We start from the raw sequence: 144,179 nt of genomic DNA on the forward strand, positions 1-144,179 counted from the left end.
ATCATGCATACTTCATCTCTCCACTAATCTATTTTGCTCCACTTCAGACTTAAGTAAACCCCACATCTACTTTTCTTCCATACTTTCATTCACACAGAAGGAAACTGCACATGGTCCCACATTTATAATTCACCTCTCACCCTCTGTTCTGTTACAGCCTTTCTTTTCTTCCACCATTTTACAATCTTCTCCCTCCCCTCTCCCGCTGCTATATGTTCCTTTTCTTGTCTGATCCCCTTCACCCAGTCTCAGTCTTCAAATGTTGCTTCTTTTGAAGTACTCATTTTTTGTCACTGTGTGATTCTCATCTTAATTATTTACTTGTTCATTGTTTTCCAAATCCTTATTCTTCACTTTCTAGCACTAAATCTGCAATTAAACGTCACATACAGGAAGTAGCCTGTTCTCATAAACAAGTCTAGTGTGTCACGAGCCTATGAATGGCTACAACTGAAATGGAAATTAATGTAATTTAGTGGGCAGCTCGGAACCAAGCACTGACCTAACAAAATTTCTACAATACACGGAAAGGATAGGCTGCTAGTCACTATAAAGATGGCACACTGAGTTGCAGATAGGCACAACAGAAAGACTGTCTCAATTTAGCTTTTGGTCAAAGCCTTCTTCAGAAAACAAAACCAACATTCATTCATATAAACAAGCACATTTCACCTGCATATGACCGCAGCAGCTCAGACCAGAGCTACCGAATATCATGATCATGTGTATGTCAGGTGTACATGCTTGTGTGCTTTGTTTGTGTGTGTGTGTGTGTGTGTGTGTGTGTGTTAGGCGGCTTTGGCTAAAAGCTAAATTGAGACAGTCTTTCCATTGTGCCTGTCTGCAACTCAATGTGTCATCCTCATGGTGACTAGCTGTCTACCCTTTTTCTTATATTGTTGATATTCTAATCTGGAATTTCCATTGTCTAACTAAATTTCTGTAAGGTTCAAATTAATGATATGAATATAATAGAGGGAAACATTCCACGTGGGAAAAATATATCTAAAAAGAAAGATGATGAGACTTACCAAACAAAGGCGCTGGCAGGTCGATAGACACACAAACAAACACAAACATACACACAAAATTCTAGCTTTCGCAACCAACGGTTGCCTCGTCAGGAAAGAAGGAAGGAGAGGGAAAGACAAAAGGATTTGGGTTTTAAGGGAGAGGGTAAGGAGTCATTCCAATCCTGGGAGCGGAAAGACTTACCTTAGGGGGAAAAAAGGACAGGTATACACTCGCACACACACACATATCCATCCGCATATACACAGACACAAGCAGACAGACAAATCCTTTTGTCTTTCCCACTCCTTCCTTCTTTCCTGACGAGGCAACCGTTGGTTGCGAAAGCTAGAATTTTGTGTGTATGTTTGTGTTTGTTTGTGTGTCTATCGACCTGCCAGCGCCTTTGTTTGGTAAGTCTCATCATCTTTCTTTTTAGATATATAAATTTCTGTAAGAAATGACAATCCTAGGCAACATAACTATAATGTACTAACATAAAAATAAAACTGTTCAGCATGTTGCAGAGGAATGAAAAGAAGTAACTACAGACATAAACTACCCTAATTCAGTGGAACAGGAGAGCACACTATTGTCAAACGTGAAGGGTTATTTGTGTCAAACTGACATCATAATAGTTCCAGGTATGCAATATCTTAACAGCTTTCAGTCATTAAGTGGTAGTGCAGCATATTTTCCTTTGTTGTGCCAGGGCAGAATCCTGTAAGAATCTTGTCAACAGAATTCACACCATACTGATTTTTTTTTTTTTAAAAAAAAGGGGTGTTAATGTATTTTAAAATTTTGATAGCATACAATACCTTTACAAAATTACAGCTGCCAGCAGCATTTCACAAACAAAGAAATATGTACATGGTTCACAAATAGTGAATAGTGAATTAGAAAAAGTCTTCTTGGAAGAAACAACATAAAGTTGGTGTGAACATGACTTCACATATACATAAAAAAAATCTTACAAGAAAAAATTAAATCTTAGTACTATTGCAGGGAAGCTCAATGTAAGCTATTAAAAAATACTGTAAGATTTAAAAATATATAAATACAGGTATAAAATGTGACAACAGGTTCTAGCAAATAGTGGAAGTACAGCAATGAAATGATATCATTTGTAAAAAAAACCTTTGCAGTACTTTGACCAGAATATTCACAAGCTCATGGGAGAAAGTGCAATGGTTCATGTGCAAAAGATGCACTCTATGAATTGTATGATTACTAAAATTTTACAACAAATTGAGCAAAAAATTGTAATGCATTTCGTTGAAAATGTTTCATGACGATGTTACTAATTACTATTTTAACCTTACAAGATCAATTAAATTTAGTCGCACTTTCCCATTTCCCAGTCTGAATCATCAGACTGAACAGTTTTCATTCTTTTGGGCTCTTGGAATCTCTTTGCTTTCTTTGTTTTAGTTTTAGCTGTCTCTTTGACAGGGCCAAAATCGTATCTCGCCTTTAATCGTTCTCTTATAAGAAGACCTTTGATCAATCGTCTCCAGTTTCCATAGATCCGTTTTAATCTCTTCTCCTCATAGCGCCTATCTGCCTCCTCTTCTTCCTTAAAACAATACAAAATAATTATAATACCTAAATATCTATAAACATTACAGATGTAAAAGGGCAGATGTTTTCAGCAATGAAGTGAATCAAAATTCTGTACAGGAAATATGTAAAAAAATATGCTGTAATTAAAATAAGAATGCTGTAATTAAAATAAGAATGCTGAAATCTGTAGAAAGCCGGGATACATGGAAAGTGCCTTCATTCTAAACGTGTTAAGAACAGTGGCATCGCAAAACACATTACAAAGGGAGAAAATACACAGCTGAACAAAACAAAGCAGAGGCAGGGTAAGGAAAGGATGAGATAAAGGAAAAAGAGGGGGAACAGAACAGAAGTTAAAGAAAAACATTACAGTAGTTATCCTATCACACATTCAGAACATCTATTAAAAGATATATTTCGCATTTCATAATATTAGAGGAAATATTTCTAGGTAACAGCAGTAAAAAAACTAAAGTCAGCAAGTAAGGAGTCCCCAGAAATTAATTCGCTTTTTATCTGTTGCCATAAGTATACTGGAGTCAAAAGTCAAAGATCCCACTTACAAACATATGTACCGGGTACTTATAATTAAAGTGCAGTTACTCACGAAGATCCAGTGTAGGCTGTAGTTATCGTAGGGAGTGAAACTTGGTAGACATGCTAATGCATGACAGATTTACAATAACTTTGGCCACCAGGTGCAAATCTGGTGCTATACCCTGTTTGTATAACAGTATGCATCCACACTGTCATTTAACAAGCCGTGACATGAGTGGACTTTATGGCTACTGAGAAGAGAGACTGTGTGCTGTTAGTGAAAGTGTTTTATGGGGATATCTGCAATTAAACTGCCGCATTGAGAATGTATAACTAACTGAAGGATCTGAGGAGAGGCCCACGGTATTAAATGTTTTAAAAAAGGTGGTAATGATATTTGAAAACAGAGGTGAGCTTGGTATGGCACCTGGAAACTACTGACAAGGTTGCTGTTGCCGCAACTAACCATGTGGCGCGTGCTCCGGGTAGTACTAATGCTTGTGCAGTATGACAAGGCACTTTTTACACTATAGGGTGCAGTGAATACACAGAACTACCGAATTTGGGGTATTGTTAAACTGTGCGATGTGCACAAAAAGACACTGCACTCATCATATGAGACTGTGTGGTGTGGATTCACAAGCACCTTTACTCTTGGCCCGTTTTTCTTTGAAGAGGATACAGAGCCTGTCAGGTGTACTGTGACATCTGCATGTTATCGAGACGACAAGAGCACAACCATGTGGAAATCACTGTTCTCACGCAAGATGGAGCAACGTCTCATGTCGTTTGCCCAATGAGAGAACTGTTTAATTTACTTTCCACGAACACGTTATCCAGAGGTTTTCCAGATGTGTGGCCTGCAATATCACCTGATCTGAATCCATGCAACTTTTTAGTTCTGCCTCTGGGCAGTCTAAAGAACATGTTTAACCAGAGACATGTTCTGTGTGTACCCGATTTGAAGGCCAGTATACAAGAGCACGTTGCTCAGATTCCACCAGAACTGTTGTGAACAACTGTTGATCGTGTCATTTTTATGGATACAGCATCTCTTTCATGTCTCCATTGTTCATATTTAACAGAATGTGTAAAAAGTGGTCCATAATAAAATCAATATTATGCTTTTCTCATTTGAAATTTTCTTCCCGCATCCCATTCCCAATCCATTACACAGGGAAACATTTCTAAACATCTTTCTACATCTACATCCATACTCCGCAAGCCACCTGACGGTGTGTGGCGGAGGGTACCTTGAGTACCTCTATCGGTTCTCCCTTCTATTCCAGTCTCGTATTGTTCGTGCAAAGAAGGATTATCGGTATGCTTCTGTGTGGGCTCTAAAATCTCTGATTTTATCCTCATGGTCTCTTTGCAAAATATACGTAGGAGGGAGCAATATACTGCTTGACTCTTCGGTGAAGGTATGTTCTCGAAACTTCAACAAAAGCCCGTTCCGAGCTACTGAGCGTCTCTCCTGTAGAGTCTTCCACTGGAGTTTATCTATCATCTCCGTAACGCTTTCGCGATTACTAAATGATCCTGTAAGAAAGCGCGCTGCTCTCCGTTGGATCTTCTCTCTCTCTTCTATCAACCCTATCTGGTACGGATACCACACTGCTGAGCAGTATTCAAGCAGTGGGCAAACAAGTGTACTGTAACCTACTTCGTTTTCACATTGCATTTCCTTAGGGTTCTTCCAATGAATCTCAGTCTGGCATCTGCTTTACCAACGATCAACTTTATATGATCATTCCATTTTAAATCACTCCTAATGCGTACTCCCAGATAATTTATGGAATTAACTGCTTCCAGTTGCTGACCTGCTATTTTGTAGCTAAATGATAAGGGATCTATCTTTCTATGTATTCGCAGCACATTACACTTGTCTACACTGAGATTCAATTGCCACTCCCTGCACCATGCGTCAATTCGCTGCATATCCTCCTGCATTTCAGTACAATTTTCCATTGTTACAACCTCTCGATATACCACAGCATCATCCGCAAAAAGCCTCAGTGAACTTCGAATGTCATCCACACGGTCATTTATGTATATTGTGAATAGCAACGGTCCTAAGACACTCCCCTGCAGCACACCTGAAATCACTCTTACTTCGGAAGACCTCTCTCTATTGAGAATGACATGCTGCATTCTGTTATGTAGGAACTCTTCAATCCAATCACACAATTGGTCTGATAATCCATATGCTCTTACTTTGTTCATTAAACAACTGTGGGGAACTGTATTGAACACCTTGCAGAAGTCAAGAAACACGGCATCTACCTGTGAACCCGTGTGTATGGCCCTCTGAGTCTCGTGGACGAATAGCGCGAGCTGGGTTTCACACGATCGTCTTTTTCGAAACCCATGCTGATTCCTACAGAGTAGATTTCTAGTCTCCAGGAAAGTCATTATACTCTAACATAATACGTGTTCCAAAATTCTACAACTGATCGACGTTAGAGATATAGGTCTATAGTTCTGCACATCTGGTCAACGTCCCTTCTTGAAAACGGGGATGACCTGTGCCCTTTTCCAATCCTTTGGAACGCTACGCTCTTCTAAAGACCTACGGTACACCGCTGTAAAAAGGGGGGCAAGTTCCTTCGTGTACTCTGTATAAAATCGAACTGGTATCCCATCAGGTCCAGGAGCCTTTCCTCTTTTGAGCGATTTTAATTGTTTCTCTATCCCTCTGTCGTCTATTTCAATATCTACCATTTTGTCATCTGTGCGACAATCTAGAGAAGGAACTACAGTGCAGTCTTCCTCTGTGAAACAGCTTTGGAAAAAGATATTTAGTATTTCGGCCTTTAGTCTGTCATCCTCCGTTTCAGTACCATTTGGGTCACAGAGTGTCTGGACATTTTGTTTTGATCCACCTACCGCTTTGACATAAGACCAAAATTTCTTAGGATCTTCTGCCAAGTCAGTACATAGAACTTTACTTTCGAATTCACTGACCGCCTCTCACATAGCCCTCCTCACACTACGTTTCGCTTCGCGTAATTTTTGTTTGTCTGCAAGGTTTTGGCTATGTTTATGCTTGCTGTGAAGTTCCCTTTGCTTCCGCAGCGGTTTTCTAACTTGGTTGTTGTACCATGGTGGCTCTTTTCCATCTCTTACGATCTTGCTTGGCACATACTCATCTAACGCATATTGCACGATGGTTTTGAACTTTGTCCACTGATCCTCAACACTATCTGTACTTGAGACAAAACTTTTGTGTTGAGCCGTCAGGTACTTTGTAATCTGCTTTTTGTCACTTTTGCTAAACAGAAAAATCTTCCTACCTTTTTTAACATTTCTATTTACGGCTGAAATCATCGATGCAGAAACCGCTTTATGATCACCGATTCCCTGTTCTGCGTCAACTGTTTCAAATAGTTCGGGTCTGTTTGTCACCAGAAGGTCTAATATGTTATCGCCACGAGTCGGTTCTCTGTTTAACTGCTCAAGACAGTTTTCAGATAACGCACTTAATAAAATTTCACTGGATTCTTTGTCCCTGCCACCCGTTATGAACGTTTGAGTCTCCCAGTCTATATCCGGCAAATTCAAATCTCCACCCAGAACTATAACATGGTGGGGAAATCTACTCGAAATATTTTCCAGATTATCCTTCAGGTGCTCATCCACAAAAGCTGCTGAGCCAGGGGGCCTATAGAGACATCCAATTACCATGTCTGAGCCTGCTTTAACTGTGACCTTCACCCAAATTATTTCACATTTCGGATCCCCATCAATTTCCTTTGATACTATTACACTTCTTATCGCTATAAACACGCCTCCCCCTTCACTGTCCAGCCTGTCTCTGCGGTATACATTCCAATCTGACTTTAGGATTTCATTACTGTTTACGTCTGGTTTCAGCCAACTTTCTGTCCCTAGTACTATATGGGCATTGTGATCGTTTTCTTGCATTCACAGCACCAGACTTGCCCCTGGTAGCCAAAATCTGAAACCCCCCTTTTTTTTCATGGTATATCATTTCTGCGTTAAAACATTGGAACATCAACAAAGTTTCACTGCCATACAATAATTACAGCCCACACTGGATCTTTATGAGAGCTGCACTTTAATTATAACCACTTGGTACGACTGACTCTGAAAGCTTGTAAACTTAAATACCTTCATATGCGCGTTCTTGGTGAGAAGATTATTACACTATATTTTCAAAAACTGGCTACTTTTGTTCATACAGCAGGCAATATTATGTCTCAGTCTTTCTGTTCGACATGAGTATGCATCCAGAGTACATCTGCCAATGGCTTAATAAAATGTTTCACAAGCCCGTTCATCAGTGGCTGGTAGGTGTGGTCTTTCTATGCACAATGTTGCAGAATGAAATTACCTCTGACAACAGTCTTGACTCCAATACATGGTGTCCATAAATTATCTTTACATTTTAAAGACTTTGATAACAAAATGCAATTCAATGCTTTTGGACATAGTGCAGAAGGGAACTACATCGGAACCAACAACCGGGGCTTGGCATATGGTATTGCAACGGGAAGTGTTCTCCATAAACATGGGGAGGTCACCTGCCTGTTTCAGATGTCAATATGGACAATGTAAAGCAGGCATTTGTCAGGAGCCCAGCAAAATCAATGTGTATAGCAGACAGAGTTGGAAATGCCATGATCAACAGTCCACAAAGTCTTCGACGAGACGTTACATCTTTATGTCAACAAGGTGCAGCAGCCAAAGCCGGCTAACACAGCTCAACATGAACAGTTTGCAGTGGGTATACTAGTCACGTTGAACACAATGATATTTGGAAAATATTTGTTACTTCAGTAAATCATCTTTTCAAGTATCCGGAAAACTGCCCATCACAACATCTGCCCCAGTGCAAATGGAACTGCAGGACCTGCAGTGTAATTCTGGTTTAAAATACACATTCTTTTACATTAAAACTGTCCACAAGTTCTATAAAGTTTACCTCTGAAGAATTTTCATGTCACCATAATGAGGCTGCAAAAGTAATATTAGTGTTTCAATCAACATGTGTGTGAAAGTTTGCTTTCAAATGTTTCGTGGCGATTGAGCGTAAAATGTGATTCATCTGAAAAGGTCACCTGTCACAATTCCAGCCTATGTCATTGATGAACAGCAATCAGCACAGGTACATGAGCCATGCACCTGTTGCGGAGACCCGTATGCATTGACATTCCCTGAATGGGCACTGAAGAAACACTGCTGGTAGCCCCCTTGGTTCATCTGGTTGGTCAGTTGATAAACACTTACATGCCATTTCACCCGTACACGACTCTCCAGCTATCACTCACAGGTCATCTATGGCCCGGGTGCACCACAGCTGCCTCGTTGTCGCTTTTATATAGTACTATTTTTCCATGCATGGTACACTTTAACCATGATGATGCGCAAACAAATTACAAACTTAGAAGTTTTGGAAATACTGCCAGCCTTGGCATGAAAGACAAAGATCATTCCCTATTGGACACGCGATAAATTGCTCTGTTTCCAGATTACCACACTGATTGCACTGTTTTCCATGTCCCACGGACACGTTTTATATACCCTCCACTGCTAGTGCTGCCACCTGCCATCGGTTAGTGGTTTTTGCTTGTTGACATCAAACATAGACTGTTGTCACATTACTGTGACTGGACAGTGTATATCTAAGTTTAAAAGTTTTAAGCATTCCATAAAGAACAATGTGGCATGCAGAATACTACTGGTGTAATGCAGCTGCAAACCAGCTCGATGTATTCTTTTGTGCTATCCACTGGTAACTGTTCATCACGATAAGCTGCACAGAGCTTTAGACTTTCAAATTTTCTACTATAGTATAATATGAAGCCAAGCCACATGAAGCCACTTAATGTTCCTTGTGTGACTGCCCTCAAATGCAGTACATTCGCAGTTTCCTCATCTTCCTAAACAGACAGTGAGGCTAGGTAGTGGGGGAAGTGTGCAATCTGCCATGAGATCCGCATGCATCTGAGAGCTCTACACATGTGCAGAATTCTTGGCCATTTCCCATAGACAGAGATCACAGTGTTTTCATGTTACATATGAAACGTAAAGAGAGGGAGAGTCCCAAGGGCAATGTGTGATGCGGAGTTGTGCACAACTGCATCAATGATGCAGCCTCTTTCGGTGAATCTACTGTCATCAATAATGTTTACCTGGGCATATCACAAGAGTTTGCTGTGGCACAGTTGGAGCATACCTGGATCATATTCCTAAAGGACAGAAAAGGATGGGACACAATCTCACTAGTCCCTAAACACTCAACAATTTCTGGATTGAAAAGTTTATGGGTAGGTGCAGGATGAAGAGGTCTCTCCCACTGCTTGCCATGGTCACTTGATCTTACATCAGTAGACTTCTTCCTACGGGATCAGGTGTTCTGAACCAAAGTCGCACACCTACAGGACTTCATGACATGCATTCACAATGCATTTCAACATGCCCAACCTCCATCCCTCCAAGTTCCTGAAAACTGAATAAGGCCTGGATGTTGTATGTGCCACTATGGAGTGCACACATTGATGTGTATGAATGAGGAAACCAAACTTTATGAGTTACCTTGTAACATGTTCAAAATCAGTTATTATCTAGAACAGTTTTGAAGATATTGAAGTCTAAAGCTGTAAATTTACAGATGCATTTTACTTTTCCATGACGACTTGATGCTCAATGATTAAAATTATGCCTTCTGAAAGAGACTGTTGCTTTCTGGAACCTCAGCAGTTACACAGTCTCGGTGACAACACAGGATGTGAGATAGTGACTGCTGCTTTTTATCAATTTTTTCCCAACCGTTAACTTGGGAAACCACCCTCAAAGGTCAATTTCAAAATGCTGAAATGGAGCAAATGCAGGACTAATTGGTACCAGATGTCCTGGGGGTTCTGAGTCACATGCTTCTATCACTGTCATTCTGTACATCAGTAGAGATCTGGCCAACAATTCTGTCAATGATATTTGCAAATTCCATACGACTTGACAAAACATTGTTATGACAATACTTCAGTATTACTGGCCGCGAATGACCAGGGATAATGAGCAACTATTTCCATGGCATTTGTTCATGATTTTCTCTCCATATATTAATCTGAATTTTGTTTTGGCAACTTCTTCCTTCTCTAACACCTATACAATCTCCTGTAATGCTGTATTTTCTGCTTGTCCAGCTGCAAAGTTCACTAATGCAGTTACGTGTAGGATACCACCAGTGCTGTAATATTACAACAACGGATTCTGTGAAGGGCAATCTACATCCTTGCATTTGTGTCCAGTTTTGCATATTACGAGGGGTAGCCATAAAGTTTTAGTTATTCCTTTGGGGGGGGGGGGGGGGGGGGGGGGGGAATGATTAGGCAGCTAAAGAAGTCATCTGGATTAATCTGACACAGCTGCAGTATTTCCTCTGTCGCAGCATTGTTCCCCTCCAAATGAAGATAACTAATTACTACCTGATACTCGACTACATGAGCTATGTCATTCTAGTTTGGATTCATTAGTGGCATGATACAATACTGTGGCATCGGAATCTCATGTGCACCCAGACTGTGGACAGACAATAATTGTCTGAGGGGATTCGGAGAAGACAGTGTTAATCCTTCCACAGTGTCGTTTTCAATTAAGACACATAATATGTGGGTGGAATTCAAAGACAAGGACATAAATATAACAAGGCAAAACGATTTACACTGCAGGCAGCTCTTCTAGTGGTATATACAGAACTACTTGGTACCAGCATGCTGTATGCTTGAAAACAGAACAGATTGTGTGATAAGACAAATCTTCACTAAATTTTGGGTTAGCACTTTTCTTCGATCAACCGTTCAATTACACAAATTTATTTTTCGAAGTTATAATTTTATGACTATCTCTCAAACTGTGAAGGCATATTCCTAAGGCCTCGTATCCATCTTGCCAATCACCCTGATGGTCCCTTCAAACTTGTCAGCCTGCAGTAACAATGACGGTCAAAGAGTGGTTGGTCTGCCATATAAATAGAATTGAAATGTACTGATTGCCCAGACAACTGCAACTCACTATTTTTTCAATCAAAGAGTTATTCTTTTGTGTACTTCAGAGTATTCTGGAGGTGAAAGCAATCGCTTTTTCAACACCTTCCTTGATATGTATTTGCAATACACACTAATCCCACAACCACTAGTGTCAATATGTAATTCCGCCTTGGCATTCTCTTCCAAAATTGAAAGCACTAGTGTAAATGTCATCTCCTCCTCAAGGCTACAAACAGGCCTTTCTGGCCACTCGCTGTAATAATAATAATAATAATAAATAAATAAAAAAACACAAAGAGGTGAATTCTTGCAGTAGTTCCTTCAGAGACGAGCTTTACAAGCGATATTGTTTATAAAACATCTATAGTATGAGCCAATTCCAAAGAAGCTTCTCACATGAGCAAAATAGTGAGTGACATTTACTGGGACACATTCACATGTTTACCAGAAGTCAGCTGTAGTTACCTGCAATTTCCTGCTGTGTACAGAATGACCCTGTCTGACATCTTGTGGCATATATTCATCACATACAATTTTTCCGTCTTTAGGGTGGCACACACTGTGTCCAGGACTTAATGCAAAGCTGTTCTCAGTACACCAAATATCCATTTTTCTGGATGGCAATGGAACTGGTTACGGAACTGTTGCATGATAGTTGTGACATAAATCTGGGGATTCTAACTACACTTCTCAGTGTTGGTATGCCTATTAAGAGATCAGTGACAATGAATAACTAACCTCTTCTAGAATTAGTGATACTATCAGCTCCTGGCTGGGCTCAAAACTAAAAGCTGCTACTTCTGGTTGGCTGTCTGACATTAAAATATGGTTTACCCACATTACCGTCGTAAGGTGTTTATGATCTTCCATGAGTACCATCAGTATGGCATGCAGAAGCTTGTCAAACTCTTTATCATAATGTTTTCTGGTGCAATGACTGTGTGTGCTACCACCAACTGATGAAGACTTCTGTTGTGGTGAGATCCTCCAAACGGAGCACTTGATACTCATCTCCTGCCATACGCCATGTCCTTCATTAGAAACGTTTTTGGCTTCTAGTATAATCATGTTCACCGTGTGACACAGCACCAAAACATACATACACAGATTACTTATCAATGGCTAATCTGTCATTGGCACTGTCTATAGTTGTTTGGCAGTGTGGAGTTGCTACCAGGTGTCGCCAAACATGGTATTAATTTTTTGCTGAATCTGTTAAGCCATTTTGTCAGATTCTGTCCTGCAACTTTGAACGGATGCATGATAAGCATCTGTCACATTAATGTTTTTGTATCGTACATTGACAATCCTATGAGAAATGCACTGTTTGTACTTGGGTTCCTGCCCATGTAAGGGATGGCTTTTGTGTAGCCCCACCGTACTCACAGTGATGTTGTATGAAATACCTGGTGCCACCACCAAATTAACATGGAATCTGGAATCGAGTTCCAGTTATGAGAGCAGAGTTGTCAACAAGCTTTCAAACTGGAAGTATGTTTACTGATTGCACACAAAACTGACTTGCCTGCCTCAGTAGAGGCATAACATAACATTCAACATAAATAAAATATTTTAGCAAATTTCAATAATCCATGAATAATTAAGACCCAGAACCTTCTAAAAATTATAAACGTAGAAAATAATTTCAGGGGTCAGGAATCAAGCTAGTGACATTCACATTACCAACCATCAACTATAATCAGTACATTGTGACAGACAATGAATAGCACAGTACAATGCTGTGTACTGGGCATGACGAAAACATTTGGGAAATTTGAGCTTGAGGGTGTCACATATGGCCCAGCAACTTACAGAGTGAAGATGTAAATATAGATCCATCCTTCCCCCACCGTAATGACACAGAAGGATTCGACAAACAACAAAACTATTACTGACCTGTCATCACGTAAGATCACTGTTTTAAGGAAGATGAAAGATGGGACTTGCACAGTAATAGATGCAGAGATCACTCTGCAATAACCATGAAGAACATAATAGCACTATTTTATACATTTTGGTCAATCTGATGAAAATTTAAAATATATTCAAAATTAATTACATTACTTTTGAAGATTGACACCTAGATAATAGCAGTCTTTGCAAAAAGTCAATAATAATAGTCTGGAAAATAATTGTAATATATTGGACTCACTGCTTGCCATGCTTCAGCCAGCACATCTTTGTACTCTTTGCAGACTACGAATCCATCATAAACAGGATGACTTGCTCCACAGTGGAAATCAAAACCAATGACTGCTGGAGCACAATCTATCTGCAATTTTCTGGCTACGCGATTCAAACCTGGAACTAAGAGGTTACTTTTGTTAGATCGCTAGATTTACTAAACAAACTAAAAAAATAAAAACTGCTTTCATAGTGGAACAGATTACACTTTATCACATGTGCACACAAGCTTCAGAGTAACATTCTGTACATGAACTCAATTTAAGTATAAAATATTAGAATTTTGTATGTAACCTTCACTATATAATGGAGTTTTCAATGAAATTAACTTGTGTGAAAAATCAGACCTGTGTGACTGACTTGCAGATCTTTGCTGTGCATAATAACACTTTCACAACAGTGACCAGAAAAGGATAAGTAGAGAACAAAGAAGCACGCAGTGTTAATCTGTCAGGAGTGTTTGTGTAAGTTCCTGATGATTTCAGAAAAGATGAGAAGGCTGTATTCTTTATTATGACTTAAAATACTCTTTATACCTCTCTCCTGCAGTGTCTTGCAAGATGTGTACTTTTTTCAAGTAAACAAACACAGTTACTGTGTTTCTACCTTGTATATTTTACTCTAAAGAGTCATTCAGACAATGTCTGTTCCACATGACAGCTCCTCTTTTGATCTTCTTCTACACAAATACTCCGCAATGAACTGTACAGTGCATGGCAGAGAGCACACCATACCACTACACATAATTTCCTTTCCCATTACATTTGCAATTACAACGAGAGAAAAACAACTGTCTATAAGCCTCTGTATGAGCTCTAATTTCTTATATCTTCGTGGTCCTTACACACAATTATGTTGTAGGCAGTAGAATCACTCTGCTCTCAGCTTCAAATACTGGCTCGCTAAATTTTCTCAATAGTGCTCCTAAAAAAGAATGCATTCCCCTCGAGTCCCCGAAGCGTGTCTATAACACTCGTGTGTTGTTTGACTCTACCAGTAACAAATCTGGAAGTCCATCTCTGAATTGCATCGATATCTTCCTTTAATCCGACCTGGTACAGATCCCAAACACTTGAGCACTACCTGAGAATAGATCACACTAGCATCCTGTAAGCGGTCTCCTTTACAGACGAACTACACTTTCCTAGGATTCTTCCAATAAACTTTCCTACCACAATCCACACTCTTTTTCCATTTCACATTGCCTTGCAACATTACTACCAGATATTTAACCTTAGAACAGTCGGGCTGGGTCTGTGAGACCTGTTAGTTTTTGTTTCACTCAGTTTATATACTTATAGTTGCTAATTTGACTGAAGCGCCCTGCTAGCTTCCTGAAATATCTGCGAGACAGTGTTCACGTCATGAATAACGTTTTGCTTTGTTTAAACACTGTTTGGCAGCTTCTAAACAGCACATGCAGCTGACAGACCCATCCTGACTGTCTACATTACTGTTTTCTGCCAGTGCAACCCCACTTTTATTTTGGTGTGGGCCTATCACTGAGTTACTTCACAAACTATTTGTTATTTCCTAAAACTGATTTATTATTGTCAATCATTTGCAATTAAAGTGGCAAGAGAAAGTCATTTATAGAGTGAAATTTACAGAATTTCATAAGATGAGAGTGAAGCAGATGATTCTGACTTCGAAATAAACAGTGATCATGACAGTATTACTGAAATATGTGGTGGTGAAGATAAAGATGTTCAGCCTTCTGCCAGCACCGATGCCCCTAGTGTTGTTGACTCAAGTACAAGTCCTGTGATGGAATCGTGTACATCACCCATGCACTTTTATAAAGGAAGGAAAGGAGCAACTAAATGGAGAAAAACTTGTTTCCAACAAAGCATTCGAACAAGACGTCACAACATAGTTATTGTGCATTGGCCTGGAAGTATCCGAGCTGTCACAGGTGCACACTATGTGATCAAAAAGTATCCGGACACGTGGCTGAAAATTACTTACAAGTTTGTGGCGCCCTCCATCGGTAATGCTGGAATTCAATATGGTGTTGGCCCACCCTTAGCCTCGATGACAGCTTCCACTCTCGCAGGCATACATTCAATTGGGTCCTGGATGGTTTCTGGGAAATGGCAGCCCATTCTTCACGGAGCACTGATGTCGGTCGGTGAGGCCTGGTACAAAGTTGGCATTCCAAAACATCCAGAGGTGTTCTATAGGATTCAGGTCAGGACTCTGTGCAGGCCAGTCCATTACAGGGATGTTGCTATCATGTAACCAATCCACCACGGGCTGTGCATTATGAACAGGTGCTCAATTGTGTTGAAAGATGCAACTGCCATCCCCGAATTGCTCTTCAACAGTGGGAAGCAAGAAGTTGCTCAAAACATCAATGTAGGCCTGTGCTGTTATAGTGCCATGCAAAACAACAAGGAGTGTAAGTCCCCTCCATGAAAAACACAACAACACCATACCACCACCACCTCCGAATTTTACTATTGGCACTACACACGCTGGCATATGACATTCACTGGGCATTCGCCATACCCACACTTAGCCATCGGATCACCACATTGTGTGCCGTGATTGTTCACTCCACATAACCTTTTTCCACTGTTCAATTGTCCAATGTTTACGCTCCTTACACCAAGCGAGGCGTCGTTTGGCATTTACTGGTGTGATGTATGGCTTTTGAGCAGCCGCTTGACCATGAAATCCAAGTTTTCTCACCTCCTGCCTAACTGTCATAGTACTTGCAGTGGATCCTGATGCAGTTTGGAATTCCTGAGTGAAGTCTGCCTATTGGACATACGGCCCTCTTCAACTGTCGGCAGTCTCTGTCAGTCGACAGACGATGTCGGCCTGTACACTTTTGTGCTATACGTGCCCTTCAAGTTTCTACTTCACTATCACATTGGAAACAGTGGACCAACGGATGTTTGGGAGTGTGGAAATCTCACGTACAGACGCATGACACAAGTGACACCCAATCACCGGACCGTGTTCGAAGCACCCCACTCTGCTCTCTCACAATGTCTAATGACTACTGGGGTCGCTGATATGGAGTACCTGGCAGTAGGTGGCAGCACAATGCACCTAATATGAAAACATATGTTTTTGGTGGTGTCCGGATGCTTTTGATCACATAGTGTGCATCCACTGTTAGAATAATGGCAGTTATTTTTTAGCAATCCACTGATTGATTTAGTTCTTGAAAGAACCAATACCTCTACTGATTCAGTTCAAAGCAAATATACCAGTGACCCAAATATGGCTAGGCCTACAATTTTTGATCAACTGAAGGCATATTTTGGCTTGCTTTACTTAGCTGGAACATTGTATGACGATAAAAAGAATATTGAAGACTTTTGGAATACAGATGGTACCAGAATAGAAATTTTTACAAGCAATTATGTCTCTGAAAAGGTTCAGAATTTTGTATGATTGTATCAGTTGTGACAACACTCATACATGGGAAGAAACAAAAGCACATAATACTCTTGCTGCCATAAAACCAATTCTTAATATGTTTATCTCAAACGGCAATGCATATTTTGCTCTGTCAGGAAATACTGCTTTGGATGAAATACTCACTCCATACAGAGGCAGGTGCAGGTTCAGAATGTGTATCCCAAATAACCTGCCAAGCAGGGGATCAAAGTTTTCATCCTTGCTTGTTCTAAAACGTAATATGTAAAATATTTAGAAGTCTATGCAGGTGCACAACAACAAGGATCGTACAAGGCCAGTAATAAGGCAGACGCTCTTGTTTTGCATCTTTTAGACACACAACAGCAACAACAAAAAGGCCTGCAAGAAATCTGACGACAGACAACAGGAGACTCGAATCCTACATTCACTGACAATGTGGTGAACAGTCTGGTATGTAGCCCCGCAGTCATAGGCTGGATCAGGCAGCTTCTTCCACTTAAAGAGAGCATCCCTGCATTGGCCATGGCCGGTACGGATTCTGTTAAGAGTAGTCCAGGTCTTGCGTGGTAGGTCGAATCCACTTGGAAGTTTAGCACCTGAGATGATGTTATGCAGGTGTACATCTGTCACTGCTTCCCACCGCCCTTTCCATTCTTCAAGAGGTTTGAAATACTTAGCAGCCATGTCAGCAGCATCGCACAGAGTTGGATGGTGTGATTTCAGTCTCTTACAATTTAAAAGTGGCAGGTCACTACGTACAGGTAGGTTAGAATTCCTGGAGATCTTGTGGTATTCTCTCATAAGGGCAGTACATCTATGTAGATCGGGAGGCATCATACCGGTTAACAGTGGAAGCCAATAAACTGGAGTAGATCTGACTGCGCCAGATATTATGCGCATTGTCGTATTCAGCTGGGTATCAACAAGACTTGTATGATAGCTGTTCGTCCAAACAGGTGCACAATACTCAGCACTTGAGTACACCAAGCCCAGAGCTGAAGATCTCACGGTGGTTGCTGAAGATCCCCAGGCAGTTCCGCATGGCTTATGGAGGATGTTGTTTGGAGTCCTCAACTTTTGAGCTAAGTTAAGAAGGTGTTGTTTGAAGCATAGAGTACAATCCAAGATTAACAAGAAACATTGGACCAACTATCAAACTCCTTCAACTGAATGTATTTCCAGTTACTTACATTTAGTACTACACAGAAGTTTTTCAGGATTTGTTTTGACAATTATTGTACAGTTCAAAAAATTAAAATAATGTCACTATAGCACTTAGTACTGCCTGAACAAAATAAAAATTCATCATTTGATGTAAATATACTGTCTGTCACTTGTTTTAAGTGTTTTATATATTGGGTCCCACACACCCAGCCCAAAGGTTCTTGAAACTATTTTCTGCCTGACCATTCTAGAGTCAAACAATGTGACTGTGCCAAGCAGGACACTACTAATGTTGTATTCAGTTTGTTTTTCCAATTTATCCACATTAACTCACATTTTTCTACATTTAGAGCCATCTGCCATCCATCACACCAACTAGAAATTTTATCCAAGTCATCTTGTATCTCCCTACAATCACTGCAAACAACCACAGATTGCTGCCCACCCTACCTGCCAAATCATTTCCGTATACATAGAATAATACCAGTCTTACCACACTTCACTGGAACACTCCTGACAATACCCTTGTCTCTGATGAACACTTGTCGTTGAGGACAAGACACTGGGTTCTATTATTTCAGAAGTCTCCCAGCTACTCACATATCTGTGAACCTATTCCATATGCTCATACCTTCTTTAACAGCCTGCAATTGGGTACTGTGTCAAACACTCTCTAGAAATCTAAAATTATGGAATCTGCCTGTTGCCTTTCGTCCATGGTTCACTTAATTTGATTGATGTTTTGTTATACTATCTGGAGTATGCCCTTTGAAAGGATTTTGTGAAGAACAGGCAACAGAAAAATTCCTCTGTGCTGATAACAGTTAGATCCACCTTCCCTGCCACTGAATCAGATGGTGATACCAGCTATACCAGGCAACAAAACTATTGTAAGTTGTTCATGGAGTTCTTATTTCTTGCACAGTACCACCAAGCAATTGGAATTAAATGGCTCCTAGTACTTCATGGGGCATAACACAATGGAAGCAACACATTCACAATTTATTTAATGTCACACTGGCCCGTAATAACTGCTGTAGGTTTGTTGTTTCTCTGTTCTCAGACAAAAACACCATATAAAACATTCAAATATTAAGGTGCATTATATATATTCATTGGGTTTGTCAATTTTAAAAGGAATATTTTAATTCCCTCTATATCAATCCTTGAAGTAATAAGTTAAGACTTATTTTACACTGCCACAGCAATGGTAAGCATCTTTATTTTTACACTAGCTTTTTACCTGTGACTTTGCCAGTGTGCTCTTGTGCCACATATATCGCACACATACAAGTGATCTTTCCTTTTATCCTTTTATCTACCTCCTCTTCTGTTTTTCTCCCTCCTCTTCCATCAGCTTCATTACACAATCCCCATTTCTCAACTTCCCACTACCCCTATCTATCTTCCACCCACCTCCTACTCTCTCTGTTCCTTGTCCATTCATACCTCCCCCTTTTCCTTGTCTATCCCCTGCTCTCCCTTTTCCTGTCAATCGCCTCCTCCCTGTTTCTCCATCTTCAACTTCATCTATCTCCTCAATTGTCCTACCACTCCGTTCAACTCCTATGTCACTCCAATTTCAACTGCGACCCCACCGCAATAGGAAGCAAGTGGTTCTTACTCCACCGTACTTCTTTCCAGACAGTAAGTGATATGTGTACCAAGTATAGTTGAAATGAATTCAGAGGCTGAAGAAGAGATGTGGAACATACTGTAGAAAGCAGCAGGTACCAAATTTTTCATAAAAGTCTGTAAATTACTCAACTGATAGTATTTTCCAGTAAAGGTATTTCATTCATTCCAAGCAACTATCAATTCGTGACGTCATCATCCAGACACGAGTTGACAGTAATCTGAATCCATTTTAGCAGACTATTAGTTTCTTTCATATGATAAAATTTTATTGATTATGAAAAACAAGTTCCTGAAGTTTATTTAGAATAGAAAATGTTTAGTTAATAATTGCATGCTGTAATTTATCTGTTTAGGTGTTTTGAGTTTTGTAAGCATGTAAAAAGTGTGAATTTATGTGCAGCTTTTACTTTTAGTCGAGTCACCACTTACTGTGCGAAAAGTGCGTGTTTACAGTTTGTTGATCACTGTGGTGAATTTCATTTCGTGATTTTGAGCCGAATAGACACAAATCCAGTTTTATTTAGACACATCACGTTATTACAAAAAGTCATTTAGCCCACCAGGGAAAATTAAAACCTGCGCTCTCGATTTGAAACATGCTAGCGCATGACTGAGCTTTCATTTAAATCGTATATAATAATTGCAAACGTGCTTGGACTTAATGCACGAAGTTTAAAATCACTTTTCAAGACAAATACTGATTTTTGACAAAAATAACCGAAAATTTATTCAAAATATCGAGGTTCTGTTTTAATTAGGACACATATCACATTGCTTAGCAACACTGTAATGCAAATCAATTCATTCATTAGGACGATTTGCAACATAATAAGTCCCATTACACATAGAAACTGGTACAAGGAATTTGCTGATCGAATGAGAGTGTAAGTGCGTTCTTTTCCAGAAATGCCAATAAACCAGCGGTTTCAAAGTTAAATTACCAACTGTTGTGTAACTTCATTGATACTTCATTTCAGTGACAAAACCTTTTCTCTTTCCCCCTCTCTGACAATCCCCCCCCCACGTCCCATCCATCTGTTCCTCAACCCTCTCTCTGCCCATCGTCTGCTTCTCACATATGTTTTATAGTGGTTTATGTTTATGTCACTGTAGTGTGCATTATGGTTGATATGAGCAATAAATAGCATTTTGCCTACATAATTTTTTCAGTATCGAGTCAGTTGCTTAAGAGAGAAAACAATATGATTATGTTGTGTGAGAAAGAGAGAGAGAGAGAGAGAGAGAGAGAGAGAGAGAGAGAGAGAGAGAGCGCACCACAACATATTCCTAGCATTATTCGCCAACCCTGTTGTGTGTACACTGCTTTAGTATAAACAGAATATAACACCAGTATAATGCCCCGCATGAATTACTATGTCTGCTAAAATTTGTCTGAATTACTATTAGTGTTAGGCACTAAATATTTCCTGGCAATTTCTGGGTGTGTTTAATTTACTTACTTTGCATGTGGACAGTGCCTCCAGGCAGCATACTTGGTTTGAACAGTTCCACATTGCCATATGCATTCCTTGGAACCTTGCCATCAACCGCAGTTGGTGGGACATAGTCTTCAACTTGCCACGGCCCAAAGATTTCAAGTGGGATATCTTTGACCACTTTACCACTCATCTAATAACAAACAGATGACAATGAAATATTAGAAAAATGATCTTGAACTGTAAAACTGTGACTAGAAACAAATATATCGTCAACTATTCCACAGCATTGTAGATTAGTATTACAAGCAACAGACAACTGTTGTGACCACATCAACATGAAATCTAGTACAGATCTCAAATTATTAAAAAGACATAGACAAAAAATATGATAACACTAATTCTAACTTTCAGAAAACCCGGGACTGGAGCAACTGAATCACATTCCCTGCCAGGGTTCTGACGATTTCTCGTTTTGCTCTGAAATGAGAAATATCCTCCCACCGCACCCACTCCAGTACTCCACCACCTACCCAACCTCCAGAATATTCTCCTATACCTATTCCTATTTCACCTCTGCTTGCAACAACTTGCCGCATGGCATAGGCCCCTCCAATAGACAGACCTATATGCAAGACATTTTCCATACATCCTTCCATTATCACCTATTCCAGTCCTGACAAAGGCATCTCCTATCCCATAAAATGCAGGACCTCCTTTGTGGTCTACCAAATAATCTGCAACACTGTGCAGCCTTCTGTGGGGCAAGACCACTAACAAGCTGTCTGTCCACATGAATGGCCTCTGAGAAGTTGTGGCCAAGAAACAGCTGGACCACCTAGTTGCTGAGCATACAACACAACACGGTGCGCACGGCTTGAGCAGCTGCTTCACAGCCTGTGCCAACTGCTTTCTTCTCACCAATACCAGCTTTTCTGAATTGCATGTCTCTCTCACTTACGTAGTCCATTCCCCTTCTCTGGTTATCTCCTTATCCCCCCCCCCCTACACCCAGCATAGCCATCCTACCATCCCACAATACAGCTACACCACATCCCTGCACACTCCCACAGGTGGCACTACCTCATCTTCCCCTTCACCCCTACCCTACCATCCATCTCCTTCTCCACACTACACTCTTCTCTAACCCCCCAATACCCACCCCAGTTGAGATCGTTGCTCATTGGAGATGGGTGTTAGTACCTGGAAATGACAGTGGTCACGCGCACAAGTACACGTGTGTGTGTGTGTGTGTGTGTGTGTGTGTGTGTGTGTGTGTGTGTGTGTGTGTGTGTGTGTGTCCTTGCAGTTGTGTTCATTCTATAGCTTTTCTGTCTTAAAACCGTCGCCATGCTCTCCCCATCTCTCATTTCACACCCCTTTTCTATCTGTTTGTCTGAAATGATCTAAGAAACTACTCTAGGGATGGATTATGGTACAATTTTCACTAATAGACAGACTGATTCACAAGGAAGGGTTGAGGGTACAGGAGACAGCAGTAAAGCTGGCCGATTGCAGTGCCTCTCTGATGTGAAATACCACTACCAGGAGCCTGGTGCAGGTTACCACCCAGTACCTAAACAACCTGTAATGCAGAACATTTCAGATATTAAACTAATAAGAATAGCCTTTTTGGTACAGAGATTATGTTTATGGAGTGTAAAGGGAAATTTGGGAAAAGGTCACAAAGCTAATGTAGCTCACTCCAGAAAGGTGCTGCAGTAGGGTATCCTGTGTGCAACAGTAGCTCCCTCCAAACACTGTTGCAGTTTGGTGGGCCAGGTGGCACAATAGTTCACAAATCCTATCATTGTCATGACGTATCAATCATAAAGCCAATTAAACATGGAACAATAACAATCATGTCTCCTGGCAGCTTTCCTGGAGTGAGCTGCTTGAATAATTTAAATTATATGAAAGTGTTGATATTTTATAGCCTAACCTCAGTTTCAGAATTTTAATCATAACTCTAGGCAGTGGCCTGCAAACAAAATTACTTTTGCACCAGACAAGCCAGCCACCAGTAAATACTTAGTGCTACCAATGTGAAGTCAGGGTAGGTTGCCAGTAAGATATAATAGACTTCTTTCAAAGTGCCTATTTATGTCTCAATAGCGTATGCATCAATCTCTCCTATTTCATATTATTGTTATTCCAACCCAGACTTTCAACTGTTTGAAAAGGGAAATTGACATTAAAGTAAAGGGTTATCTGCAGCAAACAGAAAGGATAAAAGTTATATAATTCTGTTGAATCTTCCACTCATTTTCACAATCATTGACAAAACTCTACCATCTGGAGAGCAAGATGTACGAGATAGGCGAAGTACCCTCAGACATCAAAAAGAATATTATAATTCCAATCCCACAGAAAGCAGGTGTTGGCAGGTGCAAAAATTACAGAACTATCAGTTTAATAAGTCATGGCTGCAAAATACTATTACAAATTCTTTACAGATGAATGGAAAAACTGATAGAAGCCGATCTTGCGGAGGATCAGTTTGGATTCCGTAGAAATACTGGAACTCGTGAGGCAATTCTCGCCCTACTACTTATCTTAGAAGATAGATTAAGGAAAGGCAAACCTACGTTTCTAGCATTTGTAGACTTGCAGAAAGCTTATGACAATGTTGACTAGAATACTTTCTTTAAAATTCTGAAGGTGGCAGGGATAAAATAAAGGGAGCAAACAATTTGTACAGAAACCAGACAGCAGTTATAAGAGTCAAGGGGCATGAAAGGGAAGCAGTGGTTGGGAAGGGTGTCAGACAGGGTTGTAGCCTATCCCCGATATTATTCAATCTATAATATTGATCAAGTTGTAAAGGAAACAAAAGAAAAATTTGGAAGATGAACATCAACAAAAGCAAAATGAGGATAATGGAATGTAGTTGAATTAAATCAGATGATGCTGAGGGAATTAGGTTAGGAAATGAGACACTTAAAGCAGTAGATGAGTTCTGCTACTTGGGGAGCAAAATAACAGATGATTGCCAAAGTAGGGAGGATATAAAATGTAGACTGGCAATGGCAAGGAAAACGTTTTTGAAGAAGAGAAATTTGATAACATCAAGTATAGATTTAAGTGTCAGGAAGTCTTTTCTGAAAGTATTTGTATGGAGTGCAGCCATGTATGGAAGTGAAACATAGACGATAAATAGTTTAGACAAGAAGAGAATAGAGGCTTTCGAAATGTGGTGCTACAGAAGAATGCTGAAGATTAGATGGGTAGATCACGTAACTAATGAGGATGTACAGAACAGAATTGGGGAGAAGAGATGTTTGTGGCACAACCTGACTAGAAGAAGGGATTGGTTGTTAGGGCATGTTCTGAGTTGTCAAGGGATCACCAATTTAGTATTGGAGGGCAGCATGGAGGGTGAAAATTGTAGAGGGAAACCAAGAGATAAATACACTAAGCAGATTCAGAAGGATGTAGGTTGCAATAGGTACTTGGAGATGAAGACGCTTGCACCGGATGTGGTAGCATGGAGAGCTGCATCAAACCAGTCTTTGGACTGAAGACCACAACAGCAACAGCAGCAACAACAACAACAACAACAACAACATTGACTGTAGCTTACCATCTACACCTAATGGAATGCTTTAGCCTGAAGGCTGTTTGTTCATCATAATCTACATTTTAAAAATGGGAAGTCCTTTGTGGAATACTTGAGGCAAATAAGTTTACTGTGTCCATAATGGTCTGTGTTTTCTTGAGCGTCAGCAACACTGAGAAGTATAGGAAGATGCCCTGACCAGAGTGAGCATTGCAGGAAAACAGCACTATGTAAACTCATGTTGTGATGTCCAGTTGATCAAGTATGTCAGTAAGAAATACCACCAAGCGTGAACCATGTGCTGTGATCCGCTTCCTACTCATGGAAGGAATACCAACTACCGAAATGTTTTCGCGAATCAAAACTGTTTATGGTGAAGATGTTATTTCCAGAACTCTCTTTTATACGAGATACTCACAGAAACACTGGGATACTGGAAACTGAACACAAGATGGGTCACAGAAAAGCTGACAAAACAGCACAAGAAAAATCTTGTCAGTAGCGCTCCAAGTTTCTTGAGCAATCTGAATTGGACATGAGGACTTTCTGACTTCTACTGTGTCTGGAGATGGAATGTGGATGGCTCATTACACACCTGAGACAAAAAGACACTCACCACAGTTGCGTCACATCAATTCCCCATACGCCAAAGAACTCAAAAACCATAATTTTTAGAAAAAAATTATAGCCTCGGTGTTTTGGGATCAAAAAGGCATCATTTTGGTCGAATTTCTGCCTAAGGAGGAGACCATCAATGTATGACAATATTGTGGCATTCAAAACAAAAGGAGGGGAATGGTGATGAGAGGAGTGTTGCTGCACAACACCCATCCCCACACAGCCTTAGCCATCCTGGTGCTCTTGGACTCATTTGGTTGAGCTGTTTGAACCCTCCCTTCCCAACTTGGTGCCTTCAGATTCAACAGACAAGCAGTTGCAGGAAAAGGTTCTAAAGTAAGGGAAGGAACTGGGGGAGGGGGAAGCTCGAGGAGGACATAAAGGAATTTTGTGTCATTGTTTACCATATGCACCGAAATGTATGGCAATTATGTGGAAAAATAAGCAACAAACACCAAAAATATCCTATAATTTTTTCAAGTACACTTTTTCCAAAACAAGTATAAAAATCTAGTACATTTACTTTCTGAACATGCCTCATAACTAATGGAAGTAAAGGTTGAGGCATTGAACTGTTGACAGGCCCATAAGCAAGACAGAGAATGAAGGTAAAAATCTCTTAAATTATTACGTTGTGTCATGTTACTTTCTAACAATCAATGTTTTTAAATGAAACAACAAGTTTACTGTTACCAGTCACTGTTTTATTTATTTCCACGACGCGTTTCAAAGGTTTATACCTCCATCATCGGGTGGATTTACATTAGTTAGTATGACATTTGTGTGTGAGTGTTGTGTTACGATTTTTTGGAGGAACTTGTGGCATTGCCTAGTGGAGAAACAAGACGCTATTTCAGAACATGGTTTTGGATTTCTTCTGACAAAAAATTAAACTGATATCTAATGGTAAACATAAAATAAGTAAACTAGAGTACCTCCAGTGGTCACAGGTTCCTTTCGCTGTCTTAACACATCACATGTATACTGTCACATTTGTAAATAAATATGGTGTCTGGAATCTGCTGGGCGCAAGGTTCGTAGCAGTAGAGAAGACAGAATCGCGAAGTGCAAAGAATATACATCATAACAACATTATTACAGAATAATTGTTTAAAGCATTTCGAGGTGTTTGTTTTGAGGTGTCGAACATGTGTGTGTGTACTTCAGGTGGCATATGAATACAATTTTGACAAGTTTATACTATCAGGTGAAATGTTAAAATGGCTTTAACTTCATACTTGTTAATAACAATCAGGTGAAATGTTACAGAGTTGAAGTACAATAATCATATTGGCTACAGCAGTAAAATCATACATAGATGACACTATTTGATTGAGATTAATAGACAGATATGAGAGGCTGGAGGCAGAAGGAGAGGACGAGAGAGAGAAAGTGAGGGAGGGGGGGGGGGGGGGAAGAGAGAGAGAGAGATTATATGAGAGCAAACATTTACATGGCAAGGGATCTTAAGATTACATGTTACATATATTAGCTGCCTAAAGGTTGGGGTAATACATTGGTTAATGCTTTAAATATGCAGATAGATACAGAATTTGTGCCAGTAGTTGATGTACATACAGTTTCAAGCTGACAAGGGGTACAAGCTGTTGGCGTGATGAATTATCTGTAAATGATGTCAATCTCTTGTACTCTTGGCGGCTGTCAATATTTATGGTAAATATTAAGGTGTGTGTGTGTGTGTGTGTGTGTGTGTGTGTGTGTGTGTGTGTGTGTGTGTGTGTGTGTGGCACGTGCGCGCATTTCAAGACTGTAGGCAGTTGCTGAAAACAGAGGTAATACTATTGTCTTTTTGTCATTTAAGATGGATTCCGATTTTTTCGTTTGGTGTTTGTATATTTGGAGTGTTTTGAGGATTTTGTCAGAAGAAATCCAAAACCATGTTCTGAAATAGTGTCTTGTTTCTCCACAAGTTCCTCCAAAAAATCATAACACAACACACACACACACACACACAAATGTCATACTAACGTAAATCCACCCGATGGTGGAGGTTTAAACCTTTGAAACGCATCGTGGAAATAAATAAAACGGTGACTGGTAACAGTAAACTTTTTGTTTCATTTAATGTCATTAACAGTCACGGTAAAGCCTAACCTAAAATATTCACATTTTAAATCAATGTTTTGACCCTTCTGCTGGGGTCTTCTGATGTTGCAGGTTAGTTGAATACTGTCAAAGACTGGTGTTGTGTTCACTTATAAAAGGGAATTTTTCCGCACTTACAAGTGAATGTGACAGCTCTTTGACAGTGTTCAGATAATTGGGAACATCAGAGGATCAAGAAGAAGATCCCAGAAAAGGGGTCAAACCACTGAATATTTAGAAGAAATTGAAGAGGAACATGATGTGGCCAAACAACATAGAAGATTTTACTTTAAACGACAATGGCCAGAAAAGCCTACAGATTTACATGAAACTAAGAATTTTGCCAGCTTTCAAATGACTCTTCCATCAGAGCAAAGAAGGAATTGTCGACAAGCTAGAACATACCTCATCAAACATAAATTTTCATTTAATAAAAGCTGCTTCTGATATGTCGTAACGTAACTTTCACCTACAACTTAAAACAAACCACCTCTTTTCATACCAGCAATTTCACTTATACATTAAAAAATGCACCCAAAAGAACTCGACAGATCCACTGCAAAATGGGTGGTAATGTTGCATATCATCAGCTACACCAATGATTACTTCTGCTCAGTCGGCCACCACGGAGGAGCTTGGGCTGATGTGCCCATCAGTTTACACAAGATGGCCCCAAACTACCTCACCTGTCAGCACAACAGTGGGTAGCATCACTAAAGCATCACCTGAATGAGCAATATGCCAAAGATGTGTTTGACAGCGCATTTCCCAGGCAGAAGAGTTCACGAGGAGCCTCACCATGGGGCTGCAGCGGACTGGGTGGTTCTATCATTGTACTGCGCATCGCACTGGTCTTACATATATCAACACTGCAAGTTGCTGGTGGCAATGGATACAGGAAGACAAGCATGCATGATGTTTGGGATATGGACGTCCGACACACACCGCAAGGAACAAGGATCGACAGATTGTCCAACAAACGCAGACACATCCAACAACAATGATAAGCGCATTCAGTGAGCTGTCCTGCCTTCTAAACAATATCCTGTAAGTGCTACTACCACAGGCAGGTGGATACGAAACACAGGGCTTGCCACACATCTGGACAACTGATGCGACATAATCTCTGCACTGACTCATTTACATGTATTTCGACAGCCCAGCACCTCTGCTATTTGGTGAGTTATTAACTTTTTCTTTGAAGTTGTTTATATTCCAAGAGCTTCCATTGGAAAATAAATATAGTTAAATCTCCCAGTGATAATGAAATTAAATGTATATACTCAGCAATACTCATGCATAAAACATGTCAGTCACAGATGCATAAGTAACAATGAAATTTCAATAGGAAGACAATAATTTATATATGTTAAACATGATAGGATCCTTATCATGACTGAACTTGAAATGCAGCTCTTTCTGGAGAGAATCAAATAATTTGAGTGGTCAGTCTTTCAAAAGCAAAATTAGAAGGGAGGTGTATTGATGGAATTGTCTGCTGCACTCAGGTTAATTATAATGAATACAATTTTTGAGAAATCAACATATGTGGGTGATGTTTGGGGGAAGGGGGTGTGTGCGAAAAACAATATCAGATTTATTATATTATAGTAAAATTAAGATTCACAAATCAAATTAAAGACTGCAAAGGTCTGGTACTGAAACCAATAGTGACTGTAACCTAGTATTAATTAATTGTCAGTTGAAATTCAGTAAGTTAGAGAGAGGAGGGATGCGGAGGGGGGGGGTAGATTTGGGGGGAGGGGGGATGGGAGAGGGAGGGAGAGGGAGGGAGGGAGGGAGGGAGAGAGAGAGAGAGAGAGAGAGAGAGAGAGAGAGAGAGAGAGAGAGAGAGTGAGAGTGTTCGACCACAGACAAGATTAAAGCACAAAAACCTAAAACTACTTTACAAAAACATGACTACTCAAAGAGCTATAAATGTGGAAAACATAAAAGAGGTGTATTTAATGCCACATCAAAGGTATTAAGATTATGTTGGGTCAACATCTTTCTTAGTGGACTTCACCATCAATGGGTCGAGTGGCCAACCTATCCCCTTCAAAATTTCAATGTATGGGCTGGAAAAGTGCAGAATATTGACTCGGTTTACCTGTTCCTTTTCTGTAATGATTTCACTTTGCAGTGGCCTCTTGGTTAGCAATTGCATGCAGTTGTAGGTCGTGGTCAATCTGTGAGGCATCAAAACTAGAATGAGATAGAGACCGCCTATCTAAATTTTTAAAATATTGCAAACAAAGAGCAAAAATATGCATTATCACTGGTTTTCAGTTAAAATATGCAATAACTGGTGAAAAGGAGCCTAATATGCAAATACATATGCAACACGCAAATGCATATAATCCTGGCTTCAGTCATAACAGAATACGGCCGAGCAAGTATAAATACTGTTTGCTCAAGCCTAGTGGTATTTCTTTGACTGTTGTGTATGCTGAGAACTGCTTCACACCAGTCTTCCTCCCTATGTGGGTCACCCAGCCTCATCTGTAACTAGCCTGATGCCACTGGAGCTTAAATGGTCACCCATCCAGATGGGACCTTCTTCAGGCTGCCACAGGTCAACTTCTGGATATCTCCGGGACTTTGTTTCACAATTCATGCCTTGATGCATCACACGCAGAGCCCCATTGCAAGCTCTGGGCTGACCATCCCACTCAAATTCTGCTGTGGGTGGGATGCCTTACATAACCGAATGCCTCTCTGGACACTGACACTGCACCGCTGCTGTAGCCACCTCCCTGCCTAACACCCTCAACTGGCCACTGCCAAGTGTTCTCCTGAGGCGAGCTCCACCACCCAGGGTCCCGCATGCCACCGAGGCACCATCTCAGCAGCTGTACACTCGCTGAATAATATATAATGTTGATACTTCTGCATTTCTAATTCCAAGACTTCAAATCATCCTGGAATATTACCCTGCCATTTACGGGGTTGATACCTGTCAGTCCTGGCACCATAGTAATTAAAAGCAGCCTAAAGTGGGCAGCTGTGGATAACAGAAGTGATACCAGGATGAAGAAGAAATCATTTGGCGGAAAAAAAAGAAAGGGAGGCACAAGTTGCTCAGAAATTAAATTAACGGGATATGTAGAAAATCCAAACAACAACAGTTCAGTTCAAGGACAAAAGTCATTAAATATACAAAAAACTAAAAAATTGTAACATATTTGCAGCACCAAGACAAAACTTTAGGGAGTACATAACAAGAAAAAAAGAAAATTATACATGAAAAACTCAACAGTTTAATGGGAGCAAAAAGAAAGGACAAAAAAAGGAAACAAATAATTGGAAAAGCGATATAACTGCCCAGAAGAAACTGGGCAGCTTAGAAATGACACAGGGCATGGTGAAGACTAGCGAGTTTACATTCTTATATCCGTATTTCCAGACGCTTGACTACAGAGTACAGTAAATCATATCCAATGGTCTCCCACACCAAAATACTATTTCAGAGATAAACCCCCCTTGTCAAGACCATTAATATTATGATCAGCACACTTCTCACAGCAAACACATCAACAAATCTATAACTATTATTGTATTAAGGAGATGTGACAAAAGGACATTACAACAAGAGATTGTGTCTTAATTCTGTAATATCATACTCTCAATATACAACTATATTTGGACAGAGATCACATGACATTGGATCAGAATGAGTTCCACAAACAATGAGATAATCTGCTCACCTGCTACACTGCTAGCAATTTCCATGAATTCCCTAGAGCTGTCTTACATCATATTCCCACTGCTCCCAATAATAGACAGAAAGTATAATTGCAGCAACCCAAATAGCAGCTAATTTTCCTGAACAGCAAGCCTATCTCATTTTGTTATACAGTTACTTTCTTTTGTGACAAACACAGTGCTATCAATATATCACCAAATTTTCCTTCTCAGTAACACTGCTCATTCAGGAAAAAAATATAATATCCTCAGCATATTTTTTATACAACTCCCACCTCTTGTCCCCACTAAGTTTTCATTTTTAAAAGTTTTTTTTTTATATCTTCCTTAACAGGAGAACTCATGTTAGTTTTATTTTTCTTACCAACATAATGAATAAAATCAAGAAATAAGAATACTAGTTATATGACGGTGGTATCTGTTCCCGAAAGAACAGTTACCGTAGATGACCATGAAGCTTTGATAGAAATGAAATGATAATTAAATGGACACCCTAGCTGCAAACAGGCGTTGATGTACTTCATTGGGGACATTTTCAACATGTCCCCAATGAAGTACATCAACGCCTGTTTGCAGCTAGGGTGTCCATTTAATTATCGTTTCAAGAATACTAGTCTTTGCTGCAACTTCTGAAAATGTCCCAGACTGATGCATTTAAACAAAGGGGTGGTCATGTAGATCTAATTCCTTCATTTATTCTTTTACTGTTTTATAAGAAAAACCAAATCTTACTTTATGACAAAAATATTAATATGATTAAATGTTGAATTATGATAGATAAATTTAAAGTTCTTACACGGTCCCACTTTGGACGTGCTTTTACTATCTTGTATGGTGTTTCTCCGAGCCTGACTACTTTTGCCTCTTTCAGCCATATTTCCCTGGAGTGCAATGTGTGGACACATTCCCTAGCGTAAACAGGGTGACCACGAACAAAGCCAAGTGTAGGTGCATCTGGAGGATATATGGCTTGGAACTTAAGCAGGTCTTTCTTCAAAACATAGAGAGGATGGTTTTTATACCTGGAACAAGAATTTAAAAAATTATTGCTACCAATGAGACAATTAGTTATGTTTTCTCACCATATATATTCCTAACACACACACACACACACACACACACACACACACACACACACACACACACACACACTGCAAATAACCATGTTTTCAGTTCAAATTAAAGAATTTTTTTTGAGCTAGAGGAGACAAAGTGATCACACCTGTGGAGAAATAAAATTACACAATGTTGGAAATGTTTAGAAAGAAAATCTGCCTAATTTGAAGTGTGAATGTTGTGGAAAACTCTTGTACAACGTAAATATTTAGAATTACAGGAGACCACTCACCAATAAGCAAAAGCATTGAATTGCTGATAGGCACACAAAAGAAGGAAAATTTGCTAGCTTTTAGAGTGTTTCATTGATGTGCTTAAAAAAACACCCACCCACACACCTGTACATGGTGCCAGTTAGACAGGCAGTGCCAATGATATTTTGTGGCAGATGGACTGGTTGTGGTAGCAGCAATGTTGGGTGGTGTGGATAGATGGAGAGGGATGTGGAAGGCAGGGAGAGGGACTTTAGGTGAGTGGTTAGCAGCTCGGAGGGAGGCCAGGAGCAAAGGATGTGTTGTAAGGATAATTCCCATCTGCGTAGTTCTGAGAAGCTAGTAGTGGAGAAGAGGATCTAGATGGCTTGTGCTGTGAAGCAGCGATTGAAACTGAGCATGTTGTGCTCAGCTGCATGTTGTGCTCAGCTGCATGTTGTACTACCAGGTGTTATTCATCCTTGTGAACAGCTGGTTGGTAGTCATGCCAAAATAAAAGCCTCTGCAATGTCTGCAGCAGAGATGGTATATGACATGGCTGCTTTTACAGAGCTTCTTGTGGGGTACAATAAGCCTGTGACAGAACTAAAGTAAGAGGTGCTGTGTGGGTGGATTGGATAGGTATTGCATCTTGGTCACCACAGAGATCATATCCCTATGGCAAGGGGTTACGAGTGCAAGTGGCATAGGGATGGGGATGGGCTAGGATTTGTGTAGGTCGGCTGGCTCATTTCAGGACAGGTGAGAGAGAATCAAATTTGCGACGAAGAGTACAGTTCAGTTGTTACCAGTACAGGGAGATACTGGTGACAGGAGGTGGTGTTCCTTTTAACTGATTCTTGCAGGGTGGTGGGAAGATTGGGGTTGTGTGAGGATGTGGCATGGGAAATCTGTTTGTGGATTGGGTTACCTGTCTGTGAAGACCTTTGTCAGGCCTTCTGCATACTCAGCAAGGTAGTTCTCATCACTGTAGACACACCGCACATTGATGGCTAGGCTGTATGGGAGCAATTTTTTGGTGTGAAATGGATGGCGGCTGTCAAAATACAGGAACTGTTTGCTACTTAGTTTAATGTGGATGTAGATGTGAGTAGAGCCATCTGTAAGATGAAGATCAGCATCCAGGAAGGTGGCATGTTGGGTGGAGGAGACCAGGTGAAACAGATGGGAGAAAAGGTGTTGAGGTTTTGAATTAATGTGGATAGGGTGTTTAAGCCCCGAGTCCATATCATGAAGATATCATCAACGAGCCTGAACCATACTAGTGGTTGGGAGTTTTGGGAGGCTAGGAAAGCTTCCTCTAGATGGCCCATGGCACAAGAGGGTGCCATGCAGTTACCCTGGGCTGTGCCACAGATTTATTTGTAAACCGTCCCTTCAAAGGAAAAGTAGTCGTGGGTCAAGATATGGTTGGTAAGATGCATAAGGAATGAGGTGGTGGGTTTGGAGTCTGGAGGACGTAGGGAGAGGTAGTGTTTGATAGAACCAAGGCCATGGGCATGAGGGACGTTGGTGTATATGGAGATGGCATCAACAGTAGCAAGTAGAGATCCAAGAGGTAAATGTGCAGATGTGGTAAAAAGTCAGTGAAGGAAGTGCATGCACACTTTGTGTGTGTGTGTGTGTGTGTGTGTGTGTGTGTGTGTGTGTAGCTTATCACAGGGTAACTCCAAAAGAAGACAAGTTTTCAGTCTTTTGTGTGTGTCTATTGACAAATCAATGCTTCTGCTTTTTCATGAGTGCTTTCCTTTAATCTTAAAAGTAATTTGAAGTATGACAAGTTATGGAAACTTTCACACTGCTATACTTTCCATGTAAGCTAATATAAGTGGCATAAGGTGGTAGCAATTTAATATGTATGTAAAATAATTTTTCTGAGCTTAAATGATTCTATTTTCATAATAAGATATTGTATATTCCATAAATGTTTTCGTTTTTCCGTACCATGTCAATACCGCGAGCAGCACAGCATGTCAACAGCAGAATCTGTTGCAGTGGGCTAAAATGCTAAGCTACATTTTAGTTAACAGCCAGAGTGTGCAAGAAGACCACCCGTTTATTGTTGCCTGGCTCTGATACCATTATGAATGACAATAATACACTGTACTTTAAAAAAGGAAATAAAATGTGTACCCATAATGTAACAGATTGTAATCTTCACTTGTATTTGAATCTTTATGAAGAACACACACAATGAAATTACATGTCGTTATATATAATATTCATATTGGTGATACAAATAAATTATACTGTATGGAGAATTATATCATATGAAAATGAAATTACTTTTACCTGCTGAATGCTACAATTGCCAAACTGAGATAATTTTGCATCTAAAATTCGTTCGTAAATGATTAAATGTACAAATTTAAAACATTGTCACATTACATACCAGTCGAAATATGAGTGCTTTGAAATTGTGGCAACTGCGGAGCTTTTTGACTGAAATGTTTGGTTTTGCAAAAACTTCAACAGTTTTTTTCCCCTGAAAATATATTTGAGTGTTTTCTTATTTTGGACCTATTTCAGATTTCAATAAATGATTATTTCTGTTGAGATGATGCAGCACTGTATCTCCACAGAACAGAGTGTTTCCTCAACATTACTTTCCTTTTCCTAACCAATCTGATAATTTCAAAATCTGCAGAATAAGGTTTCAACCTATCATGGGCTGTGTGACCCATACCTGACAAAAACTAACTATTCACACACTAGGGAGGAATTTCAGTATGGTCAAAATCCGTTGACAGAGTTCGATTTCTGGTTGCTATAGTGCAGTTTGCAGACATTATAAACTAGCTGTCAGCCAGAAGTGTAAAGAATCTAGAATTATGACTGCCAGAGGGGAGAGGTGTAGTGTGGGGATACAAGTCCCACCTCTCTCTTGCAAGGCAGCCAGCCAACATCTGTGTTCTGTCTTTCTACCAAAACAGAACTGACACAGGGTCTCAGTGATTACTCGCCCCTTCTGGGATTGTGAGGCTTGTAATCAAACTCAATACTGGACCAGAATTAGTATTTTCACTCATTTAAAAATATGAAAATAAAACAAGTAACCCTCTACACAAAGCATTCCGTAATGGCTACCGCCCAATTACATGCCGAGGTTGGCACTGTCATAAACGAGGTAGTTTCGCAGACTATTCTACAATCAATAATTAGCATGCAACTAAAAGATCAAACAGAATGATACATTATCGTGTTTGTGTGCTTTTTGTTTTGCAGACATGATCATGCCCGCATTATCTTTCTAATTAGGGCTTTGCCAAACGGTGTGCAATATAAATAACAAAAAATTGGTTACATTTTTTATACTTATAAGCAGAAAATAATGCTCTTTCAATCTATCACTCATAAAATAGTTCATCTGAATACAATTTGCTATGAAATACCATTTGCTAGATAATTTTGCAATTTTTCATTTTGAGGCAGAATTCTCTTTTATTGCAAATGTGAATTTTTCAGGTCCTTAACCATAGGGCAATTAAAAAATTTGTGGAGGCAGCTATGATTTACAGGTGAAACAAACCTGCAAATAAAAAGAAAACATTTCTCTTTATTCAAAAATTAAAGGATTAATGTGGCTCACACTAGGGTGGAAAAAGATCATTCCAAGCACAGTCAAATTAGCAAACTAAGTCTTGGGAACCATATCATAAAAGCCCAATTTGTAACAGCAAATGTTGCCGGTAAACTTGCTTCTCATATGACTGATACTTTTTTTCTCCACGAGAGAATTCCTGATGTAACAGCTAAAAGCATACCAAAACTTGGGGAATTCAACGTTCTGAAAGTGGGGACTGTGTGGCCCCATATTCTAAAATTACATGGTAAATGTGTTCTGGACTTGGATAACTGAACAAGAAACCCAACAGCCTAGAATACTTTTCATTGAAAATCATGAATTTCACATGATTTTATGTTCGCCTGAGTTCTGTTCGAAGGCTGGTACAGAATTCATCGCATTATTCCTTCACTTAACATACATTTATGTATCAAAAGTACCATAGAATTATTTACAATTCTTTACATATATGTTGAGCTACCTGTTAGTGACTTGTACATATGAGTGTGAATGACTGGTACACAAGAAAATCTTGTATGTCAAAGACTGTTGCTACTGATCTGGCTTAGAAAATAATTTTTTGTTTATTTTTTTATTTTAGGCAGTGCAAACAATTTAAGGTGAAAAGTTGCTCAGAGTGTTCAGTAAAACTCCAAGGGAGATATTTTTAAGCACAGGGTTGCAACATTATAGGAAATACAAAAGTCTGATCACTATACTGTCAAAGACTGGTGCATCTACCTTAGATGGTTCACAAACATGTAATCAGAATATTACTATTTCTTTCATTATTTAACAAAGTCACCATCTTTTTACATTCTACGACCTGATGTATAAGACTGTTTAAGAAACTCACTCTGCAAGACTGGTAGGCAGGGGCCGATCCTGCAGCTGACGGTCCAAGTCCTCATCCTCTTGGTCATCACGAGCTGTCCTTCGGCCTATAAATGGTTTGAGAGACTCCTTCCACCATTCCTCATCAACACGATGCTTACGTGTCACATTATGCCACTGAGAGCAATATCGGCGAGTCACGTCCCTGATGGTACCGTCATCCTGCCATGCCAGTACATAATGCACTGGCTGGCTGGCACGAGACTGAAAATAAATTTATCATTAGTTCACTGTGTTGTATTAGGTAGGTGTGCACATGTAACAAGAACAGTAGTTTGCAATCTGACGGTAATTACCTCCTAGAGGTTAAATTAAATTTTCTGATAAGTAAAAATGGAAAGGGTTTGATTATGATTTTGCTACGTCATTTTAAAAAAATAATGCTATTGCAACTATTTTGCTGGATTTAAATATTCATTAGATCAGCACCACCAATTTTAATCATCAGTCTTCTGACATCCACTGTTTAGCAAAGTCTCCTTCACGCTTTTCTGTGGAATAATCTGTGATACGCATCCACATCACTCCTGCATATTTTCTAATGTGATTTACGTACTTTCTATTATGTCACTATCTCAATCTTGTCATATCTCTTGGAAGGGAACAAAGAACTTTCTTGGTCCACCTACCATCCATTCGCCTGGCTAGATGTTCCACCATCCTCCATTTCATTTTCATTGCTCTCGTAATTATATCTCACAGTTCAGTTTGTATCTGATTCATTTGCTTATTTTCTTGTCTCCTAGTATTTCCCATCAGGTATCTCTTCACTGCTCACCAAGTAACCCTACGAAGTGACTGGTTTCCAATTATAAAGTACAGAGACAATTGATAAAACATGCTCATTGTAAACTTTGTAGTGTTAAATATCACTTTGGTAAAGTTATGCATAACCCTATGTTTACCTACTACACGAATTACAGTGTCGTCTTTTAAGCACTGTAGCAATTTAATAAGTAAAAGTATTTTTGCATATAACAAGTGTACGAAGGGCAATTGCAAGTGTTCTAGGTAGGGCAGTGACCACACGATCTTGATGATATTTAGTAACAGTGTAGTCTTTGTGTGTACTCTATGCATCAACACCCCAGATTGGAGTAATTCTGCAAGCCCAAACTAAATGTCCATAGTGTAACATGCAAAACTAAAGAGGAATAGGGACACTGATTACTCATTCATGTAACAAACTGTCAAAGTGACACGTACAGATTTATATGTTGTTTACTATGTAGTCAAGTAGTGTTTAGAAGAAGTTTTTGTATTTTATGGAGTAATATACAGAGTTGGTTACAGAAGAAACTATTTGTTTATTTAGATCAGTTCTACATATCTCAAAGCATTTCAATTCCAATGTTGTACAAGACAGCAACACCATCTACAAAGTCCAATAATCCTGCACCCTCATTCATACATAAATTATATTGGAAGTTCAGAAGGCTAACACAACGAGCAATCAATTAAGTCAAATTTGAGGACACACACATTTAAACGGGGAACATCACATTCTGGTGGCCTACTGACAGAACCCTGAACAATAATTGCTAGGAGTTTAACAATAACAAAGAGAAGAAAGGAAGAAATTAAACATCAGAAATTGAAGATTTCAATTCAAGATTGATAACTGTCAATGTTGATAATTAACAACCAAGTAAACGAACATTATGAGGTGCATGGGGAAATACAAACACAAAAGAAAAAGAATTCAAGAAGTAGCTTTGTGATAAATTAAAATTAAACTATCAACAATACATATAGAGCGGAAGATTTTATAAAGTCCATGAGTTGGAAGAATGGTGGCCAACTGCATTCATGTCCCCGTTACGACACAGCAACTAGTTATATCAACATCAGCTGCTCACCAACCTACAGCAACCCTGGTCCACAAAGTGCAATGACCCAGTTTCTCATCAGCATTGTGCGACAGCAAGGTGTGTGTGACCAACTACAGTGAGCTGTTCTAAAACCACGTTGTTTGTTTCAGTCTTTTTGTTAGTGGTGTTTGTTTTGAACTAGTGGATGTTGCTTTTGCGTCCTCAAGAAATCTTATTACCATTTTGACTGTGTCGCTAGTATCTAGATTAGAAATATGGAGGAAATGAATTACAAGTTGATTTTACACGTTCTTCATTATGTAAATGCTAGAATAGGCCAATTAGTACAAGAAACCGCAGATTTGAAAGTGTAGATAAGAAAAAACTATGCAAATGTAAAGTGTGAATTTAATACCATAAATGCAAAAATAGAAGCCCAAGGCGAGGAATTAAAAGTGAGGTAGATGCCTGGAATGTTAGACTGGAAGCAGTTCTTACTGAATTACGAACAATTAGCATGAAAATAAATCGTCAAAACCATATGTTAGATGCATGTAACAAGGAATCCACCCAGGGAGGCACAGAAATAGAATTCCTTCTTGAGCCCAGGTTTATGAATTTAAGATCTCTTCCATGACTACAGAAAACAGTTTTGGTGAAATGGGAGTTGCCTTGTCACACACGCTTTCTTGATCCTGAAGGTTTTTGGTCTCTTTATGTAATCAAATGGAAGCTCAGACTTCTTGTACGTATTCTTTAACAGACTGATGAAGATGGTTTCTATTCCTCAGTTCAAGTACTGACAATACAGTACACTCCACACAAAGTTGTGCTCAGAGAAATAAGCAACAACTACTACAACTACTCTTCCATATAATCCAATTTGAGCCCATGTTTGTTCATCAATTGAGTTTAAATCTTTTTCCAGTGTTGTTGATTTTTCTACCAGTGCTGTTCCTCAATATTTTCTTAACAGTACATATTTTTCTTTCCAAATACTATGAACGTCATTTACAGGCTGTCTTAACAGTCTCCCTGTTATTCACGCATCAGCTCATTTGTTTGTATATTTTTCTCTTTCCATGAGCCACACGGTATGGAAAGTCAGCATGTTTATCATTCAGCTCCAAGAGCACGAACAATATTTGAACTATAGACAGTAACAATACATTGTATTTGTATCGAAGTAGTTTTAACTTCTTGGAATAGGTACTGAGAGAACCAAAGTCAGTGCTGGAAAGACTGACCCTGCTGTGAACGCTGATGACCAATCTTTATGCCATTGAGTATATAACAGAGTAGTGTCCAAAGACCAGAATGCTGATGAACAATTTTTATGCTATTAAGTATACAATGGAGTAATGCCCAAAGACCAATTAAAGCATAACTGTCCTGAACCCAAAGATTGAATTGCATACTTCTTTGCTTGGCATGATACTACAGGACAGCTGCCCTCAGAGCGTGGTGGTGGTGGCGGTGGTGGTGGTGGCGGGGCAGAGAGTAGGAGATGGGAATGCTGGCTTTCATCTAAATATTTGTAATTCATATTCTGTAAGAAAGAGTCTTCCAGTGAACAAATATTGATAGTTTCAGATTCTCATTTCCATGAACCAAGTTAGGAAGCTGGCCCATCACTAATTTGCTGTCATACTTCACAAGAACTGACCAGCAGATATTGTCAGCTGGAATGGTGAGGAAAGTCATGAATCTCTCAATTATTTCATCACGCAGCCCGTCCCCAATCACCTGCTGGGTTAGCTACTTACCAAACATTTAACAGCCATTAATGACAATAAGCCAACTATGTGACTGCCACTTCCTTGCACCACTAGGTACAAGAATAAGTTGTTAACCATAGCCATTTTGACCGTCCACCCGACTACAGCCAGGTTTCCAGAGTCAGGTTGAATGTAGTGAGTTAGCTACAAGTTGAGTTCTAGTGTATTTCAGTGGTAGTAGCTAACTAGATTTAAAATAAAGTGATACAAGTTCTGCAATTCCCATGGATAAGTGGCTGATTTGCAGTGGTACCAAGAGATCCCATGGAAGTCATTCCCCAAGTGTGTCTGCTTCTTCGAAATTATGTAGTTCTAATAAGGAAAAAGATTCAAATTTAATCAAAGTACACTTTTCTTTCACATCTTCCTCTGTTCCTATCAGCAACATTAGTTCTAAACGCAAAATCAAAGTATGTAAATATCTAGGTTTTGAATAATGAGAAATGACCAAATGTTTTCTTGAACGACAGCTTCAAGCCCATAAAACTAGACGCGCCCACAGACAAAACAGCTAGATCATGTAAGTAAACCCCATCTAATTTTTTAAATGTCACCAGCAACAACTAAAAGGGAGTGTCAGTTCCTAAAAAATCCCTGAGACATCTTCTGTAAAAATCACATAGTACACGATATACTGGGGATATTGGCTTCTATAGTTGTACAACCACAAATCTATTAAGTGTTGAATGATGCAGACAGTGTTGCGAATTTTGTGAAAGCCCGAGCTTTAAACAGTAAGCTACTTTCCATTCTTTGCAGGGAGGTGGGTTCTATTCATGACTAGCTTCTATTGCACATGAAGGTACATTGGTTGTCTTGTGGTAAAGTTTTTCATTGTATTGCGGAGCTGAAGAATAAATGCATTATGGTGCTGAAGGATGAATTTCATGTTTTCCGAATGAACGACAGTCCTACACTTTTGGCTCCTAATATATGCTACCTGGCCTATGTTTTGAGAAACTGAATAATTTTAACATATTTCTTTAAGGCATATAAACTTGGACAGCTAGAAACATAACTACACGATGTTTTCTTATCTGAATGGTTTCGAGGAGGAAAATGAGGTGAATGTAGGTAAAATTAATAAAATTGGCATAGTACATCTCCAAAACCTTTGTCAACAATCTGAGGACAAATTTCCAGAACATTCATTTGGGTATGACTGGATCCACAATTCATTTGATACAATCATCACACACCTCTTTTCAACAGTAGAACAGTCTCTTGGGTGCAGAATCAGAACAAATATCCCACCTCTGCAAGAACCCTTTGGATCAACTTATAGATGTGAATGAACATTTAAGGCAATGACACTAATCAAGACAAAACACCAATTTTGACTGCAGACAGAAGGGGATCTGTGAGTTGCTATTTCAAAGATCCAACCAGGACTGAATCTGCTTTCTCCATATATTCAGGCACAAACAACACACCACATGTGCAAACATAAAAAAAATACGAGTTTTGAACTGTGTGCATTTTTACTCTTGTTTATTTTCTTTTTAGATGATCAGTTTGAATTCAGCAGTTTTTAGATTGGCATTTAAATGTTAAATATTATTCTAGCATTTTTTTATGTTATGGTCTTTCAAATATTAAAACTTTCTGACTTTATTAATACTGTTACAGATGGAAACAAATTTTAACTAACTAATGGATTTGTGAACTAATTTGAGGAAAAAAAGTAGTGAAATATGCATATTTGCTGAATTCCAATTACTGCACTCAGAGTCATGGTTATTGTAGTTGTCATCTTGCACCATCTTTGAATAATACAAATAAAATTTTTGATAATTTAAAATAAAAAGTTTACCTCTGATGTGCTTTAACAACAATATTATTATTATTATTATTATTATTATTGTTGTTGTTGTTGTTGTTGTTGTTGTTGTTGTTGTAATAACTGATAGTTGCAGTGATTAGATGGAAGTAAACAGATACCATGGGCCATTTCTGTGCCAAGTATAACAAGTGCTGAGGAAGGAAAGCAAAATAAGGAAGAGAGGGGGGAAGTTTCAGAAGGGGGTGGGAGGGGCAAAATGGGGAAAAGTTTCAGAATCCCTGCTTATAGTAGACAGAATGCAGCTCCTTTCTCTGACTTTGAACTGAGCTATCCAACTAGTTAGAGGGAAAACTACAATTCTAGAACATGATGCAACTTGGCATTTTTCATGTACAAAAAATATTGTGTTCCCTCGTCCTCACTACAGGTGGGTCCTTCTCATTCTGTGGTCTAAATGATGTGCCCTTCCTCCTCAACCTTCCCAGACCTGTCCAATTCTCCTCCCTGATGAAAAATCTATTGGTTCTGAAAACAGGGATGCTTTGTCTCTTTTCATTTTGTAGGTGTCTATCAGCAGTACTTCACATATCGTTCAGTGAAGGTAACTACTGCCCGACAATTCTGTCTCATAATTTATTAGAAAAATTCTAGGATCGATCGAGGACTGAATCAGGCAACTTTGAATGAACTGGTATTTATCACCCAAATAAAACAAAAGAAAACAAAATAACTATATAAATATACTATTAAGTTTTCCACCACAGCAAAGCAAACACACACACACACACACACACACACACACACACACACACACACACACACAGAAGTGGGGCACAGAGGTGGGGAGAATGGAGCAAAAAAGGAGAGGAGCGGGGACAGTTCGGTGGGTACATTGGCAAAGCATGGCACACAATGAGGGTGGGCGACATGAACGGGGAGGAGGTGATAGGATGTAGGGGGTGGAAAATAAAAGAGTGTGGAGGATGAGGGGATGGAAATTACGAATTTTGGAGGATGAGGGGACAGTAGGTTACCATAGTTGAAGCGAAGATAATTTTGAGAGCAAAGAATGTGTTGTAAGGGTAACTCCTATGTCCGCAGTTCAGAGAAGCTGGTGGTGGAGGGGAGGATACAGATAGCCCTAGTTTTGAAGTAGCCATTGAAATCAAGCATTTTATGTTCAACTGCATGTTGTGCCACATGGTGGTCAACTTTGTTCTTGGCCACAGTCCAACAGTGGCTGTTCATCTTGGTGGACAGCAGGGCAGTAGTCACACCAATACATAAAGTTCTGCAGGGGTCACAGCAGAGCTGATATATTACATGGCTGCTTTTCCAAGTGGCCTAGCCTTTGACGGAGTAAGATAAACCTGTGACATGATTGCAATAGGAAGTGCTTGGGGGATGGATTGGGCAGGTCTTGCACCTGGGTCTGCCACAGGGATTGGGAGTGGTTGTGTTGAGGTTGGGTGTGCAACAGGACACCACATTAGGAGAGGTGGTAAGGATCTTGGTAGGATGTCCCTTATTTCAGGGCAGGATGAGAGAGACTCAAAGCCATGATGAAGGTTATGGTTCAGTTGCTCCAGTCCAGGTTGTGGGCGGATTTGGGATGTGTGATGATATTGCATGGGAAATCTGTTTGTGGACTAGGTTAGGGGGTTTTGTCTGTCTGTGAAGGCCTTTGTGAGGCCTTCAGCATTCTGGGAAAGGGAGTTCTTGTAATTGCAGATAGGCCATCCCCAGACGGGCAAGCTGTATGGGAGAGATTTTCTGGATTTTGCAGAAGTTCCTACATTATAAGTATAAGCAAATGTGCAAAGTTTTGTAAAATCTGGGATACAGGGTTACAAATCCTAGAATTATTGCATGTTCTGATGTGGAATTACCCCGTCATCACTTACAGGTTTTCTACCAGCCATCATCATACTATAAATGTACGAATGCAACACACTGAGTTGTCAGATCTTCATACTAAGTGCTCCCATGTGTCTAGCGAATTCGAACAATGGAGTGGACAGAAAGCAAAATAATGGAAATGCGTCAGACGTCATCCGACATCAGAGCCGTAGCAGAAAATTGTAATGTTGGACACAGTCTGACAAAGGGCCAGAAAGGGTTAAGTTAAATAGATCACAACAGGTGTAGGCCATTTCAACACTCTGTTAAATCTGAGAAATGAAGGACGAGCAGACACTGGAAGTGACCACCACATAGTTTTGGCAGAGCTAAGATTGAAGACAGTTGCAAATAGAACCAAGATCAATCACAGGAGAAAAAATGGATGTGGTATGATTAAAAGACAAACAGATCAAATAAATATTTCCCCACAAATTACAAAACAGATTTCAAAAAATGTGAATAGTGAAATGTATCTAATAACAAAGATGATGTAACTTACCAAACGAAAGCGTTGGTATGTTGATAGACACACAAACACAAACACACACACAACATTTGAGCTTTCGCAACCTAAGGCTGCTTCATCAGGAAAGAGGGAAGGAGAGGGAGAGACGAAAGGATGTGGGTTTTAAGGGAGAGGGTAAGGAGTCACTCCAATCCCGGGAGCGGAAAGACTTACCTTGGGGGAGAAAAGGACAGGTATATACTCGCTCGCACGCACGCATGCACACACACACACACACACACACACACATCCGCACATATAAAGACACAAGCAGACATTGTAAAGGCAAAGAGTTTGGGCAGAGATGTCAGTCTAGCGGAAGTACAGAGCCAAAGATGTTGTTGAATGATAGGTGAGGTACGAGCGGCGGCAACTTGAAATTAGCGGAGGTTGAGGCCCGAGTCTTCTTCTGGACTCACAGTGAAGAAAAACTCCAGAATTTCCTCTCCAACCTCAACTCCTTTGGTTCCATCAGATTCACCTGGTCCTACTCCAAATCCCATGCCACTTTCCTTGATGTTGACCTCCATCTGTCCAATGGCCAGCTTCACACATCCGTCCACATCAAACCCACCAACAAGCAACAGTACCTCCATTATGACAGCTGCCACTCATTCCATATCAAACGGTCCCTTCCCTACAGCCTAGGTCTTCGTGGCAAACGAAGCTGCTCCAGTCCTGAATCCCTGAACCATTACACCAACAACCTGAAAACAACTTTTGCATCCCGCAACTACCCCCCGACCTGGTACAGAAGCAAATAACCAGAGCCACTTCCTCATCCCCTCAAACCCAGAACCTCCCACAGAAGAACCCCAAAAGTGCCCCACTTGTGACAGGATACTTTGGACTGGATCAGACTCTGAATGTGGCTCTCCAGCAGGGATATGACTTCCTCAAATCCTGCCCTGAAATGAGATCCATCCTTCATGAAATCCTCCCCACTCCACCAAGAGTGTCTTTCCGACGTCCCCCTAATCTTCGTAACCTCTGGGTTCATCCCTACGAAATCCCCAAACCACCTTCCCTACCCTCTGGCTCCTACCCTTGTAACCGCCCCCGGTGTAAAACCTGTCCCATGCACCCTCCCACCACCACCTACTCCAGTCCTGTAACCCGGAAGGTGTATACGATCAAAGGCAGAGCCACATGTGAAAGCACCCACATTATTTACCAACTAACCTGCCTACATTGTGAAGCTTTCTATGTGGGAATGACCAGCAACAAACTGTCCATTTGCATGAATGGACACAGGCAGACAGTGTTTGTTGGTAATGAGGATCACCCTGTGGCTAAACATGCCTTGGTGCACGGCCAGCACATCTTGGCACAATGTTACACCGTCCGGGTTATCTGGATACTTCCCACTAACACCAACCTATCAGAACTCCGGAGATGGGAACTTGCCCTTCAATATATCCTCTCTTCCCGTTACCCACCAGGCCTCAACCTCCGCTAATTTCAAGTTGCCGCTGCTCATACCTCACCTGTCATTCAAAACACCTTTGGCTCTGTACTTCCACCTCGACTGACATCTCTGCCCAAACTCTTTGCCTTTACAATGTCTGCTTGAGTCTGTATATGTGCGGATGGGTGTGTGTGTGTGTGTGTGTGTGTGTGTGTGTGTGTGTGTGTGTGTGTGTGTGTCTATCAACATACCAACACTTTCGTTTGGTAAGTTACATCGTCTTGTTTTTAGATATATTTTTCCCACGTGGAATGTTTCCCCTATTATATTCACATGATTAGTGAAATGGACTGACAAAATAACAATGAAGAAGCACTTCCAAGAATAACAGAGGAAACAAAACTAGTGGAAATGACAATGATAAGATCTTGGTTAGGACACAAACTACGAAGAAATTTTCTGCAACAATGAAACTGAACAGAAGAGACAGAGAGCAGGAAGAACAGTTGGATTTCTGAATGACATTAGAAATAGTTGAAGTCATAAGCAGATTAAAGAAGCAGCCCAGAACATAGGAAAGTGAAGAGGATCAAGTTGCCACTTTTCTTCAGATATACCTCAAAGAAGAAGATAACTTCGCTATGCCTGGGACCTCATCACGCAGGAGATGAGGAAGGAGGCGGGGAGGAGTAACAACATCATGGAGGAAAAAAAAAAACCACAGCTCACCTGGGCCAGGTGATAGCACCCTGTGAAGACTCTGTGCTGGGATTGGGATTACAGTGGAGACTTCCACAGCAGCAAAGGGAGAAAGAATGGATCTTGCAATGGCAATATTAGCAGAAGAATCAACATTAAAAAAACCCTCAATGTGGCAAAGCAGTCAGTGTCCATTAACCAAAGCTGCTGCAGCAAACATATTCCTCAGAGTTTATTTATCTCCACAACACTTTTCAAAGGTTTAAACCTCCATGATCAGGTGGATTTACATTTGTTAGTATGGCATATGTGTGTGTGTGTGTGTGTGTGTGTGTGTGTGTGTGTGAGAGAGAGAGAGAGAGAGAGAGAGAGAGAGAGAGAGAGAGAGAGAGAGAGAGAGAGACACACACACACGATTTTTGGACGAACTTTCAGCACTGTCTAATGGGAGAAACAAAACAATCTTTCACATCATGGTTACGGGTTTCTTTTGACAAAAAACTAAACGTATAGCTAACGGTAAAAATAAAATATGTAAAATAGAGTATCTCCAGTTCCTTTCACTACTGTAACATGTTACATGTATACTGTCATATTTTGTAAACAAATATGGCATTGGGAAACTATTAGGTGCAAGGATCCCATAACAGAAGAGAAACATTATCACAAACTACAAAGAATACACATTCCAACAACAATATTACAGAATAAATTTTAAAAGATTTTGATCTTTGTTTTGAGGTGTTGAATACATGTGTTGGAATAAATATTTCAGGTGGTACATAAATCCGATTTTGTCAAGTTCATATAGCTTAAACTTCATATTTGTTTATATAATAAGGTGGATGTTGCAAACTTTAAGTGCAATAATTATGTTGGCTACAGTGGTAAAACTATACACAGATACAAGAAGAGCAGCTGAAAGGAATGGACAGTGACTTGAAAGGAGGATATAAGATGAACGGAGGATATAAGATGAACATCAACAGAAGCAAAATGAGGATAATGGAATGCAGTCAAATTAAGTCGGGTGTTGCTGAGGGAATTAGATTAGGAAATGAGACACTGAAAGTAGTAAAGGAGTTTTGCTATTTGGGAAGCAAAATAACTGACGATGGTCGAAGTAGAGAGGATATAAAATATAGACCAGCAATGGCAAGGAAAGTGTTTCTGAAGAAGAGAAATTTGTTAACATCGAGTATAGATTTAAGGGTCAGGAAGTCGTTCTGAAAATATTTGTATGGAGTGTAGCCATGTATGGAAGTGAAACATGGAAGATAAATAGTTTGGATAAGAAGAGAATAGAAGCTTCGAAATGTGGTGCTACAGAAGAATGCTGAAGATTAGATGGGTAGATCACATAACTAATGAGGAGGTATTGAATAGAACTGGGGAGAAGAGGAGTTTGTGGCACAACTTGCAAGAAGAAGGGACCGGTTGATAGGACATGTTCTGAGGCATCAAGGGATCACAAATTTAGCACTGGAGGGCAGTGTGGAGGGTAAAAATCGTAGAGGGAGACCTAGAGATGAATACACTATGCAGTTTCAGAAGGAGTAAGTACTGGGAGATGAAGAAGCTTGCACCGGATAGAGTAGCATGGAGAACTGCATCAAATCAGTCTCAGGACTGAAGACCACAACAACAACAACAACAACAATTTTGGTTGGGATTGACAGGTAGAAAAGGAAGGCTGGATGCAGAGCGAGAGGAAAAGAAAGTGAAAGGGAGAGAGAGTGTGGAAGGACTGATTGGATGAGAACAAACTTTCCAAAGGAGGGGTTCTTAGGATTATATCTGTTACATGTAATAACTGCCTAAAAGTTAGGGTAATACATTGGTTAATACTTTAAAATATGCAGATGGATGTAGTTAGTGTCATTAGTTGATGCACATATAGTTTCATGCTGACAGGGGTACAAGTTGTTGGTGTGATGATATATTTGTAAATGAGGTCAATTCCTTTTACTTCGGGGGATGTCATGGTAACGTAACTAAATATGTATGGTAAATATTAAGGTGTGTGTGTGTGTGTGTGTGTGTGTGTGTGTGTGTGTGTGTGTGTGTGTGTGCGCACACGTGCATGCACACACATACTCCTAAGATTTGGACAGTTTGCTCTAATCCAACCACTCCTTCCACTCTCTCTCTCTCTCTCTCTCTCTCTCTCTCTCTCTCTCTCTCTCTCTCCCTCCCTCTCACTTTCTCTCTCTCTCTTCCTCTAGCTTTGCTTCCAGCCTTTCTTTTCTATCTGTCATTCCCAACCAAAGTTGTTATCTGTGCATAATTTTACCACTGTAGTGAACATAATTATTGTACTTAAAGGTTTCAACATGTCACTTCATTATATAAATGAATATGAAGTTTAAGCTATATTAACTTGACAAAATGGAATTAATATACCATCTGAAATATTTATTCCAACACATGTATTCACCACCTCAAACCAAAGATCTCCAAATTCCTTTAAAATTTATTCTGTAACAATGTATGTTTCTCTTCTGTTATACATTCCTTGCAACTAACAGTTTCCTGACACCATACTTGTTTACAAAATATGACAGTATACATGTGATGTGTTACTGCAGTGAAAGGAATCTGACCACTGAAGGTACTCTATTTTACTTATTTTATTTTTACCATTAAATAAATGTTTGGTTTTTTGTAAAAAGAAACCCATAACCATGTTCTGAAGTAGTGTTTTGTTTCTCCCACTAGACAGTGTCACCAAAAAATCTTAACACACACACACACACACACACACACACACACACACACACACACAGAGAGAGAGAGAGAGAGAGAGAGAGAGAGAGAGGGGTAATTATAAACTTGTTGTTTCATTTAATGTCAACCTAAAATGTTCACATTGAAAGACATTCCTCAGAGCTAATAACCCTGTGTAGTATCTTCACGGAACTTGTTCCCGAAACTCATCAAACAGTCACCACTGGAGATGCACTCTGTATGAAATTTTACTCCGTAGAGTACCAAATCCCCCATTTATAAGGAAATGGAAAGTAGCCATTCGGATTCAGGGGGGTCTGTAGGATGTAAACAACCTCGTGCAAAGAATGAGTTTGAGCATTCAGAAACCTATTTTAAAAAAGACACAAATTACCCAGCCACTTTTAATGTAAATTTGCTCTTAATAACAGAGAAACTTAAAATTTTAATAAACTTCTTAGATGAAAAAAAAATGAAAACAGCACTGCAAGAAACAAGATTTACTAATGAAGATCTACATCTACATGGATACTCTGCAAATCACATTTAAGTGCCTGGCAGAGGGTTCATCGAACCACCTTCACAATTCCCTATTATGCGAATCTCGTATAGCGTGCGGAAAGAATGAACACCTACATCTTTCCGTAAGAGCTCTGATTTCCCTTATTTTATCTTGGTGATCGTTCCTCCATATGTAGGTCGGTGTCAACAAAATATTTTCGCATTCGGAGGAGAAAGTTGGTGATTAGAATTTGATGAGAAGATTTCGTTGCAACGAAAAGCACCTTTCTTTTAATCATGTCCAGCCCAAATCCTGTATCATTTCTGTGACACTCTCTCCCATATTTCCGAATCATGTCCAGCCCAAATCCTGTATCATTTCTGTGACACTCTCTCCCATATTTCCCGATAATACAAAACATGCTCCCTTTCTTTGGACTTTTTCAATGTACTCCGTCAGTCCTATCTGGTAAGGATCCCACACCGTGCAGCAGTATTCTAAAAGAGGACGGACAAGCGTAGTGTAGGCAGTCTCCTTAGTAGGTCTGTTAAATTTTCAAAGTGTCCTGCCAATAAAACACAGTCTTTGGTTAGCATTCCCCACAACATTCTCTGTGTGTTCCTTCCAATTTAAGTTGTTCGTAATTGTAATACCTAAGTATTTAGTTGAATTTATGGCTTTTAGATTAGACTGATTTATTGTGTAACCGAAGTTTAACGAGTTCCTTTTAGCACTCATGTGGATGACCTCACACTTTTCGTTATTTAGGGTCAACAGCCACTTTTCGCACCATTCAGATATCTTTTCTAAATCGTTTCACAGTCTGTTTTGATCTTCTGTTGACTTCATTAGTCGATAAACGACAGCGTCATCTGCAAACAACCGAAGGCGGCTGTTCAGATTGTCTCCAAAATCGTTAATATAGATAAGGAAGAGTAAAAGGGCCTATAACTCTACCTTGGGGAACACCAGAAATCACTTCTGTTTTACTTGATGACTTTCCATCAATTACTACGAACTGTGACCTCTCTGACAGGAAATCAAATGCAGTCACATAACTGAGACGATATTCTATAAGCACGCAATTTCACTACGAGCCGCTTGTGTGGTACAGTGTCAAAAGCCTTCTGGAAATCCAGAAATACAGAATCGATCTGAAATCCCTTGTCAATAGCACTCACTACTTCATGTGAATAAAGAGCTAGTTGTGTTTCACAGAAACGATATTTTCTAAACCCATGTTGACTGTGTGTCAACAGACCGTTTTCTTTGAGGTAATTCATAAAGTTCGAGCACAATATATGTTCTAAAACCCTACTGAATATCGACGTTAATGATATGGGCCTGTAATTTAGTGGATTACTCCTACTACCTTTATTGAATATTGGTGGGACCCATGCAACTTTCCAGTCTTTGGGTACGGATCTTTCATCGAGCAAATGGTTGTATATGATTGTTAAGTACGGAGCTAATGCATCAGCATACTCAGAAAGGAACCTAACTGATATACAGTCTGGACCAGAAGACTTGCTTTTATAATGTGATTTAAGTTGCTTCACTACTCCGAGGATATTTACTTCTATGTTACCCATGTTGGCAGCTGTTCTCGATTCGAATTCTGGAATATTTACTTCGTCGTCTTTTGTGAAGGCATTTCGAAAGGCTGTGTTTAGTAACTCTGCTTTGGCAACACTGTCTTCGATAGTATCTCCATTGCTAATGTGCAGAGAAGGCATTGATTGTTTCTTGCTGCTAACATACTTCACATACCACCAGAATCTCTTTGGATTTTCTGCCAGGTTTCAAGACAAAGTTTCACTTTGGAAACTGTTATAGGCATCTCGCATTGAAGTCCGTGCTAAATTTTGAGCTTCTGTAAAAGATCACATGCTTTTGATTCAGGAGAATCCAGGATATTTAAGGTAAAATTAGGAAAATGAGTTATGAAGAATATACCCCAAATTGGAAAAGGTTTCATTGGGGAGGGGGGGGGGGGGGCGTACAAAATTCTGATCACTTAATGGAAGACTTCCCATACCAACATTTAAATCATCAAAGTTTACACTGTTTTAAATACACATGCACCAACAAACAAGAAAAACAGAACACAGAAACCCAAATTTTTTGGTAAACTGGGTCAAACACCTTAGATCACATTCCACTGAAAAACACAGTACTACTACTTGGAGACATTAAGGCACCAATTGGCAAGGAACATCAGCACATCTATAGTTATAAAATTTGTTGCACATAAATGAACCAATAAAAACAGCAAGTCTACACTACAAACCAGTAAGCTGTCACATTTTGCATATTTTCATTGAATAATGTAACATGGAATGATGTTCTGGGATACCTCATATATAAGACAGGAAGTCTTCATTGTGCAAAATTGTTCTGCAAGAATAATATGTGGTGCTCAGCGATGATTATCTTGTACACATCTGTTTAAGGAGTTGGGCATTTTGACTATTAGTTCACAGTATATTTATTCCCTCATGAAGTTAAATAATCAACTACAGTTCAAAAGCATTAATGATGTACATAATTACAATACCAGAAGGGTAAATGACATTCATCACTCCATATTAAGGTCATCTTCAGTTCAAAAAGGGGTGCACAATGCTGCAACAAGAAGTTCTGATCACTTACCCAGAGACATAAAATGTCTGACAGACAGCAAAGTAAAATTCGAGAACAAACTGGAAAAGTTTTTCCTTGACAACTTTTTCAATTTTCAATTCCGCAGAAGAATTTCTATTACTGTAATGTGTAAAAGGTGGTAAGGTGGTGGGTAGGAATTCTAACTCACATCTGTGTGTGTGTGTGTGTGTGTGTGTGTGTGTGTGTGTGTATTTCATATATATATATAAACCTTACAAATGCTCAGAATATAATTGTATGTACAAATTAATTTGTGCTGTGATTGTAAAATGACTCATAAGATCTATCATGCAAAATGATCCATGGAACATGTAACTTAACTAACTTCCTACAAAAAAACTTGGGTGCAACCAAATCCAATTTGTGGTCAAAACAGCTCTATCATGTTGGTGTAAGTAGACACTCTGCAATGGAAGTCCTCAACATAATAGTTGCCGAATGCATCATCTTATTTTAAAACCACTACTTATCTTTCATTAAATTCAAGATTAGACCAATATTCAGAAGAAAGAACTAATACCAATGCAAGAAGTTTGACATATCTATAGAAGTTACCTAGAAAAAGATCACAAAATGCAGTTGGAAAAAAGAATAGCCACATACTATGCACACTGCAAAAGAAACTATTCCTCTTAAAAAGAAATGGAAACATGCCTGGTACAATGGTGTTTGTGGTGAGTTAATTATAAAGATATAATGAGCTTGGAGTATCTGGAGAACAAATAAAAATCATAAGAAAAGTAAAAATCTTGCAGGAGCAAGGAAATATGCATCAAAAAATCTCAAAAATCAAAATACAACATATAGGAGATCAGCTAATGTCAACCAAGTCACACTTTAACCAATACGAGGAACTTTTATAAAACATTCAAACAAAGTTTAAAGAAATACACATCACCAAGGTTACAGTTTACAGATCCAAAAACACAGAAGACTGCATATAATAACACCCAGAACTGCAGAATACTTGTGGACTACCTCAAAGAACTACACAATTGCTATCCACTACCTCAAAGAACTGCACAATTGCTATCCACCAAAAGAAAAATTTCATTTTCATAATGTAATCTAAATACAGCCAGATTCAAAGCCACCAACAATAGTGGAAACCAGAAAAATCATAAAACAATTTAAAAAGCAACCATTAATGAAATTCGGACAACAAACAGCTTGACTTCAGGAAGGAAATAGGCATTAATAGACTCACTACATAAAGACAGAAGGCAAACTGATCCTCACAATTACAGAGGGATCTCCCTCTTACCAGTGACATATCAGATCTTGCCGATGGTACTTTTAAAGAGAGTTGAAGGAATACTTGACCCACAACTGAGAGAGTTGTTGTTGTTGTGGTCTTCAGTCCTGAGACTGGTTTGATGCAGCTCTCCATGCTATTCTATCCTGTGCAAGCTTCTTCATCTCCCAGTACCTACTGCAACCTACATCCTTCTGAATCTGCTTACTGTATTCATCTCTTGGTCTCCCCCTACGATTTTTACCCTCCACGCTGCCCTCCAATACTAAATTGGTGATCCCTTGATGCCTCAGAACATGTCCTACCAACTGATCCCTTCTTCTGGTCAAGTTGTGCCACAAACTTCTCTTCTCCCCAATCCTATTCAATACTTCCTCATTAGTGAGGAGAGTATCAAGCACAATTTAGGAAGGGAAGGTCTTGAGCAAAACAAATACTAAAACTATAGAACATAATGGGAATGAGGAAAATCAGATACCTGAGGGAATGGAGAAACTCCATCAATACTAACAAAGAGAGGTCCCCAGCAATGGGATCAACTTTTTTTAAATCATCCATGTTGTGATGTAGGTTAAGGTCCCAGGTATCACACCCTGCAGCCATTCATTCTGGTGGGCTCTCTTTTGCAAGTAATAGATAAAAATGATTTTGGAATTTTTCATGATGCTCTACAGTTTAAAGAAAGGGTGGTTTAGCAGACTAGTTCCTCAGCATAATCGTTAATGTATAGGCTACACATGATACAGGTTGTAGCTTTGAATTTTTTTTTTTTATCAAAATGACTGTGGCTGTTATTGTAACTCAAGTTATGGTTTAAGAGAAATACTTCTTATTTCTATCACTTTGTCATATCATTTTAATAAACCTATTAGTTTCAATTTAAATTCTTCCATTTGATCATTCTTTTACTGCCCCCCCCCCATCCCCTCCCCCTAATGTGATTGCATTTATTACCTCCATTCCTTCTTTTGCTTGAATTTGATTTTATTTGTAATCCCTTCTTTCTTACAAATCTTCATCTGTCTTACTTTATCCACAGTGAAATAAGAATTTATGTTTTAAATGTTTGCCAGTTACCATAAAGAAGAGACATTAAGCTGTGCATAGATACAATTAAAGGACACTTACATAGAGCTTTCGGCCACAGCCTTCATCAGCACAAGAGAAACACACACCATTCATACACACAAGCAAGCACACCTCATGCACAACTAACTGCCACCTCCAGCATCTCAGAATAGAATCCTACCCGGAGTTTCCACTGTTTGTTTTGCAGGTTTTTATGATGATTACCGGCCAAAAAAATTACTTCTTGTATTTAAAAATACATTTTTGACACCACTGCACAGTCAACAGTAAACAGATTGATTCCTCTTCTTCTGTTCCTAACTGATACACTGGCGTTTTTAAATGTTTAAATATTATGACTAATAAATAAAAAGAATTAACTCACATGCACAAAGATTCAAAGTGAAAAAAGAATGAAGAAAAACGGAGAGCAACTGAAAAAGTTAAAACAGTTACCAAAATGGTGTGAAAAAGGAACAGACGTAGAAAAGTTACATTTAAGTAATTAATTGAATAAAATTAATGATGTAAGTCATTTCAATAAAGATTTAAAAATAAGCAATTTCAAAGTACCTGACACGATACAAACCTACAACCTTTTGCGCATGAGACCTGCGCCTTTACAGTTATGCTGCAGTCTGTTGAATATCTCTTATTTAAAAGTTGTTGAGTGATACACGAAATTTTGATTTTTTTCCCCCCCAGCGATTACTTGTAAATGAGAGCCCACAAGGTAGAATGGCTGCAAGGTGTGATACCTGGGACCTTAACCTACATCACAACACGGATGATTTCAAAAAGTTGATCCCACCACTGGAGACCTCTCCTTGTAAGTGTGTTCAACTAGGAAGAAACACAAATAAAGTCACCACAGATTGTCTAGTTTTTGCAGATGACATGGCATTAGTGACTGACTCAATGGATAGTGCCACAAAACAAATCACAGAATTACTTAAAGAAGCAGACAAAACAGGACTAAAACTTCATTTGAAAAAACAACTTCATGGCAATTATTATCAATGAACCCCTCAAAATCTTAGAATTCGTAACAGTACAATACCTAAAACAAACTGTTTTAAGTATCTAGGAGAATGGCTAATAAGCAATGCGAAAGAAAAGATAGCCATAGAAACTAGAGTACATAGAATGGAAAGAGCATTCCAGATGATGATGATGAACATAGGCCTACCTAACAAAAGAACTTTGTCCTGTGAAACTAAATTGACGCTATCAACAGGCCTGAAACACTGTATGCAGCAGAAACACAAACTTACAAGATTCGGGAATCTTGAAAAACTAGAAAAAGTTGAAAGAAGTATTTCAAGGAAAATACTAGGACCCATAAGTAATAGTAATGTTGAATACAAATTAAGATCAGACATGGAGCTCTATTTGAAAATGGAAAGGCTAACTGATGTAATGATAAAAATTCATGGACACACATACAGAATGGATAACAACAGACTAACCAAGGAGATCTTCAACTTGCACTTGAAAGAATTATACAGAATGGATAACAACAGACTAACCATGCTGGCCTTCAACTTACACTCTGACTTTTTTCTGCCAAGCAGGGTGAAAGGGCTTCCAAGGTGAGCAACTCATCAAATCTAGGGGTCAACCCCTTAACTGTGGTGTATCAAACTGTGTGAGCTGGAAGTCCTTTTAAATTGTAATCTTAACAAGGTTTCTATATTGTGTATTAGTGAGCACTGGTTATGACAAATCCAGATTTGTGTAGCAAAAATCACAGACTTTGGCCAGATAAGAAGCTCTAGCAGGGAACTTATAAATGTGGTGTGTGACGTCACGATGGCGCGGAATTTAGTTTGTTAGAGTGGCGGGTTTGTAGGTGTTGTTTTGATGCAATCGGTGGTGCTCTCTGGTGGTGTGTTAGGTGATGTTTTTGGTTTAGTTTGCGAGTGTGTCGTCATGTGTGAATTTTGGTAAATTGCTTTTTTTACGTCTTTGGTAGGTCTGCATATGACTGACAGGGTCAATAGTTTTCGGTTGTCGGCTATGATGGGGGACAGTGCGTTGTCTCTAATAAAATTTCTTCAGCTATTCGAATTTTTGGATGAAGTCGTGAAGTGCTCAGTATGCTGTGAAGAAATGAGGCTTACTTAAAGTTCTGGCGTCTCGGACCAGGGAATGTGGAGATGTTGTAAGGATAACAGGGCAAGGGAAGTGTTCGATACCAATGTGTGGCTGTATCGGGAGATGTTTTTGAGCTATATAGGTCAAGGGAAGTGTTAGGTCCTAATTTATGGGATCGGGAGCTGCTGTTGAGCTATATAGGTCAAGGGAAGTGGCCGATTCCAGATGATATTGTGTTTAGTGGTATTTGGGGAGTTTTGTGATGTCGGTTTTTTTCGTCGTTCTGCGTAGTTTTTTATGGGGGTGGGTGTCTCAATTTGTTTATATTTAGTTTGCCCCCTTTTTTCCACGCTTGTCCCATTAGTGTCATTAGGCTTTTTGTGGAACGTGTGTATGTTTGTTTTTCGATTTATTTTCGTCCTCATAATGTGTACGTAACTACTTTATATGCGCCATATTGGAATCGTGGTTTATGGTCGTTTCCGCCATATTTGTGACGTCATGGTTCAAAGCAGACGGGCGGGATCGGACGCTTCCGTATTTCCAACAAACTGATGATGTAGACAAAAAGTATGAAACATTTTTCACCGATTATAAATATTACTATGATATGGCATTCCCATTAACAAGAATTCAAGTCAAAAAAGTCAAATACATTTGTACCACAAGATATTCAGAAATCAGCAATCACCCCTAGAAATCTTAGCAGACACAAGAATAAAACCATACTATACAAAATATCGAAGGTTCTATAGGAAAGAATTACAGCAAAAAGGCTAAGCATTGTATTATATATCAACCGCAGAAGCAATAAATCAAAACTGATGGGGAATGTTATAAAAACTAGCATTGGGGAATGGAAAACTAAAACACATAACTTCAAAATCAAAAGTGAGAGTAAAGTAATAGAAGACTTTCAACACATACTTAGCACCAAACGTTATTAAAAGTACGTGCAATTCAAGAAATAAAAGCACCAACTTGTGAAAAGATACTACTTCTGTAATCAGTAACAGAAGCTGAGGAGAAAAATGCTATTAATAAATTTAAAAAATGTCCAGTGGTATTGAAAGAGTTTCAGACAAGGTAATCAAACATAGTTCCATCAGTATAGATTCTTAGCTAACTGACATCATTAATACTTCTTTCAGGACTGGGGTGTTTCCATCACAATTAAAGTTATCCATAATAAAGCCACTCCAAAAAAGATAGTACACTGACATAAATAGTTATAGACCACTGTCAGGTTTTTTTTTAAGTAACTGAAGGAGTAATGTATGAAAGGCTAGCTGAATTCCTAAATAAAAGTACTGACTAATGCTCAAAACTAGGTTTAGAAAGAACAAACTGACAGAAGCAGCAATCTTCCAATTCATGAAAATGGTCCTAAATGCCTTGGATAGGAATGAATTAAGCTGCGGAATATTCTTAGATTTATCCACAGCATCTGGTCTAATCTGCCATGATTTACTGTTTATTAAATTAGATCGTTATGGGGTCTGGAGGATGATGATGATGATTGGTTTGTGGGGCGCTCAACTGCGTGGTTATCAGTGCCCATACAAATCCTCAACCTTCGCTCAGTCCAGTCTCGCCACATTCATGAATGATGATGAAATGATGAGGACAACACAAACACCCATTCATCTCGAGGCAGGTGAAAATCCCTGACCCCGCCAGGAATCGAACCCGGGACCCAGTGCTCGGGAAGGGTCAACGCGATTGGGATCACAAACTTTGGACAGGGGTCTGGGAACTGGCCTTCAAATGTTTCAAATCTTATCTCTTTGATAAGCAGCCCCTAGACAGTCAGCAATATTGCGCAATATTTCCTGAAGCATAATGACACTGAACATACAGGTGTGAGATTGAGAAAGTGGACAGTAATACTGAGAACATCAAAAACTTCATTTTGCACTGACCAGAAATATTGCGCCACCTGTGGGCAGTATTGCACAACATCCTTGAAAGTCTCTTGCATCTTACAGACACTGGATATCTTTGTCTTCACTGTTCATTGCTACTATGATGTTGAAAATGAGTTCAAAAGTAGAAGGAAGTGCATTATGATTGGGTGCATTGAAATGTATAAATTGCCAGCATTGAAAAATGTCAGGGCAGATGAGTACAAATACAAAAATGTTATGAATGAATTGTATGACTTGTCCCTTACAAAATACAAGGAAAGACACAAACGACAATTTAAAAAATAATTAATGTAAAAATTATAAATAAAGTGTGTGTGTGTGTGTGTGTGTGTGTGTGTGTGTGTGTGTGTGTGTGTGTCCATTGCCTACCCACAAATAATCGTTTAGTGCACACTGACTGATACATTTCTATAACAATGTATCAAATACTTTTAAGATGACACTGGACATGTAAATTTAAAGTATTCCATAAAATTCCCAGTGGCAAGATGGTGTAGCACAATAGGTGTACGCTGACTAGGTGGAATTATGACTTTCATTAGAGTATTTTGGTTTTTGATCATGGCTATCTGAGTGTCTGCAAAAATTTAACAGGGGTGGGGGAGTGCAAGACTCAAATTTATAGTTTTTATGAAAACGATTTGGTCAGTTTTGACACAAAAACATTTTATCCTAGGGAACTGATGGTTATCCTCTCAGTATTTGTTATATGAAAATTAGTTCAATGTCATATTTAGAATAAGAAACGAATGATTATAGAGCAATTGCTAAAGCCATAGCACTGTCTCTCTGAGATTAGCCATGTAGCCATGTAGCCACATTTAGCTAAATGAAAGGTTTAGCAGAATCACAGGAAATCACTTCTAGTGTACAAGTATTTTATGATGAATAAAAACACTGTGCATCAGATTCCAAGATAACAAACTAGAGAATTATCATGGCAACAGCATCTTTAATTAATAGTCTGAAATATTATTGCACAGTATTATTGACCAGTGTAGGAAGAACATCAATAATATTGCACAATATTATTGTGCAGTAGTACTGACCATCTAGGAGCTGCTATAGTGGCTATGGAGTGTCCCAGGCTTCTGTAGCCTCTGTTATTCATGATACACACATATAAATGATTTGACAAACCAACTAAGAGCCATAAGCACAGTGATGTTTGCACACAGCATTTTTATAAGAGGATGTGCAGAGCACGACCTATAACAATAAATGAGGCGGGAAAATGGTTTAGAGATAGCACTTTGGTCATAAACAAAAAACGATACGGATGAATTACAGTAATAATATAAGTACAGCTAGAAGCAGCATAGTAGTTGAGTTAGGTAATAACTCTACTGCACCAGCTCCATCGAAAAAAATTTTAGCATGTGGGCAGATGAGCACTTGTGATGGGGGAAGCAACTTTGGATAAAAACAAAGTAAATGCCATTATGTGCTAAGAATGCCTTGAGACTGTTGCAGCACTGAAATATTGCTATGTGCCTATTATACTTATATGAACAGCTTACACAAATATGGGTTTATCTTCTGGGGAAACACTTGTGGCTGAACAAACTTCAAAAAAGGGCTGTTAGAAAAATGAAAGTAGTTCCCTGTAGAGAGCTATTAAGGGAAATACTTGAAGAATTTAAAATACTGACGCACCCTGACTTGAATGTTGTGTATGTACATACTTGCTTTCTGAAAACTCAGCAGGAATTTTCAACACTTAACAACATTGAATGACTACAGAACAAGAAACAGATGATTTTCGCACAGACATTTAAAAAAGAGAGAGAGAGAGAGAGAGAGAGAGAGAGAGAGAGAGGCATACATTATCAACCCAGCCTATCTTTTAGTCCATTGCCAGATACAAGAAAGAAAAATCACAGAACTTCATAAATTCAAAGTAGAGCTAAAACAAATCTGTGTCAATGGAAGTGCTCGATTCCTCCTGTCTGCTTTGACTCATGATGTGAGAGTGGTGGTGTGTGTGACGTCATTACAGTGTGGCGTTTATGAGTTGATTGGTTGTAGATGTCACCTTGTTGTGTTTGATGGTGCCCTCTGGTGGTGATGTGTGTATGTGCTGAATCTAATATTTTGTATTAAGTTCATCTGAGCTTTTGTGTTGTATTTGTGAAGTCGTTGGCAGCATATGTAGTTGGGAATTTAAGGATTGGAAGTTTTTTCAGCAAGTTATCAATTACTTTTTGCTGTTTAAGTGTTTGGCATGTTCATTATGTGTTATTGGTTCACTGTTTGTGGTGTGGTAAGACATTTAATTTATTGTGTGGCTTCTGTTGTTAGGTATGAATATGATGATGAAAAACAGTACTATTTGGGGTTGGTTATGGGGGAGGACATGTTGTCCGTTATTAAATTCCTCCAGTTATTTGGACTGATTGGTGAGGTTGTGAAATGTAGTATTTGCCACGAGAACATGAGGTTGACCAGAGTTCTTGCGTCTTGGATTAGGGACGTGTACATGTGGTGGTGTAGGCATGACAATGTCTGGTGCTCCATTAGACATGCTGTCTGGTCCAGAAAATCTAGGTTGGCCATGAGAGAGATTGTTTTGCTGACATACTATTTCTGTTATAGGTCCTCGATTAGTTGTTGTGCACATTAGACTGATTATGTTGTAGAGGACCTTTTTTGTTGCAGTTGTTGATTTGTAGGCTGTGTTTTTGTTTATTTTGTGGTTTTTATTTGTTGGGTGACAGTTTTTTTTGTATATATGTTCAATTTTTGGGTTTTTGAAGTGTTGCAGTTTTGGTTCTATATTTTGTAGTTATAGGTGATGGCTTTTTACATCAATAGTTGTGGTTGAACTATATAGGTGAGGAGAGATGTTTGATTCTATTTTTCATACTTGATGGTGTTTGCATTTTAGTATCAACAGCTGTAGTTGATCTATGTAGGTCAAGGCAAATGTCCAATTCCAATTTTTTTTAGTTTTAGGTGTTGTTTTTGTGGTATCGACAGTTGTGGTTGACCTATATAGGTCAAGAGAAGTGTCAGCTTCCTGTGGATTTTGTAGGTGTAGCAGAATGTTTTAATTCTTTTTTGTGAATTGTTTTGTGTGTTTTGGGATCATAGCTTGTTTTTTTCACTGTTATATTTAGCTTGGCCACACCTAAAACCCCCAATTTCCCGCAGTTGTCCTGTTGGTTTGATTGTATTTTTGGAGGGCGATGTTACTGTCTTATGTATAAGTATTTTTGAGTTTGCTGGCGTATGTATATAGACATCATAGGTGCCATATTGGAGATGCTGAGAATAGTGTTTTCTGCCATACCGATGATGGATGGAATCAGACATTTCTGTAATCCCACAATTTTTTAATAATGCCTAGCTTTTACAACTTTTACAACATATCTGAATATGACAGAGTAAAATTATTGACCTTTATTGATGCAAGGTGATTGCCTTCTTGTATTTGTAAATAAACAGAAGAAATTTTACTGTAACTTGCCCTGGTTATGGATTGACTACATCCATACAACATATATTGTTAATGATAAATAAAGGCATTGAACTGCATTGACTAAACAGTTACAAATTCAAACATACACGGTTTGCCAAAACTGACACAGATATGAAAAACCATGGACTTGAATGGACATAATAGATAACAGGGAGGATTTCAGGAAAAAAGGAGGTCCGCATGAAATCTACGTGCCACGAAATTCAACACAAAGAAGGAAAACCAAAGGTGATTTACTGAACCCACCATAAGAGTTATTTGAATAAATAAACAGAGAACATGCTACTTTTCAACGAACTAAATACAGTACAAATACCAAGCACAAAAGCCAGTCAATAATCCCTTATACAAGAATGGTATATTGAAAATAACTATCTTTATCCACATTTCCTTACTTATTTCCATCATTTTAGTCTATTTCATGTGGTTTCCAAGTTTCTCAATGAGAAATATTTTCAATTTGTTTGTGAATACCTTTTAAATTTCAATGTCATACTTTTTATCATCTGTCACTTGTTAAATATTTTCATCAGAGGGCTCACGAAATAATCATATATTTTGTGGTAATTATGTTTGTTTATTGTATGATACTTCGCAGATTTCCTAAGTATGTTGTATGTACTGCACAGATCAACACCAGTCTCCAAACAGTAGGCCTGTCTATTGACACCAAGCGAAGTGTCACAGTGGTTAACACACTGACTCACTTTTGGGAGTGATGACAATTCGAGCCAGTGTCCGGCCAACCTGATTTAGGTTCTCCGTGATTTCCCTAAATTGCTTCAGGAAAATGTCAGCATGGTTCTTTTGAAAGGGCATGGCAGACTTCCTTCCTGATCCAGGTTTCCTAATCCGATCGTACGAATGACCTTGCTGTTTGGTCCCTTCCCCAGATTCACCCAACCTGTCTACTGACAGCTGCTAAAGATATGAGCCAAACCTAAAAAAAAAGGGGGGGGGGGGATATAATAAAACAAGAAAATGACATGTTGACAGACAAAACAATAAATAAATAAAACTTTTACCATACCAATAACCATAAACCATCCATTAAATAGTTTATAACAACATCCAACCTTTCACTTGCGCATATACATTGAGAGGTAAAAGAAAACAAGAAGCAAAACATTTGAAAAACACACCACACAAGAAATTCCAAGCCATCATCAGAGACTACAAGAGATGATGCTAAGACACTGTCCAGCTAAAGAATAGTAAGCCACTGGAAAAATAATATTATATAACACTTTTATACTACATTCTGACATAAATCTCTTTCTCTCTCTCTTTTCTCATCAAAATGAGCTGCTGTGTTAAAAATCTGTATTTACAACAGCAGAAACAGAAGTTTTCATATGGGCTACAACTGCTTACAGGAGAAATGAGTTACTTACCGAAAGTTCTCGCACACAGTGAATCTGTCGGTGATATACATCCACGCAGATCCATTTCTCTTCAGATTCCAAAAACACCTCTAACCATACGTCACATCGGTCTTTCTTCTTCTTGGTGTCCGCCCCACATGCTCCATCAGATACTGAATCAGAAGACAATACCCTACGGTCAGTTCTACCTTTCCTAGTTTTCTTCTCTTTAAATTCTGCAGTATAATCACTTTCACTTCCAGAAGAATGTGTTACTGTACAAGTGGTGCTTGCTTTATCCCTCTTTGTATTTTTCACAGTTAGTTTTTCAGTATTGGTACTGACCTTTTTCTTGGAACCTGAGGAATTTGTATTAACTGTTTTTGTTTTCTTGTCACTTTCTTGGTCACACTGAACTTTTTCATCATCGTCTGTGGTGTCACGATCATCTACATACTTCTTCACAGATTTTCTGTCTCTCAAAGATCGACATAAATCACCTGCGGATTGAGACTTTATATTTTTTTTACTGTCTACAGGACTTTCATTGCTTTTTTTCTGATCTGACTTCCCTGCTTGTTCAACTTTCTTTGCAGCTGCTTCTTTAATTCGCTTCACAGCTTCTTCCTTAGTCATGACATCTCGTCTTTTCCGTACGACATCTTTTGAAGTATCCGATCCACCCTTTTTTCTCCCAGGTTGTGCCTTCTTTTGCTGCTCCATCTTTATTTTCTTTCCTTTCGAAGTTGATGGTTTCTTTGAAGTTAAGTTAGTTATTTCTGAGAGTGGTGGCTTTAATGGCAGGGGCTGCAGTGATATTATAAGCCTTGTGTTGATTCCCAAAGAGCGCAACACACACACAAACATTAGTACCATGTCCCTTCTTGATTTTGCAACCTTGTTTTGAAATTGAACCTGCAGTGAACTTAACAGCTCTTCTTTGTCATCAACATTCTCTTGAACTTCCACAGTTTTTGAAAACCACTGAACAATTTGTTGCAAATAGGCAAGATCTGTATGTTTGTCAGGATAACAGTGCTTTGAAGGTATCAAGGATAATGACAATCCCATAAGAATTTCTGAATTCAGAGTTTTATTCACATAATTTCCATGAGCAATCCAACACAACAAATGCGCCTTATGCATAAGGACTTGAATATCTCGCCGCACCCTATTCATTCTACGTTTTACATATGCTGCCATATCAAAACCTTTCTTCTTCTTCTTCTGGTGAATGTTGGGAACTTGCACAGTAACAGCAATACCTTCTTTAGGAATGTTGTGTTTGATATGCTGTTCTTCAAAATTAGCAGTATCTACTTCTTCCCAATCACTAATTCCTTCCTCTTCACTCTCCACGTTCTTCTTCGAGACATTTTTTCTTTTTGTTTTAGCGACAGCTTTAGGTTTATGGTTAGGATCCTGACCTTCTCCCAAAGCTAGCAGTTGTGACACATCCAATTTACTTACATCAGGGGTAAAGGCTTCCACTTTGACTTTTTGAAGCTGCTTCCTGCCAGTTTCCTGTGTTTTGACCTTTTGTATACTGCCATCGTTTTCCGCTTTGATATGACTGGACTTCACCAATGTCTTACCTTGCTGACTTTGCTTTTGTTTGCCATTCTTATCAGAAGACTTTCGCTGCTTTGCATTAAGCGTCTTCTTTCCACTCTGAACTAAACTTGGTTTAATGTCACTAACATCCTCCACCTTTATGTTTACTGGTCCTGCAGAACAATGTTCTGGCTTGATCGTCTTATTTTCTTTCTCCAGTCCTGGGTTGCACGTTATTCTCTCTATTTCGATGGGTTTCGAATCTTGCACATCATCTGAGTCTTCAGATTCACTTAACCTGTTTACGTCAGCAAAAATACTATTTTCTATTGCTGAGAAATCGGAAACTGGTTTTTTTTCAATCTTGAAGAAATCTGAGTTTAAGTCAAGTGACTGTGTCGGCACTAGAAAGTCATCGGAACTACTGTCTGATGATTCATCAGCCGCGTCTTCACTCTTGCGTTTTTTGCCCGACAGAACTCCAGAATCTGAGGCTTTTGTCGCTTCCCTCCTTTGCCAGTCAGTATAATCTTCGCACGAACTACCACCGTAACCTTTGTCTGAGAAGCTTATACTGTCATTTTTAATTGATTTTGCCTTTTCTCCAACACCTTTCTGTATTGTTGACACTCTTTTTATCTTCTCCGGCGATTCGTCACTTTCAGGAGTATGTGCACGCAACGAAGTTCTTTTACTAGAATTCCTTGTCCTCATATTTGAAACTAATTTCGTATAAATGAAGGTGAAATGTGTGCTGTCCTGAGTTCCTCTACAGCTCAACTAGGATAAAGCACATAAAAGGTAACGAAATCCACAAACATAACAAGATTAAATGGAAAGTGCCCTTTCTTTTTCTATCTCAATTCCCTGATTGTAATGCTTAATAATGAAACTAGAAATGAGCAACTCTGAAATATAGTCAGATAATAATTCAACGTGCAGTAGCTGGCATCTACTAATATTATATGCACTATTTGATCGTCTCGTTTAACTTCGGCACACAACAAAGAACTATATACCGATCTTACATAACACAATATAATTACATCAGACGACACACTCTCGTCTGTATTCCGCCTCAGTTTACAGTAGATATTTAAAACACAACGCTGTCAGAACTGTTAATTACGGATTTCAAGCTGTCAAACACAAAATTTTCTATATATTAAGCTCGTCTAGAATTACCGCCATTTCACAAACATCCTCGTAAGGCAGACATTTCATTGGCAAGGATATTTTAAATCAATCTATTATTGAATCGATATGAACTCACACGCACAGGTTTTTCTTATAACTACTGGAATTTTGTACATTTGCTCTAATCTTTATTGTGCGACATTTAGCAGAAAGGGAACCCTCAATTGATGAGAATCATTTCTGCACAGGGATTATAACCTGGTTTTCCTTTAGATACTTTTAAACCAGGTGAAAGCTCTGGTGAACTATTTTATTTATAACATGTATCTCATTTCAGTTTATGTGGCATTCAGTTTACTAAAAACCGCTTTGTTGAATAAAAGTAACAGGAATTTGGTTACATATACACTACTACGTATGTAAGGTTGCAAAAACTGATACCGAGAAAGCTCAACTAATAACTGTTATGATAACGCCACTTATCATAAGCTTCAGAGAATTTTTAATTTACTTCTGTATGCCTCTTGATCTGAATGTGATGACCAAATAACAAACCACCACTGAAAACAACCACTGCAGTTCTTTGTGTTGTCCCAAGGAAATCAGAAGGAGCTTCAAACTCACAAAGAAAACAAATAATGAAATTCAATATGTAGGAAATCGATGGAATCGAGTATCCAGAATAACACCCGTGAATGAGGGAATGAAATTGTGATACTTGATTACAAATAGTGCGGACAGTCGTACAGATACGGTAGCATAAAGCCGTCTTTAGATGGAGCGAGACACCTAACGTTGACGGGGATGCGGGTGAGATAATCAGTCTCACGAGACACAGCATCTACGTCACATGGGATGTGCTAATTAACGTGATTTGCGAGTGTAGCACTCTCTGGTATTCAGTGGCATCTGTCGGTTTTATCTGGCACAATGTTTTTACAGAAACTGAAGCGTATAAAACTCCTATGTTAGCACTATTAAAATGCAATTTCCTCCCTTGTCCATAAGCTAGTCAGATTGTTCTATTTGTAGCTACGTAAACAGAAAATTTATAGCGATACTGCTTAGTTTTATTCCATTTACAGACAAAATGATAAGTTTCCGGAAGCTATAATTATTTAGTTTAGTCATTGCAATACAAAATTCAAGATAAAGCGGCAAACACTATGAACAAAGGAATAAACGAACTCGCAAAGAATAATGGAACTGCTGCTTCATGAGTTCCAAGGAATAAACTGGCAACGTGTGCTGTGTCCACTTTCCTCGCTTGACGCCGACTCCACAGTAGAGCAAAGCTCTGCGGACGCATGGGAATTTGTAGGTTATTCTTTGGCCTGCCCTGGAATACCTCATTGGAGTCGGTGTCTTCTCCCTCTAGCTCGCCTCTCGTGCTAGACTTGGTGGGCTATCATTTTGTGTCGTCACCTCGTCTTATCTTTGTTGCTGAACGGGGGCCATCTCATTTTGTTGTTCGTGTTCTTTGTCGTCTTCTGGAAAAAGCATGCGTACTGGTTTCACTCTGTCTTGTGAGACGTTTGCTGTTTTCCATTGGTAATGCATGTTTGCCTGTTGTCAATACTTCATGCAGACCAGAGTACGTAGGTCGTTGCAATGGCAGTCATACTGCATCTGTCTGCAACCAAACACGATAGCAAGAACCTAGTTCTTTGTGTATGAACGGTTTGCCTATGCCATGCTGAAAACTCTGTACTGGGCGGAGCTTAGCCTTATGTTCATGCATCTGGTGTAGGATGTATGGCATGTCGCTCAGTGGTACAGCGAAAAACTCTGTCAGCACTCGTAGCGCTTCTCCATAAATTAACTCTGCCGTGGAAGCTTTTAACTCTAGTTTACAAGCAGTCCTGAGGCCAGCAATGCTGAAGTTCAGTTCTCATCATGGCACTTAGTGCAGCCTTTAAAGTCCTATGCCACTTCTGAATCATGCCGTTACTCGCCGGGTGGTAGGCAGTCATGCAGTGATGTCTGAATCTGTGCAGTTTTGGCCTTGGTCAGTGGTCACATGCAACCAGCACTCGAACTGTGCAATCTATGTAGGTAAGAATACTCATGCCTCTGTTTCAGCCAATATATATTCCAGTGGCACTGCTTCTACCCATCTCATATAACGGTCTACAGCCATCAATAAATAATGACCCCCTCTGACAGCGTCAATGGTCCTACGATGTCCAAGTGGACAGGTGTGAATTGTCTTGTAGTCTGCATGAAGTCTCCTAGTGGTTTGTGAATGTGCTGAGCAACCTTACATATCTGGTACACCAGGCATGCCTTTGCACAACCTCTTAATCTTTGACCACACAAAGCAGTCTGTTATAAGTTCCATGGTGGGATTTGTACTTGGGTGAGCTAGTCCATGAACACTATCAAAGACAGTCTTCTGTAATTCCTCAGGAACGAAAGAGCTATGTTTGTCTAGTGATACATCATACCATGTGCTGATTTTTGGCCCTGCCGACCATACCTGCCGAATCTGTTGTGCAGCAGTCTTGTCCTGCTTGAACTGTTGTAGTTGTTGGCCTGTGGCCTGTGCTGTTGCCGATTATTCGTAATCGGTAGTGTGGGAAATCGTTTCTACTCTGGATCCAAAATCGACATGACGTTTTCAGCCCCTTTGAAATGGTGAAAGTCTGTTTTAAATTGGCTATAAAATCCAACTGTTGGAAGTGCCATGGAAACAGTTGTCCTTTAGTTTACTGAACGTGAACGTTATCGGTTTGTGGTTGGTTTAAATTGTAAAAGTCCTGGTTTCTATGTAAGGATGAAAATATTTCATAGTCTCATAAATTGCTAGGAACTACCTGTCATATGCACTCCACTTTCCTGCTGTGAGTTTACATGAATTAAAAAATCCAAAGGTTGCCACTGCTAATTCGCATATTGATGGAGTGCTGCCCCTAATGCTCATTGGCTAGCGTCGACCACTGTAGACAATGGTGTGTGTGGTACTGTGTGTGCCAACATGCTAACAGAATTGCCATTTGTGAATCTGTCTTAATCTGATAGTAGATATTATATGGGAGTTTTGGAACACATTGAGGACGTATACGTACCGTCCTTAGCAACGTACCGCCCCGTGACATCACTACTGCTCGCTGCTTGCTCTGGCAGCTCTCCAGTGCAGATGTTACGCACGTGCGCACACACACACACACACACACACACACACACATATACACACACAGTTTACAATTACAGTTTTCTCTGTAATCAAATATACTTAGATTTGTTTCTTTGAAGGATATGAGAAATAAAAGAGGAAACCACAAAAATAGTTTGAAGTGAATATGTTTATTTATTCAGTTGATATGAATATACGATGTTTTAAGCACTGCTAGATTAGTTTTTTATTCTTTTATGTTAAGCAATAATTGCAGCTTCTCGGAGTTCTTCTTCTACTGAAATAATTTCATTGTCGTGTGAGTTGTTGCCAGCTGTTTTTGATGCAAGGAGAAAAACTAGACGTTCAACAAGTTCGTTTGGGTTATTCCAGTGAATGTAGTCAACATGTGATTTGTTTGAATAGTCTTTCCAGTCAATTTTTACTTCTTGTTCTTCATCTTCTCTGTTTACTCCAGGTACAGAGGGAATTCCCTTTCCTGTACGTATTTTACTTTTTATTTTCGCTGCTTTACCAATTTTGTATTCCTCAACAATGTCATCATCACTATCGTCATCCTCGCTTCTATTATTATCCTCTTCACGGTCTTTTTCTGTAGATGTTAGGGAAACTGTTGCAGTTGCTGCTGCTGCTGCTGCAGTACGACGTTTTGGCCCCTCAAATATTCCAATTAATGGCTTTATGATACGTGTATACTTATATCCTTTGTTTGCATTTACAGGCTTGAAGGAGAGGTATTGTAGTCTAAAGGCATTGGTTGCCTTCAGAATTTTTGCATAATTTTGAAGATCACGGCTCGTGTAATTCTTAGGCTTGATTTTGAACAATAAACTGTATAGCCCTCTAGTTCCAGGATATCTTACGTTGTGTATTATTAAGTCATTTTCATCAACTTCCACTGGTGAGTTTCCAATCATCCATTCACTTGATAATAGATCACATTTTACGCCGTACACAGTGTCGCGCGTTTTGTCTATAGGTTTATTAAAATATGAAGCCGACAGTCGACCAGCTGCATTTTCTGCTATACACAACTCTTGTATCTTTCTGCTACTTTTCATTTTTTTTTCTCCACATCATCATCATCATCATATTTTTCTTTAATGTCACAGCCGTTGATATTGTCTTGACATCTAGCTGCAGAATTGCTATTGTTTTCTCTCGCCAGAAATCGGTAAGTCAGTTCCTTTAGTGGTTGTGAAATGGGCTTAAATGTCTTTTCCAGCACAGATTTTGTTTCAGTTTCTCTTTTATGTAGAGATAGCATCTTTTTTCGGATATTCTGTCTAGCTTTAGCGATTTGTTTTTTAAGATTAATGTTTCGTTTAAACGAATCGTGCAGCATGTTTTTAGCTCAAAACTGCCCACTCGCTATCTGAACTAAATTTAAGTAGACATCTCAATTTATAACAGTAATTTCTTCACTTAGAGGTTTCAAAGTATGTGTTTATCACACGCTGCCTATGCGCATCGTCGAGGATTGGTGAGATAATTTTACACATTTGTTCTATACATTGCTTGAATCGAAGACTCAATGGCGGCACGTTGCCAGCAAAGCCCTATGCGAGCCTCTCTGTATACCGAAAAATCCCAATCATTTAAAATGTGCGCTGAGGTACATACTTCATTTGGAAAGTGCACTTTCTTTTTTCTCCCCTTCTCCATTTCCTATATAGGTCTTTAATGCTAGCGTGTAAGATGTGCACTCATTGACGTCTGTTAGGAATCTGAGGAACATGATGATGATGATGATGATGATGATTGCGAGTGCTTTGTAGTACGCAACTGCTCAGATAAATTACACTTTAATTTACAACCCGATATTCAAATTCAGCATGAAGTGGACGATTTCCAAGTGTTAAATGCGAGGCTTTATGGAACTTGAACCTGTCTCCTTTACGTACGTCAATCTCCGTATTCATCAAAAGTTAGTAACTGTTTTCATTCAATTCAAAGCTAATTGTTTCAATATCAGGGGTAATAGAGTGTAAAATAACTTTACCAGTGTAAGGGAATACATACTCATACTGACAATTGTGTAAAAGGTAAGCTGATTCATTGGGATCTCCTGAAGGGATGCTGTCAATTCTAAAAATGATGGACCACATTCGATTTTTTTCAACGTAACCTTTTGTTGCAACATCCGAGTCTAAAATTGGCTCGCGCACATTCGTGATGCATTTATAATTAAGCCTAAAAAGTTTTGAACTCCTGCATTCATAGATGTACGTATAGAGTTTTTTTAGCTCTCTGAAGTCGTTAAGCTGATTTTGCAGCTTTTGGAACAACAGATCGACATACGATTTACTAACTACATCACTTGCCCTCGGCTTTGCCTTCTCAGCAGAATCAACTTTGTCTTTCACACGTTTCACAGAATTTTCGATTCTTCTACGGATGCCGTCTACGTATTTTTTCGTTGCTGCATCATGATCAGTTCGTGGATCAGCTAAGTTAGTGATGGTTTTGCGGTGCTTGACCGTAAATGAGCGCTCACTTACATCGAATGCGTTCAGTTTTTCCACCGCATTATCCACATAAACTTTCGTGCATGCATCATGATCTTCAGCAAGATCATGTAATCCACTTAAACGCTAGTTATTAAAATATATTGCTGCACTTGTAGTGTATATGGAGGAAAAGAAAGCTGTTATCTGTGGCAAAAATTTCGTTATTAAAGAGCTCGAGGCAGCATAAGTATTAGAGTTTGTTGCATCATTTCCTGTGTTTCTCGGCGTCGAGTCTCCAGCAGAAGAAGAAGAAGAAGAAGAAGTAGAGGTGATACTCACTTGTTTCTCAAATAGCTGATTTACTTTATCTATAAGATTTGTAATAATGTTTGAGTATGGCTGGAATTTCGAATCCACATATTTTTTATTAGCAACATCGTTATTGTTTTGAGGATCTAGTACGAGCAATAGAGTATTGCTACTGCTGTTATTCGAAGACGTTACCTGTGCAGAAGCCATGACAATAATAATCTGTAATGGTCAAGCTGTTGCTTTAAATACAGATATCATTATCAAAGTTTATACGATAATGACCATTATTTAATTCATCATCTTTTCTAATAACAAGAAAATCGTAGGCATTCCCATTCCATGCTCGTTTACACATTTCGAGAAATTCATTGAATGTCATGTCAGGATTAACATGATCATTGAAGACATGTTTTAAATTACGCTCATCTTGTTTAAAGCGAACAATAACGTTAGCATTGTCTCTGATTAACTGTTTTGGAATTTTGCTATATGTCTGACACAAATAGAAACTGTCTACACCGTAATGCCGACCCATCGAAAAGTAAGCTTTCATGTGATCTTGTTTGTCACAGGCAATGTCGTCGAAAATAAAAACTGAAAGTGGTCGGGCTTGATCTGGTGGTATTACATCTTCTTTATTGGAAAATGTAAAGTAGCCAATATCATGCAGGTTTTTAAAAATTTGTTCCAAATATTTACATTTGTATTGTTGCAGCGATTTGGAAAATATGTAGACATTCTTAAATTTGTGACCATTTTGATGAATTAGAAGATTAACAGTCACATTTGTTTTTCCACAATTGGAAGGACCTGCAATAATACATCTAATTGTATGAGGAAACAGATCACCATGCCTACGATCTTGCCTTTGCAGTTCATTTCTGTGTTCAGCAATAGGTCTAATAGGAAGTTGAAGTGCATGTTTCCTGAATTACATCTTTAAGTACACTAAGGACACTACGTATCTTACAATTACTATTATATAGAGCACTCTAGGTGGCAAAGTTAGCACTCGGGCAATGATCACGATTATAAAAAAAAAAATTGTCAGATGTGGGATACGAACCCACACTCCCTTACCGGGAACAAGATCTTAAATCTAGCGCCTTAATCACTTTTTTTTATTCACCAAAAACAGTAACAAAAATGGCTACAATGAAATGACATAAATAAGGTGACAGATAATTGCAGTCATAAATTTCAGCATTCAAAAAATGAGTCTTTAGCAGTAGCACAATTTAGCACCTTCACTGTCACCTTCAACTGGTGGCAGTTCAGCATGCACATTTTCTTCTTCTGCAGCCGGTTCCTCATCATCATTTCCCAGACCCAAATTAATCATTCAGTAAATCCTTGATGTGTGTTCCTTCCAGGGTAAATTACATGGACAGAAGAGAAGTCCGGAGCAGCGACATCGCAAAATATTTCACTGTCTTGTTATTTTTGTCAGTTCCAGCCTTCTAAACGCATCTATAGGGAGTTCAAGATCTTCCTTTATATCAGACACCAGATGTTTCTCGCCATATTCTTGTATCTGCTGTACTGCTGATTTATTTTTCATGTGTGACTTGCAGGTGAGGTTAGGGTCGAGAAAGTGACCCAATCCATTCCCTCTCTACTAGAAATCCAGTTCCTAAACTATACCCATTCGCTTGAAGACAATTTGGAGCAGGTTACCATATTTCTTATTGTGATTCTGATATTTGAGTATTTTCTCGAATTCATTTTCCATATACATCTTGTATTCAATATGTTCATCGCTCCCAATATTGTTAAAAACATAACTTGTATATTTGCCCATTAACCAAATCACTGTGTTATTTTTTGCCTGAGGGTAGTAACTTTCCTCTGGTCTGAAGAAAATGTTAGTCGGTACATTGTTTGCTGAAGTTCTTGTTATTTGAGCAATTTTCTCCCTGGTCCACCTCCAGTTGATAATCCGATCTCCATAAGTGTAACGATGAGGCACACTATCAACGAGGTTGCATTTGCTGCAGAGGTTTGTGTCACTTAAACCGATTGCAAAGAGACGCTCATTAGTGCTGATGATGTTATTGACCACCTTGTACCACCCTGTTCTCACGTCAGACGAAAGAACATCACTACTGATGTTTTTCCAGACCACATTCCATGCTATTCCAGCATATTTGGTTTCTATGTTATTTTTCCTTTCATGTTTCAGTCTTTCAGCTAAAATCGCCTTTGCTGTAACGTTTTTGGAGTTTAAAATCTTTTTGCTGAGATAACTTAGTTCAAGATAATACTCCCTAATGTGTTTCAGCTTAAAACTTATTTTTTGTATATTTATCGGCGGCTCTACACTTTCTGGCCCGACAATATCGTACAGTTTTGCTGTAATGCACCCTGGATCATTACACATTATGCTCCATGTTCGTTTGACATACAGTGCCATCGCTTTAGACTTGATGTCGGTTAGACCCAATCCTCCATTGCTTGGATCCAAAACTGCTGTCTTCACCGGCACTCGGCCAATCTGACAGATTTGTGACAAACGCCACCATTTTAGAGAAAACAATTCCTATCTTACAAATACTATTATAATAGAGCATTCTGGGTGTCAAAGACCAGTCGTTAGTTAACACTCAAGCTATGAAGAAGCATCGCAACAACAACAAGCAAAATAAGTTGAGGAAGGGGAAGAATAAGAGAGGGACAAAAAAACGTGGTGATTCCCTTCTTAACCGCATGATTAATAAACTACCTGTCGAACTTCATATACCTGGCTACTCCTACTGTGGTCCTGGCACAAAGTTAGAGGAAAGACTCAAAAGAGGCGATGTCGGTATCAGTCCACTAGATGAGGTGTGTGAAGAACATGACATAGCTTATGCAACTCATCCAGACAGTTTGCCTGACAGACATCGAGCAGACAGAATTCTGCCAAGAAAAGCGTGGAGTAGAGTGAAAGCAAAAGACGCTAATTTGAAGGAGAAGTTAGCTACCCTGGCAGTGACTGGAGCAATGAAAGCTAAAGTTAAAATGGGTATGGGTTTGAATAAGAAGAAAAGTTCTGGACGAAAGAAAGGTGGTAATATATTGAACAAAGTAATTAAAAAAGTTCGAAGTGGACTTAAGTACCTGAAGCCTGGTGCTAATCTGATGACAGTTGTGAAAGTGGCTCGTAAAATCGCATCACAGGTTGCTCCGACGAAAGCTGTGGGGAAATTATTAGACAGAGAACGTGTAATACCTGTGCCCAAAACAGGTGGAATAATACCTCTAATTCCAATATTTGCTGCTTTATCAGCACTTGGAGGATTAGCCAGAGGTGCTGCTGGAATTGCTAAGGCTGTTAATGATGCGAAAAGTGCTCGAAAGGAGTTAGCTGAAATGCAGAGGCATCATCGTGTACTTGAAGCAATTGCTTTGCATGATGGAAAAGGGCTGTACTTGGGTCCATACAGGAAAAATGGATTCAGTCTGTATCTGGCAGGTATAAATGGAACAAGGAATAAAAAAAAAGTTCTCCATAAACAGTCTTCCTATAAGACCACTTACCAACATTGACTTACAACACTATGCTGAAAAGCTGCAGATAGCACACTTTCGAGGCGTCTTTATGAGAGATACTTTACCTCCAAGACCTAACACTTGTGAGAGTGCAATTATTAATCTCAATACTGAAGAGGAACCAGGTTCACACTGGGTAGCTTACAGAAAGCAAGGCAAAATTGTCTACTATTTCGACAACTTTGGAAATTTACCACCTCCTCCAGAAATAGTAAGGTATCTGAAAAACTGTATGATAAAATATAACTACAATACATTTCAGTCACTTAACAGCCAGAGATGTGGTCATTTATGTTTAAGGTTTCTGAATTCAATATAAAACAGACAGTCTTGCAGGGTATAGTTGTAGTCTAACAATGGACATTGAACACGGCATAACGTTAAGTCTGACGGGTAAAGAATCACTTCTAACTGCTGTCTTCAATCCTGCATTGAATTTATCCTCACATGTTTACGAAATTGCTCTGCTAATCCTTTTTAGAGATAATTCCATTCCCAATATTACATCGTTAAATAATAATTTATACTTCTGCAACTATTTGAATGATGTAGAAATTTTGGATGAAGTTAGTCTGAGACATGGAACATATGAACTGCACGACATTTTTTCAGCATTATTGAAAGAAATTGAAGCATACAACTTGAAGTTTAGCAGTGATAATTCGATAAATAAGAAAAAGCATGACTTGCAATTAAATATTACCTTCAATAAAAAACTGAATCGATGTCAGATTAGGAGTAGTCTTACTATAGATTTTAATCTCCCAGACAACATAGGTTCAGTTTTAGGGTTTGCAAAACCTGTAGTTGATAAAAAAGTCTTGAAGACTGCCGAATATTCAGTTAACATTCAAAGTGTTAATGTCTTGTGTGTTGACTGTAACATCTCAGGAGGTTCATTTCACAATGGGGAACCTACACATACATTGCATCAGTTCTGGCCTGCTGTACCACCAGGATATAAGATTGTGGAAATACCGAATTCACCCATTTATATGCCAGTAGTCGCAAGATACGTTTCAGAATTAAGTGTGTCAATTAGAGATCAAGACAGAAATCTTGTTGATTTTGATGGGGAAGAGATAACTGTGCGATTACATTTGAGGAAAATATGCTAAAAAAAAGAAATGGGTATCGTATACAAACAGAATGCCTGCATAAGCAAGGACACAAGATACCTTGACAATGTGAGCAATAATAACAAGAAGAAGAAGAAAAGAAAAGCAACGAAGAGGAAAGTCAAAAATGTTTTAACTCCACACAACAGAGAAATTCTGTCGTCACTGGGATATAGAGTGCTATAAATACTGATACCTTCATCTGAAAACTCTCATTCGAGTCATCCGACTTTCAGTGATCAAACAGGAGGAGGAGGAGGAAGAGGAGGAAGCTAAGGAAAAAAAAAAATGTTGAATGTAAGAGAAAAAATTCTCGTCGACGACTCGGTTAGTCGTCTTCAGTATCATAAGTATAAACCTTTTGGTCAACCAGCTTTTGCTCAGAACGATTCAATATTAATTGTTATACAAAATGAAAACACTTACCTGCTTCCTTCCGAGAGTCTGCTGTATGTAGAACGACGACTTGTCAATGCAGCGGGAAAGGGAAAAGCTACTGATATTGAGTTAACAAAAAACTGTGCACTTCATCTGTTTTCGGATATTCAGTACCGTCTCGATAACCAAATTATCGATCATGTACGTAATCCAGGACTTGCAACATTAATGAAAGTATATGCTTCTTTTACACCAGGTGACGCAAATGCATTACAAAATGCCGGATGGGGGGCAAGAAGTGAATTGAACGAGTTAGTCGATGATGATAAGGGTCGTTTTAATTTTTGAATTCCGCTTAAAATGATCTTAGGCTTTGCAGAGGATTACGAAAAGATTGTTTTAAATGCTCGCCATGAACTGGTACTGATTCGTAGCATGCAAGATATTAACTGTATTGTCTCAGATGAAGCAGATACTAAATCAAAAATTGTGTTGGAAAAAGTTCACTGGGAAATGCCGCATATTCAAGTGTCTGAAAAGCAACAAATATCACTGTGGAATATCTTAAAAAATGATATCAGTTTGACTCTAGCTTTTCGTCACTCTCTGCATTACACGTAGTGATTCTGTCTCTAGTGCATACATTTTAGCTCTCAGGCCTATGAACTCAGTAATAAGTTCACCGTTTAATTCATCTTTCAATAGTCCAACCTCCTTTTTATTCACAAGTGGAATGTTATATCTGTTATTAACAGGAAAACCTGAAGTATCAAACCATTTTTGCACATCACTTTTGATATCCTCATAAATATTTTGAGTTTTAATATGGTAAATTAAACTATCGGTATCAGTGTAACACGGTTTTACATCTTTTACAGGGAACTTGTTCAGTATATACCCATAATGAAAGTCAACAAGACGCGTCTTTGAAATGTCTAAAATCGCCATACCTACAGATATAGGCTTGTCAAACACTACATTGAGTTTGTCTAATTCAATACCAACTAAATTTTCCTGAAATATAACGCTCCTTTTGAAATTTGGTTTTGCAATCATTGCAGATGCTCCATATTTACCATCCCATGAAGTTACTAGTTTTATGTCCCTCATCTTTCGTACATTTTGCATTGCCTTATCAAAGACGCTGTTATTCATTAGCTTAAAAAATTCTTTTAAAAGTCGTTATTTGCTGCCATACGTTTCTGTGTGTTAATATCGATGTATGGTTTCATCCATGGAAGTTGTCTGAATGACAGTACTCTGTGAATCTTTCTCAATTTCAAATTATGTTGCAAACACTGTTTGAGATATCTATAATGAATTACATAGTTTTTCTTATCATACAAAGTAGAAATTAATTTTTTGGGAGCACTAGCCTTGCCTACCACACAGCTAGATGGTGGTATCATTTTCTCAGGACATAGTGGTAGATCAGAATGCATATCGCGGATGTTTTCAGGATATTCAAGATCTACTTCCAGAATGTAGCCTATAAAAGAGTCATCCGGTATGTTGTTTTCATCAAAAGTTTTAACAATTTCAGGGTTGAGCCAAGAAAAATGTGAAACTGGGAGGTACTGCATCATTGCCCAACTGTAAAGACTATTATCATCAAGGTAAATAATGTAGGATTCATCAGTATTTTTATCATAATTAGACATGAACCTCTTGTTTGCCACAGCATGTCTACACGACCAGTGAACAATGCCGCCTCTAATACCTCGTTCGATGAATTGAAGTTGCTCAATGTCTGTAATGAGTTCTAATTCTGCTTCGGTAGTTTTCAATAATGCATCCCAAGCCAATCCAGGTGAAGTAACATAATGTGTGGGATCTAACTCATAGGTTTAAATGCAGATATTTCAAAAATTTTCAAAAACATCGCTTAACAATAACACATCAATTTTTAAATAAAGATTGGAGTATGCCCCCAGTGTCTTGCACTTGAACAAATGCCATACATTGCACGCCCTTTGATAATCACACTCTGAGACAGTTCTTCCACCAGTCAGCAAACTTTTAAATTCCTGAATTGGAGGTAAGTGTTCTTCTGATAAAACACTCTCATCACTCACATACTCATATGGAAATATACGCTTCTGATTGACTAAATAAAATTCATGATCATCAGGAAAGTATTTCCTCATTATCCTGAGTTCCTCTGGCTTTAGGTAAGATGCACACTTTTCTAGCGAGCATGATAAAAAATTAAATGAATCTATAAATCGGAAATTTAAGTAGCAGTGCCGGTCTTTATGTGTTACTTGAATGCTCTTCGTGAAAGATTTGTATTTCTCCATATTCGATGGTAGTATAGAAACGCGGCCTGGATTTAATTTAGTTTTCCTCCTCCCGTTCTCATTCACATTTTGCTCGCAAATATTTGTAATTACGAAATGACTATCATAATTAGACAGATTGTGGAATACGACAGGCACTGTAAACAGAGGTCTGTAGTTTACATTGCAGCTAGCATGTGCTGCACCGCGGTACTCACCTGTAAAATGGCAATGGTCACGATGCTTCACATCGCCTGCCTCAAAGGCTTCCTTACAAATATGACAAATCTTTGCAGAGCGAAAGGCTGATTCTTCCTCTGGGCTTAATATCATCTCTTTATTTTGTAATAAGAAACCACTCAGCAATTGCATACAGCTGTTTCGTGAACCACTGCATGCAATCACGACCACGATACAACTTAAATTCCGAATAGTCAGTTAAGTCGCATAGTGCTCAGAGCCATTTGAGCCGAATAGTCATCATTATAAGTACAATGTATGTAATATGCAATACTAAATGGTGTATGTAAATATATTTGATCAGAGTTACTACTTCTACTGCAGCCAGCAACTGGTTGCAGCATGCACTCAGTGTCTGCATATATTATAAAAGGCAGCTTTAACTTGTTTCTGAAATTGGAAAATTTTATATATTTATTGTGCTCATTTGGCATGATAGTGTTGACTGACTTAAACTGCGCACAGTCAAGCAAGTGTGCTTCTAACTTCTGTTTTGAATGAAAATAAGACAGACAATGGGGGCATATCACGACAGACTTATGATGAGCAGTAATGCTATTATGTGCTAGCTTCGACAAACTTTTTATATAATAAAAATGATTTATATTTGTATTTGCTAGCTGCAACATTAATAAATTTACATGTTTTTCTCTTTGGTACTTTGTAATATGCAGTGGTATAACTTGGAAATCTTTCGATCTTTCCCTCGTCCTCCTTGCCCCCTCTCTCTCCTCATCCACTTCTCCCTCTTCAACAACCATCCACTCATAATCCGAGTACTGTATACCGTACACATTGACAGACACACTTTCATTCTGCTTTTCGAATATATGGACATGCTTTAGCTCTGTAGGAAACGGTATATCAGAGAAGTTTAATTTGTTTGCATGTGCAAAATATGCAGACACACGGTGCGCATTCGTGCTTACAGGATACAAAGCAGCTAGAATTGCCCATTTAAAACAAGCATTACCTTTCGAGTGAACGTTAATTACTGCATGTTTATTCGCAATCACTTTTGGCAGTTTCGTGTGACGTCCTGCATAAAACCCTTTGTTTTCGTTAACATTAATACATAGTTTTACTATATTACGCAACGCCCAACCTGAATCTCTCAATTGAAATTTCTCCAGTTTCTTTAACAGTACATCCCTAATTTTAGTTGAATACCACTCTTCAGTAATGTCAGAGGAGAATATACACTCCTGGAAATGGAAAAAAGAACACATTGACACCGGTGTGTCAGACGCACCATACTTGCTCCGGACACTGCGAGAGGGCTGTACAAGCAATGATCACACGCACGGCACAGCGGACACACCAGGAACCGCGGTGTTGGCCGTCGAATGGCGCTAGCTGCGCAGCATTTGTGCACCGCCGCCGTCATACGGAGCTCCATCGCATGCCGCAACAGCGTGGACGTGAACCGTATGTGCAGTTGACGGACTTTGAGCGAGGGCGTATAGTGGGCATGCGGGAGGCCGGGTGGACGTACCGCCGAATTGCTCAACACGTGGGGCGTGAGGTCTCCACAGTACATCGATGTTGTCGCCAGTGGTCGGTGGAAGGTGCACGTGCCCGTCGACCTGGGACCGGACCGCAGCGACGCACGGATGCACGCCAAGACCGTAGGATCCTACGCAGTGCCGTAGGGGACTGCACCGCCACTTCCCAGCAAATTAGGGACACTGTTGCTCCTGGGGTATCAGCGAGGACCATTCGCAACCGTCTCCATGAAGCTGGGCTACGGTCCCGCACACCGTTAGGCCGTCTTCTGCTCACGCCCCAACATCGTGCAGCCCGCCTCCAGTGGCGTCGCGACAGGCGTGAATGGAGGGACGAATGGAGACGTGTCGTCTTCAGCGATGAGAGTCGCTTCTGCCTTGGTGCCAATGATGGTCGTATGCGTGTTTGGCGCCGTGCAGGTGAGCGCCACAATCAGGACTGCATACGACCGAGGCACACAGGGCCAACACCACTGGCCGTACACCACTGGTGATCGTCGAGGGGACACTGAATAGTGCACGGTACATCCAAACCGTCATCGAACCGATCGTTCTACCATTCCTAGACCGGCAAGGGAACTTGCTGTTGCAACAGGACAATGCACGTCCGCATGTATCCCGTGCCACCCAACGTGCTCTAGAAGGTGTAAGTCAACTACCCTGGCCAGCAAGATCTCCGGATCTGTCCCCCATTGAGCATGTTTGGGACTGGATGAAGCGTCGTCTCACGCGGTCTGCACGTCCAGCACGAACGCTGGTCCAACTGAGGCGCCAGGTGGAAATGGCAAGGCAAGCCGTTCCACAGGACTACATCCAGCATCTCTACGATCGTCTCCATGGGAGAATAGCAGCCTGCATTGCTGCGAAAGGTGGATATACACTGTACTAGTGCCGACATTGTGCATGCTCTGTTGCCTGTGTCTATGTGCCTGTGGTTCTGTCAGTGTGATCATGTGATGTATCTGACCCCAGGAATGTGTCAATAAAGTTTCCCCTTCCTGGGACAATGAATTCACGGTGTTCTTATTTCAATTTCCAGGAGTGTATTTAGAGTCTTTGTATTTAAGTACTTGTCTTCTACGTCACCCGATTTGGGCATGACAAAGTTGCAAATGAGTGAAAAATTAATTTTAAGAGGCTTGTTAATTTTACGCACTATGTTATCAAAGACAGAGAAACATGCATCCAAGAAATATTTTGGGTCCTTAAACCCCCCTCGGTTCGATATCTCACCTGTACATATTCTATTTTTGAACGCACTTTCAACTGAAACCCATTCCAGAGCATTACTTTCCTGATGATCATGATTCAGCTTACCCTCCATATCCTCAGAGAGAGGCTTTTTTTCTTTTCCCACCCTACAGTATCATGCATTCACTTTATGCGTTCACATAACATCAGCTGTTGGACGAGGACAATGACCGCCAGCCCGAAAGCAAGGGCAATGATGCAACTGATTACGCCAGATGGTTGAGAACAAGAAAAAACGGTACGTCCCGCCAGCCTCGATCACATGCGTAGATGTTCACTATGACCTTTTGCAATGAAAAAAAATTTTTTTTTTTTTGCCAGCTGACTTCATCTTCTTCTCTTCCTTTTACACAGCTGGTGTTTAAAGCCCCCTCCTGGACAGCTGCGAACCTCCTGCTGTTGCTAACATTGCTATTATTGTCATACAGCATCCTCTACATCCATATTTTTTGCTTTTATGTAATAACTTCTGCTTTGAAAAAAATAGCAAATAAAATGAGATGCTTTTAGATAACTGCTATCAGTCTACGTTTCACCGAGGTGGCTGCTCCTTTTATCCTCCTCGTCTTATCATCGCCATTATCGTCTATAGAGAGAGAGGGAGAGAGAGACATTATCTGTTTGTCAGGTAAGAGAAGTCGGTGATGGATGGGGATTTACAATGATACTAGCAACATTAAACGAAATTAGACGATACCTTCATCAATTTTTTTTTTCCTTCTCACATCATGACAGAATGAAGATAGCTTTCGTAGACCTGCAAGGATTCAAAGACGATGCAAATAATTTTGTGCCTAAACAAGCTGCTGCTATCCTCGTGGACGGCAATCAAGTTATTGCAGAGCAGTTTGTCACTATCGCCCAAGTTTTAGCATTCAGCACCTTATCAGAAAAAATTCAAAGGATAAACTCGTGGGTGACACGCAATCACCTTCATCAGCAGTGGGGAATGGATGGACTGTCACTACTTACTGCGAGAAATACGCTGTGGGAGTTGTGCAAATCTTGTGACTACATTATGATAATGGGTCTAGAAAAAGCAGATTGGACGACGACTTTATTGGGCACAGATCATGGCAGAGTAGTTAACATGCAATCTCTGGACTGTCCATCATTGAAAATGCTGAAAAAATCTTTCAATATTGCTGATGAAGAAAATGATCGATGTTTAGCAAAGACTAATGTACGATTAATTATGCGATGGTATTTTGAAAATAAAACGTCTTCCTAAAATACGTGTTATCTTTCTTTTTTCTTTTTCCCTTGCTCCTCTTTCTCCTCCTCGTGTCTCCGCCCCCTTCCAGCTCCATATAAGCAAACATTTTTATCACAACTGTGTCATTTCGAATAGGATATTGCCTTCAGTAAGTAGCAAGTTAGAATAAAAAAAAGAAGATGCAAGCTGCCATTGCTGATGAGCTTCATCGTCCTGCTCGCTGAACGTACCCCAGGCGGTCAGTTATCATGAAAGGACTTGATGATCTCCATCAAGCAGACTTAGTCGATATGATTGCATATTCTAAATGGAATTCTGGGTATAAGTATTTGATAACAGTAATTGACGTTTATTCAAAATATGCATGGGTCGCTGCTCTAAAGACTAAAACTGGAATTGCAGTTGCAAGCGCACTTAAAAAAATATATATAAAAAGTAATCGGGCCCCAGTAAATTTACAAACTGATCTAGGAAAAGAATTCTACAATACTAGTTTTAAAAAGTTAATGCAGAAACTCAGAATTAATCACTACTCCACTTTTTCAAATATGAAAGCTTCCATAGTTGAACGCTTTAACATACCTCTCAAGAGTCTTATGTTCCGAAAATTTATTGCTCAAGGCTCCTACAAATGGATTAACGCTGTACAAGATCTGGTCAAACAGTATAATCACATGACACACAGAACGATTAAAATGCGACCGGTGGATGTAAAAGATGATAGTCTTCTATCTACTGTGTATAACAAAATTAAAATGATTGATCCACGCCAGTCAAAACTCAAAGTTGGTGATTACGTCAGAATTAGTAAACAGAAAACAGTCTTTGACAAAGGGTACACCATCAATTGGTCCACGGAAATTTTCAAAACACGTAAAGGGCAAGAAACCAATCCGAGAACGTATCTCCTTGAAGATTGCAAATCACAGACCACAGCTGGAGCTTTCTATGTTGAAGAGTTACAAAAAACAAAATATCCATCATCATATATTGTTGAGAAAATAATAGTAAGAAAGGAAGAAAAGCTTTGGTAAAGTGGCTTGGGTTCAGCAATGCACACAACAGCTGGATAAATTTGTAAAAAGAAAAAAACAATGCATAGTACATGCTGATTGTGTGTGTGTGTGTGTGTGTGTGTGTGTGTGTGTGAGTGTATGTGTGTGTGTGTGTGTGTGTGTGTGTGTGTGTGTGTGTGTGTGTGCGCACGTGCGTAACATCTGCACTGGAGAGCTGCCAGAGCAAGCAGCGAGCAGTAGTGATGTCACAGGGCGGTACGGTGCTAAGGACGGTATGTATACGTCCTCAATGTGTTCCAAAACCCCCATATAATATCTACTCCTGATCGAATGCTTTCTGTATCTCTGTGGTCCACTGTAGGTGCAGTTGGCTGCTCCGGTTCTTTCCAGTGCTGCTGACCACAGTGCTTGGATATCAGCTGCTCTTGGCAGGTGTTGGCAGTAGAAATTTATCATCCCTAAAAATCTTCTAAGCTGACGATAACCCTTTGGCTGTAGTAGTTCAGCTACGGTCCCAGAAATGTCACTTACTGTTGTTGGAACATGCATTTCACCTCATTGATCACTATGACAAAATTTATTAATTCGCTCGAAAACGGCCTTGAGGTGCTCTTCATGCAGCTCCTTTGAGTCAAAGAACACCAAGATATCATCCAAGTAAGCAAAACAATACTCCCACTCTCTTAGTACCTCATTTATAAACCTCTGTCATGTCTGTACCTCATTCTTGAGGCAAAATGTCATCCAGATGTATTCAACCAACCAAAATGTTGTTATGATAACTGTCTTTGGTACATCTCCTTCTCTGAGTGGTATCTTGTGGTATGGCTTTTGCAGCCATGCCACTAAATACTGTGTCAACAGCTAGCTTATTTGGGAAATCTCTGATATTGGGTACTGGGTAACGATCTGGGACTTCAGGTATTAGTTACCACAAGCAGTCTATGTACCATCTTTACTTTTCACCAAGTGCAACAGAGACTCCCATGGGCTGTTAGATCGGCTTAAAGCAGATCATCAAATTCAGTCTTGACTGCTAAAAAACGAACGCCGGCCGCGCTGGCCGAGAGGTTCTAGGCGCTTCAGTCCAGAACCGCGCTGCTGCTACCGTCGCAGGTTCGAATCCTGCCTCGGGCATGGAATTGTGTGATGTCCTTGGGTTGGTTAGGTTTAAGTAGTTCTAGGGGACTCATGACCTCAGATGTTATCCCATAGTGCTCAAAGCCATTTGAACCATTTTTGAAAATATGACCTGTGGTTAATCTCTGAGATCATTGCGATACCGACTGACAGGGCATAGTATGAATGTGGTACTCTGTGTTGTGCAAAACATTTGGCGTAAGTACCGCTGTGCTGCCTTTTTTTGCCCTGTGTCACACCATTGTACATGAGGTCCATGCTGGAATATGTGTTCTGTCCAAGTGTACCTATAACTACTTCACAGTCTTTTTTAACCTGTGACTTGCTAATATTTACTTCAATCTTCATGTGGCACAAGAAATCCATACCTAACATGGCCCCTGATATCTCTGCCAGCACAAAATTCCACTTGAAACTATTTTGGGACCCCATACGTACCTCCGAATTATCAATAAGTATTTCTTGGTGACTTATTTGCTGCTATTGGATGCGTTCACAGACATGCAGCTGCGGTCTCACAGCCCCTGAAAGGCAGTGCACTAATGTCTCATCCTGTGTCGAATAACTAGTGGTGGCCTGATCTCACGTACTTGACATACAATCTCTGTGATGGAATAAGTAAACTGGTCAAATTACTTAATGTACTGTGTCCCTCGGTGATCTTTACATCCTAACTAAAGGCGCTCTTCTCGTGTATTGCAGCCTGCTGCGCTTACTGCCACCTGCTGCTACCATTTGGGTATACACATGGTGCGTATACATTTCGTTGCTCTACCACAGAACTGCCAGTGATATCAACACATCCATTCTTATTGGCTAACTTCGGTAATATCATTGTTTCTTGGCTTTTGTCCAAATAATTTCCTCTTGCACTCCAATAACTGCAACACCTGCCTTTGCAATGTAGTAAGTTGCCCCGTAATCTCTTGCAGTTGTTTTGTCAAATCTACCTGTTGTCCTTTCTGTACTGATGCTGTTTCTTATTGCACGTGACCATCCACTACCGTCGTTACACATGCTGCTCGCGTATTGTCTAGTATTGCGTAAACTATGTCAGCCATTGTTATTAACGCTTGGACATCCTGTTCTTTGAAAGTCACCACTCCTGCCTTGACCATTCCAGGCAACTGAGCCAACCATACGTGCCTCAGCAGCATATTTGGTAAGTGTTTTGCTGATGATACCTCACAGGCGTCACCAATACTCGGAAGGCTTTGTGTCTCCCATTTTTTCACTCTTCAACAACTGCTGCATACGCTGATTTATTGGTTTACACATTCTGCTGATTAATACATTTTTAAACATGTATATTGCTCACCTGTCAGCAGCGTGAGTGTGATATCCGTGGCAAACGCAGCTGCCCTGGCATCTAATGCGTTCACTACCACAGAAAAGTTCGTGTGCTCATGCACTACCTCATTTTGATCGCATGCTGACTCAGGCATCGCAAATTACAGCTCTAGTTTGCCTGGCAAGAGATGTAGCATATGCACTTTCATTTGCAGCTTTCCTGTCGTTGCATATCTGCCGTAAACAGTCGAATGGAGGCTCACTGCTGAAGTATTTTGCTCCTCCATTGCCAATTGCAGTTCCTCAATTTATTTCTGGATATTGTCACGAAGATCTGTTAACTGTTTTTCCGTGTGCTTGAGTGCGGTCTCTTGCTCTGATGATGTCGTTTGACCCTGCAGGTCTGTTTGTATGGTTCTGTTTGTTTGCAAGGTCACTACTTTGTAGCGATCCTGCTTGGTTTTATTCCACATACAGAGAAACTAATAAGCTTCAGGAGTGTATAATTATTTATTTTTGTGATTACAATAAAGAATTCAAGGTAAAACGTCAAACACTATAAACAAAGGAATAATCGAACTCTCAAAGAATAAAAGAAATGTGACTTCAGAAGTTCTAGGAAATAAATTGCCGACGTGCACTGTGTGCACTTTTCTCACGTGACGACAACATCCACAACTTCAATATCTGTAAATATGTTATAAGAAAAAAGTTCCATAGCCAGTCAGTAAGGATATCAGGTTATAAAACTTCACAAAATTGAACAAACTCACTCATTAGTGAGAATGCACTTATACTTTTATAACATCATTTATACTGGTAACAGAAAAAAATATTTCTAATCTCTACTAATAATGAAACTACAAAACTGTTTTCTCTGTCTGAACACGCTAATCTTCAAAACCATTAGGCCAGAGGTCATCAAACTTTATTGCTCAGGAGCCAATAACGACATTGTGGAGTGGCACATCAAGCTGCATATGCAGTTTTCGTATTAACAGATAACATATATAAATTACCATATTATGAGATACCAATAGATTAGCTATAGTAACGGAGCGATATATTTGCTGCTGACCTCTATACTGAATCTTTTTGACTATGGTATATTTTATAAATATGGATGAATATTCTTATGGAATTTGGAAATTTATGCTTCGGCTAGCATAAATTACAATGGATGTAACCTAAGCTTATAGTACATTCATATATTGGCAATAGTTCAGTAATTGAATGACTGTTAAGCAAAATTTCTCCCAACTTAATGTATCCCAATTACATTTTATGTTCTACTATTATTTAAATATACGTATGAGACTAGTTGCCTTTAATACTTGAATATTCGCACACAACTATTAGTACATGGAATAATTAGAGGTATCACTTCTTATCCCTAATTAAAAGTAAATGAATTAGATATTTCACACACATCCCACTTCTTTTGACTTTATAATAAAAATTATTTTTATCAGAAAATGCACACAATACTATTGAATGCACAATATTATCACTCCACCTCTTAATTTATTTTATTCTTTTTACCTTTTTCACTTGAAGTGAAGATCAGTAGGTAAGCAGAATGCTGAAAAACGGTTAATTTGTGTTTTTTGTCATCTCAGGGTAATTTCTAGCTGTCTTCTCACCTTGTGAGAAGTTCGGAATAATTGGATTTAATCTGGTGAGTATCACATTAGCACTGTAAGAAAAAAATGTAGTAAAGGAATATCTATAACATTTATAAATTGGAAATTTGGAACTGCTGTTACAAAATGAAAGCAGAAATGTTAAATTAAACAATTATTATTTAATTAAGTAAATAATTTGTACAGAAATCTAACATTTTGTGAATAATTCTCAAAGTTCTGAACATAACGAAGAACTGTGCCCTATTTCGGGTAAAAACTACGAAATTACAATAATCTTAGCTCAGTCCTGGAGCGAAAGAATAAAGCATTCTTAATAAGGTTATATTAGTACCCGCAATTACCGATAATAATAGAATGATAATCAAAATATCCACGGGTATGCTGCCGGTCTATAGTGTCCAACGGGCACAATATTTCGGCGATCAAACATGTCGCCATCATCAGGTGAACTGACGGACTGAGCTCCTGTGAACGTGCCGGCACGGAGATCCGTACGCTATGGCTGCTCAGAGGGAACTGGGTTTGGTCGCGGCGGCGGCCGATTTAAATACCCTCCGCCCGCGGCGCGCTCCCTCCGCCGTCCGCGCCCAGCGCCACGGTCGCGCGGTGGAACAGATTGCGACGGCGTCTGAGATGACGTCGGTGTGATGGCTCTGTCCGTCGTGGTCGTCACAACTATACGTCTGCTCGATTTACTCTTGATTAACCCGATCGCTGGTTCCCAAGCCTTGCTAAGATTATAGCCACAGTCCCGGTTTATGAGGTCGTCATTGGTGCGAATTTCGATGGCCTCTCTAACAACGCTGTCCCAGTATCTCGACGTCTGTACCAGAATCCTCGTGCGGTCATACTCCATGGCGTGATTTTCCGACAAACAATGTTCAGCGACCGCCGACTTGCTCGGATACATCAGTCGAGTGTGCCTCTGGTGTTCACGGCATCGATCCTCGACGGTACGCATCGTCTGACCAATATACGACTTGCCACATTGACACGGAATCTGGTACACGCCGGCCTTCCTCAAACCGAGGTCATCTTTGGCGCTCCCCACCAGTGCACGAGTTTTATTTGGAGGACAAAACACAGTTCCGACCCGGTGTTTCTTCAGAATGCGGGCGATTTTCCCCGAGAGTGCATTTTGACTACAGTTTTGTTAAATTTCGGCAGGCTCGCCAATTCAGCAGTGGAGGGTCCAGGGAAAACAAAACCGTTTAAAACAAAATCGACCCCATGATCCGAGGGTTGCGCATGTCTACTAGTTATATTACAATCAGGTGTTCATGATGTTTAAAATAGTAGTTAGACACTGCATAATTATTGATGGTTTCAATAAAATTCCATCTACACTGGCATTCACTAATTTTTAGTTTGGACTATTTGGAAGTTATGCTTTTGTAGAATATTACCAGATAATAAATATTTAAAGTCAAGTCATTCAACTAGTGTTCTACCATGTTGATATCTTACAAATTCTTAAATATTTAACTTAAATCTCAATTAATTACATTATCATAGAACAATGAATATACTTTTTGTTATTAACATCATATTAGTACAGAAAAGGATATTCCTCTGGATTATGATTAACAATACATCATAAATTGATAAAAGGAAAAATCTTAAATATTTCACAATACATTTGCATAAAAATTTGTGTTACTGTAAATTAACCAGGTTTCAGTAACAGTGGCCCCTAAAACTTTACTGTGTGTGTGTGTGTGTGTGTGTGTGTGTGTGTGTGTGTAGTGTATTATTGTGGGTATTTTATTTTTCATAATATCCTTCTATTTAAATCTTCATGTGATGTAATGACGAGTGACTTGATTGAAACGTTGGTTGAGGTGCCGAAAAAATCGAAAAAATATTGTGTCACAATGGAACGGCGGCCGGTGGGGACTGTCGGGTACAGTTCTCGCCCCCCCGTCTGTAAGTATTAGGTCCAGATGGACCTGCTGCGATTCACTGATGGCTGCTGGCTGTGATTTTCATTCTTCCTTCCTCTTGGGCAAGGGCACTTGCATTTCTCTGGATCGCTGCCTGTTATGGATAGATGGCAGCTCGGTGTAGGTGGTATTGAAAAAATAAAGTACATGTTATAATAGCTGTATTTGTAGATGCTAGCTTATCGCCCTGTAAGGTAAGTTGTTTTATTAGGCAGGTGCCGTGTCCTGAATCTGCCATTTTTTCATAATATTTCACTGAATGTGGACTGGCTGGAGTGGCCAAGTGGTTCTAGACGCTTCAGTCTGGAACCGTGTATCCACTACAGTCACAGGTTCGAATCCTGCCTCGGGCATGGATGAGTGTGATGTCCTTAGGTTAGTTAGGTTTAAGTAGTTATAAGTCTAGGGGACTGATGACCTCAGATGTCAAGTCCCATAGTGCTCAGAGCCATTTTGATCTGAACACGAAGTGCACTTAATAGTCGTTGCGTCCGAAGTCTCTCTACAGGCAATTCGGCAAACATTCGATGGCTTCGCACGGCGCTGCGTAAACTTTTTCAACGATGGTTCAGACGATGCTAGCGGCGGCTGGCGATGAAACGTTGATGCCAATGCACGAACGTTGACACAATGTTCCGACAACACATACAAAACATTGTCTTTAACAAATTGATAAGGTTTTCAGTTCCTGGGCGGATTCTGTCCTATTGATCACACTTGTTTTTCGTTTTGGTTGCAGCACAAAATGCGAAGATTACTTTATGTCTGATCGCAGTTTATGGTCACTGAATTAAACACTTCACACAGTTTATACGCATTGATGTACCTGACATGGTATCAATGTTCTTCAAATAAGATTATTTTACACACAGTATGTTGTGACAACCTCCAGTTTTTATATATACTACTGGCCATTATAATTTCTAGTCCAAGAAGAAATGCAGATGATAAACGGGTATTCATTGGACAAATATATTATACTAGAACTGACATTTTCACGCAATTTGGGTGCATAGATCCTGAGAAATCAATACACAGAACAACCACCTTTGGCCGTAATAATGGCCTTGATACACCTGGGCATTGAGTCAGACAAAGTTTGGATGGCATGTACATGCAGCTTCAACACGATACCACAGTTCATCAAGAATAGTGACTGGCGTATTGTCACGAGCCACTTGCTCGGCTACCATTGACCATATGTTTTCAATTAGTGAGAGATCTGGAGAACGTGCTGGCTAGGGCAGCAGTCGAACATTTTCTGTATCCAGAATGGCCTGTACAGGACCTGCAACATGTGGTTGTGCATTATTTTGCTGAAGTGTAGGGCTCCGCAGGGATCGAATGAAGGGTAGAGCCACGGGTCGTAACACATTGGGATCCAGCACAGGGTTCCGTATTACCCTCCTGAACCCACCGATTCCATATTTTGCTAACAGTCATTGGATCTTGACCAACGCGAGCAGCAATGTCGCGAGACGATAAACCACAATCGCGATAGGCTGCAATCCGACATTTATCAAAGTCGGAAACTTGATGGTACGCATTTCTCCTCCTTACATGAGGCATCACAACAACGTTTCATCAGGCAACGCTGGTCAACTGCTGTTTGTGTATGAGAAATCGGTTGGAAACTTTCCTCATGTCACCACATTGTAGGTGTCGCCACCGGCGCCAACCTTGTGTGAATGCTCTGAAAATCTAATCATTTTCGTATCACAGCATCTTCTTCCTGTTGGTTAAATTTTGAGTCTGTAGAATGACACCTTCGTGGTGTAGCAATTTTAATGGCAAGTAGTGTATGTTCCAGTAAATGACAACACTGTTCAGTGAAAAATACGATGACGCTTTGTTTTAAAAGTCTCAATCAACGTATTCACCATGGACAAGTTTTATAGTTACAATATGTAAGCATTCTTTGAAACCCAGTTCTGTGAAAGTTCATTGCTGTCTGTGTACATTTATTTATACTCGCATTTATACTCGCGTTGGAGGTCCATATACTGAATTTCACAGTAATGGTCACTGACTAGGAGAGCATCATTACTGTCCATAAAGAATTACAATGAAATTAAGAGTACAAACTACTCGTAATTCAGTTACTTGTAACCATTTACATATTCACTTGAAAGAAAGCATAACTTCCTTTCTCATTCAAATGATACTCGTTGCTTGGCCAAGTAGAGAAAATCTCGCGATTCCGCGTCCTACTTACGAATTTAAAATTGCACGAAATTTAGCCAAAAGGCTACCACATATACATCAGAAGGATGTATAATCTAATGGTTTAAGCTAGGTAACACCTTTGATTCTCTAGAGACCGTCTATATTAGGGTTTTATATACATACATTGCAAATAACACCTTAGCACAAAAATCTAAATTATTTGGTAAGTAATTGGAAAAATGGAATTTACTATTCGTCAAGCAATTCAAAGTTTGAGTTTACTCATTGACTTCATAAAGAAAGTCCAAATGATTTTTTCAACTTTATTTATGACATCACTAGTTATTCATATCCATTGAAGCAATAAATATTGTTTGAAAGAGTTCTATTTGAAAAATTATCCTTGATTATTGAATGAAGTTATCTGCTTAACTAATTCAGAAAGAAAAACGTATAAGCTAAATCCTGAAAAAAAATTCACATTTGTTATACATAAATCATGAAATCTATGTACGGGTCACATACTTGGTAAGGTTGCTCACATACAAATACTTATACTCCTTAAATAAAGGTCATTACTTCAAGTGGGTAAGTAGCACTTTGTCTACTAACATATAATCATTCATAATAGTTTTTAAATCTATCTCGTTGCATAGTTTTGTCACTGAATGATATTTTCAATAAATAGATTCCTTCATGAGAAATTTCTGCTATTACAAAAGGTGCAATGTATAATCTCTGCCATTTTTTATTCAGTTTCTTAAGGAGTGGTGATTTACGATGATTCTTAACTAGAACTTTCTCACCAATTTGGAATTTGATAACATTGTGCACACACGAATCATGATATTTCTAATGTTGTATGGCATGTTTTTGTAAGTTTTTCAAAGCTTCACTAATTTTATCTACATGAGATACCCTTGGACGGTGAATTACTGGTAAAGGTTTTATCCAGTTCTCGTCTGGAGGTTCAGTAAGCATCAATTCATGTGGCATAAAATGTGTCGATGAGTGTGGTATGTGATTATATATTTGTTCAAAGGGTTTTACGTAATCTATCCATTTGATAGATGTTGATGTGGGATGTAGGTTCTTATATATCTGTTAAATTCTCGTAGAATTCGTTCCACCAGATTGGATTGTGGGTGGTAAAAAGATATAAGGGTATGGTTAATTCCGTTTTCCTGTATGGAATTTTTCCAGTAGAACGACATAAAATATGTGGCATTATGAGAAACTATGGTGTTGGGTTTGCTAGCATTGGGAATGTAATCATTTGCTATTTTTGTGCTGATCGTCTTCGAGGTTGAAGTTCGAACAGGATACAGTTTTAAGTATTTCGAAAAAATATCATATGAAACAGGATAAAGTTTTAAATATTTCGAAAAATATGATGTAAAGCAATAAGATATTTAACACCTCCCCTACCAGTAGGTAGAGGGCATGTAACATCCAGTGAGACGGTTTGTAATGGTTTAGAAGGTATGATAAGTTGCAGCAACATCTGATTGCTTATGTTGCTTGGTTTGCACTTTTGACATGTTGCACATTTTTTCAAAATGTCCAAGGCAACACGATGGAAATTTGGGTAATAACAATAAATTTGGAGCTTTCTGGCACACTTTTTGGCTCTGTAATGTACCCAGATGCTGTGAGTATACTAAATTTGATCTACTATATGACTGTCAGGTATATACCAGTTATTAGAATTTTCATCATTGCAGTGATAAAGGAAGTCAATTCATACAGAGAGGTGGTTATTAAAATCATTATTTGGAGTTTGTTGAAAAGTTTGCAGTTTCTCTCTGCACTGGGGGTTCGAATCCTGTAATGTTCTTATATTTTTACAGAGATGGAGAAACTGGTTGTGATAATGTTTCACATCTATTTTTAAGATTCTAAATTTCTGAGCTGTTTCAATCCAATTGGAAAATTCAGTAAGGCCTTGTGAAAGTTTTGACAAAGCATCTGCAATCACGTTTTTGTTGCCTTTAAGATGCATTATTTCCAGACAATACTCTTGTAAAACTAGCGCCCACCAGGTAAGTCGTGCATGTAACAATCTACATGATAGCAGAAAGCTAAGGGCCTGATGGTCGCAATGTATTCATATATGTTTCCCATGTACTCAACAGTGAAACTTTTTTAAGGCTCATACAACAGCAAGAGTCTCAAGTTCAGTTACTGTGTATGCCCTTTCGCATGCTGATAAACTTCTGCTCGTAAATGCAATTATTTTTATATTGGTCTTTTCTTCGGTTTTAGCGATTTGGAACAGACACATCCCCAAACCGCAAAAAGAAGTGTCAGTTGCAATGCAAAAATCCTAAAGCATGTCCGGATGATACAATAACTTCACATTTACAAGTGCTGCTTTTATCTTGTCGAATGCAGTTTGTCATTGATCATTCCAGGTCCAAGCAAAGGTTTTCATCGTTCAATAATTGATTCTGTATGAATCATAGGAAAAGCGAAACGGCTTCGAGAATAGACTTTAGCTGTTTTTTGGTTGTTGGTACAGCGAGTTGTTCAATAGTATCTAATTTTCCTGGCTCAGGTATGATTCCTTCAGGCAAGATAATGTGCCCGAGAAATTTTATCTCCGACCTCCCAAATTTGGATTTGGCAAGGTTGGCAGTTATTCCTGCTTTGTTGAATTTTCGAAAAATTGTCTGCAATATCTCAACATGTTCACCTCATGTAGCATTGGCTATTAACAAATCGTCTACATATGCTGTGACTTTGTCAAGTAGCGTGGGGCCCAGAACCTTGTGTAATGCTGCAATGAAAACTCCTACACTGACGTTCAAGCCTAAGGGCAGAACACGGAATTGATAACTGAGCCCAGCAAAAATGAATGCTGTGTATTTTCTTGACTTTTCACTCAATAGGAATTGCCAGTACGATGATCAGAGGTCAAGGCTTGAGAGGAAATAAGTGCGATGAAAACGTTGCAAAAGTTGTTCTAAATTTTCCGGTCCGGTTTGGACTGGTATGATAATTTTGTTTATGTTCCGGGCATCAAGCACTAACCTTATCTTGCCCCCAGTTTGGATACTGCTAAAAGAGGACTAGAATATAGGGAGTCCGATGGTTCGATTATTCCCCAGTCTAACATCTTACGTATTTCCGTCTTTACAGCTTCCTTTTTTACTCCACGCATGTCATATGATTGCCTACAAAAAGTTTCGCGTGGGGCAAACTCCATATTATACACAAAATCCTTTATGATGCCAGGTTTATTAGCAAATATTGGCATATAATTTTCAATGAGAGTTGCCAGTCCTACCTTCTGTGTTTAGTTCGGATAGGTCGACTCTGATACTTTTGCTGCAATTGATGCTGAACTGTTAATTACTGCTGCATTATTATCTTCCAAGTGCAGAAATTCTGACATCTCGGAATCTTTAAATATGTGGAGTGTTCTTGGGCCTACCAATTTAACATTACAACAGTATCCTAATTAACAGTAGTTCATTTCTTTTCCCACAGGTAGTTCAGTCTTTGCATTTCTACCACGAAAATCCCATCCTAGGATGCAAGGAAGTGATAAATTTTTAATGAGTAAGAAGTGGCACATAAGTTGCTCGTTTTCTACATAGAGATCGGCCTTCACCTGTTGCTGAACTATCTGTGCGGCAGCGCCTAATGCACCAGAAACTTGGCAATTTTGCATGGGCAATAAAGGTAATCTCTTTATGTGATTAATTTGGTCGAACAAGGTCTGATTTATGACACTAGTAGAGGTATCAGTATCAATGATTGCTTCCACACTAACACCATTTATAGTGACCATAATTGCAGCTTGCACCATGTATTCATCGTCATGTTTACAGACATTAGCTTCTTCTAATAATTCGTCCCTGATGTCGGCAACGTAGTGCATTGAGGTTGATTGTGGGGTTGCCTCCACTTATAGATCCGACTGTGCTCAGGATGCCGTTCAATTGTTCTCCGACTTCACATACTCGCTCCGCAGTAGAAGGACTAACGTCAATATGATTTTGATTGTTCGTGTTTGGAATGATGGGCACAGCTTGCATTATATTCGGCGTCTGGTTACCGAACCATAAAATTGGTTATTGGTTTGACCATTGATTGCCGTTATTACTACTCGGATATTGGTTCTCGTTCCGTTCATTTGTGTTTGACTGATTCGGAGGATTGTTGTTGTTACTCCATTAATTTCCATTCCGCCTTTTCCACTGTGCCTTTTCATAGTGGTTAGCGTCATGGTAATTATTTCCATCTCCAACTTGTGCTTAGGATTCGTTGTGTTTCCAGAGTTACTGTCGCCATAGTTCTATTTACTGGCTACATAACCAGTATTCGCGTCATTCGAAGCATGGTTTGAATTATTATTGTAACCAGACACATTCGTTTTGTCTTATTGACCTTTTCTGTGCTGATTACGTTTACTCTGTCCATTACCACTCGGATTATCAACTCTGTGACAATTGTTGCTGCTATTCGTGAATGCTTGGTAGGATTTTGCGTCTTCTTGGCTTAGGTCTAAGGAGTCGCTCACCGAAAGGAAATGTTCCAAATCTTCATCTGGTACATTTATTAAGTTCTCCCTAAGGTTGATCGGTAATTTTGTCTTTAATATACGTAGTATTTCTTTGTGTGAGATAGGCTCAGACTAGTATCTCGTTTTCGCAATGTATCGTTCAAAATACATACGCAAGCACACTTTTTTTGGATTGCATAGTTCCGGGGTATAAACTTCTTTCCGCAAACGTTCTTGGATTCCTGTGGACCAATATTTTGCAAGGAAAGCTTTCTCGAATTCAGCGAGCGTATTATATAGTTCGGAGGTTTCGCTGGTCCATATGGCCGCGTCACCATTGATGTGTGACAATATGAACTGAATTTTTTGACATTCAGACCAGTATCTGGGTAAGACGTTCCTGAATGAAAGTATAAATACAATTGGATGAATGGACTTCTTGTCCTCGGCAAATGTTTGAAATCGGCGATGCTTGAGTAGACTTTGCTCGATTTTCACAAATTCTTATACGCTCGTCTTCGTAATTACATTATGCTGGCGACAAGTCGGGCGTTTGGAAAATGCTTTCATTCACGAATGTCGTCTTTCGTGCATTGTCGTCGTTCGGTGGATGCATAGGAAAATTCGTTTCCTTTCTGCTGTCCGTCGAAAGGGCTTTCTCCAAATTTGGGATGCGAGCGTTCATTTCCCGCCTCCGCATTGTGCGCAGCGCCTGAATTCGCTTGTATGGCAGAACATATTTCTTCTCGCACGCAGCGTTGTCGACGGTAATATTAATTTTTGCATCCAGTCCCGTCACTTCAGTGATTATCCAATTGGATATTCCAATATTTATTTGCTTTTTGTGAGATTCTAGCTGTTCATCCAAAATCTCTCCGTTATTTATTTTGAGATTCGTAACTGCTGTTGTGTGTCTTCCACATCCGACTGTACTGCGGAATGCGAAGTTTTTAGGTTTTCTGTATCATTGTCCAGTTCATTGACTTGGCTCAAAATTGGTACATGCGCTTGCTTCATATTCATTAGCTCGGACCTGCTGTTGTCTAATTCCGTTTTTATTTCATTTTTTAATTCTTTGTCTCTCTGTTCCTGTTTCTTTTCCCAGTGATCACGTTTGTTATCGCGTAACGTTTCCCTCTCTTTTTCCCGCTGATCGCGTTCGCGATCGCGTAATTCCAAATTTTTCAGAAAAGCAGTAAGTGGGTCAAGCGCAATACTGTCTTCCGTCGTCCCATTAAATTGATCGGTACCCGCTGGAGACTTATTAACTGCAGTGGACGGACGACCATTTTCGTTATATGGTGCGATCTCCGAATTTGCGGTGGACATGTTCTAGCCCGGAGTTTGATTTTCTAACTTATTTGCAGTCAAATCTATGAGTGATTCATTTAGATTTACACCTTCATTTTCGAAATCTGATGGTGAAGCCATGGTTTCAATTGGTAGATTCTCTTTTTTACCGCCTTTGACCATAATACGAAATTCCGGAAAACTGGGAAAAATTCGTCACACGAATGTGTGTTAACAGTGACACACATATATAAATAACAATAAATAATGTTAATACTATAAATAATTTTCCTAATTACGATGTTCTTTTATCATTGTGCGGACAAATCGGCCATTTTGTGTTCTCTATCTTCACACGCAAAACAATGTTACATCGATTTTTGCAAAATTAGATTTTTCTTAATACACCCTTTCAAAATCACTGAGCTAAACTACAACTAACTACGATTTTACATTTGGTGGAGAATCAAAGGAAAAAATGCTATAGAAGAAAGTTACGATATTGACAGAGCAAAAAAAATTCATTTGATTGAGTTTTTACCTTAGGGATGTACAATTTGTCGTCTACAGTATTGGTTGACCTTTTTCCACATCGTGGTATAGTACATCTGATGGATAGATGAAATAGAAATACAAATCTTATATTAGAAATTGGAATTAAATTTTTTTTTACATACACTTATTCTTACGTTGCGGCCACTCGTTTTGAGCGCCAAATATAATGAATCTTTTTGAGTACGCCCATGAACCATGGACCTTGCTGTTGCTGGGGAGGCTTCCGTGCCTCAGCAATACAGATGGCTGTACCGTAGGTGCAACCACAATGGAGGGGTATCCGTTAAGAGGCCAGACAAACGTGTGGTTCCTGAAAAGGGGCAGCAGCCTTTTCAGTAGTTGCAGGGGCAACAGTCGGGATGATTGACTGATCTGGCCTTGTAACACTAACCAAAACAGCCATGATGTACTGGTACAGTGAATGGCTGAAAGCATGGGGAAACTACAGCCGTAATTTTTCCCGAGGGCATGCAGCTTTACTGTATGATTAAATGATGATGGCATCCACTTGGGTAAAATATTCGGGAGGTAAAATAGTCCTCCATTCGGATCTCCCGGTGGGGACTACTCAAGAGGATGTCATTATCAGGAAAAAGAAAACTGGCGTTCTACGGGTCGGAGCGTGGAATGTCAGATCCCTTAATCGGCCAGGTATGTTAGAAAATTTAAAAAGGGAAATGGATAGGTTAAAATTAGATGTAGTGGGATTTAGCGAAGTTCGGTGGCAGGAGGAACAAGACCTTTGGTCAGGTGAATACAGGATTATAAATACAATATCAAGTATGGGTAATGCAGGAGTAGGTGTACTAATGAATAAAAAAATAGGAGTGCGGGTAAGCTACTACAAACAGCATAGTGAACGCATTATTGTGGCCAAGATAGACACGAAGCCCATGCCTACTACAGTAGTACAAGTTTATATGGCAACTAGCTCTGCAGATGATGAAGAAATCGATGAAATGTATGATGAGATAAAAGAAATTATTCAGGTAGTGAAGGGAGACGAAAATTTAATAGTCGTGGGTGACTGGAATTCGAGAGTAGGTAAAGGGAGAGAAGGAAACATAGTAGGTAAATATGGATTGGGGTTAGAAATGAAAGAGGAAGCCGTCTGGTAGAATTTTGCACAGAGCATAACTGAATCATAGCAAACACTTGGTTCAAGAATCATAAAAGAAGGCTGATAACATAGAAGAATCCTGGAGATACTAGAAGGTATCAGATAGATTATATAATGGTAAGACAGAGATTTAGGAACCAGGTTTTAAATTGTAAGACATTTCCAGGGGCAGAGGAGAACTCTGACCACAATCTATTGGTTATGAACTGTAGATTAAACCTGAAGAAACTGCAAAAAGGTGGGAATTTAACGAGATGGGACCTGGATAAACTGAAAGAACCAGAGGTTGTACAGAGTTTGAGGGTGAGCATAAGGGAACAATTGACAGGAATGGGGGAAAGAAATACAGTAGAAGAAGAATGGGTAGCTCTGAGGGATGAAGTAGTGAAGGCAGCAGAGGATGAAGTAGGTAAAAAGACGAGGGCTAGTAGAAATCCTTGGGTAATAGAAGAAATATTGAATTTAATTGATGAAAGGAGAAAATATAAAAATGCAGTAAATGAAGAAGGCAAAAAGGAATACAAATGCCTCAAAAATGAGATCGACAGGAAGTGCAAAATGACTAAGCAGGGATGGCTACAGGACAACAGTAAGGATTTAGAGGCTTATCTCACTAGAGGTAAGGTAGATACTGCTTACAGGAAGATTAAAGAGACCTTTGGAGAAAAGAGAGCGACTTGTATCAATATCAAGAGCACAGGTGGAAACCCAGTTCTAAGCAAAGAAGGGAAAGCAGAAAGGTGGAAGGAGTATATAGAGGGTCTATACAAGGGTGATGTACTTGAGGACAATATTATGGAAATGGAAGAGGATGTAGATGATGATGAAATGTGAGATATGATACTGCGTGAAGAGTTTGACAGAGCACTGAAAGACCTGAGTCGAAATAAGGCCCCGGGAGTAGACAATATTCCATTAGAACTACTGACGGTCTTGGGAGGGCCAGTCCTGACAAAACTCTACCATCTGGTCAGCAAGATGTATGAGACAGACGAAACACCCTCAGACTTCAAGAAGAATATAATAATTCCAATCCCAAGCAAAGCAGATGTTGACAGATGTGAAAATTACCGAACTATCAGTTTAATAAGTCACAGCTGCAAAATACTAAGGCGAATTCTTTACAGACGAATGTAAAAACTGGTAGAAGCCGACCTGGGGGAAAATCAGTTTGGATTCCGTAGAAATGTTGCAATACGTGAGGCAATACTGACCTAACAACTTATCTTAGAAGAAAGATTAAGGAAAGGCAAACCTACGTTTCTAGCATTTGTAGACTTAGAGAAAGCTTTTGACAATGTTGACTGGAACACTCTCTTTCAAATTCTAAAGGTGGCAGGGGTAAGATACAGGGAGCGTAAGGCTATTTACAATTTGTACAGAAACCCCATGTCAGTTATAAGAGTCGAGGGGCATGAAAGGGAAGCAGTGGTTGGGAAAGGAGTGAGACAGGGTTGTAGACTCTCCCCGATGTTATTCAATCTGTATATTGAGCAAGCAGTAAAGGAAATAAAAGAAAAATTTGGAGGAGGTATTAAAAGCCATGGAGAAGAAATAAAGTCTTTGAGGTTCGCCAATGACATTGTAATTCTGTCAGAGACAGCAAAGGACTTGGAAGAGCAGTTGAACGGCATGGACAGTGTCTTAAAAGGAGGGTATAAGATGAACATCGACAAAAGCAAAACGAGGATAATGGAATGTAATCGAATTAAGTCGGGTATTGCTGAGGGAATTAGATCAGGAAATGAGACACTTCAAGTAGTAAAGGAGTTTTGCTATTTGGGGAGCAAAATAACTGATGATGGTCGAGAGGATATAAAATGTAGACTGGCAATGGCAAGGAAAGCGTTTCTGAAGGAGCGAAATTTGTTAACATCGAGTATAGATTTAAGTGTCAGGAAGTCGTTCTGAAAGTATTTGTATGGAGTGTAGCCATGTATGGAAGTGAAACATGGACGAGAAATAGTTTGGACAAGAAGAGAATAGAAGCTTTCGAAATGTGGTGCTACAGAAGAATGCTGAAGATTAGAAGGGTAGATCACATAACTAATGAGGTGGTATTGAATAGAATTGGGGAGAAGAGGAGTTTATGGCACACCTTAACAAGAAGAAGGGACCGGTTGGTAGGACATGTTCTGAGGTATCAAGGGATCACAAATTTAGCATTGGAGGGCAGCGTGGAGAGTAAAAATCGTAGAGGGAGACCAAGAGATGAATACACTAAGCAGATTCAGAAGGATGTAGCTTGCAGTAAGTACCGGGAGATGAAGAAGCTTGCACAGGATAAAGTAGCACGGAGAGCTGTATAAAAGCAGTCTCAGGACTGAAGACCACAACAACAACAACATATTTTATAAATATTGATGAATGTTATTATGTAATTGGTACAAATGGGGCTGGATCAGTTGTGAATGTAATCAAGAAGAGCAGACAATTGAACATTTAGTCCAACGCTGTCCACTTCATTCATAACCTGGAATTCCTGATGACTTGTTCAGTCTCACATCCAGCTTAATTAACTGGTTGAAAAACATGGACTTTAAGGTCTAAGCTTGTCTTATATCATATGCATATTGTATAAAATCATTTGCCTTATATCCAGTAATTGAATAACTGTTAAGCAAAATTTCTTCAGATTCAATGTATCCCAATTAAATTTTATGTTCTACTGTTATTTAAATATATGCATGAGACTAGTTGCCTTTAATACTTTAATATTCACACACAACTGTTAGTACATGGAATAATTAGAGGTATCACTTCTTATCCTTAATTGAAAGTAAATGAATTAGATATTTCACACACGTGCCACTTCTTTTGACTTTATAATAAAAATTATTTTTATCAGAAAATGCACACAATACTATTGAAAGCATAATATTATCACTTCACTTCTTCATTTCTTTTACTCTTTTTACCTTTTTCGCTTGAAGTGAAGATCAGTAAGTAATCAGAATGCTGAAAAACGGTTAATTTGTGTTTTTTGTCATCTCAGGGTAATTTCTAACTGTCTTCTCGCCTCGTGAGAAGTTCAGAATAATTTGATTTAATCTCAAGAGTATTGCATTCGCACTGTAAGAAAAAAATGTAGTAAAGAAATATCTATAACATTTATAATTTGAAAATTTGAGACTGCTGTTACAAAATGAAAGCAGAAATGTTAAATTAAACAATTATTATTTAACGAAGTAAATAATTTGTACCGAAATCTAACATTATGTGAATAGTTCTTACAGTTTTGAACATAACAAAGAATTGTGCCGTATTTCAGTGAAATACTTGGAAATTACAATAATCCTAGCTCAACTCTGGAGCTAAAGAAGAAAGCATTCATAATAAGGTTATATTAGTACTCGCAATTGGCGATAATAATAGAATTGTTAAATAAATTCCCAGCAGGAATACAAATTTAGTTCATTCGATGAAAATGGAAGAAAAGGGGCGTCTGATACCATAAGATGCTGTCAGACAGGCGCGCGATTAAAGAAGAGAAAGAAAGACGTGCGCGCTTTCTTATATAGAACAAAATAGAGATGATAATGATACGCCACTCTCATTACTCTGGGCGTACATATTCGCTGACTTGCAGCGACTCAGACTCAGTGGTTACTTTGGATGTTTAAACTTTAATATTCCAATAGAAAAAGAAAATAGTGTGTTTTTATGTCGAGGGCAAGGCACAATATTATACCTCCAAGTACTAATCGTCAAAAGTTGATACAATTCAGAACACGTTGCTTTGACTGTTGTCTGCTTTAATTTGCTGCCTTCAGCAATAACGCTGGAATTGTGACACTGTAATTGCCCAACAAAATGCCATCTTCGTGAGAGGATAATTAACTGCACAATAACAGTAATTGTACTTACATTTAAATCCATGATGCAAGATGAGACACGATCAAAACGTTTACAAAATATTTTGAATGTCTTTTCCTTCTACTCATTGCATTGTACTATAATAGTCTTAATTTTATTTCATACTCTTTGCTACAAATATGTGCCATATTTGAAGACGATCAATTCAATAACGGATATTAACGAATCCATGTTACATCCACATCAAAATTTATATCACAGCAGCTGATCGACTGATCGTGCAAGCCTGTGAATTGTCAGTAGTGGAACACAAACAATTTAACATTCCCCCCTTCTCATCTTCGAACCCCACCATGGCCGCATTACTTTCCCCTCTGTCCTTGGCGTGGGTGGACAGCTTTACTTAGCTTATGGCTGAATTCATCAACGTCAGTAAAATTAAGTACATCTTAAGTTATTGCAGTCTCTGAAAGTACTTTTGTTCCTCGCTGAGCAGAAGGCTCTTAACGTGCTCAACAAAGGTGTGTGGGTGCAGTAAGAGTGTTGCCGAACTGGGGGAGGAGGTGGGGGGGGGGAGGGTAGATGGACCCTTGGGCCATTTCATTCACACATGTGTTAATCTTTCACGATCAAGCCAGAGGAGGTCGCTAATCAAGCAGGCTGAAAAGGCATAGACACACTTTGCAGCTTTGGATCACGTTCATATTTCGCCGAATGATTTTGGACGGTCCCTAACAGTCTACCCCATGTAGCAGAGCAAAAGCTGCAGTAGCATTGCAGTCCAAAGGCGTCAGGTAACGTTCAGTGGGGTTGCAGTCCCACAGTGTCCTTAGAGAAGGTTTCAGTTGTCAAGGTGGTGTGAGAAGTGTCAGACCTTGTCAAGAACGTCGTCCTGCTGCTCGTCGTACTTCGAGCTGTAGTTTTTGACCTCGAAAAGCGTGGGATTCCGCACCACAAGGGACGGGCTGGTTTAAGTGAAGACCTTTATGCCACCTCCTGAGGTCTTGTCGTATCAGTTCTGAGCTGTGGTGTGTCAGAAATGTTTTTCTCGGCCACCCTTAAGAAAACCGCTTGGTTTCAAAGCTGGGTGTCGCAGTGCTGACCTCCATCGCAGGGGTGTAACAAGAAGGGATGGCATGCGTGTAAGGGGGGAGTGTGACGACCTTCCCATCGTGTGATACGTCTGTGGTGACACTGAGCAGAACTGTGGTGCAATATGGTGCCAATGTGACACCATTAACCACCCTTCACCTTATACGAAATTCTAAACCGTGGCCTTTTTTCGCACGTGTCCACACCTTGCTGTCTGAATAGTCGCTGGGCTCGAGGGTGGCGTCGCAGGGCGCCATGAGCTTGCACCATTACATGTAAGAGCACGTCTGAGCCAAATTTCAAACTTAGGGGTCGGGTTGGGAGACAAGTACGGGGTTTCGAAAGGGTGGTACGTTTTTTCTTTTCTTTCTTCTATTTTGCGCAGTATAAAGTTCCCTGCCCGCCTCTCTCTCTATGTACGGGCTAATCTCTAAAAGTGTTGTAGGGATTTTGTTCTTGTTTTGACTGATAGATGGATTCAAGATAAAAGTTCATGAATATAATTTATAAGTATTTCGTGGAAATTCACTGAACCCCGTCGCTGCTGCGAAAACGACAGCACTGTGATCAGCCACCAAAACGTCTGACAGCAGCGAAGCTTGAAGAGAATTCGAGGACTGAGAAATAAAATTAATTAATTAACTATCTGCATAGATGAATTAGAGTCTTCAAACCCAGCTGACATAATCTGCCTCTCTGAACATCATGTGACTACTGGTATAGAACTTTTAAGTGTTATAGGGTTTAGGTTAGCATCTCACTAGTTTTGTAGATCAGAAATGGAGAAAGGAGGAGTTGCCACATTCATCAGGAACTGTCATAAAGTTAAGAATATAGACATTCATAAATTTTGCCTAGAACAGCATATGGAAGAATGTGCAACAGAAGTAGTATTTCACAAAACATCCTTCATAATATTAAGTGTATGTCGAGCACCTGCAGGTAACTTTAATCTGTTTTTAAACCACCTTGAAGCTGTACTGGCCCATTTAACAACCAAAAACAAAGAAATAGTGGTTGCTGGTGATTTCAATGCAGATTTCCTTATAGACTCTCCCAATGAGACCTTATTTGAGTTAGTAACACTATCAGTCAACCTAATTCCTAATGTAAAGTTCTGCACTAGGATAGCCAGTTGCTCACAAACAGCCATTGATAATATCTTTATAGAAAAGTCCAATGAACAAAATTATATTACAAAACCAATAATCAATGGCCTCTCAGACCATGACATGCAGTTCCTTCTGTTAAATGTTAATACTGAACAGGATATAAAATCTGTTAAATCTGAGCTCAAGAGGGTAATCAATAAGCCAAAAATTGATTATTTTAGGACGCTCCTCACAGACATTCACTGGACTGATGTTTACAGTGCTCATGGCATGAATGAAAAATATAACACTTTTGCTAATAAAATGCTTACCTTATTCGAACACTGTTTTCCCCCAAAACTTACCAAGGTTAGAACAAAGTCTACAAAGAAGCCATGGATTACTCAAGGAATAGGGGTACCTTGTAAAACTAAACGAAAACTGTATCTGTCAATCTGAAACAGCTCCAATGTTGATGCTATAGCACATTACAAGAAATACTGGAAATTATTAAAGACTGTGATACGGATGTCAAAGCAAATATATTACAATGAAAAGATAGTCATATCAGATAACAAAATAAAGACAAAATGGGATATAGTGAAGGAGGAGACCGGTAGAACCAGACATGAAGAGGAACAAATAGCATTAAGAGTAAATGATACATTGGTGACAGATGTGTATAGTGTTCCAGAAATTTTTAACAAACATTTTGTAACTCTTATTGAAAAGATGGGGTTGTCAGGTTCTGTAGATGCTGCTATGGAATACCTCAGACCAGACATTTCAAGTAACACCCATAATATGAATTTGACCCTCACTACCCCAACAGAAATAATGTCCATGATAAAATTTTTAAAATCAAAAACATCTAGTGGGTATGATGAAATATCAGCAAAGTTAATTAAAGAATGTGATTCTGAGCTAAGTAACATATTAAGATATATGTGTAACCAATCGTTTATCAGTGGAATATTTCCTGAATGGTGGAAATATGCTGAAGTTAAGCCACTGCTTAAGAAGGGAGATAAAGAAATAGCATCAAATTTCCATCTAATTTCACTGTTGCCAGCATACTCAAAAATTTTAGAAAAAGTAATGTACCGTCGGCTTTCTAACCATCTTATCTCAAATAACATACTGTCAAAGTCACAGTTTGGATTTCTAAAAGGTTCTATCTACACTTACATTGAAAATGTGCTTAATTCATTAGACAAAAAATCGCAGGCAACTGATATATTTTGTGATCTGTCAAAGGCATTTGATTGCGTAATCACAATATCCTTTTAAGTAAATTAGAATATTATAGAGTAACAGGAAATGCTGCAAAATGGTTCAAACCTTATATCTCTGGCAGGAAACAAAGGGTGTTATTAGGAGAGAGACATGTATCAGGCTATCAGGAATCATCCAACTGGGAACTAATTACATGGGGGGTCCCACAAGGTTCCATTTTGGGTCCCTTACTTTTTCTTGTGTATATCAATGACCTTTCATCAGTAACATTACCAGATTCCAAGTTCGTTTTGTTTGCCATTGATACAAACATTGCAATAAATAGCAAATCAAGTGTAGTCTTAGAAAGATCAGCTAATAAAATATTTGTGGACATTAATCACTGATTCTTAGCAAATTCCTTGTCACTAAATGTTGAAAAAACACACTACATGCAGTTCAGAACTTGTAAGGGGTGTCCCACAAGTATATGTCTAACATACAATGACAAGAAGATAGAAGAAGTGGACAGTGTTAAATTCTTGGGACTACAGCTAGATAATAAATTCAACTGGGAGGAGCACACCACAGAACTGCTGAAGCGTCTTAACAAATCTCTGTTTGCAATGCGAATTTTGTCAGACATAGGAGATATAAAAATGAAAAAGCTGGCATACTATGCTTACTTTCATAGCACAATGTCATATGGGATTATTTTTTGGGGTAATTCATCAAGCCAAGCTAAAGTTTTCTGGCCACAAAAACGTGCAGTAAGAGTTATATGCGGTGTGAACTCAAGAACATCCTGGACATGTGCCCGGAAACGCTTACTTTCCGTGTTAGAGCTCATTTTATTACTTCTCTTCAAATCACATTAATCATGGAATGAAAACACACAGCAACAGAACGTACCAGACTTCAAACACTTTGTTACAGGAAATGTTCAAAATGTCCTCCGTTAGCGAGGATACACGCATCCACCCTCCGTCGCATGGAATCCCTGATGCGCTGATGCAGCACTGGAGAATGGCGTATTGTATCACAGCCGTCACAGCCGTCCACAATACGAGCACGAAGAGTGTCTACATTTGGTACCGGGGTTGCGTGGACAAGAGCTTTCAAATGCCCCCATAAATGAAAGTCAAAAGGGTTGAGGTCAGGAGAGTGTGGAGGCCTTGGAATTGGTCCGCCTCTACCAATCCATCGGTCACTGAATCTGTTGTTGAGAAGCGTACGAACACTTCGTGCAGGAGCTCCATCGTGCATGAACCACATGTTGTGTCGTACTTGTAAAGGCATATGTTCTAGCAGCACAGGTAAAGTATCCCGTATGAAATCATGATATCGTGCTCCATTAAGCGTAGATGGAAGAACATGGGGTCCAATCAAGACATCACCAACAATGCCTGCCCAAACGTTCACAGAAAATCTCTGTTGATGACGTATTGCACAATTCTCATCAGCCCACACATGTTGATTGTAAAAATTTACAATTTGATCACGTTGGAATGAAGCCTCATCCGTAAAATGAACATTTGCACTGAAATGAGGATTGACATATGGTTGGATGAACCATTCGCAGAAGTGTACCCGTGGAGGGCAATCAGCTGCTGATAGTGCCTGCACACGCTGTACATGGTACGGAAACAACTGGTTCTCCCGTAGCACTCTCCGTACAGTGACGTGGTCAACGTTACCTTGTACAGCTGCAACTTCTCTGACGCTGACATTAGGGTTACCGTCAACTGCACGAAGAATTGCCTCGTCCATTGCAGGTGTCCACGTCGTTCTAGGTCTTCCCCAATCGCGAGTGATAGGGTGGAATGTTCCGTGCTCCCTAAGACGCCGATCAATTGCTTCGAACGTCTTCCTGTCGGGACACCTTCGTTCTGGAAATCTGTCTCGATACAAACGTACCGCGCCACAGCTATTGCCCCGTGCTAATCCATACATCAAATGGGCATCTGCCAACTCCGCATTTGTAAACATTGCACTGACTGCAAAACCACATTCGTGATGAACACTAACCTGTTGATGCTACGTACTGATGTGCTTGATGCTAGTACTGTAGAGCATTGAGTCGCATGTCAACACAAGCACTGAAGTCAACATTACCTTCCTTCAATTGGGCCAAATGGCGGTGAATCGAGGAAGTACAGTACATACTGACGAAATTAAAATGAGCTCTAACATGGAAATTAAGCGTTTCCAGACATATGTCCACATAACATCTTTTCTTTATTTGTATGTGAGGAATGTTTCCTGAAAGTTTAACCGTACCTTTTTGTAACACCCTGTATATGAAACTTCTGCACCATTTCAGTGCAGTAATGTGTTCATTGTAAATAAGTATTATAGTAGTTGTATTACATGTTTATTACCTTATAAATAAATAAATAAACTTTTTAATTTTAAATTCAGTGCATTAGTATTTGTAAAATGACTCTTTCATATGGTGTTCATTAAAAATAGACGATCATTTCACTTGGGACCTGTGGAATGATACATTAGCTTATTTGTTTTAGTTGTAAATATTTGTCATGTATTGTTGTTTTTCTGACATGTTCCACATCCTGGAGGACCTCCTCACTACGAATCAATTAGAATGAAAGTACATCTAACCTAATCTAGGGCCTGATGCTCTAGCACGTGCCTGTCAACCGTAACATTTCGGGATAGAATCCTGGTCGAGCCTGTATCTCAGCCTCTCAAATACCTCTTAGTGATGGTTGAGATTCGCCAGAAACGAAACATATTGCGGATTCCACGTTCAGCTGAACGTCGCCTGTTCCCATTTGCATAACTGGATACATAGTTGTAAGTTTCAGAATTGATGTACAATTGACACACTTGCGAAAGGACGCCGAGAAACACGATGTTATTATTATTGTTATTATTAGAAAAATACAAATATACATACAATCTCTTTCTATACATACATATAAATTGAAATCCACCGCCACGTTTTTCTTTCTGTATAAGTTTCGATTTGGATGCTAGTTGCTAGATGCATTTTTCCCAACCTCTACATATATAAACTGAAGTTGCCTGCCTGCTTCTCTCTATATGTACAGGATAATCTCAGGAACTTCTGTAGGGATGTTGATACTCGCGACAGACTGGTGTGATCGCCCAGCCAACAAGTGAGAGTGGAAGCGCTGCGAACCAGGGAAACAGTCACTTTTTTTCCGACGAGGCAGCATTCTACTGTATGTAACAGTGATACACATGAGTTGACTGCTGTATTTGACGCTTTCCAAGAAAGCAGAGAACCATCTGCCTCTAAACTTACATGCATCTACGTTTAAGGATGACAGAGATGGCAGAGAATGGATGGAGTGGTCGGTTGAGATGGTGTTGTAACGAGGTACGATTTAATGTCAGACTGATGAAGAGAGGGAGGGAGATGTTGCTGCAGGTCATTTGACCATTTTTTCCATTGTTCTGTCAGGACCCCTCAGTTGTGTGACATAACCTGCATTCGACTTGTATACAACCATGTGTTCTGTGTGTTACTTAGGGCACTGTCTACTCGCGATCGTTAACAGCAAACCTCTCGGTCATTAGAGGACTTCCATTTCAGGGGTGATGAAACGTTACCATGCTGTTTCGACACATTCCTGTACATGAACAAAGTTTTATGTGACGTACTCCATTCCCCTGTCGCATCTTGGATATAAAATCGAGACTTCAGTTTGCTAACTAAAGTGATTCTAAGTTAGCGACAGGTGCTTGTGACGTACTGCAATCGCCGTGTCTACATCCACTTGACAGATGTCTTGTTTACAGAGTTAATGGCGGCATGATGTGTAATTTCACATGTCAAACGTCTCTGCTATGCATTTATCTGTTTCCCTGGAACAGGTATCCTCCGTTTCTAACCATCATTTTATAAAGGACTGATGCGATCTTGGAATAATTTCTGAACCATGATCGGATGTGAACAGTGGACACTATACATATCTAGAAAGCTTATTGTGCATCTATCACATATAATCGCTATTTTAAGGAAGTACTTTTTTTATTTTACCATAGTTTATCGTAGAGAAACCTGCAGGAATGATTTATGTCATGCGTGATAACCTCCTCGATATGGGCGATTCTGGAGAAATCTTTTCCAATAGGACGGGCATAGACTAGGCAAGCTATATTCATTCACGAGACGCGGTATGTAGTGGTCTACTTCTGGTCAGCTGCAGATTAAATCGGTAAAGGTGTAGCAGGGCAGGTTGGTCAAAGAAAGTGTGAGGGGATTTTTCAATCTCTAATTTTATCCTATGACTGCAAGATTGCCCTGTGACTCCAATCCCATAGAGACCCATGGTAAATTATGCACTATGCTTGATGTGCCAGAAATATTTAGATCGCTGTCTGGTATACTTTGATGAAGTATATGTTCGAGAATTACAGTCATCTGTCTACATTCACAATGATATTCGCAAAGTAGAGAAGGGGTGGTTTAGCAATGATACTGAAACTGGGAAGCATGCTGTCGCATCATTGGTTGGTGTCGAATTTACTGTAAAATTACTAAAATTGTTCGCACTATCAACTGTGATTCTTATTATTACAGTACACCGGCAGTGTCTTTTCCATCCCATCTGTCCACTGGTATGCTGTTGGTTACCACATAATGACTGACTGAGTTCTGGTAGAGGCAACGCCATCTGGGGATGGCTGGTATTGAAACAGTGATCACGTACATGACTGCAACACGAGGAATCAATCAAAATGGAACACAGAGTCATCAGATATCCTGTCACTGTGACACATGAGTTTAAATGTAGAGCTTGCCAATCTCGTTTGGACAGCAGATTGGAAACGCTCCACAACACTGAGAAAACTCTTCCAGTTTCCTTATGTTGCAACTGTATTTTATTTAAAATCATCCAGTGTGTGTGGTGTGTTATTGTAGGAGCAGCAACAACAAGATTTACAGCAGATTGGAAACGCTCCACAACACTGAGAAAACTCTTCCAGTTTCCTTATGTTGCAACTGTATTTTATTTAAAATCATCCAGTGTGTGTGGTGTGTTATTGTAGGAGCAGCAACAACAAGATTTACACCATGCGACGTCTAGTTTTCTGGGAGAGGCAATGGATCAGCAGAACAAAAAACAATGTTTCAAACAACGACACAGGGTCACAGAGAGCGTCTCTTGCAAATTATAGTATAGTTTTTGGGATATGGTCAACCTCCTACAGTACAGGTGATGCAAATTTACTCTGGTTTGTGCAGCGGATCAATATCTATATATTTCATAGGATCGTCACATGTGCTCGATGCCAGCATGCAGATGGTATTTGTTTTCAATATATGGGAGGAGAGAGATGTGGTAAAAATCTTATCGAGTTCTCTATTGGATGAAGTTAGTGGAGCTTTCATAGCTCTTAATTTTTCTCTGTTGGATGGTACAGAATAGTGATGATAGCATGTTGGGGCGATAGACGTGAATGGGCTCTGGGGAATGCGGATCTGCTTCAGACTGCAGTACCTGTATGTCGTTTGGGGATGCTCCACAATACAGTAGCAAAATCCTCGTCCTTCCCTCAGTTCCCCTAGTGTCTTTTATACTACCTCGTGCTGCAGGAGCAGGCTTCATTTGGCGCTAACCTTACACATCGTTCACCGTTGGTAGAGCTACGACAACATATCCCATTTCCACAAAATGGTCAAAACATGGTCCTGTCACAATAACACAGGTCACTCTGTTTCTACACGGGTTGCAGAAGGTGGTAGACATAGGTCTCTCCGAGTTCTGGTCAGTTCCGACTTAAATTGGAACGATCACATGCGCAAAGCTGCAGTTGGCAGCAGTTGCAAGAGGCATAGGCGCTATCTAAAATTTTACTGTAGCAGATAGGTTCCAAAAGGGTGACTCGTTTCGAGATATGAGAGTGCCAGAAATATGTTTCACTAGTGCCTGTAATCATTAAAAGACTTCTCCATAGAATCCAACACAGGTATGTAGTTGAATGTAAAGACTTGATTCCAAAATGCAGACAGCATTTCTACTGGAAAGGGTAGCACTAGCGATTTGAAAAGCCTGTACACATTTTTTACGACCACAACCTCAACACCATCTGCTGTTTGTGATCATTCTCAGTCAACCATTGCCTATGACCAAGTGGATATATCGCAGAAACTCTGATGTGGCATCGAGACAGAATGCATTACAAATACTGGAGGAACATATAGCGGCAGCATGAGGGTGCTGCAAATAACGGCTTCATACCGCGTTTTTGCCGAATCACTTTCTAAATTCGTTGATTTTATAACGAGCTTACACCGTCGGCGACGTGTAACCTCACTTTTGGTCGGTTAGTATACACTCCCGCGATCACTGTCTACATTCAGTGTCACAGTATTTGCCTGGAAAAACAACTTCATTCGGAGGAATTAAATACCTTGTTTTATAAAGAAAGCATAGCTTTTAACATGGATACCTGTGAGCACCTGTAGAACCAAGACCGCTTGTGACAGTAACATGCAGTAGTTGGTGTGATCATGTTTTTTTAACAACTGGCGACTCTCTTTCTAAGACATAGTTTCGCCCCTCGCAGGAAAAATTTATGAAACATGACAACCCATCGCTGATTTTCGCTCAGTATTGTTTCGTGCCACCAGCAATCAGTTATTGGTGAAGTATTATACAGGGTTATTACAAATGATTGAAGCGATTTCACAGCTCTACAATAACTTTATTATTTGACATATTTTCACAATGCTTTGCACACACATACAAAAACTCAAAAAGTTTTTTTAGGCATTCACAAATGTTCGATACGTGCCCCTTTAGTGATTCGGCAGACATCAAGCCGATAGTCAAGTTCCTCCCACACTCGCCACAGCATGTCCCCATCAATGAGTTCGAAAGCATCGTTGATGCGAGCTCGCAGTTCTGGCACGTTTCTTGGTAGAGGAGGTTTAAACACTGAATCTTTCACATACCCCACAGAAAGAAATCGCATGGGGTTAAGTCAGGAGAGCGTGGAGTTCATGACATGAATTGCTGATCATGATCTCCACCACGACCGATCCATCGGTTTTCCAATCTCCTGTTTAAGAAATGCCGAACATAATCAGGGAAGTGCGGTGGAGCACCATCCTGTTGAAAGATGAAGTCGGCGCTGTCGGTCTCCAGTTGTGGCATGAGCCAATTTTCCAGCATGTCCAGATACACGTGTCCTGTAACGTTTTTTTCGCAGAAGAAAAAGGGGCCGTAAACTTTAAACCGTGAGATTGCTCAAAACACGTTAACTTTTGGTGAATTGCAAATTTGTTGCACGAATGCGTGAGGATTCTCTACCGCCCAGATTCGCACATTGTGTCTGTTCACTTCACCATTAAGAAAAAATGTTGCTTCATCACTGAAAACAAGTTTCGCACTGAACGCATCCTCTTCCATGAGCTGTTGCAACCGCGCCGAAAATTCAAAGCGTTTGACTTTGTCATCGGGTGTCAGGGCTTGTAGCAATTGTAAATGGTAAGGCTTCTGCTTTAGCCTTTTCCGTAAGATTTTCCAAACCGTCGGCTGTGGTACGTTTAGCTCCCTGCTTGCTTTATTCGTCGACTACCGCGGGCTACGCGTGAAACTTGCCCGCACGCGTTCAACCGTTTCTTCGCTCACTAGAGGCCGGCCGATCCGTTGATTTCCCCTTACAGAGGCATCCAGAAACTTTAAACTGCGCATACCATCGCCGAATGGAGTTAGCAGTTGGTGGATCTTTGTTGAACTTCGTCCTGAAGTGTCGCTGCACTGTTATGACTGACTGATGTGAGTGCATTTCAAGAACAACATACGCTTTCTCGGCTCCTGTCGCCATTTTGTCTCACTGCGCTCTCGAGCGCTCTGGCGGCAGAAACCTGAAGTGTGGCTTCAGCCGAACAAAACTTTATGAGTTTTTCTACGTATCTGTAGTGTGTCGTGACCGTATGTCAATGAATGGAGCTACAGTGAATTTATGAAATCGCTTCAGTTATTTGTAATAGCCCTGTACTTAGCAGTAAGGGATGTATGATAGGTTCGCCTTGAGCATTAGGCTTTTAAAGTATGCGTGTGTGTTCTGACATGTGCAAAGAAAATGACTATGTCCAGTCGTAAGAGAAAGTATGGATCTGACGTGTAATACAGTGAAAGCAAAGGGAAATGTATGTCAGGTCATAAGAATGGTGCAGATATTTATATTTCCAGAGCCAGAGCCATCGGCAGGATGAATTAACGATGCTTCACACATTATCGAATGTCATCCAATTGAGACCGCGATCGTAATATTTAATTGTAAGTATGGTGATAAAATATATATATGTAGCCGGTTTCCTAGGATGGTTCCGTCTGGGGGTGCGTAGTGTGTGGGGGCGATGACTTGTGGCTGGAATGACTCACATTTCCGGCTAACTACAGGAGCTGTCCGAATGGAAAGGCCTGTTGGGATGCAGGAATGTACCTGACCTAACTGTATCGTCCTCTAGCCAGCTGAATAGCAAACTAATACTCGCTATGTGTTGGGCAGCTTTCCTGATCACGTGTGTTCTCGCTGGAAATCTGAGAAGATTCAATATGGACGTGTGTTTGCGCTGGACCATTATTCACTCCCATGTAAATTGCCCAGTTGACTGCTTCTGCACATTTCCCGTCTTTATTTGGTTGAGAGAACATCGATTGTGGTGTGTGTTGTGTGCATCTAGGAGGTGAAGGATGGTTGGAAGACATGTTTGCTGATTCGCAAGACATGAAAAAAAAACCTTAGTTGGCTTACTAAATTATAAGGATGATTTGGAATTTGATATATCAACGACATCGGTATTCGCGAGTGGAAATATCAGTTTCCTCTATTTATTTCGAAGTTTCACTTAAAGGTCTTCGCAGACGAGCTCAGTTTCTAGTTACTCCACCTCGCTACAGTTTAGAGTTTCTAGAGAAATAATTTCCAGTCTGCATCTTCGGAATTATACTGCGCAAGCAATACTGCTATGCAAGCGATATTGCTATGTGCTTGATATCGAGAAGTATCGCGAAAATGGTATGATATTCTGGAAAATCATGTGAAACTAAATATGTTTTTGTAATCCCAGAGTCTGGAGATGGGTGCAGAAAGCAAGCAAGCTAGCAGGACAGGACAAGAAACAGTTGCGCCTTTGTTCCGAGGGAACCGACCCTACTTTGTACAACACTTCGGAGAGTGACTTCGGTCGACTGAGGGTGCTCTGGTTATGCATTGGGAAATATCTAGTGCTGCGAGGAGTATATACAATGCATGTACTTATGCTGTCTGTCTTCGCTGTATATGTACGAGTGTCTGGCGGTTTTACATGGTGCAGAATGCGAATTGTATGTATGTTACATCGACATGGTACACGGTGATACGTTGCTGGGTTGAAGATGAGTATCATGCTGTAATATTCAAGCTTCCGTCCTCAGCGGAAGAGCACTGTAATTCGGCAAGTGTCTTTTCTTATTTGACGATCTGTAGACCACTTTCGAAAGGTTTAATTGTCAGTGCAATATGGCGATCTGTACAAAACCGTTTTGCTGCTGAAATTCTCATCTGCAGAAAAAAATGGCGGACAGTGCTCCCGCACCACCACCAGCAGCAGCAGCAATTTGGCAGGTAAATTCAGTAAGAGCCAATCAGAATGCTCCATTCAGTCACAAGACATCCTTTGTGCTGGGACAAAGGAGCCTCTACATAGCAGTGAGAAAGTTTACCATTTCTGAGATATATGTTGAAAGCAGGACATAACGATTTCCAGGAAGGGTAGCACAGGATGTCTTGTTAGCACAAGCAGAAAGAATCAATACAGTGTTATTCTTAGCTATTTTCGTACAGTTCCTGTTAAAGTAAGAATTTCCATGCAGACAAGCTGAGACAGCACAAAAGCTCGTACAGCAACAACAAAAGCGACCGTTAACTATTTCTGCAACACTTTACGATTTCCGTGAGAGGTTGGTATGTGACGGGTAGGCTCTACCATTAGGAGCATCAGGGAGAATGCATTCGATGTTATTCTGGACTATTTTTGTTAACGGTTTCTGAAAGCATTGCGGATGATTTCTATAGTGCATCCAGAGCGAGACTTAATAGTTATTTACGTAGACATGAGACATCATTATAACACTGACAGCCTTTTAGCTGCAGATATCTCTCACTTGGCAATTAGGCCTGTGGTGGACCAGCAGGTACGTATGGAGGCATCTTGCATGGCCTGTTAGGATCGCTAGGGAGAATGCACCCAATAGATTTCTATAGCGCATTCAGAGGGAGACTTGGCTGCTATTTACATAGACATGTGGCGTCAGTATAACATTGAGAACCTTTTAGCTGCATCTTTTGAGGGTGAGCTGCTATGCAAACATCTCTCTCAGCACTGGACCCGCAGCTATGCGTCAGCAACAGTGGTTTGGTGAACACGTCCAGAGGGAGACTTGGCTCTTATTTACATAGACATGTGACTTCAGTACAACTCTCGCAGAATTCTAACTGTATACCCGAAAATAGAGGCGACCATCACCTGCTTGCCACAGGCAGCAGTTGTATGAGAGCAGTTGTTCCCGCCCTGCGTTTGTCTCTCCGGCACTGGCTTGTTTCCGGTTGGCCCTGCAAAGCGCGTGTGCAGAGTCGGCGGCGTTCGCGTGTGTGCACCTTAGGGAACAGTTTGCTGATACATCGCGGTCGAATTTCTTAATGATAGTTCGAAAGCGATTTCACGTACAATGAATGTTTGTGCACTGCCTTATTTTTAGCTGCTTAAGCGTTGTGGGTGTGTTGGCAGAGCGTTATATATGTATTATTTTGTCAATTTTATGTGTAGTGAACGTATCTGTTTAATTATTTTGTGAACAGGCCTGTGGGCTGTGCTATTCATTATTTTGGTAATATACGAGTTGTTTGTGTGCCTGTACATCAGTTTACTTCATTATTTCAATAATTTACGAGTAGTTTGCAGGTCTGTTGGCTGTGTACTATAACCCCAAGCATGTCAGAGTGAATGTTTTGTATTACTGTAATAAATAAACTACATGCAATCTGACCCTAAATAAACTGTTCCAAAATAAATGACGTACAGTCCTTCCTCTCCAGCAGTCCAGCACAGGCTGAGTCCTTACCCCATCAATTCCAAGGAAGAGGTGGCGGTCGGATGGAGGTAGCCCAAGTGACCTTTTTCCCACCATTTTCTTAGGTTAGTGGAGGTAACGTAATTGACCTTTTTTCATGCTAAAATTTCAACTTCCCGCCATTTTCTGGAAGAGGGAAGGGAGGAGGGTGTTGGTTAGTGGAGGTAGTCCAATTTACCTATTTTCCCGCCAAAAGTTGATCTTCCCGCTGTGATATCATTGCGACATTGCCACATCTATCGCCCCCATCTTGGATTCGCCATCTTGAATACATTTGGCAACAATGCCAAGTGTGGCCACGTCGGTATTGTCCCCCACTTCCGCTCACGCATTTAGGTGCTGCAGTACACCTGCAAGTGGCATTTACTGGTTAAATCGTTTAATTTTTAATATGACAGTGATAATATTCAGTTACCTAAAGTTCTTCCCTGAATTTTAACCATAACTCTGCAAACAGAATTGTGGCTATGGCTGACATTTCGTCTTGAAGTAGATACTTAGTGCTACCCATGTGAAACTGGGGTGGGTTGCTAGTATTATTGTAAAATACAGCTGAGAACCGTGGGCCTCATGTGGCTATGGGCCGCAGTTTAACGACCACTGTTCTAGACGAATTGCCAGGGGTTTTCATAGGTAACTTGTTCACACCTTGGGAAAATGTGTAGGTTTGTTTCATAAAAACTGGATCACTGGAAAAGAAAGTATCATGATTTAAAGTTTTATCTAAAACCTTGTATCTGTCTGTTTGAATACTCTAATATCCAAACCTAACAGACGAAATTTCATGAGCTTTTCACAGGTGGATTGAGCATAGCATTGGGCAAAATTGAATCATGGAAAAAAGATATAGTTTGAAGTTTTAACTAAAATCGTCTCCTCAGTTTAATAGTTCAGATGTGTAATCATCATGACGTAGTACATCTAAGAACAAATGGATGATGCTGTTAGTTCCATAGTACACCAAAGAACCAACAGATAGTGCTGTTAGCTTTTTTTTTTAAATTGGTAGGTTTACTTTGTGATTTGGGTGCTTTTCATTGCATGTTGATTTCGTTTTGTTTACGAATGAAATGCCTAGAAAACGGCTGGGGGTTTCTGAATACACCAGAACGACTAAAATACTGAAGAGTATGTGGTCTCCATGATCCAGTGAAGGTCGTGAGGTGTGACTTGCTGCAGCTGGAAACCATCAACTCACTCTTTGGAAACACCTACCAAAAGCGATGTGTGATGTAACTGTTCGACAGCGTCATGCATTATCTCATTACTGAAAACCCTTCAAAGTTGTTTCTCTCCTATGTAACACAGAAGCTGAAATTTTGATGGGAATTGGAGCATGTGAGCGCGTTTTTATACCACGAATCCTGCTTATCCCTAAAAATTTACTTTAAACACTTACAATTCTGGGTGAACTTTTATAATGCCATGACCACAAAGAAAGCACAAGGCCATACAGTTCATGTTGCCTAAGTGGACCATAGTGTCAGTTGCTCCTTACACAGCCAGCTCTCTCTCATGTCAAAAAAATGGCTCTGAGCACTATGGGACTTACCATGTATGGTCATCAATCCCCTAGAACTTAGAACTACTTAAACCTAACTAACCTAAGGACAGCACACAACACCCAGTCATCACGAGGCTGAGAAAATCCCTGACCCCGCCGGGAATCGAACCCGGGAACCCGTGCGTGGGAAGCGAGAACGCTACCGCACGACCTCTCCCATGTCAGTCAAGTAATCAATGTCTTCGTTCATATCACTCTACCGTATCTTCCTTCGTCGTCGGCGTTGTCGTTGTTGCCGTGAGGCACCGTTATAGCAAGTGGAAAAATGGTTTAAATGGCTCTGAGCACTATGGGACTTAACATCTGAGGTCATGAGTCCCCTAGAACTTAGAACTACTTAAACCTAACTAACCTAAGGACATCACACACATCCATGCCCGAGGCAGGATTCGAACCTGCGACCGTAGCGGTCGCGCGGTACCAGACTGAAGCGCCTTTAACCGCGTGGCCACACTGGCCGGCAGCAAGTGGAAAGGCGCGTCGATCTTAGAGCATGAGATATGGTAACCTTAAGTCGTTGACAACACACAACGGTCACGGTAGCAGCTGATTCCAAAATAGCTGCAGTAGTTAGGATCTATGAACTATCCCCTCTTGACCAGGTCCCCAAAACTTAACTCGTAACGAGATCCCTTCGAAGCAAATTGTCATAACGATCGTCAATAAAGGCTTCGTATAGCGATAAGAAATGTTACAGTTTATGGAATAATAACAGATACGACCAAACTGTCTTGTTTCTTCTGTTTTATTCAACGTAACTTTGTTTACAGTTTTATTTCGCATTCACCACTCATTCACACTCTGATGTGGAGTATATGCGAGTGCCTGAACCCTAACTCCCAAGTTCTGTCGAAACCCTTTGATGAACAGATTTGGTTGCTCGACACCAACAGTCAATGATAATGATACAGTATTTTGTAATTGGCTCTTCTAGTTTAGCCACCGCCTCCACGAATGTTTGTTACGCGTAAGACAATTACACACTTTTCTCTCCGATCCGCAATTATTAAGACTTCGCGTAAAAGTTAACGCTTTTCTCCTTTTCATAAATCGGAGCCCGCTCTCCGCGATATAATTAAAGAAAACAGTCTCAATACCGCGTCCCTCGTGAGATGCGTATGGATTTATCCCGGAATTGACCGCCCCGTAGGCGTACTCAGTTTAATGACCACACTTCGCTATCCGCGATTTCGTGTAACTAAATGTCCTTTTGTTACTCTGATCGTATACCGTAGTTATTTAAAGCTCGTCCCTATATTTTTTCGCAACACAATTAGCACTTCTTTACTTGTTTATTTCTAAGAGTAAACGAAAAAATGACGCTGTATCATCAGCTTCATCGATATAAAGCAAAACACCTCAATCTGCACAATTTTACCTCTTCTTATAGGATCGGCTACCTTACTCATTAATTTACTACATATTATTTCCAATAACACTAAACAGGTATCGCCGTTATATTTTAATTGTATTCAGAAGCATGTTGTTATTATTATGACCGACCAAATCGTAACAAATCGCGCGGCGTGCGTTTTCAACGATAGCTTTACACTCGCCCAGCCTTTATTCATGCAATATTACACATAAAATATACAGACAGGACCGAAAGATCGATCTCTCTACCGTAACCAATAGAGGCAAATACGCTATTCAAATTCCGTTACATCTATCTTGACTCGTATTGTTACATCATTGTACCTCAAATGCTGTATACAAAGCAGCTTCACAAGTCAAAAGTAAATTCCGTGCACGAGTAGTCTTGGGCACGGCGATCAATAAATACTTATAAAATGCTGGGTTTCTTAGTAATTTAACAGGAAAGCCCTACAACCATCTAAAAAACACATAAGTGAAATAAAGAAACGAATATAGCAATACATGAATTTGACACACATTATTTCACTACTTTGCACCTTTGTCAACTTCGCTAAGCTTAACTTCTGCAATAATTAACGTACTATTTTATTTTACAATCTTTTGAAGGTTTTAGTCGTCTATGTGTTATTAACTGACATTTAAATTAACAAACGCGTTAGCACAAAGTCGTCCTCAGACTGGAAGAGGCAGCTAACGATGACGTGATTTCAACCTCGTGAGTCACAGTGTCCACATCACATCAGACATGATAGTTAAAGAAGCATTTCTGTTGAATCTTCAGTGTTCCATTGCCTTAAAATGGTACATTTTCACAACATGTGAGCTATTACAGGAAAATGACTAAATTACGAAAATTCTTAAACTACCAATACGACACTTCCTGGCAGATTAAAACTGTGTGCCCGACCGAGACTAAAACTTGGGACCTTTGCCTTTTGCAGGCAAGTGCTCTACCATCTGAGCTACCGAACACGACTCACGCCCGGTACTCACAGCTTTATTTCTGCCAGTATCTCGTCTCCTACCTTCCAAACTTTACAGAAGCTCTCCTGCGAGCCTTGCAGGACTAGCACTCCTGAAAGAAAGGATACTATGGAGACATGGCTTAGCCACAGTCTGGGGGATGTTTCCAGAATGAGATTTTCACTCTGCAGCGGAGTGTGCGCTGATGTGAAACTTCCTGGCAGATTAAAACTGTGTGCCCGACCGAGACTCGAACTCGGGACCTTTGCCTTTCGCGGGCAAGTGCTCTACCATCTGACATCCCGAAGCACGACTCACACGGTACTCACAGTATCCTTTCTTTCAGGAGTGCTAGTCCTGCAAGGTTCGGAAGAGAGTTTCTGTAAAGTTTGGAAGGTAGGAGACGAGATACTGGCAGAAGTAAAGCTGTGAGTACCGGGCGTGAGTCGTCCTTTGGTAGCTAAGATGGTAGAGCACTTGTCCGCAAAAGGCAAAGGACCCGAGTTCGAGTCTCGGCCAGGCATACAGTTTTAATCTGCCAGAAGTTTCATATCAGCGCACACTCCGCTGCAGAGTGAAAATCTCATTCTGGAAACATCCCCCAGGCTGTGGCTAGGTCATGTCTCCACAGTATCCTTTCTTTCAGGAGTGCTAGTCCTGCAAGGTTCACAGGAGAGCTTCTGTAAAGTTTGGAAGGTAGGAGACGAGATACTGCCAGAAGTAAAGCTGTGAGTACTGGTCGTGAGTCGTGCTTCGGTGGCTCAGATGGTAGAGCACTTGCCTGCGAAAGGCAAAGGTCCCGAGTTCGAGTGTCGGTCGGGCACACAGTTTTAATCTGCCAGGAAGTTTCACATCAGCGCACACTCTGCTTGCAGGGTGGACATCTCATTCTGGAAACATCCCCGAGGCTGTGGCTAAGCCATGTCTCCACAGTATCCTTTCTTTCAGGAGTGCTAGTCCTGCAAGGTTGTAACCTCCCCACAAAAATCGTAATAAAAAATGATAAAAATGAACCATGAACCAAGTGTAACCTCCTCTCGGAAATAAGAATTAAATGAATTTTAAATACTGTAACCTCGGAAGAAAATTGGCTCCCATTTATAATCTCTCTGTGCAGAAATGCATTCACATTTAATGTTCCCACAAAATTCTTTTCTCATTTAATGTTAAGTTCGAAACAGAAAAATTCCTAAACCCAAAAATAATAAAAAAGGAAAATTCAGTAACCTGGTAAATTTTATGACGACAGCAACGCTGCGCCACGGCCCCGTATTCTGAATAAAAAAAGCAAAAATTCTTACCTCAATAAAAACTGCGAATATATCTGCTCTTATCTAAAAAAATTTCGGCACAGCTCCGTGCAATGCTGGCCTATGATTTGTGACTCGTGAAAGGAATTAATTATTCACTGGATAAAATCTTTAAATTGAAATGAATGATTGTTTTAAAAAAAATTACTTTATATTATAAAAATTATTATTGGGGCATTTTTTTTTGAAAGAAATTGGATGACAGTTAACATACATTACTAGATATGCGCAAGGCTGCTTCTTTACCTTCTACAATAATACCCATCCTCCAGAATCCCGACCAGAGCAGACTGCCGACACGCGCCGACTACTGCCGACTCACGCAGACTACTGTCGACTACTGCTGACTCACTCAGACTACTAACTACATACTGCTCTCTGGTCAGAGACTCTCCTAAGTCTTGCCTGTTGCAGGCAGCACATACATTGCATACCTCTTACATAACCTTCCACTGGGGGGGCAAAAATTTGGCAGCGATGGTGAGTCAATTGGACTTGCCATGAGCAACAAATTTTTCTTAATTAACTAAGTTTACAATCACAGAATATATACATATATATATATATACACTCCTGGAAATGGAAAAAAGATCACATTGACACCGGTGTGTCAGACCCACCATACTTGCTCCGGACACTGCGAGAGGGCTGTACAAGCAATGATCACACGCACGGCACAGCGGACACACCAGGAACCGCGGTGTTGGCCGTCGAATGGCGCTAGCTGCGCAGCATTTGTGCACCGCCGCCGTCAGTGTCAGCCAGTTTGCCGTGGCATACGGAGCTCCATCGCAGTCTTTAACACTGGTAGCATGCCGCGACAGCGTGGACGTGAACCGTATGTGCACTTGACGGACTTTGAGCGAGGGCGTATAGTGGGCATGCGGGAGGCCGGGTGGACGTACCGCCGAATTGCTCAACACGTGGGGCGTGAGGTCTCCACAGTACATCGATGTTGTCGCCAGTGATCGGCGGAAGGTGCACGTGCCCGTCGACCTGGGACCGGACCGCAGCGACGCACGGATGCACGCCAAGACCGTAGGATCCTACGCAGTGCCGTAGGGGACCGCACCGCCACTTCCCAGCAAATTAGGGACACTGTTGTTCCTGGGGTATCGGCGAGGACCATTCGCAACCGTCTCCATGAAGCTGGGCTACGGTCCCGCACACCGTTAGGCCGTCTTCCGCTCACGCCCCAACATCGTGCAGCCCGCCTCCAGTGGTGTCGCGACAGGCGTGAATGGAGGGACGAATGGAGACGTGTCGTCTTCAGCGATGAGAGTCGCTTCTGCCTTGGTGCCAATGATGGTCGTATGCGTGTTTGGCGCCGTGCAGGTGAGCGCCACAATCAGGACTGCATACGACCGAGGCACACAGGACCAACACCCGGCATCATGGTGTGGGGAGCGATCTCCTACACTGGCCGTACACCACTGGTGATCGTCGAGGGGACACTGAATAGTGCACGGTACATCCAAACCGTCATCGAACCCATCGTTCTACCATTCCCAGACCGTCAAGGGAACTTGCTGTTCCAACAGGACAATGCACGTCCGCATGTATCCCGTGCCACCCAACGTGCTCTAGAAGGTGTAAGTCAACTACCCTGGCCAGCAAGATCTCCGGATCTGTCCCCCATTGAGCATGTTTGGGACTGGATGAAGCGTCGTCTCACGCGGTCTGCACGTCCAGCACGATCGCTGGTCCAACTGAGGCGCCAGGTGGAAATGGCATGGCAAGCCGTTCCACAGGACTACATCCAGCATCTCTACGATCGTCTCCATGGGAGAATAGCAGCCTGCATTGCTGCGAAAGGTAAATATACACTGTACTAGTGCCGACATTGTGCATGCTCTGTTGCCTATGTCTATGTGCCTGTGGTTCTGTCAGTGTGATCATGTGATGTATCTGACCCCAGGAATGTGTCAATAAAGTTTCCCCTTCCTGGGACAATGAATTCACGGTGTTCTTATTTCAATTTCCAGGAGTGTATATATATATATAGGTGCAGAACATGAAATAAAATATAGTGCACATGCACTGAGTACAGAACATATCAAGCAATGACAAAATGTATACACAATGAGTACAAATCATATTAACAAATGGCAAAAGTGCACATGCACTGTAGTACAGAACATATCAGGAAATTACAAAATGTATAGGCAATGAGTACAAATCATATTAACAAATAACATAAGTGCACATGCACTGTAGTGCAGAATATCAGGAAATCACAAAAAGTATACGCAATGAGTACAAATCATATTAACAAATGACATAAAGTGCACATGCACTGTAGTTCAGAATATATCAGCAAATCACAAAATGTATATGCAATGAATACAAATCATATTGACAAATGACATAAAATGCACACGCACTGTACTTTTTTTTACTATTTTTTTTACTATTTAACAAGAACTAGGATAGGAAAGGGAAGGATTGCATCATGGTTGTAGCACGTTAGGTTGCACGCAGCTGCACTGAAAGTCCATATCTTTCTACAGAAGCACAACACCAAGTGAGACAATCTGAAGTTCTTTTCCCAGAAGTATTAATCAGTGTAGCCAAGACACTGAAATGTCGTAGTAATATCCCATGTTATCATTTTGGTAGTACATTAGGTACACCAAACAGTGGGACCATAATAACATCTCCATCGTTCAAGGTGGTGGACAGCGTGTTGTGTCAACACCACGTTCTTGTAACGTACACCAACGTAGAATTAGTGCAAAAACCAAATATAGTGCTCCATGAGCATGAGGATAGACAGGACAAACGGATATTGCAGTAATTTCTGGTAATTAGGTCAGAAGGTAAGGACATTAAGTCTTATGCCAGTCATCATTGATAATTACTAGTCTATCAACTGATTTGATTAATGGGAGGCACTCATCGCCCAGTTACTGAACATTTCTGTACCATGTATGAAGTATTACAGAACAATGTTCATGGGTTATCTATTTACAGAGAACATAGTATTCATATATATAGCATAAAAGTGACATAATACAAATTTAAAATATAAGAAACAGTGGCATTCGTTGGCCAGCAAGTATTGAGTATTACAAAACATTTTTCATCATTCAAGTGACATGTGAAAATATTTAAAAATAATTATTGGCACTCAGTGGCCAGTTACAAACCATCAGAAGTCATCACTCAAAAGAGGAGTTAAAGAATGTAAAAATGGCTCTGAGCACTATGGGACTTAACATCTATGGTCATCAGTCCCCTAGAACTTAGAACTTCTGAAACCTAACTAACCTAAGGACATCACACACATCCACGCCCGAGGCAGGATTCGAACCTGCGACCGTAGCAGTCGCGCTGCTCCGGACTGAGCGCCTAGAACCGTTAGACCACTGCGGCCGGCTTAAAGAGTGTAGCATCAAGCTACTGGTATTCATATATATAGCATGTAAGCGACATTATATAAATCTAAAATATAAAAAAACTGTGGCATTCATTGGCCAGCAAGTATTGAATATTACAAAACATTTTTCATCATTCAAGTGACATATGACATATTTAAAAATGTAACACTCTGTAATTATTACTCAAAGTCTGTGATTAGAAAACATCATTCAGTATTACTCATAACTCTTTTAAACTAGTAGCAATATTTGGAACTGGTAATACATTTTTTTTTGTGCTAGCAATGCATTGCGTTGGGATCGATAATTAATTGCTGGGGCATAACAATATTTGCTTTTGACTTATTGCTGCAAATGAAGATGGGTAACGTCATTCGTCATGAGTCAGCTGTAGCAAGGTTATGAAACAAATAGAGTATATGTGATCACATTCATGAATGACACACACAAATGTGTAAAAAAATGCAAGTTTAATGACCAACTGCTTATAGCACATTAATTTCATGAATAATTTCTCCTGCAAAAAATACAAAATGGATTATTAAGCTGAAAGAAGAAACGCATATTATGCAGAAAAGTAGTGAACTTCGAATTAACAGGTAATGAAATGTGTATATTAAATATATATGTTCTCTAGCTGTCCTTTCCAAAACCTTCAGTCATCATACCATGCGACATAAGACATACTGTCAAAACGAACGGCAACAAATACCTAAATAACTACATAGCATTTCTTAACTAACAGTAAATATACAAACTTCATCATTATTTTCATCTGCAAAGAAAAACTTCATTACCCATATCATCATAACTCCATTATTATCATCACCTGTAAAGAAAAAACTTCATTATCCATATTAGAATATTCTGCATCACTATTCATCATCATTCATTATCATCTGCAAAAAAGTCACTTCATTATTCATTATACAACTATTCATAGTATAGAGTTCCTTATTTCTAGCATATTTCATCATTAAAACTAAGATGTGTAGTTCTGTCTGACAGCCTGCATCAATCGCCTCGTATTCTGAAAGAAAAAATTAGTTAAGACTGCTATCATACGATGTGTATAGTATATTATTGTTAATGCTTGTTAATTCTGATCCATACTCTTCGTGACGAGGTATTGCATCTTCTTTCATTCATTCCGAAGGTGAAATTCCCATTTGTGTTTAATTTATTTCTTTTACACGTTATTTCTTTCTGAAAATGATGAACAATGATTAATGTCTTGCATTTAAATCATATACCCATTAAATAAAAGCTGGTTTCTAGTGATATAATTGAGCATACAGCATAGCATGACACAAAACGTAATACGTCAAAAAACATAGACAGTGTTCAGGTGCAAAAATGTACACAGAGTATCACAATGTAGCAGCAAAATGTAAAATAGTCACGATGTTGAGATATCATAAGGCAAAATGTCAAAGTCAACTAATGTTTGTTATATCTTAAATATTTCATAGTGCATACAAACAAAACAGTAAAACAATCATACATACATGAAAAATGGAAAATGTGCACGGTCTGATGTGTAACAACAAGAAATGCCTCTCTTTGTTCAGCTTGTATGTTGTGTAGTTGATAGAGGCGAGAGTTGAAAGACTTTAATGGAGAAAGAATTTAATAAAATTAATATGTCACTAGATAGAATCGCATAATTGGTTATAAAATATGTAAGTTTATCTGGAAAAATGTGCACGGTCTGATGTGTAACGACAAGAAAAGCGACCTGCTAACCATACCTTGCCGGGCACTTGCCAAGAAAAAATACGATAATCATCAGTAAGTAGTCACATAAATATAAATGCATAAGTGGTCATAAAAAGTATAAGTTCATCCGGAACAATGTGCACGGTATGATGTGTAACGACAAGAAAAGCGACTTGCTAACCTTACCTTGCTGGGCACTTGCCAAGAAAAAATACGATAATCATAAGTAAGTGTTCATGTGAATATAATTGCGTAAGTGGTCATAAAAAAAATCAGGAAATGGCATTACAGTGTGATAAATCATAAAGTATGTTCATTCGATAAAGGGTTTAATATTGGAGACATGGTGATTGCCCTTGCTTTTTTTTGGATCTCAAAACTTTCGACGTGTACTACATTGGGGTGAGGAATGCTGCGAATTCGATATGGACCTGCATATAGAAGCTCAAATTTACTGCATCTACTCTTTCCTCTGTTGGATAAATAGTGTGTACGTACTAATATCTTCTGTCCAATGTGAAAGTCACGGCGTGTACAAACCTGTTTTTGCTGTCTTCTCCGGCGCTCTGCGACACGTTTGATGTTGTTCAGCGCAATGTCAATTATTTCATGGTGTCGTAGTCGACGAGATGTAGGAAAGGTTACTAATTCTTTAATTTTGTTAGGTGGTTCAACATTTTTCAGTATAACAGTCGGAGATAGCATAGTAGATTCATTTGGTATGGAATTAATTACATCCTGGAATGAGAGTATGTGTGTGTCCCAATCAATATGTTTTTTATGGCAGTATATTCTACACAGTTTACCAATTTCTTTCATTAATCGTTCACAAGGGTTCGAAGAAGCATGGTACCTGGATGTATAGATCGGGGAAACGTTTCTAGCTCGTAACATACGTGTCCATATAGCAGATCGAAACTGTGAACCATTGTCGGAAATTACTTTCAACATATGCCCTACATGAAATAGAAAATGTTTTACAAATGCTTTTGAAACAGTTTTAGCAGTAGCTTTGCGTAACGGAGTGAAGGTAACAAATTTTGAAGTGAGCTCAACAGCGACAACGATGTAGCAAAAACCTCTATTAGTTCTGGGAATCGGACCAAAAACGTCTACAGCGGCCATGTGTCTCAATTTAACAGGTACAATAGGATGTAATGTAGGAATATGTGAAGTCGCATCTGACTTAGCTTTCTGGCAGATTTTACATGACGCTAAAACTCGTCGAAAACGTTTCTCCATGTTGGCAAAATAACAGTTCTATTCAGTATAAGAAAACATTTTCTGGCTCCGTAATGTGCGTAACTTAAATGAGTGTACCAGATTAATTTGTTAACAAGCTCGTCAGGAATGCATAATAACCAATTGTTGCTGTCAGGGTGAGAGCGGCGAAACAGAATGTCATTGCGTACAGTGTAATGGTTTCTAATGGTAACATTATTCCTATCTTGCCAAAGGTGTTTAATTTCTCTCCATACGTTGTCTTTACTCTGCTCTTGTGCTATGTCTTGTAATGACGACGAAATGAAATTTTCAAATGCAACTTGTTGAATGTACATGACGCTGAAATTTGCTTTGCAGAAGTTGGTTGCCGATGTCTTGCTGATTGTTGCTGAGAGAACGGGATAGTGCGTCTGCTACAATATTTTGTGTACCGGGAATGTGAACAATTGTAGAATTAAATTCTTCTAAATAAAGTTTCCATCTACTTAATCTGTCGTTTGTAAATTTAGCGGAAAGTAAAAACTGTATCGCTCTATGGTCTGTGTAAACGGTCGTATGTCTTCCATAAAGGAAATGCCGAAATCTCGTAAATGCCCATACAACACATAATGTTTCAAGTTCTGTAACAGAATAATTGCGTTCAGCAGGTGACAGAATGCGACTCGCAAAGACTATGTTTTTAATTACTGTAGTGCCCTCTTCTTCAATTTCCTGAAAAATGTGTACGCCTAAAGCGGTGTTAGAACTGTCGGTGGCAATGGAAAAATTTCTAGTAAGATCTGGGTGCGATAAAAGTGGTGCATTCAACAAAGCATGTTTCAGGTTCATAAATTCAGAATGTGCTTGCTTATCCCAGGACCAAATAGTGTTTTTACCTGTCAATTGACATAATCTACGGGTGTCTAAAGCAGAGTAATGAATAAATTTACGAAAAAGTTAATTAAACCCAAAAAACTGCGTAGTTGTTTCTTCGTCGTAGGAACAGTAATGTCACGTAAAGCTTGAAGTTTTTCCGGGTCAGGCGCAATGCCTTCTGCTGAAATTACATGTCCAAGAAATTTTATAGCAGTTTTGCCAAAGTGCGATTTACTGAGATTAACTGTGAGTCCTTGTGCACGAAAAGTTCGTAACAGTTGTTCAAGAATGAGATTGTGTTCAGACCAGTTAGCTTCTGCAATAAGAACGTCGTCTACATACGTTGTGATTCTGTCTTTAAGTTCTGTCGGAAGTATTGTATTCTAACCGCGAATAAATGCTGCTGAAGAAATAGTTAAACCGAACGGTAATTTACAAAATTGATAACAGTCACCAAAACAAAGAAAAGCCGTGTACTTTCTGCAGTCCGGATGGAGTTGAATTTGCCAAAATCCCGATTTCAAATCTAATGTGGAATAAATAGCAATACCATGAAATTTCTGTAGAAGTTCTTCTAGTGTCTGTGGGCGATCCGTTTCATTAATAATAATGTCGTTGATGTGACGCGAATCAAGTACGAGGCGAAGTGAACCATCCTTTTTCTTAACAATATGGAGCGGGTTTATGTACGGACTAACTGCCGGTTCAATAATTCCTTGATCAAGCATAGCTTGCAGTTCTTTCTTAACTTGTTCTCTGTGAATATACGGAATGGGATAATGTTTGCCTTTAAATGTGTCGTGCTGTTTAACTTGAAATTCATACATAAAACCGGACATAGTACCAGGAACGTTGTCAAAAACTGGAGCTTGCTGTAAAAGAATTTTGCGTAGTTGCGTGCGTTCGTCGTCTGTATTTGCACTGCTCTGTTTAACTTTATCAGAAATCATCTGTATAACGTCATAGTCGGCTTCGTCTGGAGTATTATAGTTGTGTACGTACGTATCTGTGAACAATGTGGAATGACAGTCTATGTTACGTGATGCGGAAATGACCTCTGTACGATTAATTGTTTGTTCTTCTGCAGATAAAGAGTGCTGAAATTCTAAAGCCAGTTGTACATTTTCATCCTTTAACATTAAATAGGAGTTTTGAAAGTCAATAATTGCGTCGTGTTGTACCAGAAAATTCGTACCTAAAATAACGCCTGTCGTCAATAAGGGAACAATCCAAAAATTTGAGTGAAACGTATGACCTGCAATACAAAATGATAAATGTGTCTGTAATTTAAGATCTACTCCTTTACTAGATACTGCTCCTTTTACTTTAGTTTTGCCTAATGGTAACGTAGGATAGGTATTCTCTTTGTTAAATTCGTTGAAAGTTTCCTCATTTATGACTGACATAGGAGATCCAGAATCGATTACTGCTGAAAATTTCGATGATCCAATTTTTACTTCGATGACAGGGTGTGAAATGGTTTTTTGAATAACTGGTCTTTCCTGCAAAAGAGTGGCTCGCATGTCGTCAAAAGTAATAACATTTTCGTGAACAAGATTCTCTGTGTCAAAAGTATTGCTTGCGTTACTGGAAGATGCAACCTGTACTGTATTTAGTCAAATTCTATCTGACGTGCTATTATTTTCGGGAGGATGCTGTGGCATTTCCACTATTTGTACTGTTCTGTTATTTCTTCCTGACGTATTACGTTCGGGATGATACCTACTGTCTGGTTCATTCATGATAATATGTTGTTGCGGATGATTTTGCTGTTGGTAAGACCGACTGTTATTAAACGTACGCTGAAAATTGTGCTCACTACTTTGACGTCTGTCATGATAGTCATTTCTATACGGTGCATTGCGATAGGAATTGAAATAGTGTGTTTTCTGTACGTACTGATTCCCTTGTTGCTGTGCGTTACTATTTGTTGGGGCCGACGCAATAGCGTACGCGGCGAAAAATTAAAGCTTGGTTGACCTTGTACAATACATTGTTGGTTAGGTACGCTAACCGGCTGGCTTTGATGCTGTCGCGGTGAAAAGCGTCTATTGTTACCAAAATGTGTTTGCGACTGCTGAAAATTTTGTACTTACTGATGACTATAATTTTATCTGTTGTTAAAATTACGGCGGTAGTTGTCATTTCGGGAGTGTCTATAGAGATCTGTCACTTTCGGTAAAACTCGTCATATCAGGTTTTCTTTACTCATTCTTAATACTAGATAGATCGATAGTTGAAGAGGTGTTCTGATAGATATAAAGGATAGTAGAAGAGAAGGCAGTAGAGCAGAAAACTAAAGATAAAACAGCACTACTACGGCTCGGGGCCCTGTGCACGCTATGGCACATATTCATTTAAGCGTAATGAATCCCCTGAGGTCAATTACGCGTCGCAAATAAATTTTAGTTTCTGCGTTACAGGCAATGGCGGTGAAAATTCAAAAGCAAGTTGTTGTATCCAATCCAATTCTAGTTTCTGCATTACAGGCAATGCTGACAAAAATAGAAAAGCAAATTGTCGTATCCAGTCCAAAGCGTGTACCTGTGTTCTCTCATTATTATATACCTTAGATTTTTTTACAGATAAAAATTGCTTGTAATCAACGTTATCGTCTCTGAATGTGTGAACAGGTTCAGGATTGTATGAGAATCTATTTGTCTGTGACTGTTCGGAATCTAAGTCACGTACTCTCTGTAAATTACCTAAATTATACTGGCTGTGTGAGTGTGACAAATCTTCGGAATGTGCCGTATGCTGTGACGTGTTATTGACTGAAACATTTTTCATCTCTGTCACTTCTTGCTGTGAAGTTGGCAAATTTTCTACGTAATGTATTATTGGACGTATCTATCTCACTGATCGTCTGCTGTAAATTTTGGAATTCAGGTGTTTGATTAAACGAAATTAACGTCAATAACGTCAATACGACTGGCTAATTCATCGTATTTTTCAGTCAGTATTTTTACCTGATCGCCGTTTTTAGTGTCACAAGCATTAATTTGCTTTTGTATTTTACGTGTGGTTTCGTTCAATTTTTTAATGTCTGCTTTGATGGCATCGGTATCCTGTATTACTTCTAATTGTTCGAGTCTGTCGGTCACTGTCTGAAAGTCTACTGTGTGTGTATCTGTTTTTGATTTAAGATCGGAAATTTCATCACGCAATTTGGTGTTCAACTGTTTGATAGTATTAATTTCGTCTGATACTGTAGCAATATTGTTGTCTACGTATGTTTTCGCCTTCGTAAACAATTTACACTTATCTTCATGTCTCTGTGCAGTAATTGTTTCCATGACTTCTCGTTTTACTTTATTTTGTTCCTGTATGAATTTACGGTAACGCGTTTCACTATTTTGTAAGTGGTGATTAAGACGTTCGTCAATTTGACTGTTCTGTTGGTCAAATTTCGCGTCTACTTTTGCATCCAGTGTGCGTGAAAGTTCTGCTGACATTAATTTAAACTCGTCGCATAACTGTGTTGCGTTTTCAGAGCATTGTTTACCGACTGCACTAATTTCGTCTCTAAGTAATTTAATTGTAACTGCTTGCGTATTCCTTAATTCTTGAGCAACAGATCTAATTTCTTCATTACTTTTCCTAGCACAAGCCTTAATTTCCTCACCTAATTGTTCCTTAGTATCATGACATTGCGCGGCAACGGCTGTAATCTGTTCACTAAGCTGTCTGGAATTGTTGTCTAATTTTTCATTAAGGTTGTCATGTTTTTCATTAAGTTGTTTGTTCTGTTCATTAAGTTGTTTGAAATTTTCATTAAGCTTGTCTTGTTTTTCATTAATTTCATTAATTTGTTGTTTGAGACTTTCAATAAGTTGTTTGTGATTGTTCTCATGTTCTTTCTTAAACTGTAGCAATACTGCCATAATTTGATCCGAGCCAAAATTAGCGACTCTATTTTCTATGCTGTGTGTTGATGTATCTGTATTTGTCACGTTTTCTGTAACCATTTGGTCATTCTGTAATTCTAGAAAAGGTTTCCCAATCGGATGTGCACTGTTAGTCACTACCTCGGAATCAAATAAATCTGTCGTATTTTGAGTACACTGTTCATTTTCGTTAGCAAATTCATCTGTTCACAATTCAAATTTTGCAAATCGGGCGTGTCGAACTGGGCAGCGTTCATTGTAACAGAACATCCCACGTCATCAATTGTCGTTAAATTAACAGAGGAGACAATTGAATTTGTTTGCTCATCATTAGCATTAAAATCATTACTAGTGATCAGTCCCCCCCCCCCCCCCCCCCCATGAACCATGGACCTTGCCGTTGGTGCGGAGGCTTGCGTGCCTCAGCGATACAGATAGCCGTACCGTAGGTACAACCACAACGGAGGGGTATCTGTTGAGAGGCCAGACAAACGTGTGGTTCCTGAAGAGGGGCAGCAGCCTTTTCAATAGTTGCAAGGGCAACAGTCTGGATGATTGACTGATCTGGCCTTGTAACAATAACCAAAACGGCCTTGCTGTGCTGGTACTGCGAACGGCTGAAAGCAAGGGGAAACTACGGCCGTAATTTTTCCCGAGGGCATGCAGCTTTACTGTATGATTAAATGATGATGGCGTCCTCTTGGGTAAAATATTCCGGAGGTAAAATAGTCCCCCATTCGGATCTCCGGGCGGGGACTACTCAAGAGGATGTCGTTATCAGGAGAAAGAAAACTGGCGTTCTACGGATCGGAGCGTGGAATGTCAGATCCCTTAATCGGGCAGGTAGGTTAGAAAATTTAAAAAGGGAAATGGATAGGTTAAAGTTAGATATAGTGGGAATTAGTGAAGTTCGGTGGCAGGAGGAACAAGACTTCTGGTCAGGTGACTACAGGGTTATAAACACAAAGTCAAATAGGGGTAATGCAGGAGTAGGTTTAATAATGAATAGGAAAATAGGAATGCGGGTAAGCTACTACAAACAGCATAGTGAACGCATTATTGTGGCCAAGATAGATACGAAGCCCATGCCTACTACAGTAGTACAAGTTTATATGCCAACTAGCTCTGCAGATGACGAAGAAATTGAAGAAATGTATGATGAAATAAAAGAAATTATTCAGATAGTGAAGGGTGACGAAAATTTAATAGTCATGGGTGACTGGAATTCGAGTGTAGGAAAAGGGAGAGAAGGAAACGTAGTAGGTGAATATGGATTGGGGCTAAGAAATGAAAGAGGGAGCCGCCTGGTAGAATTTTGCACAGAGCACAACTTAATCATAGCTAACACTTGGTTTAAGAATCATGATAGAAGGTTGTATACATGGAAGAACCCTGGAGATACTAAAAGGTATCAGATAGATTATATAATGGTAAGACAGAGATTTAGGAACCAGGTTTTAAATTGTAAGACATTTCCAGGGGCAGATGTGGACTCTGACCACAATCTATTGGTTATGACCTGTAGATTAAAACTGAAGAAACTGCAAAAAGGTGGGAATTTAAGGAGATGGGACCTGGATAAACTGAAAGAACCAGAGGTTGTACAGAGTTTCAGGGAGAGCATAAGGGAACAATTGACAGGAATAGGGGAAAGAAATACAGTAGAAGAAGAATGGGTAGCTTTGAGGGATGAAGTAGTGAAGGCAGCAGAGGATCAAGTAGGTAAAAAGCCGAGGGCTAGTAGAAATCCTTGGGTAATAGAAGAAATATTGAATTTAATTGATGAAAGGAGAAAATATAAAAATGCAGTAAGTGAAGAAGGCAAAAAGGAATACAAACGTCTCAAAAATGAGATCGACAGGAAGTGCAAAATGGCTAAGCAGGGATGGCTAGAGGACAAATGTAAGGATGTAGAGGCTTATCTCACTAGGGGTACGATAGATACTGCCTACAGGAAAATTAAAGAGACCTTTGGAGATAAGAGAACCACTTGTATGAACATCAAGAGCTCAGATGGAAACCCAGTTCTAAGCAAAGAAGGGAAAGCAGAAAGGTGGAAGGAGTATATAGAGGGTCTATACAAGGGCGATGAACTTGAGGACAATATTATGGAAATGGAAGAGGATGTAGATGAAGATGAAATGGGAGATACGAGACTGCGTGAAGAGTTTGACAGAGCACTGAAAGACCTGGGTCGAAACAAGGCCCCCGGAGTAGACAACATTCCATTGGAACTACTGACGGCCTTGGGAGAGCCAGTCCTGACAAAACTCTACCATCTGGTGAGCAAGATGTATGAAACAGGCGAAATACCTTCAGACTTCAAGAAGAATATAATAATTCCAATCCCGAAGAAAGCAGGTGTTGACAGATGTGAAAATTACCGAACAATCAGTTTAATAAGCCACAGCTGCAAAATACTAACACGAATTCTTTACAGACGAATGGAAAAACTGGTAGAAACCGACCTCGGGGAAGATCAGTTTGGATTCCGTAGAAATGTTGGAACACGTGAGGCAATACTGACCTTACGACTTATCTTAGAAGAAAGATTAAGGAAAGGCAAACCTACGTTTCTAGCATTTGTAGACTTAGAGAAAGCTTTTGACAATGTTGACTGGAATACTCTCTTTCAAATTCTAAAGGTGGCAGGGGTAAAATACAGGGAGCGAAAGGCTATTTACAATTTGTACAGAAACCAGATGGCAGTTATAAGAGTCGAGGGACATGAAAGGGAAGCAGTGGTTAAGAAGGGAGTAAGACAGGGTTGTAGCCTCTCCCCGATGTTATTCAATCTGTATATTGAGCAAGCAGTAAAGGAAACAAAAGAAAAATTCGGAGTAGGTATTAAAATCCATGGAGAAGAAATAAAAACGTTGAGGTTCGCCGATGACATTGTAATTCTGTCAGAGACAGCAAAGGACTTGGAAGAGCAGTTGAATGGAATGGATGGTGTCTGAAGGGAGGATATAAGATGAACATCAACAAAAGCAAAACGAGGATAATGGAATGTAATCGAATTAAGTCAGGTGATGTTGAGGGTATTAGATTAGGAAATGAGACACTTAAAGTAGTAAAGGAGTTTTGCTATTTGGGGAGCAAAATAACTGATGATGGTCGAAGTAGAGAGGATATAAAATGTAGACTGGCAATGGCAAGGAAAGCGTTTCTGAAGAAGAGAAATTTGTTAACATCGAGTATAGATTTAAGTGTCAGGAAGTCATTTCTGAAAGTATTTGTATGGAGTGTAGCCATGTATGGAAGTGAAACATGGACGGTAAGTAGTTTGGACAAGAAGAGAATAGAAGCTTTCGAAATGTGGTGCTACAGAAGAATGCTGAAGATTAGATGGGTAGATCACATAACTAATGAGGAAGTATTGAATAGGATTGGGGAGAAGAGAAGTTTGTGGCACAACTTGACCAGAAGAAGGGATCGGTTGGTAGGACATGTTCTGAGTAATCAAGGGATCACCAATTTAGTATTGGAGGGCAGCGTGGAGGGTAAAAATCGTAGGGGGAGACCAAGAGATTAATACACTAAGCAGATTCAAAAGGATGTAGGTTGCAGTAGGTACTGGGAGATGAAGAAGGTTGCACAGGATATAGTAGCATGGAGAGCTGCATCAAACCAGTCTCAGGACTGAAGACCATAACAACAACAACAGTGATCAGTTCGCACTGATTGTCTGTAAATGGAGGACTATCATTAAGACACTGAGTGTAGCAAGTATTATCGGTCAAATTATTAGAGTTGGGTATTTCACTCATTACACATCGTGATGTACTGTTAACAGTTTTTTGCGGCATTTACACTAATCAAAATTAAGCACAAATGAAACTAGGACATTGCAAAATGCAACAAACACAATCACAGCAAAGAAAACAAATTGCCGATGATCTGTGAAAGAAAAAGTGACAAATTAGTAAATGCGTTGCGCCAGATGCAAAGTACGTTTAAGTAAATAAGAGCTGATATACGACTACTTCTCAGAAGATTCACAAAGAAATACGATCCTGGCAGGGTCGCCAAGTTTAACCGCCCCACAAAAATCGTAATAAAAAATGATAAAAATGAACCATGAACCAAGTGTAACCTCACCTCGGAAATAAGAATTAAATGAATTGTAAATATTGTAACCTTGGAACAAAATTGGCCCCCATTTATAATCTCTGTGCAGAAATGCATTCACATTTAATGTTCCCACAAAATTCTTTTCTCATTTAATGTTAAGTTCGAAACAGAAAAATTCCTAAACCCAAAAATAATAAAAAAGGAAAATTCAGTAACCTGGTAAATTTTATGACGACAGCAGTGCTGCGCCACGGCCCTGTATTCTGAATAACAAAAGCAAAAATTCTTACCTCAATAAAATCTGCAAATACACTCCTGGAAATTGAAATAAGAACACCGTGAATTCATTGTCCCAGGAAGGGAAAACTTTATTAACACATTCCTGGGGTCAGATACATCACATGATCACACTGACAGAACCACAGGCACATAGACACAGGCAACAGAGCATGCACAATGTCGGCACTAGTACAGTGTATATCCACCTTTCGCAGCAATGCAGGCTGCTATTCTCCCATGGAGACGATCGTAAAGATGCTGGATGTAGTCCTGTGGAACGGCTTGCCATGCCATTTCCAGCTGGCGCCTCAGTTGGACCAGCGTTCGTGCTGGACGTGCAGACCGCGTGAGACGACGCTTCATCCAGTCCCAAACATGCTCAATGGGGGACAGATCCGGAGATCTTGCTGGCCAGGGTAGTTGACTTACACCTTCTAGAGCACGCTGGGTGGCACGGGATACATGCGGACGTGCATTGTGCTGTTGGAACAGCAAGTTCCCTTGCCGGTCTAGGAATGGTAGAACGATGGGTTCGATGACGGTTTGGATGTACCATGCACTATTCAGTGTCCCCTCGACGATCACCAGTGGTGTACGGCCAGTGTAGGAGATCGCTCCCCACACCATGATGCCGGGTGTTGGCCCTGTGTGCCTCGGTCGTATGCAGTCCTGATTGTGGCGCCCACCTGCACGGCGCCAAACACGCATACGACCATCATTGGCACCAAGGCAGAAGCGACTCTCATCGCTGAAGACGACACGTCTCCATTCGTCCCTCCATTCACGCCTGTCGCGACACCACTGGAGGCGGGCTGCACGATGTTGGGGCGTGAACGGAAGACGGCCTAACGGTGTGCGGGACCGTAGCCCAGCTTCATGGAGACGGTTGCGAATGGTCCTCGCCGATACCCCAGGAGCAACAGTGTCCGTAATTTGCTGGGAAGTGGCGGTGCGGTCCCCTACGGCACTGCGTAGGATCCTACGGTCTTGGCGTGCATCCGTGCGTCGCTGCGGTCCGGTCCCAGGTCGACGGGCACGTGCACCTTCCGCCGACCACTGGCGACAACATCGATGTACTGTGGAGATCTCACGCCCCACGTGTTGAGCAATTCGGCGGTACGTCCACCCGGCCTCCCGCATGCCCACTATACGCCCTCGCTCAAAGTCCGTCAAGTGCACATACGGTTCACGTCCACGCTGTCGCGGCATGCTACCAGTGTTAAAGACTGCGATGGAGCTCCGTATGCCACGGCAAACTGGCTGACACTGACGGCGGCGGTGCACAAATGCTGCGCAGCTAGCGCCATTCGACGGCCAACACCGCGGTTCCTGGTGTGTCCGCTGTGCTGTGCGTGTGATCATTGCTTGTACAGCCCTCTCGCAGTGTCCGGAGCAAGTATGGTGGGTCTGACACACCGGTGTCAATGTGTTCTTTTTTCCATTTCCAGGAGTGTATATCTGCTCTTACCTAAAAAATTTTCGGCACAGCTCCGTGCAATGCTGGCCTATGCTTTGCGACTCGTGAAAGGAATTAATTATTCATTGGATAAAATCTTTAAATTGAAGTGATAGCTTTTATTTAAAAAAATTACTGTATATTATAAAAATTATTATTGGGGAATTTTTTTTGAAAGAAATTGGATGACAGTTAACATACATTACTAGATATGCGCGTCCTCCAGAGTCCCGACCAGAGCAGACTGCCGACACGCGCCGACTACTGCCGACTCACGCAGACTACTGTCGACTACTGCCGACTCACGCAGACTACTAACTACATACTGCTCTCTGGTCAGAGACTCTCCTAAGTCTTGCTTGTTGCAGGCAGCGCATACATCGCATACCGCTTACAAGATTCACAGAAGAGATCTTGTAAAGTTTGGAAGGTAGGAGACGAGATACTGGCAGAAGTAGAGCTGTGAGTACTGGGCGTGAGTCGTGGTTCGGTAGCTCAGATGGTACAACACTTGCCCGTGAAAGGCAAAGGTCCCGAGTTCCAGTCTCGGTCGGGCACACAGTTTTAATCTGCCAGGAAGTTTCATATCAGCGACCACTCCGCTGCAGAGTGAAAATCTCATTCTGGAAACATCCCCCAGGCTGTGGCTAAGCCATGTCTCCACAGTATCCTTTCTTTCAGGAGTGCTAGTCCTGCAAGGTTCGCAGGAGAGCTTCTGTAAAGTTTGGAAGGTAGGAGACGAGATACTGACAGAAGTAAAGCTGTGAGTACCGGGCGTGAGTCGTGCTTCGGTAGCTCAGATGGTAGAGCACTTGCCCGCGAAAGGCAAAGGTCCCGAGTTCGAGTCTCTGTCAGGCACACAGTTTTAACCTGCCAGGAATTTTCATATCAGCGCACACTCCGCTGCAGAGTGAAAATCTCAATCTGGAAACATCCCCCAGGCTATGGCTAAGCCATGTCTCCACATTATCCTTTCTTTCAGGAGTGCTAGTCCTGCAAGGTTCGCAGGAGAGCTTCTGTAAAGTCTGGAAGGTAGGAGACGAGATACTGGCAGAAGTAAAGCTGTAAGTACTGGGCATGAGTCGTACTTCGGTAGCTCAGATGGTGGAGCACTTGCCCGCGAAAGGCAAAGGTCCCGAGTTCGAGTGTCGGTCGGGCACACAGTTTTAATCTGCCAGGAAGTTTCATATCAGCGCACACTCCGCTGCAGAGTAAAAATCTCATACTGGAAACATCCTCCCGGCTGTGGCTAAGCCATGTCTCCACATTATCCTTTCTTTCAGGAGTGCTAGTCCTGCAAGGTTCGCAGGAGAGCTTGTGTAAAGTTTGGAAGGTAGGAGACGAGATACTGGCAGAAGTAAAGCTGTAAGTACTGGGCATGAGTCGTACTTCGGTAGCTCAGATGGTGGAGCACTTGCCCGCGAAAGGCAAAGGTCCCGAGTTCGAGTGTCGGTCGGGCACACAGTTTTAATCTGCCAGGAAGTTTCATATCAGCGCACACTCCGCTGCAGAGTAAAAATCTCAATCTGGAAACATCCCCCAGGCTGTGGCTAAGCCATGTCTCTACAGTATCCTTTCTTTCAGGAGTGCTAGTCCTGCAAGGTTCGCAGGAGAGCTTCTGTAAAGTTGGAAAGGTAGGAGAAGAGATACTGGCAGAAGTAAAGCTGTGAGTACCGGGTGTGAGTCGTGCTTTGGTAGCTCAGATGGTAGAGCAGTTGCCCGCGAAAGGCAAAGGACCCGAGTTCGAGTCACGGTCGGGCATACAGTTTTAATCTGCCAGGAACTTTCATATCAGCGCACACTTCGCTGCAGAGTGCAAATCTCATTCTGGAAATATCCCCCAGGCTGTGGCTAAGCCATGTCTCCACAGTATCCTTTCTTTCAGGAGTGCTAGTCCTGCAAGTTTCGCAGGAGAGCTTGTGTAAAGTTTGGAAGGTAGGAGACGAGATACTGGCAGAAGTAAAGCTGTGTGTACCGGGCGTGAGTCGGGCTTCGGTAGCTCAGATGGTGGAGCACTTGCCCGCGAAAGGCAAAGGTCCCGAATTCGAGTCTCGGTCGGGCACACAGTTTTAATCTTCCAGGAATTTTCATATCAGCGCACACTCCGCTGCAGAGTGAAAATCTCATTCTGGAAATATCCCCCAGGCTGTGGCTAAGCCATGTCTCCACAGTATCCTTTCTTTCAGGAGTACTAGTCCTGCAAGTTTCGCAGGAGAGCTTCTGTAAAGTTTGGAAGGTAGGAGACGAGATACTGGCAGAAGTAAAGCTGTGAGTACTGGGCGTGAGTCGTGCTTCGGTAGCTCAGATGGTGGAGCACTTGCCCGCGAAAGGCAAAGGTCCCGAGTTCGAGTGTCGGTCGGGCACACAGTTTTAATCTGCCAGGAAGTTTCATATCAGCGCATACTCCGCTACAGAGTGAAAATCTCATTCTGGTACCAATACGACGTTTTTCGTCGCTTTATTACTACAAATTGTACCAATAACGCCGCGTTTTCAAGAGATTCTCAGTGTGATGGTGCTTATGAACAGCATATGGTGATGGGTGTAAGTTATAATATGAAATCCATCAAATAGGGGTTTCAGCTGAAAACGACAAATACAACATGGCATGTCACAAGCTCTGTTTGTGTTTTAGACAGCGTTCTTGCCTATTATTGGTTCAACATTTTGTAACAAATTGCTGTAATGTCACATAACTTATGTATTTCACATAAGGAACGGCTCCTCAACTTGAAATAACTGGAAGTGACATCACAAAAGTCGTACAGGTCCACGTCAATGCAAGCTAACTCACCCGTATGAGGACGGCTTCAGAGAGATACAAAGAACAAACTAAATCACTCTTTCATTGCAAAGAGGAAACAACACACCCAGGAAAACTAGTTACTCTATGGTAGATGTGTAAAAATGAAATGAAATAATCGTATGGCATTGCTGGCCGGGAAGCCTCATTCGGAGAAGTTCTGCCGCCGTGTTACAAGTCTTACTGCATGTGACGCCACATGGGGCGACTTGCGCGTCGATGAGGATGAGATGACGATGGGGACGACATAACACCCAGTCCACGGGCTGAGAAAATCTCCAACCCAGCCGGGAATCGAACCTGGGCCCGCTCATGGTAGGCAAGCATGTTACCACTCACCTAAGCAGGCAGACTGGTAGATGTGTGTGTAGTCGATACTGATCAGTACGAAGTCCCCACAGAGACCCCCTTTCAGTGGAGGCACTCGTGGGTAGGCTTGTCAGAAGCAGCAGTGCTTTCCAATCAGATCGTGCATCATGACCA

The 144,179-nt window shown here is 40.0% G+C and overlaps 1 protein-coding gene across 1 annotated transcript; it reads right to left on the reverse strand.

Annotated features, from left to right (window-relative positions):
* Window positions 1-1,797: 1,797 nt before the first annotated feature.
* LOC126095308 (DNA repair protein complementing XP-C cells-like) lies at window positions 1,798-66,456 on the reverse strand. The gene is made up of 6 exons (XM_049910106.1): window positions 63,722-66,456; window positions 36,682-36,923; window positions 31,729-31,954; window positions 20,969-21,137; window positions 13,279-13,433; window positions 1,798-2,590 (listed from the first exon to the last, which is right to left on the reverse strand). Exons 1-6 carry the CDS (start codon window positions 65,957-65,959, stop codon window positions 2,351-2,353), a joined length of 3,270 nt encoding a protein of 1,089 aa, XP_049766063.1. The 5' UTR covers window positions 65,960-66,456; the 3' UTR covers window positions 1,798-2,350.
* Between the last annotated feature and the right edge of the window lie 77,723 nt (window positions 66,457-144,179).

The sequence above is a fragment of the Schistocerca cancellata genome, chromosome 8 (genome assembly GCF_023864275.1).
Source record: "Schistocerca cancellata isolate TAMUIC-IGC-003103 chromosome 8, iqSchCanc2.1, whole genome shotgun sequence".
Classification (NCBI taxonomy): domain Eukaryota; kingdom Metazoa; phylum Arthropoda; class Insecta; order Orthoptera; family Acrididae; genus Schistocerca; species Schistocerca cancellata.

What these genes read in the sequence shown, in the direction of transcription:
- LOC126095308 (XM_049910106.1), bottom strand. Translation starts at nt 65,959, where the DNA reads ATGAGGACAAGGAATTCTAGTAAAAGAACTTCGTTGCGTGCACATACT. An exon ending in CTGCCTACCAGTCTTGCAGA is followed by an intron (nt 31,955 to 36,681) that starts GTGAGTTTCTTA and finishes TTCTTGTTCCAG; the next exon opens with GTATAAAAACCATCCTCTCT. An exon ending in CACGTCCAAAGTGGGACCGT is followed by an intron (nt 21,138 to 31,728) that starts GTAAGAACTTTA and finishes GTTTGTTATTAG; the next exon opens with ATGAGTGGTAAAGTGGTCAA.